This window comes from Myodes glareolus, chromosome 26 (genome assembly GCF_982192425.1).
Source record: "Myodes glareolus chromosome 26, mMyoGla1.1, whole genome shotgun sequence".
NCBI classification, from domain to species: domain Eukaryota; kingdom Metazoa; phylum Chordata; class Mammalia; order Rodentia; family Cricetidae; genus Myodes; species Myodes glareolus.
Window position 1 is genome coordinate 23,174,968 of NC_142051.1, and position 121,896 is coordinate 23,296,863.

The 121,896-nt window shown below is 45.0% G+C and overlaps 2 protein-coding genes and 1 pseudogene across 2 annotated transcripts; 1 reads left to right on the plus strand and 2 right to left on the minus strand.

Annotated features, from left to right (window-relative positions):
- Positions 1-10,679: 10,679 nt before the first annotated feature.
- Positions 10,680-96,843, minus strand: Pawr (pro-apoptotic WT1 regulator). The gene is made up of 7 exons (XM_048418337.3): positions 96,689-96,843; positions 95,631-96,247; positions 40,770-40,901; positions 32,991-33,025; positions 16,687-16,834; positions 13,360-13,464; positions 10,680-11,835 (listed from the first exon to the last, which is right to left on the minus strand). Exons 2-7 carry the CDS (start codon positions 96,126-96,128, stop codon positions 11,749-11,751), a joined length of 1,005 nt encoding a protein of 334 aa, XP_048274294.2. The 5' UTR covers positions 96,129-96,247; positions 96,689-96,843; the 3' UTR covers positions 10,680-11,748.
- LOC148117771 (small ribosomal subunit protein uS8 pseudogene) lies at positions 39,951-40,758 on the minus strand (annotated as a pseudogene).
- A 12,334-nt stretch (positions 96,844-109,177) lies between the features above and the next one.
- Positions 109,178-114,708, plus strand: LOC148117772 (uncharacterized). Its single transcript, XM_087901907.1, is given in 2 exon segments — positions 109,178-110,034; positions 110,037-114,708. Coding segments are annotated over 2 exon segments (5,313 nt in total). The 5' UTR covers positions 109,178-109,393.
- Positions 114,709-121,896: the final 7,188 nt, after the last annotated feature.

Genomic DNA, 121,896 nt, shown 5'->3' on the forward strand with positions numbered 1-121,896 from the left:
CCCCCCCCACATACACACAATGAGACCTTGATGTGAAGTGTGGAATCTCTAGTAAAACCCATGAGTTTGGGTCAAACGAATGGGCAAAGCACAATCTGGGCATCACTGTGTGTGTGCGTGCGTGCGTGTGTGTGTGTGTGTGTGTATGTATGTATGTATGCACTAGTGAGTTTGCACAAGTGTAGATAGGCCTGAGATTCACATCAAGTATCTTCTTCAATCCTTCTCGACCTATTTTTGAGACAGGTTCTCTCAAGGACCCTGAAGCACAGTGGGTGAGCTAGGCAGGCCTGCCTGGGGTCCCGGGGACCCTCCTGCTGCTCCCTCCCAGCGCTGTGACGTGACGGCAGGTGCATGTATGCTGGGGCTTCTAAGGAGATTCTGGGGACTCAAATTCAGGTCCCTATGCTTTCACAGGCCCATTTTTTTTTCTTTAAAAGATAGTTTTAATTTTTATATACCTTGATGTCTTTTTCACATGTAGCTCAGTTATCCAGTTTTATATGTGGCTACATTCTAATTTGCACACAACTGTATAAACTGTTTTTAACAAATCAAAACAAAAACCCTCGACATTTCTGACTGATCTCTTGACCTTTGCAATACACTTGAGTAGATATGTTTTCCAAGAAGAATGAGAATTCTAAGCCTAAGAATGAGAAAAAATTAAAAAAATGTCTAAACAAACACCTTGAATATCTAGCTGAATCTATATTTAATCATTTATAGTGAAAGTAGAAGTTAGAAAACATTTCAATCTCCTGTAGATTTCCCAGCTAAGATCAACATCAAGACCTCAGGTATTAGCAACAGACTCCTCAGGGGGCTAGCAAACCTTTCATCCTCTACGGAAGGAGTAGCTCTCCCTGCCACATCCTGAAAGTGAACCGGACAGGATGAAACTGGACCAGCCTATGCCAGAAAACCAGCACGCTACCAAGAACTGGAAGGATGACGGGGTCCGCGTGAAAGTTCCCGGTGGCTCAGGATCAGACAAACCGGACTTAAAAAAATGACAACAGCCGGATAAGACACAAAAACACATGAAACAAACTCATGTTTGTTTACCTTTGATGGTTGCCAAGACTCTGATCCATGATTATAAAATTGGTAAAGAATGGGGCTGGAGAGGTGGCTTGGCAATTAAGAGCACCGGCTGCTTTTTCCAGAGGACCTGGGTTTGATTTCCAGCACCTTTATAACCCGGGAGGCTCACAACCATCTGTTACTCGTTAGAGGGTCAGATGCTGTCTTCTGGTCTCAGTAAGCACCTAGCCCACAGCTGGTGGGTGGACGGAAATGCAGGCCAAACACCTCTGCACATAAAATTATTCTTTTAAATAAAACAACAAGATCTTATCTTGTTGCATTTTGGGAAACCAAGTAGTTGATCTCACACACACACACACACACACACACACACACACACACACACTGTTGTTTCTTTTTGTTTTTTTTTTTTTGCAACAGTTTCGCTATGTAGTGCAGGCTAGCCTCAAGTCCAACCTTCCACACTCTCACCACAGATCTCTGATTACAGGCATGTGCTATTACGTGGAGCTGAAAAATTCCTCTTTGAAAGAGCTGTGATAACCCAATCTGCCTCCATCTTAGGCTACTAATGTAAATGGAATGATAGAATTACAAAACAATCCCTTCACAAAACTTAATAATCATCCATTTCCTGAACACACTGGAGATGTAGGCTGGGTCTAGTAGTGAGCCTCATAATCCCAGCTGCAAGGGTAGGCGGAGGAAGGAGAATTGCTAATTAAAAGCTTGCCTGGGATTTCCAGTGCAACTTGCTTGCCTAGCCTAGCACATGTGAGGCCTTGAGTTCAATTTCAAGACAGGATGATAGAAAGGGAGATAGGGAGGTGGAGGTAGGGAAGATGGATTAAGAAGGAATTCAAAATAGAGAACCCAAGCTAGTAACATTTGAATAAGCGGTCCTTATATCCTGAAAAGATAGACAAACATTATGGCTTCTCGTGGGATGCAATAGGAACATGCTATCTATAGAACTGCATTTCTAGTCAATAGTCTAATAAACAAACAGTACGTCTATCAACTTACAGAATGCAGTGGGTGACAGAGGGATATGTTAAATAGAACCACAAAGATTCAAACAGACACATCCTGACTGGGGGGAATTCTACAAAGCCAATTATCCAATCTTTTCCGTTTAAAAAGTGGTGTAAAATAGAATGTGGGACTAAGGAATAGGTTAAAAGAGACTGAGCTATAACAAACGCAAAGGATGACTCTTGCAGCAGAAAGTCAAGAGGCAAAGGACCCTTTCTTTTTCCCATAGTATCTTGAGGAGATCTGAACACACAACATTTGACTGTGAACAGCCCACGACGGTAGAATTGTCAGACGCTGGCTTCGAGGGCTTCACTGAAGGCCTGCTGTGCTCTGAATTCAGTATAGACTTCAGCTGAGGCCGCCTTCTTACTGGCTTCCTGGAGGCACTCGGTGAACACGAACACAGCACAGGTTCACTGCATGAGACATGATTTTTCTTCCACTTGAAGACCGTCTTTACAGAACAACCCTTCCTCCCTCCCTCTCCCCTCACCAATCAGCCCTGCACCTCGGCCAGCTTCCGCAGCCTTCTCTAGCTCCCTCATTTCCATAAAGAAAGGTTCCTCCTAGTAAATCCATCAAGACTGGTTCTCCGAGAACCCTGCCTGAATACAGATTAGAAAAGCCGCACTCATACACCCATTTTATCGCCATGACAATACCGTGGCTATTATTATTATTATTTGGTTCTCACTACAGGAAAGTCATAAAGAAATATTTATAGGAAAAGAGACTTTAGAGACCCCAGGGAAAGTGGGTAGATCATAAAAATAAGATCAATAAATAAGACTGAGATTTCCTGTACTTGTGTGTATGTAGTGTCTAAAGGAAGACGTGATCAATCCTGAAAGCAGCTAAGGATGTCAAAATGAAGGGACATCTGAGAAATGAATGGTCACAGCCAGGAGGAGCCTGAGACAAAGACAGAACTGTGTAATTTGCAGCCTAGAGTAGGCTTTGGAACACTCAGGCTCTCTCTCTCTCTCTCTCTCTCTCTCTCTCTCTCTCTCTCACACACACACACACACACACACACCCAAGGGAAACAATGAAAAACTGGGAACTGAGTAATTTATCAATATTGATTCATTACTGAACAACGTGAAATACGAAATATAAGAAGCAATATGGGAAGGACACAGGATTTAAGAACTCTCTGTGCAACTTTAATTCGGTAAAGCTAAGCATATACTAAAGCTTTTTTTTCTTTAAACCAAATCTTTTGTGTTGGTGATGGTAGCACAAATCTTTAATCCCAGCATTTGTGGGATGGAGGCACGTGGATCTCCATGAATTCGATGCCCCACTGATCTACACAATGAGCTCCAGGCCAGCCAGTGATTATACATAGCAGGACTCTCTAAAAACAGAAGTCCATACATTTTTTTTAAAAAAAATTAAAGATTATCTTTAAACACCATGTTTAAGAAACTAATGACCCCAAATTAAGTGTTCACCTTTCCTTATAGGAATGCCAACTCTGTATCTGTCACCAATAAGTCATGAGCTAGAAAAATGCCATCTGAGCTGGGCAGTGGTTTTGCATGCCTTTAATCCCAGCACTTGGGGGGGGGCAGAGGGAGGTGAATCTCATTGAGTTCAAGGTCAGACTGGTCTGCAAAGGGAGTTCCAGAACAGCCAGGACTACACAGAGAAATCCTGTCTTGGAGAAAAATAAACAAACAAACAAACAAAAAAGGTGCCACTCGATTTTTCTGAACAAGAAAATTTGAAACTTTAGACTCCCTGAGAGCCCCCACAGTGTCTGCATTGTATATGCAAAACAAAACCCGGCACCCATGAAACACTATTTGTTCCAATCAAGTTTTAAAATTTGATAAAAAATGCATGGCTGTTACTAAAACAACCTTCAGGAAATAGCGTTTAAGAAAGAGAACCATGGCCAGGCAGTGGTGGCACACATCTTTAATCCCTGCTTTTGGGAGGCAGATGCAGGTGGATGTCTGTAAATTTGAGGCCACCCTGGTCTACAGAGCAAGTTCCAGGGCAGGCTCCAAAAGTTATACAGAGAAAACCTGTCTTGAAAAACCTAAGAGAGACAGAGAGAAAGAGAAAACCAAGATTCTGTCGCCCGCCCAATTTCTTGGAATTGTGAAGAATGCACCCAATTCAATGACAACACCATACTAAAGGGACACGGCCAGCTGCCAGAGCCTATGAGAGGAGGATTTACTGATAATGTCTTTATCAATAAAAGCAACAAAGACCAAAATTCACATCATTTTCTTTAGACAATAAGTCTTAAACAAAGCAAACGACAACGACAGAAATCTTTGCTTTGATCAACACATAGTAATGTAGTCCAGTGATTTAAAGATTTCACCCGCCAGGATTACCTGAAGCCTTTGGTAGACAAATGATTGGACTTTACCCTCTGAGTTCCTAATTCAGATGTTGGGTGGGGCTAAAGATTTGTATTCCTATTAAGTTCCTAGGTCAGAGTAACGCCTGTCTGGTGAGAAATACTGAGAACACGGGCCAAACACTTTGTAGGGCAGTGGTTACAGAATTGAGTCTACAGATCAAAGTCCTGTAGTCAAATGCAGGAGCTTTGTGAAGTCTGTGAAGGGCCCCTCCTGCGAGTCTGCTCACAGGTTGGGAAGAACCAGACACGACTGTCTGCGAAGCAGGGAGCACACACAGTGCCCAAGCCACCAGAAGCTAAAACCTTGTGGCAAAGCAGAGGCATTCCAAGGCCGCCAGTAAGCATTGGCGTTTTTAAGGTCTCGTTCCATGACGACGCGGGCTGACCCCACTGATTTCAGTAGGTGAGCCTGCGCGCGCGAGGGGCGTCCTCATACTTTTACTTCACCGTCCTTGAACATGGAGCCCTCCACTCCCACCGGAGGGGAAGCTTTCCAACTCTCCTTAATGCTAGCTAACGAGTGTTTTCTTATCAAAAGCGATTTTCTGATTCTTCCGCGTGGATTCCTTACCTCTGAGCGACAGCTTTGCTTACCCTTTCCCTCTACAAAAAAAAAAAACAGTGAAAGAAATCTAATACCTTCCTATCCATTTTTCTTAACAATTGCCTTCTATAAAGTTAAAATGCCCTACGGTGACAGCTTCTACCGTAGGTTAACCACAAGAGATAGTTCAGATTTTAAAGGAAGACAAACATTTCTCCGGCGAGAAGCCTGTAACATAAACATGTGCTTAGGCCCCCCAGAACGTCTAAGTAAGAATACCAATTGACTATTAGTTGAGGTGATATAGCAAATAAATAACAGTATATTTTAACATAGAAAAAAGCGGACGTTATAATAATCCCCCCCGCTATAAAGTAAAAGCTCAATTATTTTTTTACTTCATTGATTTTGTTTTTCACATTGCATTTCTAATACGGAGTGCCTTTCCCTTTGTTTAAAGACATTAACGATGGCAGGGTAGCTCCTTAGCATTGTTCTAGAACCAGTACCTAGCATGTATGAGCAACATACACACATTTATAGCTCCCTCACGGAAATCTTCCGTGACAGCAAAAGTGTATCTTAGCCCAAGATTAAGAAAAAATTTTGCTTCCTAGCTTTCTTGCTATCCCATTAGACATAAATAAATAAATAAATAAATAAATAAATAAATAAATAAATAAATGGGTGCAAAGGTCATTATTACCAGTCCCATGTGTTTAACATGAAGGCTTAACGTCATGTCATTGTTCTGAAGGGTAATGATAAAATGTGAAGAGGCAGAGAAAGTGGAGGCTTGGGGTCAGGGACCAGTGGAGCCATCAGCTCGGCAGCTAACAAAGGTTGCATGCACGCTTGCACACACAGAGTAAATCTGGAACTAAAAAACCTTTATATCTTTAGATGACGAGATCTCTGCATCTGAAGAAGGGCGGAGAGGGGTGTATGGGAGAGCTTGAAGGGAGGAAAGGGAATGGAGAGATGTTGTGATTATTATAATCTCAAAAAAAATAAAAGAGTGAGATTGTGCACAAACTTTTTCACTAGGTGTGCTAATTAGAGGAATACCTTGACAAGGATGCCGATGCACTTGTTAAAGACATGCGGTATTACTGAGATTAGGGGAGAGTTCTCCGGGGAGAGGGGGGCTGGTTAGCTTGTGCAGGCAGACAGAGAATGACACCTTAGCTAAAAGGTTATGTAAACCATTTGCTGGAAAAACAAAGACTAGGTTTTTACATTCCCGAACCCTACTATCTGTTTCAAGTTACTTGAGAGCTGAAATTCTTTGCACACCATCAGATTGGGTGACAGTTCTGAATTAATAAATCATTTCTGTAGTTTTGGAATGCAAAAAACTCTTTTTTTATCAGCCACAACTGAACCTACTTAGCCAAATAAATAAATAAATGAATAATCAAAAAACCGACCATTAATGAATCCTGACCTTAACCCTATGTTATTTCTTAATATTTTATTTCTTCTTAAATAATATAAAGACTTTTGAAGTACCACTATCATTTCAGTATAAGCTGATCAGGATGATATCCTGTAACTTTAAAATAAACTCCTAATGAGAATTCCACTAATCTATAGAAGGAAAAAGAAAAACAATTAGCCAATGTTGAAAGGAGATGAAATGTACTTTTTATTGAGGATTCATTTTTTTTTTACATGCAAAGCTTATTCTAAAAGTGAATCTGTATTGAGTTGACCCTGTCACGAAGGAAGTCCACACAATGGGAAAAACCAAAGCTGTTTACACAAAACCTCATTCAATTACTCAATCCAGATCATTTTCACTAGTAGTTGGTTGGGCTCAGAACTTCTGAACTTAACCAAATAGTAAGTCTAGCTAGCTTGTGACTTTTGCTGGTAGTGCTTCTCAAATTTAGAGGAAAAAAAAAAAGTTACATGAGAATAAAATCCCCAGAGTGAAGCCAAATTTTTTAAGGAGAAAATTGACAAAACCAAAACCAAACAACCCCCCCCCACAATAACAATAAAATAACAAAACAAACAAACAAGGCCATGCATTCAATTTGGCATGCAGAAGGAAAACCAAAATAAAACAAGGGAATTAATGTCCATCGTGAGATTGCCATTTACACTTTAATAACCAGAATGACTGACATCACGAAAACTGGAAGTCAGATAGAAGACGGCATAGTCAAAAGGAAACCAGTAATCAATATTGTGTAAGAAATACTAATTTGAGGATAACCGGTCAAATCCATTTGAATACGACCAACACATCTGTGGATGGGACACGCACTGCATTCTTTTTACTTTGTGACTTTAAAAAAATATTAAAATTCATTTATTTTTATGTGCATTGCTGTTTCGCCTGCATGTATGTCTGTGTGCAGGTGTCAGATCTTGGAGTTACAGTTGTGAGTAGCCATATGGGTGCTGGAAATTGAACCCGGGTCCTCTGGGAGAGCAGTCGGTGCTCTTAACTGCTGAGCCATCTTCCCAGCCCCTTCTTTGTGACATTTCTTACTGATCTTTTCCTAATGTATAGTTACATTAAAATACAGTAAGATACTTCCCAGTATGCACCAGTTACTTCCCTTTTCTGCTCTGAAATGTTGTAGCAGAGGAAACAGTACCTATCAACTAGACCAGAGAGACAAGGGATGGATAAGGACAAAGCCTATCCAGAACCAGTCATTCAGACTGGACAGACTAATGCCAGGTTGGTGTGTGATTGTATTCTGTCAATCATGTTTTAAATAAACGCTGATTGGCCAGGCAGGAAGTATAGGCAGGAAAACGCGACAGGAAGTAGAGGTAATGCAATGAGAACAGGAGAATTCTGGGAAGGAGGAAGCTGATTCCTCTCAGTTCTGCCCAGACCACCAGAGAAGCAACATGCGACCTGCCCAGCTGAGAAAGGTACCGAGCCATGTGGCTAACATAGATAAGAATAATGGGTTAATATAAGTCATAAGAGCTAATAAGAAGCCTGAGCTAATGGGCCAATCAGCTTATAACTTATGGAGACCTCTGTGTGATTTTCTTTGGGGCTTGCTGGCTGTGGCGTATTGGGCAGGACAGAAAACCCCAACAAGCAGGCCCCCTCATGTTACACCAGCTAAAGTCATGGTTCCCATTGCTGGTACACACTACACGGACTATACTCTGCTAGAATTAGCAGATGCCCACTTCAATGTCTGCTTGAAATGCACATGAAAATCTAATACCAAACAGACTTATATGTCACTACTTGATTTGGGATCAGGGTGAAGATGCAACCTGAACATGTTTGGAATTACAGCTAAGCAAAAAAATAAATTTAAAACAGGCCTAGGCAGAGAACCATGACATTGAGGTTGGTCTGGAAAATAGTGTGAGTCTCAAGCCAGTTTGGGCTATAAAGGGAGGACCTTAAAAATTCAAAACAAAGGACAAATATTGGCTCAGGTTTTCTTGAATAAAGTTTTGCCTTATTATTTTCACATTTACTGTAAATGTGTCTCTCGGTGTGTGTACGCATGTGCCACACATTAAACATCTAGAAATCAGAGGTGCACTGGTGGGAGTTGGGTCTCCTTCCACCACCGTATGGGTTCTGCAGTTTGAAGCCTGGGGCTTACCAGTGTTGGGAGGAGGAGGCAGGACATCGCTGGCCCTAGTTCAGGTCTCCAAGCACAGAATGATAGCATCGTCGTCTCCACAGCAAAGATCAAGTGGCCAGTATGGAGGGAGGGAGTGCCTTTGGCAGGGGCTGACAGAAAACTCCTGGATATTCCTAGGGTTCTGTTTTCAGTTTAAAGGGACGACACAGCACCACACCGTTTTCAGGTACGTATTGTTAGTTAAATTCTTATGCACAGGATGTCCTGTGGAATGCACACAGAGCTCACTGTGGTTCAGCATTTAGCCTGGAAACTATGAGAATCTGGGCTCAATTATCGGTACCACAGAGAATAACAGTAACTATAACTTAACAATTGAAGGATGCCCTTGAGTTCCAGTATAAAAGAAGTCGCCCTTGCCTAGTGCACACCAGGAGAGGTTTGGATGCAGATGTGGATGCTGGACACTAATTTTAACTTCAAATGTTTGTTCTTTTGCATTTTGCATGTTCCCTCTAATGCAAAGTTGGTGCGCCTGGGTTCATACAGTCCAATGAGGACACACGACTAAATCCTGAAGGAAATCTGAAACTACCTGAGCAAAAGTAACAGCGCTAATTATTACTGAAATTGTTGCTGGAAACCACACAGCCCACCCCCTTCCCTTTCTAACACAAGTAACTGCCTTACAGCAAAGCCACCAGGAAGCCTGGAACGAAGGAGATGCGTATAGCAATTTTCAGTTCTTGCCACCATCGGAAAGGCCCACCACGCTCATTCGGGGCATAACGAAGTTATTGTTTTAGAAGAACTCCGTGTTCTGTGTTATGGTATTACAGGTGTGCACCACTGTGCCCGGCTCTAAGTCCCAATTGATTGGTGAGCAAAAATTGGCTATAAGTCTTGCTTAACATTTTACAGAAATTCAATTTAAAAATAAATTGAATTGTAGATCATACGTCTTTTTCAAAATTATGTAAAAATCTGTATGTGGAATAAATATGGATTTTAAGGAGCTGGGGGAAAGGCTCCAGCGGAATGCTCTGCCTAACTGCCAGGCTCCTGTAGTTCTGCCTAAAGATGTGCACCTGCGAGTATCGTTAAAAAAGAAAAAAAAAATGTGTGCTGAAAATGCTCGAAATTAGCCAACTGGGAAAAACTCGAAACAGCTCAGTTTTTAAAACTTTCATAGCTGATGCCATCTTTAAAAAGTGAAATTGTTTCTTTACGTACAGATTGAAAAGGGAATTCAAACTATCTTATTGAGAAATCAATATACTACTGTATTTTAGGGTTGGATATTGACAGCATTTTTACAACATTGTTTACCTAGAGGTAAACAAGGAATAAGGTAACGAAGATACTTCTGTCACAGACCTAAAGATGGTCAAAGAGATGAGTCATGACCAAGGGGCTGACAGAGTCTGGCATAGTTCCTTATCCGTGGGCAGCAGATCCCTGCTGGGGAGGCCAGGGGACCTAAGTTAAAGGGAGAAGACGCAGGATAGAGAGTTCCAGCTCCAGCGACTTCAGTGGGAAATACAGGCAGAGAGAGAAAGCAAAGCCAAGGAACTCAGAACCAGCAGGTGAGCAGCAGCAGAAATTCTGGAAAACAAGTCTAAAGTGGGCCTCTCCTGGAGCCGGTGTTTCTGTTCCTCCAGTGGGTACGGTCGATCCGTAACTTCTGGGGTGAGGAGTGCGGAGACCCTTGTGGCCAACAGAGAGACTTGTAGAAGATCGCATCTAGATGGATCGCTCCTCCATCCTTCCCCAGATTGTCTTATCTTCCTTGTTTTTCCAGCAGCGGATAAATGAATGGATTTGGTAAGGGAGCGGAAGGAGCCGGCAGGGCACCCAGAGGGGCTTTACCATGTTCAGGCTCTGAACTGAACTCTGCTGAGCAAGCAGGCTGTCTGCCTGAAAATCACCTAGCCAGCCGCTCAGTGGCAGAGTGCCTGCCGGGTTCAGCCCCCAGAACCGTTACAAAGAGGGAAGAAAAAGTATAGAGATTCAACTACAGGTATCCATGCGTTGAGGGAGGGGGTCTCAATACAAAAACACAACACAACACAACCCTAGATACAAGGATACTGAACAGGAGCCAACTTTATTTTATAAATCTTCAAATATGGTCTCTTTAGGATTTTCAGTATTAGGAAGCAGGAGTCCTTGGGACATGGGACGGTTCTCTCAAAAGGAAAATTGCATCCCAGTGTTTCTCCAAGTCAGCAATCAGCTGAGCTGTTCTGCTTATCAAATGTATAAATATTTCTAAGTGTGGAAAAATATTTCCGTTCTGATTTGGAAGCCCAAGCTGATATAGGCTTCGATTTTCTTCAGCACTGAAATTGTACACAACTCGAGGCCTGAAGAATAAGCAACTTTTTAAATATCCCATATTTACTGATAAAACCTAGAGCCATAAAAAAAAAATGATACGATAGTACCTACATAGGAAACTATACATTAACTGTTTTTTTTCTTCAGAAGCAATTGAAATTTTTCAAAATTCAAACACAAAATAGTCAATTTTCACTTACTATCACACAGTTCAAGTATTCTCTTAGGTTTACAGTTAGCCAGCTAGAACATATTAAGTAACTCTACAAAATCGCATTCCTCTCAAGATTACCGCCATACAAAATAGTGTGTCCATCACTACTCGGAATCATTAGAGCACATGGAAAGAAAGACGGCCGCAGAGAGGTCTTTATGAGCAAGTATTAACACACAGCAGACTGCACACATTAGGAATAAAAGCATTTGCAGGCAATTCCCCCAAGTACTTGAATTCATGTAAACAAAGACTAGGCATATTCCTGCAGGAAGAACATGTACTAACCTAGATAAAATATATGCAAACGGCTGCTACTTTGAACCATATATTACTGGGATATCACACAAAACCAAGAGACATTACCTATCATTTTTAATACCTAAAAATGTTACAAATTTGTGAAATACAGGATTGATACTTCTTAAGGCTAATAATGAAAAGGAGTAATTTTGCAAACCGGTATCCATCTGTTGTCAGAAATAAATACAGTTATCTCAATGTATTGCTTCACGGGAGCGCATCTTCTCTGTCTTAGCCAGGACATTCAATCAGTAGTTTAAAAACAGATTCTCCACACCGAGCCTTGAGTCTTCTACCTTGTCAGCTGCCCGACAACTTTCAAAAGAGTTTTATTCTCCTGCTTGAGCTGTTCATTTTCATCTTCTATGTCATCTAGGTCCTGGAGAGAGGGGGAGAGAGAGAACACTTTAAAAATACTGAAAAACATTCTGAAGGAGACTCGAGATAAAAATAAAACACAAAGCTAACTCATTTACTCAATTAATTTTAATGTAATCAGCTCTAAAAACGACACGGACTATGCTCTAACGTTACTTGACTGGGCCAATTCTCCTGGAACACCCAGATTATCAAAACCAGCCAGAAGTCAAGGTTTTAAAATTGTGACACCAGACACCACACACACACACACACACACACAAGCACGCACAAAGTGTGTTCCCTGTGCTAGAATTCTAGCTACAAATACATAGCCATAAGGTTCGTACTAAAACCATAATAAGTTTTAGCTATGAGAAATATCACTTGAAGGAAGAGTAGACACATAAAGACTTATCTTTGCAGTTTAGAATATTAAAACTTGACAGAGTCCACCTGCATGACAAGAGCCACACAGCCGCATTGTCATGAGCATACACTTTGTCGCTGGACTATCAGGCAGATGATTAAAGCGTTAGCAAAGTCAGATTTTGCACCTATTCACAGACTGAACAAATGCTAAGAAACAAGTCGGTTCAAATTATTATAAAAATGAGGTTTCTAAAATTACTACAACTGAGATCCACCTAAATTTAAATGAAATGATAAAATACATTCGTGTATCATTAAGCAATACACTTGAAAAGGGCTTCTAAAATTAAAACTGTTAAAACACATTCATGAGTCATGACTAAATTACAAACTTAGTAGGGAAGCGGTTTTCTGCTTATTTTTAATGCTCTTGGTGTCTGAGACAGCACAAACACATCACGGGCATCACAAATATTTGCCGAGCCTCTTAAACTGAATTCCAGCACAAATAAAGGCATGCTTATAGTGGATCAAGATGAAAGACTACATAAGACCCAAGTCAAATACTGGCCCCGCCAATAGCGACAGGCAACCTTGAGCAAGCTAACTGGGGTGCCTACAACTTGCGGCCATTTCCTCCAAGCTGCATTAGAAGACGCTGGCACTGAAGCCCCCTCCTTCGGTGTGGCATATGGGATCAAACCCCACAGCACTGCCTGATCTAGGCAAGCACTTTACCATTTAATTATTTTGTGGTTAGGACTGGATTAGGGGACCAAGCCTTGTCTCCCCGAAGCAAACCTTTCTTTCTTCCATCCTCTAAAATCCTCTAAATAAAGCAGAACAATGGCATCTCTTCTCCTCACAGCCCCGAGTAGATGCTTCCGACTTCGAGCAGGAGGGAAATTCTAGGGCTGGACATGTGGTGAGAAACTCAGGTGATGGGATGAAACTAGAGGTTGCACCGTTAATGGCTGCTTTATTAACTGAAGAGCAAACCCTACAAGGCAATGAACAGGTTCTCCACCCTCCCAGGCTTTCATCCAGCTACTCAAAACACAAAACGAAACAAACAGAAACACACACACACACACACACACACACACACACACACACACACACACACACACACACAGCAAAATCAACCCTGGCATCGAAATGCAAAAAGACTTACTCTGTTTAACAAATCGATCTCTTCCTTGAGTTTTCCAATCATTTCCTCTTTGTCTTGCATGAGTCTCACGAGCCTGCGGTTTTCTTGCCTTTCTCTGGCTATTTCCTGGTGAACACAGATCACAAAGCATTAACCGGGAGCAGGTTGCTAATAGTATGTTAAAATGACCAACACCCATCAATCACAGCCCAGGACTGCAGACATTGGCCAAGTCCCTTTCAGCCACATCAGACACAGAAGACATGCCTGTGACTACGAGGCCAACTCGCCCCTTTGTCAAGGAAAGGGTATCTGCATACTTTTCAAAAGAACAATACTGAAAACATTTGTTCATATGGGATGTCCTTCTGTATATGTGTTGCTTTTATTGGTTAATGAATGAAGATGCCTTGGCCTATGGCAGGGCAGAATATAGCCAGGCTGGAAGAAATAAAGAGAGTAGGTGGAGTCAAAGAGACGCCACGTAGCTGCCAAAAGAGACAGATGTAGAACCTTACCAGTAGGTCACAGCCTTCTGGTGATACACAGATGAATAGAAATGGGTTAATTTAAGATATAAGAGCCAGGTAGGAATATGCCTAAGCTGGAGGCCAAGTAGTGTTGCAATTAATATAGTTTCTGTGTGATGATTCAGGTCTGGGTAGCCGGGAAACCAATGAGCAGGCTCCATTTACAGTTTGTGAATTAAAAAGGGAAAGGTATTTGTGGCTGTCGTTGTTTTCCTTTGAACAACTATCTACTGGGCATGACGGACCATACTTATAGTTAGGAGTTGGGAGTCTGAGGCAGGAAGGCAACCTGAGCTCCAAAACAAGGGTGGAGGCAGAGAAAGAGGCCTTTTCTTTAGTGGTGTAGTCACTAATGAGATGCCCGTGAGCCTGTCCACAACCCCAAAGAAACTCATGGGGACACACACAGAAGTGGGGCTAGCTGGGTAGAGCATTAATGGGAGTGGCGGGGGGAGATGAGGATGTATGCGTAGTGAGAATCTGAATTGGTCTTCATAATAAAAACTCAGAGTCAGCTATCAGGGGTGCAAGCTGAAGGACCAGAAGCAGAGTGGCCAGTCACTAGAGTGCTCTGACCTCACCAACGCTCAGACCGAAGGGGCGATCCTGTCCTCAGACTGCATTCTCAGACTGACTGAGACGGCGCTGCTTCTCAGATTGCACTGAGCTCCTGTCTCCTCCTGCTTTATAGTCCTCTCTCCACCCAGCCATATCACCCCTGTCTCAACCTCTCTAGTGCTGGGATTAAAGGCATGGGATCCCAAGTGCTGGGATCACCTTTGTGTGAGCTGTGTTAGTGGCTCCTAACAGAGATTAGTCTGCCTCTGTCTCCCAAGTGCTGGGATTAAAGGTGTGTGCCACCATCCCCTGGCCTCTAGTGGCTTAGTTCTGCACTCTGATCTTCAGGCAAGCTTTATTTGTTAAAACACAAACAAAATATCGCTACATACAAGTGACCAACATACATTATGTGCATATATGAAATGCCATAATGAATCTTGTTAGTAAAAGTAAAACCTAATAAAAAAGAACCACCTAGGGGATTAAGAACGCACATCCTTGGGTACAAAAGGGGAAGAAGGGAGCGCAGACAAGCGCTTGTTCCTCTGCTTCCTAACACCCAGGAGCTGAGCATCTCTGATGGTGACTGTTGCGTCACCGAAGACCAGAAACAACAGGGCCAGTGACCATGGGTTGTAATTCTAAAACCATGAGGCACGGTAAGTCTCCAAAAGAAACGAGGGGCAACGATAAATCTCTACAAAGTGTCTCACACAAAGAACAAACAGGCCTAAAAAACACTGTACGGCGTGACATAATCTAGTCGTAAAGACAAAGGCCACACGTCCTTTCTCATTCCTAGATCCCAACTCTTAATGTATGGAAACAAGGGTGTGAGAGTTGGTATAGGTTATGAAATAGATATCAGAGAGAGAAAGAGAGAGAGAGAGAGAGAGAGAGAGAGAGAGAGGCGTTTAAAAAAAGTGGGGGAAGATGGCATGTGGAAAGAAAGAAAAGAAGGGAGGGTACAAGGGAGGAAGGGAGAATAACAGGAGAGGGCAAAAAGACCAAAACCACAAATTTTCAACCAATTGTGGTGGCGCACGCCAGTAAAATTTGCTGAAGGAGGCAGAGGCAGGAGGATCAGGAGTTCGAGGCCAGCCTGGGCTACACAAATTTTCATTAAAAAAAATGCCATAATGGATACTATGTAAAAATGTTATGATACTATGAAGCTAATAAAAATGCTTTTTAATTAAAAATCTTTAAAAAAAAAAAAGAGAGAGAGAGAGAGAGAGAGAAATCTTTATCTAGAGGTTTTTGAATTCAGGGCCTCCGGCCAGGTGTTTAACACACCTATGATCCCAGCACCTGGGAGGCGGAGGCTGCGAGGCCAGGTCCAGGATCATCATCAGTTAACTGCACCATACGTAAACCACGGACAAATGAAAGACCCCAGGGCCTCCATGCAGAGCTGGAAGGGTCTCAGAAAGCAGCCAGCTGCCCACAGCTATTCAAGGCTGCCAGATGCTAGCAACTAAGCCCAGCTCTTCTCAAACCTTCTGGAGTCTCTCAGAGGAACTTATTAAAAAGCAACAATGTGTGGTCTCTAAACCTTTAAATTTAAATAATGATTCCAATTAGAAACGGGTGCAAGCTTCAACGTAACCTACAAATAACCACTGGACCAGTAGTAAATTATATAAATTTCAAGATAATCTTTGTATCACAGAAAGTGACCTCCATTCATGAAAACAAAACACATTTCAACCGATTAGTTCAGCACCATTATTGATTTTAGATCAATGTCCGTGGGACACAGCCGAGACTCTGCAGTTTATAACTTCATGGTGGCATTTGACTTACTGTCGAAACATCCGCAAGCAGGTCTATCTTATTCCTACATGAAAATGGTTCAAGCACCAAATGTGGGCCTAACTCAGAATCCCCAAAAGGTCTACATTAGCACTCCGTTCAGATGGGGCAGCGCATGTCAGTGCAGACAGCTGAGGTCTCACGGACATCGCTCCTCAGGCTACAAGACTCGATAAAAGAGGAATGGCTACCGGACTGAGGAGTCCGGGAAGCTGCCTCATTTCTAAAGTGGACAGAAAAGCAGTAAGGAAACCAGGAAACCCCTAACCACTAGGTCTACGAGCTAACGCACAAGACAGTGAGTCAAAGTTGCCCCTGGAATAGAACCAGGTATCTCACCCCCTGATAGTGCCCGCCACCTGTTTTCGGGCACAATACTGTGCAACCGAGAGAAGAATGCTAAGACGTGTTCATTTTATTTTGACTAACTTATAAGTCATACCTTTTCGAGATCTTCAATTCTCTTTTCCAATGTGCTACTGGAGGCGAAGTTGCCCGCCGTGTTGGCATCTCTGCTGTGTCTGTTGAAACCACCTCTGTCTGTTTGGGGATATCGGCTGGAGGCGTCATCTTCTGGGGCAGTGCTTGCGCTGTGGAAAGAAAAGTGGGTGTTTTATATACATCCCTAGCACTCTAGACGAAAAAGGGCAAGGCGGGTTTTCTCTTCAGTCTGAACAATTAGCACTCCCTGAGGACACACACGATGTACCTACAGTTGTAGAATCTAATCCTCATCCCAACACAATGGTGGGGTAAATGTATAAAAGCACATGAATTCTTTGGGCTGATAACCGAGTGGATGTTATTAGTGTCAGGTACTGTTCCAGGTACTGAAGATGTCTATAGCAACCACAAACATGGCTGTCCTTTCAACCGGGAATGCCATCAGGTACAGCAGGGTGGAAATGACCGTCCACCACTCTTCAGCCAAGGCTAAACACACCAGGGACCTGAACGGAAGGGAATGGGTCTCTTAGACCACCTACAGTGAAAATTCACTTCTCCTTATCTTTTGTTTGTTTGTTTTGTTTTTGGAGACAGGGCTCTGTGTAGCCCCGGCTGTCCTCGAACTTACAGAGATCCACCTACTTCTATCTCTTTAGTACAACAATAATAACGCCTGGCTTATTTTTTCTTTTTTAAAAAATGCTTTTTATTTTCCAGAGTTCAATGTCTGGTTAAATTCCAAAACTTAAAGTCAAAATATAATTAGAACAATTGAAAAAAGAAAGAAAGAAAAGAACTGCCTAAAGTTGCGTATTTCTTACAGCTGATTAACAGCATTGTCGTTATTTAAAGGATTCCATGGAACAAGCTTTACTTTGCCCTCTGTATTGTCTCCTACTACATAAAAATCACCCCCAGAGTGAGCTCCAGGACATTGGGGCTACACAGAGAAACCTTATCTTGAAACAAACAAACAAACAAACAAAAAAACATTGATTGAAAATCTACAGGCTATGCTTATTAAAATTTTTGTTTCCAATCTTTCTTTTTTTTAAAAAAGATATTTATTTACTTATTATATATACAATATTCTGTCTGTGTATATGCCTGCAGACCAGAAGAGGGCACCAGGCCTCATCACAGATGGTTGTGAGCCACCATGTGGTTGCCGGGAATTGAACTCAGGACCTTTGGAAGAGCAGGCAATGCTCTTAACCACTGAGCCATCTCTCCAGCCCCCCAATCTTTCATTAGTGGCCACTTGAGTAGTCTCCAGAGGAAAAAATGGATCCCTGATGTATGAACTTGCCACTCAGAGATCTTTTCAACCTATCTGATCCTAGGGGATCTGACGGTAACTTTCGAACACGCAATGCCACGGCAACCACTGCCTTTGTCCATTATGCTAACTTAGGAGCCCGCCAAGGCAAGCTATGAAAGCTGTGCCCTATAATTTCTACCTTTTCTTTCTTTCTTTGATCTTATCTGCCACTGACAAACATCTGACATTCCTTCCTTGCACAAAAGGTTAAGATAATTAAAAAAAGAGAGAAGTGGAGAGTGGGGTTGTGCTAGGAGCCAAGTAAGTCTCCGGCGCATATTTATAAAGCTGCCGGCCAAACTGCGCTCTTATCTTGCAAAAACAGCCAAAGTTCATCCCGAAGTTCAAATACTCCGGACTGAAATTTTCCCCTTTGAAAGCCAATGTATAACCACTTAGCATACAAGAGTCGATTAGCCTGGATGATAAGATCAACCCCGAGCTAACAGTTTTCAGGAGTCTCAGGCTGAAAACATTACTGGTTATTCCCCTGTGCCTTTAAGTGAACTACTATGAATTCGGTCGACGGAGTTCGGCACACACAGCAAGGCTTTCTCAAAGCGGAAAGTACGGCTTACGTTCTCACGCACGCGCCTGCGTCTTCTGGGCGTGGCCACTTGGTCATTACACAGTGGGGGATTACAAAAGCAAACCAGAACTGCAAACTACGCGTAGCCCCCTTTTAAAATTCATGTATTTTACGCGAGTTGTGTCCATCAGCAATGAGGCTGAAAAATAACTTGTGCCAATAATCAACGTGCTCATCGCCTATGAAAGCTGTCGAGAGCTGCCGGTCTCGAACACTGTCTTGATCCTAGTAACACACAACTTCCCATGGTTCCCTTACCAACCTACGCAGTTTGCAGACCTGACTAGTCTATACCCTACTCACATATTGGTGTAGGCGTATAGAGGTACGCGTATAGAGGTCAGAGGACAGGATCGAGTGTCATTCCTCAAGCATGGTCACATTTATTTACTTTTATTTTTTTTTTTAAATGGAGATAGAATCTCTTCGTTTGCCCAGAGCTCACTGAATAGGTTTAGCAATCTTCAGGGCCTACTTGCCTCTGTTTCCACAGTACAGGGTTTATAAAGGCAGGCTCAGGCTGCCATGGCTGAATTTTTTTATGTTGGCTCTGGGGATCAAACTCAGGTCCTTGAACTTTAGGGCAGAACCATTTCTCCAGCCCTGTTATGTTTTAACACTAGTGACCTGAAGAAAGACTTGGTAAGAATCTCACGAAGTACAAACTTATGGTTATGATAATCCTGAACATGTGTTTATGATGAAGCCTAATGCATCCATCAATCAATTTATTTCGAGCCTATTTACGTCATGCATTCAAACACCACATAAAGTTAAGGCTTGCACTGTTTCAATGGCCAATACGTCTTTGTGAACAATTCACTTAGCATTTCTTGATCATCATGGCTGATGTCTGAACTCAGCTTTACTGAGAAATGACATTTCCCAACCAAACCCGTGAAGACGCATCCTGTACCTCTCTGGAATGACTTCCACGATCACCACTCAATGTTCCCTTACTGTCACAATCAGAAAAGGTGTGTCTGTCCTCATCAAAAAAGTCCAGCAAAGTTTGCTTTGATGCTAGTAAATTAGAATCCAAGAGAAATACAAAGTTCCTAAGATTTAGGAAACAATTTAAAAAGGAGAAACTTAAAATAATGAAAATATATTTTCATTTATTTTAGTAGTCAATTCTACATTCACATTGTTTCGTTTATGGAACTCAAGTCTGACTAACATTAACACAGTTTCTAAGCATGGTAACTGCTTGCACCTTCCTCAATTCCTACACAGTTTGAGTCACAAATGACTGATACAAAGTGCCAGATGCTTCAACAGCCTCCAGACTAACAGACAACTTCCCACGGTCCTTGCAAACATGACCACTCTATACCCTACGCGTAGATCTGAACAGTGTACCCTAGGCCCAGATCTGAACAGTGTACCCTAGGCCCAGATCTGAAGTGTACCCTAGGCCCAGATCTGAACAGTGTACCCTAGGCCCAGATCTGAACAGTGTACCCTAGGCCCAGATCTGAAGTGTACCCTAGGCCCAGATCTGAACAGTGTACCCTAGGCCCAGATCTGAAGTGTACCCTAGGCCCAGATCTGAACAGTGTACCCTAGGCCCAGATCTGAACAGTGTACCCTAGGCCCAGATCTGAAGTGTACCCTAGGCCCAGATCTGAACAGTGTACCCTAGGCCCAGATCTGAAGTGTACCCTAGGCCCAGATCTGAACAGTGTACCCTAGGCCCAGATCTGAAGTGTACCCTAGGCCCAGATCTGAAGTGTACCCTAGGCCCAGATCTGAACAGTGTACCCTAGGCCCAGATCTGAAGTGTACCCTAGGCCCAGATCTGAACAGTGTACCCTAGGCCCAGATCTGAAGTGTACCCTAGGCCCAGATCTGAACAGTGTACCCTAGGCCCAGATCTGAACAGTGTACCCTAGGCCCAGATCTGAAGTGTACCCTAGGCCCAGATCTGAACAGTATACCCTAGGCCCAGATCTGAACAGTGTACCCTAGGCCCAGATCTGAACAGTATACCCTAGTCCCAGATCTGAACAGTGTACCCTAGGTCCAGATCTGAACAGTGTACCCTAGGCCCAGATCTGAACAGTGTACCCTAGGCCCAGATCTGAACAGTGTACCCTAGGCCCAGATCTGAACAGTGTACCCTAGGCCCAGATCTGAACAGTGTACCCTAGGCCCGGATCTGAACAGTATACCCTAGGCACACATCTGTTCATGCATGAACTTGGAGGCAACGATGACCACACAAAATGCAGCTCAGGATGCTAAATGCTCCTCTAGAATTCCTCACTTAGGCTGTCATGGATCACAGCAAACCGTCCAGGGCCCACCCCTGGAGCAACACTAGGCTACGATGTTTAAACTGACATTCAGGAGATCCCGAGTGAATCTCACTTGAGAGGCGGGAGAGCCCAATAAGGCTAAAACATAAAATGTAAACAGAAGATAAGAGGATGGGAAGGCAAACTGAAAACTATTTTATAGAAGAATTCAAACTAATTCAAATTCAAACAAAAAAAAAAGTCTCCAATTTTTTTAATGGCGCACCCATACTGGAACGTGTGTTCACTTACCCACTATTTTGTGGGACTTATGATGATCATATACAAGTAGTAAATTTAATGTTCTGCCAAAATATAGAATACAAAGGATTGAAAAAGACTAAAATTTGTTTTATTTATTTATGCTACAAATATTCATTCTTAAAGGAAATGACTATTTAAGTCTTAAGAAACTACTGAATTTGCTTCATTCTGCCTGAGGATCTAGTTAATAAGGATTTAATACCCCATGGTCCAGAAATTCAAAGAATGATCCATTTGCCTATTTGCCTTTAAAGGCTATCACAGAGATGGCAGAATCTGGAAGGTGCCTAAGAAGTTTACTTAAAACCTCAAAATCATTTTTAGTTCCTGAGCACAGGTGTGATCTTGTGCACCTTACCAGATGAACAGCCATGTGTCACGCATGTGCTTACGCATTTGGTCATGCTTCCCGTGAAGTTCCTAAGCCTGAACTTACCTAGTTTGTGATCATTCGCTAAACTAGATAATTTACAAACCCATTGAACAAACAGTCTAACTTCAATACTGTGCAACAGGGGCAACGTGGACCAGGAAACTCGCTTTCTGAACACCTTCAGGGTCGACCATTGGGCGAGGGGTTCCAGACAACATGCCTACACAGCCATGAACAGGACGGGTGGTTAAAGAGAAATGGCTGCTTTTGTTCCCCCTCGAGAGAAAAAGGTAAATAAAACCAATAGGGGCGAACACCTGCAATGCAAGTTCCTTGAGGCTGAGGGGGGAGGAGCTACTTGGGCCCTGAAGTTAAAGTCCAGCCTACATAGCGAAACACCAACTCAAGGCAAAAATCCATCAATCAATAAATTGATTGAGAGTAAGCGGAGATTGTAGTAATGAACCCCTGCACCCCGACAGGTGCTCTTGCACACAAACCCCTTGGCAAAGCCACTCACTTATCTAAAGCTAACAGCAGCTGGGAATACAGTACGGCACGGCCCTGGCCTCACGTGTACGAGGGCCTAACTTCAATGTCCAGCGCCAAAACAAATAAGGGCAACGGGAAGCCATTAAAGCGGGAACTGGAACAGAATCGCTTTTTACAAAACACACTGCGAATCAGCAAGGACAGCGCAGCGGTTAGGTTAGGCACGATAATTCACGTAGGCTATGGTGGTAGAGCAACAAACAGCCCGCAGTTAATCTCAATAAGGGCTGCATAACCAGGTAAAGACAAGATAATGAAATGAAAAAAAAAAAAAGAATAACAAAGTAGTCCTTGCAGGCTTGAGACCCTGGGTTCACACACGTCTGAGCCTTCAGTCTTAGCACTACTGACATCTACTGATGAACGCACTGAGCTCAGCCTGCTTTCCGGGTATCCAACCGTGGCTGATTCCTTTTTGTAGCAATGAGGCAAAAGAGAAAGAAACCAAATCCTAAGAGAGTTGATTGCGACTCAATGCAATAAATACAAAGAAGAAAGGACAAAGAAGACTGAGACAGGAAGAAAGCCAAGATAGGATGTATCAATGGAGTCCTGCCGCAATACAGAAAGGCACTGAAACCATGCTAGGCGATGGTTCATACCCTTTTTTTGTTTTTGTTTTTTAGACAGGGTTTCTCTTGTACAGCCGTGGCTGTCCTGGAACTCTCTACAGACCAGTCTGGTCTCGAACTCACAGAGATCCACCTGTCTCTGCCTCCCGAGTGCCAGCATTAAAGGCATGCACCACCACCACCCGGCTATATACTTTTCAAAAGTCCAAATTTTCTACATCAACCGCAGATATCCAGGTAGCAATGACAATGGTTTAACAAACGAAACGCTAACATGTGCATGTCTCTTAGTGGCTCCAGGTTTGCTCAAAGAAAAAGCTTAAAAGAATGTGCTGGAAAGATGGAAGAAGAAAACAGCCAACATTGTTTCCCTCACAGGAAAAGTGTAACACTGTAGGAAGAACTGCGGAGGCCTAAAAATGTGAGCCTATTTCCACCTTGTCTGAAGGTCAGAGAGTTTGAAGTTGCTCAGTTATTAGCAACAATCAAGGCTACACATCCTAAATCAGGATGTGGTTACTTGGTTCTTTTGACATGAAGATGACCCACACAGCTAGAACCAATCCACCCTGACCAATGGTCAGGAAATTCAAGCATACTTCTGTTCCTTCTTTTGAAATAGAAGGTTTGACCTTAGGAGAGACTGCCTTCAGGATACTTGGTCTAGGGAGGGTTGACTGCCTAAATAACAGAATGTTAATGACTTGATATCTCAAAGTACTAAAGCGAGTAACTGTTCAAGTTGTCCTGTGTACCGTGTTAAAGCAGGCCTTTGTCTTCTTCCCCTTGTGGTATTGGGGTATTAAAGTGTATGGGAAATTAAGCACAGGGATTTCAGGATTCACTGGAATTCCCTCCTGGTACTATTCTATGTTTTCTGTTTTATTGTTTTCACATATGTCTTCATAGTCTTTACTAATACTTCTAAATTCCCACACCCCTATTCTGGCAAGAGGTCTTTTGGACAGGCTGGTCCCTGACAGAGAATGACCAAGGAAGAGTGTGGGAATTCGGCGAGAAATGAGAAATCCATGGAGACCTGGGCTGACATCATGAAGTGTAAAAAAGTGCACTATAAAGCTGACTCCTGCCCCAAGCCAGGGGTAAATCCGTGAGTCACTGTAATGGTTTGTCCTGCCCCTTTAAGAGATAAGCCACGCCCACTCCCTCTTCCATCCGCTGATGCAGGCAGATCTTCCTTCCTGCTTGCAGCCTGAGTCTCTTCTGTCTGTCTGTCTCCCTCTCTGTCTCTGTCTCTGTCTCTAAGAGGCAGCTTCTGTCTCTCCCTTCTCCCCACTTCTCCCCTTCCCTGTTTCTCTCTCTCTCTGCTCTTCCCCCCTTCTCCCCTTCCCTTCCATAACCCACTAAATAAATATCCAACTTCTATCCATGTCTCTGTCTCTCACGGCTGCATAGCTTCTTGCCCAGGACCAGCGGCCTTTGGAGAGCTGCGGTATGGTATGGTCTTGCGGCGTGTCTATCCATTTCAGTCTCTCACCTACTATGCAGCTCTGCGCCTAGGACCCGCTGGCCCTCATGGCCTGCGGGCCACTCGGGGGCTCCCTGCCTGGGACCCGGCTGCCTTTGTGGCCTGCCGTGGTCTCGGGACCCGCTGCCACTTGGGAACCTGCAGCATTTTACTTAAACCCTAACAGGGACTATCACCATGCACTCCAGTTCTGAAACAAGAGTTCCCCAGTCCTCCCTAGCTCTGAATCTGTTCTGAAGAACTGACTGCTATCTAGGTAGGCCCGCTTTAATTCACAGAACGAACACACACTTGGGATCTCTCTCCAACTGCTTAGAGTCCAAATTCCCGTAGAGCAGGTAGCCGTCTGAAGAACGGAGCCGCTGCTCTATGGACAGAAGCTGCTGCTCCTCGTCGTCCCTCCACGCTCGCAAATGTTTGAACACACTTGCAGAGAAAGCTGCAGTCTCAGGAACCTGGCTAGATCAGCCGCAGAGCTGTGAACCTACAACACAAGTCTATGCCACACGCTGGGCCTCAAGATTAGATAGCGCAGCTCCGGCAGGCTCACGCCTAAAGCTCTATCTCCTTCAAACTCCTCCTACTTGGTGCTTAACTGCGGCTGCGGCCGTCAAGAGGCCTAATATGTCTCTTATCAGCCTGTGAGCCCGTGCTAGAGACCCGACACCAGACGTCTCGGAGTTACTGCTGATCTTATCGTGGAGCCCGAAAACATGGGGCACTGCAGGTTACACTGGCAGAGGGCTTGGTGCCATCAGCACCTACTTCTGCCACATCCTAGATGGACCCACCTGTAGTCAGTCATCTCCTAACTACCAACCCTCACCTTTGCACGTTTGCCCTTTTGCAAACGGCACCCCAGCCTCACACCTGGACCACGGCCACCCGGACTTGTCTTTTAGCAGGATCCCTGGCCGCACACTCCCGGTGTCCACGTCCGCCACGTAGCTGAACAATTGCTTCCACAAACACCTGCAGTTTAGATGGGCCAGGCAATGATGAACATAACGGAAAAAAAAAATATCATGGAGGCTACGCTTCTACACTGATAACAAAGCCATGATATCTATCTAAACGACCCCTTCAATTCATGTAAAGGGAAAAGATTTCCCCTAGAAAATCACTACATAAAATTGAAAGAAGACAGCAGAGCAGCTATAGAGACAGCGTAAGAACACAGGGAACATGGAAACACAAAGTAGCGTATGTCCCATAGGACAAAATAACTCTAGAACAGTGGTTCTCAATAATAGTCACAACCCCTTTGGGTCAAAGGATCCTTTCAGGGGATCATTTTTCAGATATCCTGCATATTGGATATTTGCATTATGATTCGTAAGAGTAGCAAATTAGAGTTAGGAAGTAGCCACAAAAATAATTTTATATCTGGGGGTCACCCCAACACAAGGAACTGCATTAAAGGGTCCCAGCGCTAGCAAGGTTGAGAACCACTGCCCATAAAAGACATCTATGAAGTTCTTGGAAAGAAATTCAAAATAATGGTCCCAAGGAAACCGAATGAGATAAAAGAGAATATAAGTAAATAATTCAACAGGTGAAGGGCACGGCTGTGCTATCAATGAGAAGTTTAGCAGAGATAAGAATCATATAAAGAAGAAGCCAGCAGAAATTGAGAAACTGAATCACTCAATCAATGAAGGATTAGAAGACAAAAGGAAGGCAGGCACAAGAAATAAAAGGATGGGGACGGGATGAAAAGGGTGGAAGAGGGGCTGGAGAGATGGCTCAGTGGTTAAGAGCATTGCCTGCTCTTCCAAAGGTCCTGAGTTCAATTCCCAGCAACCACATGGTGGCTCACAACCATCTGTAATGAGGCATACACAGACAGAATATTGTATACATAATAAATAAATAAGTAAATATATATAAATATATATATATGGGTGGAAGAGATAGAAGAGGGCGAGGGAGGATGTAAGCAAAATGCACTCATATGTGCATGAAACTGTCTAAGAACTTCAACCAATACAAAAAAGAAAATGCAGCTAGAGACACTGAGAGTGTCCTGGTGTCAGCAAAATAAAGGGCGCAAACTGGTGTCATTTGTGGAGACATGAAAGCCACAGCAGTGAAAGGCACAGGAGGCCAGGCACAAAGGTTGGTCTCTGAGACGGCAGGAAGGCAGTGGTCACTAGAGACCAGGAGAGGGAGGGGGGAAATGGAGGTTACATGATGTATACAAACACATAGCTACATAGGAGGAATTTGCTCTGGTGTTCTAGATCACAGTAGGGGAATTTAGTCCACAGTAGTTTATGATATACTTCAGAATACATATGAGTACAGACATTTCTAAAATAGGCCGATAATAAACATAAGGTATGGATATCCTAATTGCCCTAATTTGATCACTACACCACACACATTCAGTAAATTATTACTGTGCTCTGTAATTATGAACAAATAAACATCAGTTAAAAAACAACAAAACCAAGTGTTAGGAGTTTCACTTATTAGCTGTCAGACCCTTGAATGATAGGCATGTTGATCCATAAATGAAACCCTATGTGTGTGTAAAAGCACAGAATAATTGCAAAAACATTAAGTCAGCTCTTCAGCCATCACACACGCTAGATTTGAAAGAAATGAGGCGCTAATCATGACGGATAGTGTTATTTGATTTTGTTGCCAAATTTAGCTGCTTATCCTAAAACAGAAATGTTTTCAACCTATTTTATGGGCCGGATATGCACAATGGAAAATATTCAGAATAAAAAAAAAATTGCTTTATGAACCCCGAAAGGTTTGTGATGTTCCAGTTAGGAATGTTAATACAAACCTACGATCCAACAAGAACTGTTTACTCTTGGCCACAGAGATATTGACGAGGATGTTCAGTAAAGGGAAAAGAAAGCAGGATCGTTGGAGATAAGCAGCCCCCTTTACTGGAAGCTTTGCCCCTTCTGGGAATTTTCACATCTTCTGTGGAAAGATGAGAGGGCGCTGCTGTGTTCGGGAAAAATAACACTGTTATTCTAAAGCCATCCTGAGAACGAGATTGGTAGCATTAAGAGATTACAGTCCGAGGAATTTTCCACTAATACAGCCATTTGAAAGCTCAGCAATGGGATGAAATACAAGACTCATGGGTAAAACCTTAATAAACAATGGGTATCGAGCATTCAGAAGTGTTAGGCAGATCACGACCTTCTAAGTCCCCCGGTGAGCACACCACACACAGCTGGGCTCTGCTCGCCCAGACTCTCACCATCCTGTTGAGCCCCACAACCTGCCGTCATCCTTCCCTTCCTTCAAGTGCAAGCACACCCAACTAAAGCTCAAAGCCAACACCCAGACTCCATTAAAGCTGCGACACATACTCACTGTAAGAAAAAGGAAATAGTTTAAAAAGGAATCGCTGTCCACTAAAGGGCCACAGACCTATCTCAAAGTACTGATTGTCTTTCCAGACCTTTTTTTTATTCAAAGTTGTTTTTGTTTTTTTTTTCCTGGTTTGTCTCTGTCCAGTTTAACTTACCCCAGGCTCACATGGCTCCCGGGCTTAGAAGCAGAAGGAGGCCACCTTTACAGTGCCAACTAAGGATGCTACTAAGGCCACCTTGTCCCTACATCTTTTCTGTACTCGACGTGTATAAATTTAAGAATATTTGTTCAGGGGCTGGAGGGATGGCTCAGTGCTTAAGGGCATTTGTTCCTGCTGAGGACCCAGGTTTGGCTCCCAGCACCCACATGGTACTCATAATCATTTAAGTCCAGTTCTGTGGGTCTCATGTCCTCTCCTGGCCTTCGCTGGTACCAGGGCAGACACAAAACAAAAAGTTTAACTCTTTCAGTGTTTCTTCAGAGTATCTCAAATCAAATACATTTATGTTATAGAAGAGACGTCTTTCCCCATAAACAAAGGCAAAGATTTAGTTTATTAAGCCATCTACCCAGAGGTAAACCTCCCAGACTGCAACATGTGCTTGTGAAATACAGTGCGCACGCACACACACACACACACACACACACACACACACACACAAGCCGTAGGAGTATAGAAAAAATGAAGCTAAGGACATAGTCTCCAAAAACTACTTTCAGTGACACATTAAATGGGGTAGGGGAGGGGGGAAATGTTACCATGGTCCTAAATATGTCAAATACCCAAGAAATACATACAGGTGGTATTTTATGACGAAGAGGTAAAATATGCTTATGGCTGGCGTCACAAGACTTTCATGTAGCTCGTGATTTCCTGTGCAGTGTGAGGAAGAGGAGGGAGGGAAAGGATGGGCTGAAGCCAGGCTGGAAGTTACAGAACCCACAGGAGAAGCGGGCTGCCTTTCGCACTGAGCTGGCTGACAGACGTGGGCACTACACACCTGGCTGTGTTCTGAACGTTCCTACGGAGCTGAAGGTGTGCGCCACTTTACCTGCCCACCTCACACTCGTTCCAATCAAAACTACGTGCATAACATGTGAAATCTGAGGAAGGGTAAAGTCTGTCCCCAGGACAAACTGCCTTTCCAAAGCAACTGCCTTTACAACGCAACTGATTCTGAAGAGAACGTCGACCTTTAAGACGCACGCTCACGCTTTGCTCCAATAAAACAGGCAGCAGTGGCTTCCTACAGCTGTAGGTTTTCTGTGCATCCCTGTGCTGTGTATGTTGAAAAGGCTAGGAGGTGGTGGCACACGCCTTTGATCCCAGCACTCGGGAGGCAGAGGTAGGCGGATCTCTGTGAGTTCGAGGCCAGCCTGGTCTACAGAGCGAGTTCCAGGACAGGCTCCAGAGCTAAAGAGAAACCCTGCCTCGAAAAAAACCAAAGGCAGAGACATTGTAGCTGAGAGCAGCCACAGTTCACATGACTGGAAACTAAGTTGCAGGCACCCATGTGCCACTGCGGGGCTGAGGGGACTCGGGATGACAGGATTAGGTTTTATCAATGCCAATTTTCTGCACTCGTCACATTTCCATTAAGAAGTCCACACTGCTTTTAAAAGGCAGAAAAGAGGTCTCCATGGGCAAAAGCCTCTCACTGTACACGCCTGGGAGCCAAGTTCCACCCTAACATCCCAGCGAAAGATGGTAAGAGGAGTCCATCCGTGAAGTTGCTCGCATTGTGATGCTGCGTCCTCCTGGCCGCCTGGCTCTAAGCCCTGGAGCCCACAGAAAGGTAGAAGGAGAGACAACTACAGAGATGCCCTCTGACCTTCCTAGGCTCGTGCTGGCACATGCACCCAGCCACGCTCCCCTCACATATACACACAAACAATAGCACATTAATTAATTAAAGGCATGAAACAATAGCGTGTGAGGATCAGCCCCTATATTCTGAGAAACTGAAGAAAACCGTAAGAGAAGGAAAGTAATGATAAAGTTCCGTTAACTACAGACGCGGTAGGCGAGGCCTGCGGGTTTTCTCTTACAGCACGATTTCTGGCCAAAGAGAAAATGACTTAAGGAAAGGTCACGGAACTGAGCCCTTCTCTCTACAGGTAGGAAGCCTCCCGGGTTGTTATCAGGCTGACTGGACAACAGGCATGCAGGGACCTTACACACTGTTACACCTACTTATGTAACTTGCCTAGGAAGAGCATTAAGAATTGTCTATTAGGGCTGGAGAGATGGCTCAGTGGTTAAGAGCACGGCCTGCTCTTCCGGAGGTCCTGAGATCAATTCCCAGCAACCACATGGTGGCTCACAACCATCTGTAATGAGATCTGGCCTGCAGACATACACACAGACAGAATATTGTATACATAATAAATAAATACAAAAAATTAAAAAAAAAAGAATTGTCTATTAAAGGGGCCGTAGTGACACGCCCCTTTAATCCCCGTACATGGGAGGCAAAAGCAGGGAAATCTCTGTGAGTTTGAGGTCAACCTGTGTTTAAAAAGGGAGTTTCAGGACAGTCATGGCTATACAGAGATAGCCTGTCTCGAACCTCCCCACCCCCCGCCATCCTAAAAGACTAGTAAACAGCTAATACTAAACCAAACGTGCTCTGAACACCCAGGGAGTCACTACAGCAGTGAAAGAGGAAAGTTTTACTACCTGTTGACTGCATTCCACGTTCAACTGCAAGCAGCCCGATACAACCTAGAAAGAAAGCCCCTTGCCAAGGCCTTAAGGACCTGCATTCTCTCCTCCAATTTAACCAAGGTACTAGGAACCTAACCAAGTAAAGACTCTACTGACAGCATCGTACACTGGGGAAACAAAAGCCCACAAATACCAACCGTTGTCCCATCTTTCCCCAAACTGAGTATGAGACATGTCACAGTCTCATCTCCACACGTGAAATTTAAAATGGAAAGCTAGCCAGCGTGCACAGGACTTTCTAGATGAACTAACCGGAGTCTAGGCGCCGCATGGCCAGCCTGAAGCTTCATGGAGCTAAAAAAAAAAAAAAACAAAACCCGCACTCTCAACATTCGTAGGTGACAACAGGCGTGGAGTCAGTGAGAGAGGAGAGCATGCCGGGCCAGAGACTGGAAACCCCTAGAGACTTTCCCGAGTCGGTGCCAACTGTGTGTCCGTACAAGTCATTTGGTTTACAGAAAAGGCTGTCTAACGTGATGGCAGCGTTTTATCTCTTAGGCCATTCCTCATTTCTGTCATCCCCATTTGTCAGGAGACACCCTCGTGAAGAGACTCCCATTCTCTGATCGCTGCTACAACTTGCTGACAGATTAGTGAGGTAATGACCCTCTGACAGGCGGTGACAGATAGTCCTGGGAGCTAAAGAACGGTTGATCTCAGACATATACCCTCAGCTCTACACTGCGCTTCTTAGACCACATTAAAGTAGTCACTATGCCTCAATGAAAAATGACTACAGATTTAAATTTCATTATTTACTCATTTAAGCAGGTTCTCGCTAAAGAGCTCAGGCTGGCCTCAAACTCACCATTCCCCTGTCCTTTGGTGGTTTAAAAGTATTTTTAGTAATGTTAAAGAGCTAAAAAGTAACAAATCACATAGTTTGGGCCACAAAAATAAGAGTGTAGGCAGATGAACATGTCACACAGAAAATAATGGTTTCAAACCTTAAAAATACTCACCACGGGAAACAATTTCTTACTAATTTAACACAGCGGTTTGATAGCAGCATTGAAAAGGACGGTTTATGGTTGTCACTGTTGGGTGTGTGTCTGTGTTCATCTGTGTGTGCATCTCTGTTGTGTTTGTGTGTGAGTGTGACTTTATTGTCTGTGTGTGTGTGTGTGTGTGTGTGCATGCATAAGTGCAGTACCCTGAGAGGCCAGAAGAGGGTGACAGAGCTAGCGCTACCCACAGTTGTGAGCCCCCTGATGTGGTGCTAGGAACTGAACTGTTCCCTTGCAAAAGCAGTCCTCACTCTTAACTGTGGACCATCTCTCCAGCCCCGTGGAGAGAATTTATAGGGGGGGGAGTTAAATATTCCCTCACTGAATCTAATTCAAGAACACAAATATAAAAGTGCCATTTATAATTTTGATTAGAATTACATATTTATAACACAGCTGATAAGTTATCCAGTTTTATCTTTGCTTTCCAAACAAACAAAACAACGACGGTAATTTTTCTTTTTCTGAAAATATGTCTGTGAATGGTTCAGAGGCCAAAGCCACTTGGCCATGGTTTCTGGCAAAAGAAAATTTATTCTGTTTGGATTAATCTAGTCATGGTAAATAAAAACTACTCAGCTCCAGATTAAGGAAGCATGTGTCATTATAGGCACATGCAGACATGAAAATAAAAGCAACAGCCAACACCGAGAGGTTCCTGTGGGTCACGGATGTTGGGGCGTGCTCGTTCAACTCCTGCCACACTGGGCCTCTCATCCTTCCCCTTCTCAGAGATGGCACCAAAGGTAAAAACACAATCACATTTTACTTTGCTTGCTTGGTAATAAAACTGCGAGTTCTTATTAGCAAATGTCTTACACTTTAACGTATGAAAAGACAAAAGCAAAGGTTTTACACATGTAAATCTTGACAGATGATCTTTTGTATTTAGTAAGTGTATGAGCTGGAATGAGACCGTCTGACCTCAAATCTGATATATGCTATCAGCTTGGCTTGTGTTCTGAGGAAAGTACTCTACTTTATAACTCCCCCCCCTTCCTTTATCTATAAAATGCCAGCAGATGTTGTATCTACCACATAAGCCAACTCTGAGAGTCACTTGAACATCTTAATATCTCACCAAAACCCTTATCTAATCAGAGCACACTCTGCAGCCTTTGTGGTCCCCACAGGGAAGAAGGTGACGTGATACGGTGCATCCAACAGGTACAGAAGCCCTGACTGCCAATGTGACAGCTGTGGAGAGGACGCCTCTGGGGTATAATTAGGGTCATGGGGTCATGGGAGTGGACACCTTCACAGTGTAGTTAGTGCCCATATAAGGACAGAGAATTTGACTCCAATACAGAAAGATGACCAAGAGCAAACCATTCCCCAGCATATACCACTGCCACCAACGCCATTGTTACCGCTGCCACCACCACCGCCCAGGCAGGCTGGCTCCCCAGTTTTCTTGTTTAAGTCAATGACCTTTATGGCATTATGACATCACACGTGGTCTCCTTGTATTGTCAGTGTGCAACTGCACAAAGGAAAACCAATTCTAAGTTTCTATGTTAAACGCACGAAGATCCACAGTGTAGATGACTTTCAAAGGCTCTGGGATAGGTCAGAAACAAGCCGGGGCTGACCGAGGCTAGAGTTCTGTCTACAAGGGAATTTCTTCTAAAAAACACAATATCTAGGTTTTGGTTTTTTGCTTTTGAAGACAGTGACTCAAAGCAGTTCTAGTTAGTAGGGTCAGCATGAAGACAGGCAGTGGCCTCAAGTCTGTAAGATACAAAGTCAAGACTCTTACCTCTTGTATCTGCCTGGAACTGTTCTTGACGGGTCCTGGAAAGGAAAAGATGAGAAGTCAGCTGTGTGTGCGTCAGGACACACCGACAGATTGCAGAACAACAGGACAGCAGCTGCGGGAGAATCGTGTCGAGCAGTCGCACTTCTGCTTAGGAACGCGTCACACAGCTGATCAAACCCAAATCTAGCTTTTCAGCCCAAACCAACCATGTTTTAAATACGGAAAGATGTGGGGTGTGAGCCTAGCCTTTAAGGGCTAGGCCATCTCTCCAGGCCAAAATATCTTAAACAAATATGGGGTATAGCATGAGTATTCAAAAAAAAATTGTTAAAATTTTCGTTTTTTTCCTCCCTCCCTCCCTCCCTCCCTCCCTCCCTCCCTCCCTCCCTCCCTCCCTCCCTCCCTCCCTCCTTTCTTTCTTTCTTTCTTTCTTTCTTTCTTTCTTTCTTTCTTTCTTTCTTAGTGAGGGTTTCACATAGATAAGGCTGGCCTGGAACTAACTAGGGGCTGAGGAGAACCTTAAACATTTCATCTCTCTGCCTCCACCTCTGACTGTTGGGATCATACATGTTCGCCATTATACCCAGATTATGGCAGAGGAATCAATCCCAGGGATTCAAGTATGCTAAGCAAGCATGCTGCCCCTTAGGTGCTTCTCCAACCTGACAATTATTATTGTCTTAATACCATTTCCCTGTCTTTTATTATGCCCTCATTTTAAAAAAAACAATAGCAAAAAAAATGGAGTCAGTCTGGTGACTCAAGCCTTTAATCCCAGCACTCAGAAGGCAGAGTCAGGAGGATCTCTGTGAGTTCGAGGTCAGCCTGGCCGACAGAGCGAGTTCTAGGACATCCAGAACCACATGGAAAGACCCTGTTTCAAAAAACAAACAAACAACAAAACCAAATAAGCAAATGGTGCAGGAGAGGTGGCTCAGTCCTCAGAGCACTGCCTGTCCCTATAGGAGGACTAGAGTCCAAATCCCAGCTCCCAACTAGCAATTCACAGCCATCTATGTAATCCCAGCTCCTGGACACCCTCTTCTGACCTTTGTTGGCAGTTGTACTTACACAGATATACACGTACACATAAATAAATAATAAAACTTAAAAGGACCTAAAACTCACCAGAGAGAGAGAGAGAGAGAGAGAGAGAAACGAGAGAGAAATTGACTTTTTAAAAGTATAGCTAAAAATAAAAACTGAGAAAAGTACATTTTACTGCGATGATGCTAAGCTACAAAAATAAAAAAAGAGGAGACAGACAGACTGCTGAAGGTTAATATTAACTTGGGTGGGGCATTACAGCGCAAATCTGTAGGCAGAAATTGTGATGGGTCTGGGCTCCTCTCATCCTTTTTCAGCTACATCTTAAGAAAACATGTCAAATTTACGCGTGAGCCCCTTTCAAACTGACAACAGTGTTACATCTAAGGGAGGTTATATAATTAAAGAATTTCTGGCCTGGTTCAAGAGAAAGAATAAGCTCGCTTTATGAGCTGACCAGTTCCACGGCGAAACCCTAACGACCGACTGCCATTAACTCCACGGCATAACAACCCTGGCCGCAGTCCGGCTCACCGTTCAGGAGAAAGAGCTAAGCCACCTTCCAACCAGACATACCATTCAGCAGGCAGCTGGGACTCGGGGCTCAGGTTTCCCCCAGTGCCCCAAGAGGAAGCAGCAGCAATGCCCATTGTATTGTAGGATTATTGCGGTGCAGTTGGCACAACAGGCTTGCAGTGCCAAGTTGGTAAAGATTTAGAAAGCCCAGTAGGGTATAAAATCTTTATCAACTTTCCCCATATTACCCTTTATCTTGATGTTTCATTTGCATTCCTTGTCTCGTAAGTAAAATATGAGCTTCTGGTCGCTTGTTCCTGACCCAATCTAGAAGTCATTTTCTCAGCTATCACTTTCTCTGATATCATAGGAGAGCAAAATAAAGACAACAAGACCAACAAAACCCTACGCACTTGGGAAGCTTATCAGTCAGCAGTTAAAAAAAAAACCACAAAAAACAAACAAACAAACAAAACCTGACAGGATCCTGGAGTGTCTGGGTGGGACTGATCCCCATGAACAGAACTCAGACTACTTCCGGAGACACCTCCGATGATGTCTACTGCGAAGCCATTTTCACTAGCCTGGCTATCAGCTGGCCTTAATGCAGAGAGAGCAACAAAACCTTGGCCAGATGTTTGCGACATTTCTCCCCCATCTGTCATTAGAGCGGCATCCCCTAAAATGAGGAAGGGTCGTCTTTTGCTTTAATGTTGTAATTAAGTAAAACAGATTCTCTGTTTCTAAAAACTAGGGTCTCCAGAGAATAACAGGAAAGAACAGATACATAAACTCTAGCTACCCGTGTAAGCGCACCACACTTCTTGGGACGGTCCACTGTTCCTTCATGCAAGAATGGACTTCTACACAAATATAAACTCGACCTTAGACCGGGTAGTTCAAAATTTCATTCCCATGACCGCACGCAATTCCCGAGCAGAGGAACTAACTAACTTTATAATTACTAGGGCGCTTCGTCAATAACTATAGTAATTACTGCTAAACTCAACAAGTCCACTCTGTGTGTGAACTAATCTCCCCAGGCTTGCGTTCCCCTGATCTCATTTCACGTATGCTTTCCACACCAGGGGCCCTCAACCGCCTCTGCACCTGTGAGGACCGTGCGCCTGAGATGCCCTTATTGACTGCTCTACGTTCCGACGAAGCCAGGGTTTGATTTAAACTTAGGCAAAACAGTTGGTGCTTTGCCAGCATTCTCAGAGCCCTACACAGGTATTCCTTATCCCTTTGGCAGGATAAACGACACCCTTGCAAGGAAGATTATGTCAGGAAAAGGACACTTGAAATCGGTTGTGTGACAGACCTGGGGGGTTTGTCAAAGGATCTCATTACAGGTCCCTGGAGCTTCCAAAATGAGGATCAAGTTCAACTGTTCTTTCTATAAGCAGTTTGAGTGCAGGAAACTTTCTCGGCTTCTTCTTATTTTTCTTTTTCTTTTTTAACTTGAGTTTCCGATAAGTAAACATGACACAACCCAAATTGCTGGCTATGTCATCAATTCATCTGCAGTCTTTAAAATCTTCAAACGGGCTAGGGATGGGAAAGGTCGGGAAGCCGACGGAGCGCTTTCGGACTGAGGGACAGTCACAGACAGTGACAGCCGCATGTGATGCTGAGCTGCATTCCTCTGCTCGGCCTTGGGACACGACTGGGGCCACTGGGAAGCTTTACTGAGGCCTGAGTATGAGTGAAGCGATGTGGTGGCTCGGTAGGCCTTGTTCTCAGGAAAATAAGGTATTCAGAGAGCAGTTTTAGAAGGAAAATGTTTTCTGGATCTCCTTGTGATTTTGCAGCAAGCTGAGACTGTTCTGGAGTAAAAATTACTAATGCCCACTCAGGAAACACCACTGAGAACAAACAGGCAAATCTCTCTCTCTCTCTCTCTCTCTCTCTCTCTCTCTCTCTCTCTCTTTCGAGACAGGGTTTTTCTGTGTAACAGCCCTAGCTAGCTGGAACTAGCTCTGGAACTAGCTCTTTGTAGACCTGGCTAGCCTTTGCCTCCCGAGTGCTGGGATGAAAGGCATGAGCCACCATCGCCTACTTCATAAAGGTTGAAGAGAGGACACGCCCCCCCCCTTTTGGACAAGGAACCATATTGCATAACGCCATCTGATTATGTATGCACCAATAGATTCAGCCTTTGATGAAGTCAAAGTCACAACTGAACACTGCTATGGGACAAAGCCTTTAACATACATGGCATTTTTTTTAAGAACATTTTGTATCCAAAAAGAGACTGATGGATAGATTTGTAGGTTAGTTCTGAAGTTATATGTAGAAAAAAAATACTAGTAGCTTCCAGAAAGGCAGTCAGGTGGTTGACAACTTCTAATCACACAGTTATGCCTTTTGAATTTTGTGTCACATGATCATACACCTTCAAAAAATTAAAAGAGTAAGATTCAACAGCTCATAGAAAAGAGCGGAACACAAAGGATCTCAACCACGCCATTTCTTTCTATGTTCTACTATTTTCTAAATTTAACTGACTCAGAAAGCATTTACTTAAAAAACTGGTATGATCACGTTCAAAGGCTGTAGGAAGTCACAGCTAAAAATAAGAAAGCGTTTGATTCTTCATTTTCTATGACCATTGTCGGTATTACATTAGAAATTTAAACCAGAAATAAACTATCCTAACCACTCACAAAGGACGCTGTCAAGCTGCTGTGGGATTCCCCTCTGTACGCTGTGAATACCACTGGTTAATAAAGAAACTGTCTTGAGCCCTTGCTAGAGTAGAGTAGAGCTAGGTGGTGGTGGGGGGGAGTACTAAATTGAATGCTGGGAGAAAGGAGGAGGAGTCAGAGAGAAGCCATGGAGCCATTGCCAGAGACAGACATGTTGAAACCTTGCCAGTAGGCCACAAGCCTCGTGGTAAAATATAAAATAATGGAGATGGGTTAACTCTAGATGTAAGAGCTAGTTAGCAATACGCTTAAGTAATTGGCCAAGTCATGACTTAATTAATACAGTTTCTGTGTGGTTATTTCGGGAGTCTGGGCAGCCAGGAAATCAATAAGCGGCCTTCCCTACAACATCAAGCCAAACTCCTATTGGCATTTGTAGTCTTCATTTCTAAAGACCCATCTCCTTGAGTGGTTCAGCGCTGTAGGCAATGCTGAGATGCAGCCTTTCTCTCGGTCCTATTAAAATAGAACAACCACCGAAGCTAAGACTGTTCCCATCTCCCTCCTTCCTCCCCACACCACTCCTCTAGATGTTGGTGCTGTGAATGCTAATCCTTTAGGAGCTACGGGACTGCAAACAGGGACTGAAGCTCAGAGAGATGTCAACTATGTGGACGGGGCATTTCCTGTTCCCGCTGCCACTTCCGATAGGGAGGGCCACAGAGAAGACTTAGCTTCACTCTCATGCTAAGCAAACAGCCTGGCAAAATACATTTGAAGCCAAGGTCACCAGTGAGTGACCAACCTTTAATCCCAATTACTAATAAAACAAACAGACAGACAGAGATTGAAGAAACGAAGAGCAGGCCTGGGAAGAGCTCAGAGTTAAACGAAGACAGATGCATCAGGGCAGGGAACTCTTGAGGGCCAGGCCAGCTCAAAGCTGGAAGTCCATGCTAGCATGTATGCACACACTGGAAATAACCAGTCTGCAGCCGACAGAGCCTTTTTCTATTGGAAGAAATCAGCCCTATGTCTACAGACACTGCCTGATATTATGTTAGCATGCCTTTGCTCTTAAAGTGTCCAGAGCAAGGAGATGGGCAAGAACTGAACCCAGGCCTAGACTTCCAATTACAATGGTGTATTTTCTCCACCACCAGTAAGTTAACCCTTCATGATGTGGAGGTCGCCACCAAAAGAGGACCAGGTTGAATTTCAGTTTGGCTAAACAAAGAAGTCCAAAGGTATCCTAGATTTTGCCCAATCACACACAGTTGAGACAAGCAGTGTGTTTCTTTTTTTTTTTTTTTTTTAAAGATTTATTTATTTATGATGTATACAACATAATGTATACTCCATGTATGCCTGCATGCCAGAAGAGGGCACCAGATCTCATTCCAGGTGGTTGTGAGCCACCATGTGGTTGCTGGGAATTGAACTCAGGACCTTTGGAAGAGCAGCCAGTGCTTTTAACCTCTGAGCCATCTCTCAGCCCCCAAGCAGTGTGTTTCGTATCAGGACAGGACACTGCTTTCCATAGAGCCGCGATGATTTATTACGGACAGTGACAGCAATTTGGGGGGGGGGGGGAGTGGAACCCCATCACTCTGTGAGTCTCTGTGTCAGTAACTTCAGCCTTAGGGAAGAGGGAGAAGCTCGTATCTGTAGTTCCTAACGACTTCCAAATAATCGTCCCACTCTGTCAAACGTCTCCATAACACTGAAGAACGGCCAACAGGTATGCCTCTAATCTTTCCATCAGTTAAGCACAGAAAGGCGTGCGGTCCTCCAAAATGCCTTTTAAAGTCGTATGTTAATGAAATAAATTTAGAAAATCAAGACTAGGGGCTGGAGATGTAGCTCACTTGGGAGATGACTTTGCCTACCAAGCATAAAAGGTTCATAGACCAGCACCTATAGTCCTTCAGTGGTCTGAGAAGGGAGGCCGAGGTTCCAGGTCATCCTGGCAATTAAGGGTGAGATTAGCAGCCTCAAGAGGTCGAAGTTTCTAGAGACAAGAGGAAGGGGGAAAGGGAGGGGAGGGGATGAGAGAGGAGGGCAGACAGGAACTCTGAAAACACATAATGCCCTCGGATGCAAACTGCTTGCCAGCAGCCCTGGGAAGGCAAAGGCAGGAGGATCACTGGGGATACACAGCAAGTTCAAGACCAGCCTAGGTCGTAAGACCCTGTTCTTAAAGAAAGACAAACTGGGGTGCGGTGGCTCATGCTTATAATCCCAGCTGTAGGGAGGCAGAGACAGGCGGATCCCTAAGGCTGACTCACCAGCCAGTCTCGTCTACTTGGCAAGCACCAGGACATTGAAAGACTCTGTCTCAAAAAGAAGGAAAATGACATCTGGGGTGAGCTATACTTTCTGCCCTCTGCAAGTACACACAGGTATGGAGAGAGAAATAGGAGGAGGGAGAGAGAGAGAGAGAGAGAGAGAGAGAGAGAGAGAGAGCAAAGAAAGGGAGGAGGAGGAAAAGGTGGGCAAAGAGGGAGAGTGGAAGGGTAGGCAGGCAGACTTACAACGTCACAAAAATGAACAAGACCAAGAAGAATTACACCAATAATATTTCAAAACACACTTGACATAACTGATTCAAGAGATGAGAGACAGACACAACAGGGCAGTGGATTCTGGGTCCCGAGGCGCATCCAAAAGCTATTTTACGGGGTGACTGTTTCATCATCAAAGTAAACAACTAAAGAGAAACTGAATTAGGTTTTATTTCCTAATGTATTTTTTTTTTTGTCCACAAAGGCTTTTTATTTTTGTTTTACATCTCTAGAAAAAGAATCCCAGGATTTCCCCTCCTGTGTGCTTTCGTCTTGCCTCTTCATGGTCCATGATGCTAGCTGAGGTGGTCAGTACAATAAAGCTAAATTGACGGGACGGGAGCAGATTGTTCTGTCATTTTTCTAGGTCTTTGAGTTGCACATCAAATCTAGGGCTTATCACTCCACACTTGTTCAACCTGCCTGTGAGGTTCACAGCGATCTTCCCAGCTCTGTGGTCATCAGTGATTTCAAATTCACCAATGTAACCGTGCTTCATCATCATGGTTAGGAACCGAACGATGACTTTGGAGCAGGGCCTGATGAGGACCTGGCGTTTGCCTCTCTTCTCTGCATTGTTGACGCTCTTGAGAGCATCAGCCAGGACATTCATGCGCACCATGGTGGTGGCACGGGAAGATGGCAGAAAGAAAGCTCCTAACGTATTTTAAACTGTACAGAAACGCAAGTGTTTCTGAGAACTCTTAACATGACACTACCACAGTACTGTGTTCTGCATAACACTGTATCATGTCTGAACAGCTGACTGGGGAAGCCAGGTCACATTTTTTCTTCAGTGCAGTTAGAATCCAAAAGTCAGCCTAGCGGCAAACAACGATCAAGTCAGTAAGTCTGGATAGAAGAGAGATGGGTGGTTAAACCCGCAGGAAATGCTGGAGTCAGACGGATGTTACCAAGATGGGACTGGAAAGATTATTAAGAGCGGTTTAAATACAGTTGTTCAAATAGTCAGCGGCTTCCTGGTTATCTTAAACGCTCACCTGGGACAGGAAGGAAGTGCCTGGGTCTAAGAGGCTCGCAGCTTCGTTCTGAATGGTGTTCTGCTGTGTGATGGCGTCTTCTCGTTTCCGCTCTTTCTGGCCGGCTTCGTCGTCTTCGTACTCATCTAAGCACTGAGAGAGAGAGAACAGTCTCAATTTCGTGCCCCACATAAGTAGCAGAATGCCTTACAGTATTTAAAAGCACACTGTCTGGCATTAAAAAAAAAATCTGTATGAAGCTGAATGGTGATGGCGCAGACCTTGAGTCCTAGCACTCGGAAGGCAGAGGCAGGCAGATTCTGAGTTTGAGGCCAGCCTGGTCTACAGAGTGAGTTCCAGGATAGCCAGGACTACACACAGAAATCCTTTCTCGAAAAACAAAAACCAAATAAGCAATCAAAACAAAAACAAAAGAAAATCTGTACGTAGTCATAAATTACACTCATACAAAAAAGAGATTCCTTTTTAGCAATATATATATATATATATATACTCCATTCCTATAAATTATACTGTCTCCTAAATTCTAACACATTTATAGTCTCACCCAGGACAACATAAAGCTCTAAATACCAGTGACAAGTTTCTCAAAGAGATGGCTCGTCCATTGTCTACCATTCATTCAACATGGCACTCTGGAGAGGGCAACACTATAAGCATGGAATTTATAGTTCAGTAAGGAAGGCGTGTGTGTGTGTGTGTGTGTGTGTGTGTGTGTGTGTGTGTATGTGTTAGCGATAAGGTCATTTTCTACCTTCACACTGCCTATAGGGACATAAAGAAAGGGTATTTTCACGTGGGAGCCAAGGCTCTGGAACAACTAGCAACTTCAAGGGTGGTATAATTTGGAAGTACACATCTGGACAAAGGGGAATTCAGATGGTGAGAACAGCGCACTGAAGATGCTTACTAGAGGATTACTAAGAGTTGAGTCAACAGCAGCGATTATCTGTCTCCAAACCTGCCACAAGGAAACCAAACCGAGACAAATCCCTATCCATTATGCTATTACAACACTGGCTACGAGCGCTCAGAGCACACATCAAACCCGAACGCTAACCCCCTTCACTTCTCTCTGAGATCCAAAAACTCATGTCTATAGGCATTGCCCACAAAGGCATTAGGACACTGACCGAAACCCAGGATGGCAGGGAAACACCAGGATCTACCTACAGGATTAGAACAGGTCACTGTGTTAACTAAGAAAAGCCACGAGGAGACGGGGAGAGAGAACGTGGTGAAGGGGAAGGAGCTGCTAGCTTCTCAAGGGCAATTCAAAGACAAAGTGGACCAGGGAGACTTGGAAAGACATCTGTCTGGATGGAGAGGAGTCTGGCAACAGACCAGAGAGCCAATGAGATGGCAGAGAGCATCTAGATCCTTCTGGAGAGTTGCGGAGTGTTAATACAGGTAGGACTGAGCTGCGGCTCAGCAGACCAGCCGCTGAGGACTGGGGTGAGGAAAAGTATGATCCTGTGCTGTGAGTCTGCTGCCCTCAACTCCAAGCCAGGAGACCAGTGGCTTCTGCTAGGACCCACAGGTTAGCCTGCAAGCTCTTGCGGCAAGAACTGGAAAGGTGTATTCTCTCATCTCCAAGAAACACAATAAATGACCTGAGAAGCTCAGAAAGCTGTTACAGGGCTTGGAACATCAATGCATGGCCAAAACTGGTGTGTGTGTGTGTGTGTGTGTGTGTGTGTGTGTGTGTGTGCGAGCGCGAAGACTTTCTTAAACCAACAGAGACTATCGGAGCTAATGACAAAATACCAACAACATTCAAGAGTAAAATCAGACTCAAGACAGGGACATCCTCTACCATGTTCTGGAAGAGCGCTGGGCGACAAAACAGCTCAGATGACTACAGGACTCACTCAAGGGTCAGGAAGGAAGCAACTATCACCATTTTATATGATTTATTTACGTATTATTAAAGTTTCTGAAGACTTCTTTTTGATAAACACGAGGAATAAATACCTGTCCAACACAACAGCAATGCACACTGAAGCAATACCAACACTTCAGTGCACAGAGGAGGCTAACAAGCAAGAGTAAAAGATTCAGGCTGGTGAGATAGCTCAGCTGTTCTTTCAGAGGACCCAGGCTCGATTCCCAGCACCCACATGGCAGCTCACAACTGTCTGTAGGTGCAGTTCCCGGGGACCTGGCATCCTCACACAGACATGTATGTAGGCAAAACACCAATGCACATAAAATAAGAATAAATAAAGTATTTAAAAGAGACAGTAAAAGATTCGGGGAGAGGGCCAGGCATGGTGGGGCATGCCTTTATCCCGGCACTCAGGACCCACATTTGGGAGGCAGAGGCAGGTGGATCTCTGCGAGTTCGAGGCCAGCCCAGTCTGCAGAGCGAGTTCCAGGAATGAGTAATCCCATTTGTGGTCTTCCGCTCTGCTAACAGCGACAGCAAAAGTTCCCAAGATTATTATCGGGAGCTCAAAGTCAGAATTCTAAATCACAGGTGAGTAGAGGAAAGAAGCCAAAGCTGAGAGGCAGGTGGCCATGGCCTCTCTGAACACTGGATGTCCATTTGTTCATGCTTATTTTCTGAGACTCGGCACCTTTCAATTCCCCCTTCCTCCACTGCCCCCCCTAATAACTGCAGACCGCCCCCACCGCTAGCAAATGAAAAACTAAAGTGAAGCATCCAGTATGTGCTTGACAATGGATCACCCAGATGAGTCACACCGCAAAGACAAAGCTAACCCCATCAGAACTCCGTGCATCTTCCCACAGAGCATCCTTTTCCCTGCTGCCTGGCACCTAATCCTTCACACTTGGCATCTCCGTAGGAGACTGCACCCCACCTTTCAGGCAGCTTTCAGAAGGGATTGATTATGTGATTCTTTACAAACTCTTGAGAACCGGTTGGTAACCAGTCCAGATCTATTGTCTACAGATATTCTAAAAATCTTTAAGCTGTTCTATTTGAGACAAAGGATCTGAAAAACAGAAATCTTATTTGGGGCTGGGAGGATGTTCGGTGGGCAAGGGTGCATGTTATATAAGTTCGGGGGCTTGAGTTCAAGTCTCCAGCACCCATGTACAAAGTCAGTTACAGTCATATGAGCACCGGTAACTCCAGCATTGTGAGGTGTTGGAGACATAAGGGGTGCTGGGGCTTGCTGGCTGCCAGTCTAGCCTTGGGGTCAGCGAGGAATACTGTCTCAAGGGAATACGGTGGAGAAGGGCAAAGGCGACCCATGTGAGGTCCTCTTCTGGGCCACTGTGCACACACACACACCTCTGTGTACCAAGTGCCAGGCACTTGGTACATGAAAACAAACAAAACTTCACTCGTCTCCATTTTTAAACCAGCCTTCTCTACCACTGACATCTCACGCTTCTGTGACAAATACTTCAGCCCCGCTCACTGTCCTGTCACCAGATCTCAGGGCTAAAGTCCTGAAAGCAATATTCTATCGTAAGAACACTCTATTCGCGTGTTTGAACAAAAATAACAGCCTTGAGTTGGGTAGCTTTTAAACAACAAGGTGACACCTCCCCTAATAACTCAGTCAATCAACCCACATTATAAAAACCCTTGAACAACAGAGATGAGAAAGAAAACACTTCCTGAGCTTCCACTGCAGTTCACGTGGTGCAAACCTTCCCACAGCGTCCTCTCTAAGCAGGTGAGGGGAGCCCCGCTTGGGAATGTGCTTACATGCTCTCCTCATGTGCAGCACAGAGCCTGGCCAGTGCACAGCACAGACCGTGACTACAGACAATCTGCCCACTCCTGTCTGTCTGTGTAGCTAAATAGCCCCTCCTCTCAATATTTGGAGGTATCTGCAAGTCCCACAGCTCTTTAAATATCCCTGCTAAGTGAGGTCCATTGAGAGCATTATTTCCCTAAAGTGTTCAGAGAAAGGTAAAATAGTAGTTGTGGTTGCGTGGTCATCATCATGGTTGTCACTTCGCAGGGTGAAGTTCTGTCACAGTTTTATTGGCTTTAGGAATCGCTTTATACATCTTGATTTTCTTACCCAGTATCCTCTCGACTATTTATTCACATTCTGGGCATCTAAGAGGCTCTTCGTATGATGTGAAGACGTCCCTCCCTGTGTGTATCACGTCTGGTAAGGGTCTCTGCCCAGCTTACCTTTGCCTTGTTAACTGTCAGACATTTTCTCCTGTGGTTTTATGCCACGGTTTCCAACTTAAAGATCTAATCAACCACATGGTTCCTAATGTCTGCTATCACATTCGTTAAATTAAATCATTATATAACGATCTTGGAATATATGGGTTTCCCCACCCCCCAATAATAACTGTTTTGTCATGAACAATCCACAGCTGTGGTACTGGTGGGAGGTTGTGGGAGCAATGGTGCCCATAAAAGCCCAGCACGCCTCAAGGCCACCCAAAGGATCTCCGTTCATCTCTTTACCTTCAACTCAAAATGGTACCGCCAAGTGGGGTGCAGTGGCACACACTTTTAATCCCAGCACCTGGGAGCCAGAGGCAGGTGGATCTCTGTAAGTGCGAGGCCCTCCTGGTCTACACAGTGAGTTCTAGGACAGTCAGAGCTACATAGTAAGACCCTGTCTCGAAGGGAAAAAAAAATCCATCTTTATACACGAGTATATTTTTCACTTTCCGTTCGGTCTCACTGGTCTCTCTACAGTAATGTACAGGGGACACTGTTTTCACCATTGTAGGTTAACAGCATCTACGAGCATCTGCCAGTTCCATTCTTTATGATTCACTGCTAAATCTTCCTTCCTCATCGCTAGCCAACTTATTTTTCCCATTTGAATTCCTTGGTACCTTTCAGTTAGCGTATAAACTACTCAGAGAAAATCCAGGGCAATACCCATTAGGGTGTAACCTTGTAAAATGGGGACCGTCAATAGCTACACAAGAGGGTTGTGGTTATACAGGGTAGCAGTGAATTGAAAGTAAGGAGATCAAAGATCAATCGCATGGGTTATGGATAGACTTAGAGCAAACACAGATGCTCACTGGATGGAGGAGAGAAACACGGAGAAACACAGTAACGAGAGAGACAACCCCTACTCTCACTAGCATTAAGAGTAAAGTTCAACAACGGGAAACTTAGGGCCTTGCAATACTGGTGGAACACAAGGTAAGGAAGCAGAGGGACCCGGAGGACATATTGCAGATGAAACGCCTTGGACTAAAGCTCTCAAGAGGAATCCAGATTGACCTGGACAATACAGGCACATAAAGCAGAGAGCCCTGGCTATAGTCTCCACCATTTGCGATGACTACACCCTTTTGTGATGAACAGAAAACGGATAAGGAGAATTAACATACACAGGAAGCTTAGGATAAATCCTAGAAGAAACATGAAGAAGAAGAAAAAAAAGAAAACTAAATAAAAACGCGGAGAAATTTCCAAACATGTCCCGAACGCCTGGGCCAGGAAGATGATACTTAGGCTTCAATGGTATTAATCTATAGTGTTTCTAATTAGCTGGTACTAACTATAATTACATTAGTGCTAATCTCCTTTGAAAATGATTCAGATTCATATTTTCAGCAAGCTTGCTTATTTACTTGCCCATTTATTTATTTAATCCTTAGCTGTCCATTTTTGAGGCAGGGCCTTGCTAGCTCAGGCTAGCCTTGAGTTTTTGCAAGTCTCCTGCTTCGGCCTCCCAAGGGCTGGTATCTCAGACACAAACCATCAGGTCGGATTGCCTTATTTTAGGAACGAATGTGGAGGAAGGTCACTGCCGACCTTTTCACTGCTCAGACAGGTTACTCGGCAGCAAGTCCCGACAGGCACGGTATTAACTATGCAATTACATTTGAACATACTTTTGCTAATGGCGTTTTCCAGCAACATCTGACTGACTCTTTCCCCGACTGGCATGTCTTCCTCCGCCTAAGTTACTAAACGCGGTCAAGACTGTAGAACAAGACGCGTTTTAGGTGAAAACCCTCTCCTCGGTGTTGCATACTTCATACGCCGTGTGTTGTTGCCCACAGCAACATTCCAACCTGAAGAGCCTTGTCTCAGGGTTTTCCAGTTGGGAGGTAAGTAAGCCTGGATACTTACAACCTATAAATTCCTCACCATGAGTCACACCGTGCAGAGGAAACACAGTGAGCACTTGCTCACGGTAAGAGACACCTGAAGAAGAAACTAACAAACAATGCAATGTGTAGCGGCCACTCCAACTCAGACCCAGCTATGGCGGCTTTTAAACAGGTACCGTGGAAAGCCAACATAAGGCTCTCACAAGGATAGCTCCGCCCCCAAAGCAGCAAGGCTCAAAGCCATTGAAGAGAGCAAAGGCCTCCAAAGAGGCGTCCAAACAGTCCAGTACACACAGCCTTTCTTTGGTTAATCTTTGGTGATGAAATCTAGACCCTGACAGTTAATCTTGAACTTTCTAGCAGCTCAGACACTCAACCACCCAAGGCCTCGGTTTTCCTCTTATCTTAAATGGAAACAGCACCAGCCGTCCCCAGTGCTTGCGATGAGTAAACCAAGCGTACCTAGGGGACATCCAACGTGACAGACACACAGCACTCCATCAGTGTGATTACTGTCATGATTACTGCAACTGCCAAGAACACTGTTGTGCGCATAAACAATATGCAATACTGTATGCATTGCAACATACAATACTGCAACATTGTATGCATGGCAACAGCAATACTGGTATGGGCGTCAATGTCTAGACTTGTGGCCAATGCGTTTCAACTGGAAATCACACTTTACCTCTCTGTTAAATCAACCCACACATGTGCAGTTCTTCACAGGGTAGGAACTTCATATTGATTCACTGAGAGGCAACCGGTCCTACAGTGCCAGATTCTGTGAGAGATGGCTCAGTGGATTCAGCACTTGCTGAACAAGCACGGGAGCCTGCGTTCGGGGCCCCCAGCACCAACATAAAATCTGGGTGTGGAGGCACACACCTGCAACAGCAATGCTGGTGTGCGGGGTGGGGGCAGGGAGGAAGCTGGAGGATCCCGCCAGCTTTCTGGACAGTCCAACCAGATTAAAGGAACTCTAGGTTCAGTCAGAAAGCCTAAAGCTTTAAAACTAAGGTAGAAAGCGACAGGAAGACGCCCCAACATAGACTTCTGGTCTCCACACACTCACACAACACTGTCCACACACAAACACAAAACTAGATGACAATTTTTTCAATTCCTTCATTTTCAACAGTTTTACCCCCTGACACAGGGTCTCACAATATCCCCAGGGTTGGCTTTGAGAGCCCCCCTAACAAGCCGAGAGCAGACAGTATACTGCATGTCCCATTCAGATGCTCACACACCCTTTATAACCCTCCTTCCTTCCATATTATCACACAATTTAATGTTCCCACCCAAGGTTGAGTTAGGGTCCTTTGGTCCATACTCAGCAATACCTAAAGAAACAGGAACCATTATAAATAAATAACAACGAATATTCTGTCAATTTAATATTTCCCAAGACCTTAGTGTAAAAAAATTAAATGACTTCACTATAAAATGTTTGCTTATTAATTTCCCCCTCTGTCTCAAAATATAAAACAAAACCCTTCTGTACAAAGAAAGGCCTTCTGAACCTCTGTCAGCGTTCCCCTGGGCAATTTCACCGAGGCCTCTCAGGACACACGGGACCTGCGGCCTGTCGCACACAGCAGGGGCGTGCAGAGAGGGCACGCCCAGCATCACGCGTCTCAGAGTGGAAGCCGTCACTGTGACTCACCGCCGTGTCACACGCCACCACACCGGCTGGATGCGATCAGATCTAAGTCAAGCGGGAGCCTTAAAATCAGCTGCAGGGGCCCTGACACTTTACAGAAGAAGCCCAGTCTCAGTCAGCTTGGGTGGGAACATTGGGGAAAGCACTGAGAACCGCCCTTGTGGGGGACCGAGAAGGTTAAGCCGCTAGCCCTGAAGGCTGAGAGCCACATGCCGAGATTCCTCCAAGCCCATATGTTTTGCTGAGGATTCAAAAATATGTGGAAAACCCACTGGCAGGATAATTTGTATACATACTTGGGCAGGAGGAATGACGGTGCAGAATCCACGGGAGCTTAGCCGTCAGTCTGCCGTCACACGGATGCTGCTGGAAACAAAACCAAATGGCTTCTGGCTCCTCTGGGCAGAGTTACTGGGAGAACACCATCATTTGGTAAGTATTACTCAGGGAAGATGGTCACAGAGAAGGGACCCTGCTGGCACAGCCCAAATCTCTGCCCTTTGGTTTGGGGTTTATGCGGCTTCTCCTCAGCCTTTCTCCGCTTACTCCCCCGAGGAACGTTCCTGTCTAAACCCCTTCTCTGGGACCTTCCACACGTTCATCTGAAGATGGGTGGACCTCATCCAAGCGGTCATTCGTCCCAATATGTACTCCTACTTAGTTTAAACCACAACTGGCGGAGAGGGTAAACCTGCACCTAGCATAGAGGCTACAGCCTAAAAGGTACATGGGCAGTATTAAGCGAATGAACGCGCAACGTAATAATCTACGACTACTTCCCAGTCTCGCTGAGAGTTCCAAACTGTCAGTTTCACACAATCCAGAATCAAGGCATTGGAGATTAGATTGGGCCGGGGATACTCCTGTGGGGGTTCATTTTTATGAGAGTGGGGAGACCCTCACACCGCAGGAAGCGCCATTCCCTGGGCTGCAGGTCCTGGACTGTTTCAGAGCGCCGAGAGCAAGCATTTATTAACTCAGAGTCCTCTGCTCTTGACTGATGACTGAACGTTCTCGCAAGCGCTGCTGTGACTTCGCCACCATAGTGGAATGTAACCTGAAACCGTGACCCAAACAAAAGGTTTCTCCCTAAAGTTGCGTTTCTCAGTCTTTTGTAACAGGAGAAGAAACTATGTTCTCAATCCTCGCTTTTCGGCAGATGCAAAGATGTGGCTACATTTGCTGAATCCCTTCTTTCCCTGTCCCAGACTTTAGACCCATGCTGAGACCAAGAACATAACCACAGAGAGTGCGCCTCTCCAGCGGCCTTCTTTGGATATGCAGCCCTCTGACGGATGGAGGAGAGAGAACCCTAGACGAACAGGGATGCACATAAAGCCCAGGAAGTTTGCATAGGGGACCTATGCCGGTCCGCAGGCCCATCCCAGAGGGTGATGTCAGAACAAACTACACCGTGTCCTATTACACAGGAAGTGACTAGACATTAAAGGAAAAGAAATGGGAAGCTTCGGCCCGATTTTCTCTAAGTCGTATACAACATACCCACCATTTAATGCTGGGTCTTCAGCTCACCTTTATCCTGTAACCTTAAACTCTCTGTGTGCCCTTCTTTCTGAAGGGAGGAAATTAACTGACAAAGCTTTACTGTTTGGGAATTTCATCCATGAATATAATAGGTTTTGGTCCAAGTCACCTCCACTCCCTCCCCTCCAACCCCGCCTACGTGCCCCCTACCACTTGTCCCTCCCAATATCATGTATTCACAGGAACGCGGGCTCAGGGACCACATGTGAAGAAAATGTTGAGGGATTTTGTGAGAGCCCCAGCCCCCTCTATGAATTTTGACTGGCTGGAACTTGTGGCGGTCTTGTGTCCGTCTTAATCTGGCAGCGACAGCTACCGTCGGTCAGCTCATGTGTGTAACTGTCCTGTCCAGAAAACTGCCGTACAGATGTCCTCTGCTGTCTGTCCGGCGCATCATCTGTCCACCCTCTTCTCCTCCATGACCCCTAGCCCTTGTGTGGAAGGGGAAGACGCCGATGTCCCTTTCAGAGCTACGCACCCCAGCGTCTCTTAACCTCTGTACATTAGCTGGTTCTGAATCTCTGTATTAACAGCCATCTGATTATGGTTGAGAATTATACCATCGATGATCATAAAGATGAGACTAACTGATAGTTAAAAGAAAACAGTTGTTTAGAGAAACATTATTCAAAATAGCTAACATAGAGGAAGAACAACCAAGTCTGAGTTATGTCACATAGATGCAGCAAGGTGTTTGCAGGGGTTTTCGGGGCGTAACTCTCAATCACTCAGCCCCATGCGCGGGCCCTGATTACCCTTCTGCACAGACTTGGAGGGAGCCACAGGACAGGCCTGAGTCACGTCACTAATAAGCAACAGGACTGTGACTTAAATGCAGAGTAACCTGGCTGGAACCGGCACTTACTAGACTAGACGGTATTTACTGCTTTCTGATACCAGGCTTGTTCCCAACTGGGGCAGTCGCAAACACAGCAGGTGTTGTATATAATATACCATTATGGAGAATGTGAAGAAAGGCACATCTAAGGTGTAAGACAGCCGTCACTTAGACCTTCAACACGCGGCTGCTTAATAAAGGAAGCGGGGTAAGAAAAGGCATGACTCTTGAAATCAGTTCAAGAACTGAAACAGCACAATTAATAAACAAGGCATGGCATCCTATGCCTATAATCCCAGCACTGTACGGAGACGCAAAAGCAGGAGGCACACGGAGTTCAAGGCCAGCCCGGGGTACAAAGCAGCAAGTCAGATGCCAGCTTAGGATGCACACCGAGACCCCCCTCATGAACAAACAATTTAAAACTGAGGTCTGGTGGCTGCAGAGATGCTTAATATGAGAGACTGCCTTCCCAGTCACGAGCACAATAAAGCACATGCAATAGTGTTTCCAGTACCGCCAAAACAAAATACCATAGGTGTGAGGTAAACCACAGCGATTATTTTCTTGCAGTTCTGGAAGCTGCAAGTCCAAGATGAAAGCACAAGGAGGTGTGAGCTCTCCTCAGGCCTCTCCCCCTGGCATGCAGAGGGCTCCCTGCAGCTGGCACGGTCTTGTCATCGAGCGCGTGCATCTTTGGGATTCATATTCTCTTCTTCCCCTCTGCCCCTTCTCTCAGTACTTAGGGTGTATAAATCCAGGGGTGCAAAACTCAGTCTGTAGCAACATGCAATAGCTGCCCTTACTGGAGCTCGGTCCTGGAACGAGAAACATTGTATTTGTCACAGGCCTCTGCAGAGCCCACACTGATCTGAAGTTATTTCTACCTTAGGTTCAAGTAATGCAAAAGGAAGAAGTTGCTCCTCATTTGAGACTAATGTTGGTAACTACACGGAATGCTTAAAAGTCTTTGTACGGCCTAAGAAAATGTTAGTTCTTGTTAAATAAGTTACATCAGAATGCATTCACAATCTGCATTATGAAGTGATTTTCTCTACACAGCCCGAGAACAAGACAGCTATGCATGTTTGCCTCGCCAGGTCCGTGCAAACTCATATGCATACTCATCTGTATACAGTACTTGCTCAGGAAATACCAGGCCGAGAAGAGAGACAGAGGCAAGCAAGAGGAAATGCAGGAAGAAGATCTCTACCCTATCACAGTATACTACTCCATCCTTCCATGTTTTGGGTTGGTACTGACTGTATAGACTGACCCAAAACAATATTCAAAAAAGAGGTGAACACACACAGAAGTTCAAGGTGTAACATAAACCTTGACTGTTTCTTGGCTCCATGCTACGGCTCATTAAGAGAGCAAGAACACCTTCCGAAGCAAACACACTAACACACACACACACACACACACACACACACGACACACCAGTGAAGTGCAGAAGAAGAACTCTTCACAGAACATACAATTGCTGGGAGTCCACGAGAAAATTTGGATACCAGGGAAGGAACCCAGTCCTAGAAGATGGTTTGAAGCCAGCTCGTTCTGCTGTTTGAGCGCACCAATTTTATAAAATGTGTCTTCCCAACAAAAAGTGGCCATAAAACATAAACTTTACATATAATATCTATTTCTAAACCCTAGCTATCCAGAAACCAACCTGTGTATGTCCGCTCAGCTCAGGGTTTATTTACATTTTTGAGTCAAGTCTGCGGAGGTAAGAGAGGAAGCAGACGATGTATGGGTAGCGATAGCTGCTTCCCTGCAGTCCGCCATGATTTGACCTAGTGAAAAGAAAGCAGGGCCCACGAGGAGGAGGCGGGGAAAAGGGTACTCAACTACCGGGAAACACTGACCGGCCCTGAATTGAGCAGCAGTCTTAGCCGACCACGGCTGGTCTTTTCTTCTCACACACTCAATCCGGTCTGAAGCAACTGCGAGGGCAACAGGTCTCCTTGACTCGCATGTCCAGCCAGGCATTGAAACAGCCGTTCAGTAGGAAAACAGTCCTTAGATGCAAACACGCTCACTATGTGGTTTCTCCTCTTTGTAACTGAAATTTCAGATTTGTCTAAACAGCCAAACTCCCATTATCATCGGGTTTTAGTCTGTCTCACAAGGACCCACAGTTCCTGATGTCAGTTTGGAAGGACAAAAATAAGACTTTTACAATAGAGAGAGAGAGAGAAGTGGGGGAGGGAAGGAGGGAGGGAAAAAACCCAAAATGTCTTCAGAAAGTTGAGCTAATTTGTCTTCATTTTAACAGTTCATGGACTATACTGTTGCATAGCATTCTTTGCCAAGCCTTTTAAAGAATGATAATAATATGCCTTTCACATTACACTGTTCAGATCAAATTATATGCCTAAGAATTGCAAGCATGAAGCATTCATTTACATACCTTCCCTCGGTGTTCACAACTGTGCCTTCCATTTCAAATCACTCAAGGGGAGGTGGTTTAAATGGGACATGGGTAACACGCCGCATGGCTTCATACCTCACTTGCTTTCCTGCCGCCTTTATCAAATAACCAGTAGTTAAATAACGCCTTTCTTTAGAATGTTTTAAAAAAAAAAAAAACTATTACTTAAGGTTAAAGAGAGTAGAGGAGGGGAGGGAGCGGGAGAGGATGGCAGACGGCTGTGTGCAAAGATAGGGTTACTGCTGCTTTTCTTTCGCTAGTAAAAATATGCTCACTTTAAAATAGAAAAATATTAAAAACAAAACGCTGTGTGGTCTCAAAATGAAACTTGAAGTTCCTTTAGATTGTAAACCAACAAATCCACTTGTCCCTGGGCCAACAGTCCTGAAATAAGAGACAGAGGTTCTCAATCCCGCACAAAGGTGCAGTAATTCAGAGGTTTCTCAAATGGCTTTTGTAGAAAACAAATTTAGAAATCAACTCACTAACTCGTGACAGTTCTTTAAAAAAAGAAAAAAAGAGAAAAATCAGCCAAGTGGTGGTGGCGCACGTCTTTAATTCCAGCACTTGGGAGGCAGAGGCAGGCGGATCTCGGAGAGTTGAACAGTTAGTTCCAGAAGTCAGATACTTTTATATTCTAAGCACCTTGTCCTAAAAAACCAATTTCTCTTTTTCTTTTCATCTTTTTTTTTTCTTTTGAATTTTCTGAGGCATGGTTTCTCTGTGTAGCCCAAGCTGTCCTGGAACTCGCTCTGTAGACTATGCTGGCCTTGAACTCAGAGATCCTCCTGCCTCTGCATCATGAGTGCTGGGATTAATGGTGTATTCCACCACCTCCCAGCTAAAAGCAAATTTACTTACGAATGAAAAAAAACTCTCTTCCAAATCACTGTGAAACAGAAAATGAAGATAGAGGTTCCAATCTGATTTCCAGGATTAAGAAGTTGTATGGTGCCACGATGAAATTTTGGTTGATTGAGAATATAATAAAAATACTTTTGAAGAAGAATTAAAAGAATTCAGGTCTATTATTCATTCAGCTGATGCTGTGGGGCAATGGTCTTTCATCTTGTCACTTGTATTATTTTTAATAAAATGCTGATTGGCCAGTAGCCAGGCAGGAAGTATAGGCGGGGTGACCAGGCAGGAAGTAGAGGCGGGGCAAGGAGAACAGGAGAACTCTGAGAAGAGGATTCTGCAGTCTGCCGTCGAGATCCATCCAGAGATGAAGCAAGATGTGACTGCATTGTGGAATAAGGTACCAAGTCACGTGGCTAACATAGACAAGAATGGGCTAATATAAGTTATAAGAGTTAATAAAAAGTCTTAGCTACTAGGCCAATCAGTTTATAACTAATGTAGACCTCTGTGTGATTCTTTGGGACTTAACGACTGTGGGAACCGGGCAGGACAGAAACGCCAACAACAAACTGACAACTGGATTATTAGGACATACCTACCTAGGCTCCAAGCCAAAGTGCTAAATAAATGGAACCACAAGGACAAGTCACAAACGCCCTGCCAGCTGGGTGTGCGGGCTCACCCTTCACAGTCCTAGCTGAGAGGTTGAAACAGGAGCATCCCCAAGTTCAAACCCTCCTGGGACCTAGAGTTCATTCCCATCAGTCTGGGCAACTCACAAACTTTGCCTCAGAATAAAAAATGGAGTTTGTAAATTTGTATTTGTTTAATTTTACATTACTGTACAAGATATTTTTTTAAAAAAAAATACGTTTAGTAGATTTTCCTCCGTGCTCACCTCACCCAGCCCTGGCCCTCTGATCCCTGCCTGTAGCTTATATCACAGACCACTTTCCATTTTCCTGTCTCCTGTGTCCTTTTGTCCACCCAGCAATCCCTCATCATCTACTTTTTTATCTCTCTTTGACTCCTTGCTGGTTTAGGCTTTATTCATGTTCACACTCATTTATATACACACATGTACTTCACTTCCGCATGAGGCAGAACATATAGTTTTTGTTATTCTCAGCTCGAATCAGATCATTTATTATACTTTTAGGAATCATTTACTTCCCTATAACTTCCATAATTTACTTTTTCTTTAAAGTTAAATGAAATTCCAATGTGTGTGTGTGTGTGTGTGTGTGTGTGTGTGTGTACATTTCTTTTATCTACTCATCTGCCAAAGGACATCTACGCTGGTTCCCATTCCTTTGGTATTGTAAATAGGGCAGAAAGAAACATGGGTGTGCAAGGGTCTTCCTGGGAGGATATGGACTCCTTTATGTATGTATACAGTCAACAGTGGCCTACCTGGCTTATATGGTTTTTCTCCCTTTAATTTCTTGAAGTACCACCAAACTGGTCCCCACAATGGCCATGCCAGTTTACTCCCGTCGGCAATGAATTAGGGTTCCTGTTTCCCTACCCCTTTGCCAGTATTTGTTGCCAGATTTCTTGCCGATAGCCAAGATGTCTTGAGGGTAGCCACTCTTGCCAAAGTAAGGGACTATTTCAAAGGTGTTTTCATTTGCAATTTCTTGGTGGCTATGGAAAAAAGAGAACTCAGTGGTAGAGCGGAGAGCAATTGCATGGCCTTCATGAAGTCCAGGTTCAATTTCCGTCCTACAAGGACCTACATCAAAGACGGTGCAGCCCCTGTAATAAAGGGGTAAGTTACTAAGACTGCATCACTATCAGGGTATAATGCATCCAAGGACATTGTGAGAACACATCCGGGCCACCGGCGGGGGTGAACTGGGAACACGTGACCACGGCACAAACAGGAATAGCGCAGTTTGTCTTAGGAGCAAACGTCCCATTGGGGGTAGGGAAAGGTACTCACTCAGCCATTAGTGCGCTTGCCGTGCAAAGACAAAGACGACGTTCCCTAGTACCCACGGAGAAGAGTCAGGGGTGACAGGACTCATCTGGAATCCCCAAACTGGAATGGTGGAAAGAGGAGGATTCCTGTGGTCGGCTGACCAGGCTAGCCTTGTGTGCAAACTTCAAGTGCTAGGTCAGACCTTGCCTCCAGAGACAAGGTGCCTGAGGAGCAAGGAGAGTTGCCGTTCCTCCCTGGCCTCCATACACAAACACTCCCCGCAGCCCCCACATAAATGCTGGGTCAAGGCTATTCTAACGTCTACATGAATGCCTGAAGTCTCACGTTTTTCACGAACAGTCTCCGTTCTGTTCCCCTCCAGTTCAACTCAAGTTCCACTCTGGCTTTAAGAGTCGACCTCAAGCTCTTCGGCAGCCACTTCCGACAGAAAGCCCTTCCTGGCCCTGCGCCACCATCTTAGGCCTTTTTTTGTTTTGTTTGTTTGTTTTGATTGTTAGGAAAAACAATACGGTGCTTCTAGTCCGAAACTCTTCTGAGTTTCACAGATCTCGGTAAGAACGTGTGTTAGACCAATGGTAGCATTACTTCATATAGAACTTTTTTTTTTTTTCAGAAGCATGAACAATCTTTTATTGGCTATACTAACCGTTTCAAAGACAACAGAGGACATGAAGTAAACCTTTATTTTCAGTTGAAGCAAGTTCTTTATTATAATATCAGTATGCTACACAAATATTAACGACTTCTTGTTAAATTCACCACAAACCTTGGCTCACAGATTTGATATGAGTTTTTTAATTTATTGACAGCAATATACATGTTTATTCTGATGAAAGAAAATTCCTTTCTTTGTAGGTTGACAAAACCAAATCTGCACTATTAAGGATGAAATTTTATTTTTGAACATAATATAAGTTCAATTCACTCTATTTGACAAATCTACCAATTTCAAAGATATTTGTCTACTACAGTGTCCAACCACTCTTTGCTGGGATTCACAGCTATAGAAGTCTGAGAATTAATGTGGAATACGCACCTCAAAATGGTGAGGACAGGGAAGCTGAAATTACATGACTGGTACATCTTATGTGCAACAAACACAGTTTTGAGAATAAATGAATGTTCTATACATAAATTACGAGGCAAGATACTCAATACTGGATATTCTGATTTCAGAGATAATGGAAATTGCAGTGAATGTCATTCCCTTACAGTGAGATCCTATGATATAACAAGAACCCCAACTCCAAACCCTGTGTGAAGAGACTGATCCCCTGTGGGCCTTACATTTCCACAGGTTTTGCAAGCAAACACATATGCCATATTTCTTGGTAAATATCTTTGCAAGAATGCTTGTTTGTGTAGGAATCAGCCTTAGATGACACAATGGACAGTTTGTCATGTCCTTAGAAAGCCATGATAGTGTGGTGTCCCTTATGTAACAAATGCATATGGAAGACTACTTCCAGAGCTTACGCTCCAGTGACACAAGTCAGTGTATAGAACTTTTTCAGAACATGGCGAAGCTTAGTTTCCAAATACAGCATTGCTATCTCCAGTGTGAGGGCCCCCGATGGAAGCACACTGCAACATGACAAGAGCAATTCCAAGAGCAGCTTTCTGCAAGCAGAGCCCCAAATCTCAACAAGAACAGGTTGAGTTGGAGCCACACTCGTCTACCGTACACCTTAGGCAGTTCCTTCAGTCTCTGCCTCCTCACCCAGAGATTCATTTTTCAGGACTACAGGTTTAATGATATTTCAATGGAACTGTCGTTATGAAAGCCATTCGTAAAACGCCACTTGTTATACTAACAGCCTAAAGCACACACTCTTCTGTCAAATCAGCGCACAAGGGGCTGGAGAGATGACTCAGCGGTTAAGAGCACTGGCTGCTCTTCCAGAGGTCCTGAGTTCAATTCCCAGCAACCACATGGTGGATCACAACCATTTACAATGAGACCTGGTGCCCTCTTCTAGCATGCAGGCATACATGGAGGCAGAACACTGTACATATAATAAATAAAATCTTTTAAAAAATCAGCATACAAGAGGCACTGTCAGCCAATGACGACAAAACAGCAAAGGAACTCTCTGCATGGAACCTGAGTTATGGTTCAGAAAATAAATAGGTTTAATGATAACCTTAGAACCTTAGAACTTAGCAGAACATCATGACATAAACTTGTAGGCAATAGAATAAGATGGCAGCTAATGTAAAGACATGCGAGGAGCAGATGAACGGCTAACCTAGCAGAGCAGGGAAAGGGAAGCGGATTCACGTGCCAACTAAAAATAGAGAGAACTGTGCATCCATGGTTTAGAGAAAAGCATGGAGAACCAAACCATCTCAAGTCCCCAAAGGCAAAAGGGAAGAAGGACTCAGAAGCTGGAGAGACTGTGAAGATCCAAGCAACTCCCCCTCCCTGTGGGACTACTTCCTTATTCCCAAGCATCAAACCAAAGAGGCTTGGGCTTGACGCACCTGCTCTGGTCCAGAAGATGGGGAAGGAGTGAATTCTGCAAGAAAACAAGGAACCCATGTCCATGCATAGGGCGTAAACATCTCAGCCCTTTCCCCGCATGGTATCAACCCCTGAAAAGCATCCAGACAATCCGCTCTCCCTTCACACTGTATCCGCCACACTGTATTCGGGGAGAACATATAACGGCTCTCATCCACCACAAAGTCGTACTGCATCCTCAAGGGAACAGACAAGAAGGAACCATGAAAGACTGAGGCTAGATGGTCAACCTGTCAGACAGGCAATACTAATGAACAAGAGGTAATTCAATACAGCTTCAGGTAACAGTCAAGCACAACTAATTTTTCAATATATATTAGAAAAAAGTAACATTCTCCTGAGCCTTTTAACTTCAGGCTCTTTTGCTTAGTCAGGGCGACATTTAGGGAAGGTAAGTAACTATCAACCTGGGTGCTCTGCAAACGTCACACGTGTCCAGGACGACACTTCTACAGTGGCAGTCACTACACTTCGTGGTCAGGTCTAAAGCCAGACAGGCCCAAACTCCTACCAGCTTTGATGATCCCTTCAAATGTCATTCTAGAGACTTTTTATGAGACTTTTAAATCTTATTATTTTATCTTATGTATACGGATGTTTGGTCTGCATGTGTGTCACGTGTTTACCACATGTGTTCTTGGTGCCTGTGGAGCCTCAGCGAGGTTACCAGATTCCCTGGAACTGGAAAAAAAGATGGCATATCAGTCACGATATGGGTGCTGAAAATCAAAACCCAGTTCCTCTGGAAGAGCAGCCAATGCTCTCAATGCTGAGCCATCACTCCAGTCCCTAGTTCTACAAACCTTCTAAAATACTTAAGGATGCAGACCTTTTTTGGATTTATAGGTCCACATAGGTGGGTCACAGACATTTCTTCCTCAGGGACATTTTCCTAATAAGAGCAAACGTTTAGGAAAATTACGTCTTTGAGCTATTGTTGTGTGATACTTTGATTGTGTTCTGACAAATAAAGCTTGCTTGAAGTCGGAGGGTGGAGCTAGCCATTAGCAAACCAAAATTAACCACAGAGGTTTTGGAGGACTGTAGACAGAGAGGACAGGAAGTCATAAGGCAGGGCAGAGAGGGAATCTTGTTCCTTTTGGAGGAAGAAATGGAGCAGGTAGGGAGGACTGGTGGCTTCTCTGCATCTCTGATCCTTCAGGTTTTTACCCTGACATCTGACTCCTGAATTTTTATTGATAAAGAATAAATAGAATAATATTTCAAGCTATGCTATTTTAAAATAATTCACTCATCACTGAAGTTATGGGGAAGAGAGCTGAAAAACATCCTAGGGAATATCACTACAACCAAATTCCCAATATATCTTTCTAACATTTCTAACCTTATAAAATTCATAAGGTATATAAGACGACTTTAGATTTTTTTTAAAATATTTTTTATGGTTTATTTAACTTTATTTTATGTGCATTGGTGTGAAGGTGTCAGATCCCCTGAAACTGGATCTTCAGACAGTTGTGAGCTGCCATGTGGGTGCTGGGACTTGAACCCAGGTCCTCTGCAAGAGCAGTCAGTACTCTTAACCACTGAGCCATCTCTCCAGCCCCGACGACTTTAGATTTACAGGCAAAAAAAAATGGCCAATAAATTAGGTTTGCTGTTTGGGTATCCCAAAGAGGAACTATGCTCAGGGTCTGGGGGTGCCCCAAACTTTTCATTTCACAGGATAGGTTCATGGAGCTCCCCTTCCCCTGACGGAGGACCCAATTACATGGCCTCCATCAATAAAAAGCGGCAGATGGAAACCTCCAAACTCTAAGTGCCCAACAGTTCTGCTTTTTAGCTAAACAATGTCAGAAGTCACTGCAACAATAAAAAGCCACAGACAGACACATTTCCATGCATATGCACACACATGCCCGCCCCCTGGTTTTATATATGCCTTATATTTCTTGGCTTGCGTTCTTACAGGCCAAGGGATGCTTAACAACTTTAAACTTAAAATTCACTACAATTCCAGAAATCCCCCTGCATCTGCATTATCCTAACAAGCAGGAATTGGGTAAAACTGAAGAGAGACCAGCTATTCACGTTTCAAGTGTGCTTTTAATTACTCTGTGAATTGGGACTCCAATAATGTCACCTGGGAAACAGAAGGCTGGGTGAGCATCTTGGGGGTAAAAGGGAATTTTGTCACAGGCACAGCTGGTAAATACTACCGGCTCTAGCTGAACCTTCTTCCTTAACTGGAAACTGATCAATTAATTACACAAAAATGTCCTTGCTCCACAGAGCAACAGCAGGCCTTACTGTCACAACTATTTCTTTGAGTAAGAGCGATGGGTCAAACTATTATGTTAAGAATGATTAATGATTAATATCTAATCTTTTTTACTGTATTTTCACCTAAATCCGTACCAAGAGATCATGTTTAACTCAATGAGTTAAACGCTCAGAAAGCGAGCCCTTCAGATTAGGCACTCCAGAGACAGACTAACACACTGCCTACATTCATTCTGATTATGCAAACATTCAATTTGCAAGTTTCACGTGTTCTAAGGAAGGAACACAATTTGAGGGGCCCAAACACAAAGCATTAAATGCCCCTGTACAAATAATGTCCATAGTCAGAAAGAAAAGCAAACTGGCATCAAAAGAGAGAAAACTGGCTCAAAGAATAACGGTGCAAAAGCTGCATTTGAAACTTTACCTTTTAAGCCTGGACCGGGTACCAGGCTGTAGACTTCCACTTTTTTAGTTCAGGCCCTGTAAATGAAGCTACCTCATCAGGTGTGCCAGTCTAGATCAGGTCAGAAGGTCAGACTATTCTCAGAGATAAGCCAGGCATCAAAAACAGTAACTCAAATGGCGCTGAAAACATCACCAAAGAGAGACATCATTCACACTATTCCATTCCTTGACATGAAAGACACATGATCAATATTTAAAATTTGTGCTATAAACGGAAAGAAATGGAGATAACCCTCACCAACCCACCGATGTGTGCATGAACCATCACACACACAAAGTGGAAGATGATGCAACGTTATAGAAGGAAATTCTGCCACGCCAGCACCTGACTAACCATAGAAGACACTGCGTTAAGCGAAACAAGCCAGTCATAAGAGGACAAACAAAGACAATTCCACTCCTGTGAAGTATCTTGAGAAACCACGGCCACAGAGACACAAAGTAGAAAGGCAACTGCCGGAGGTAGGGCTAGGAGTAAAAACACAGTTTGAGCCCATGGGTTCTGAGTTTCGGTCTGAAAAGATGAAAATGCTCTGCAGGCAACCTGACAGTGGCATCATGTGCATAGGTGCTTAACGCCACCATACAGTACAGTCAGAAGGATAAATCCTGAGCTATAACATGCACACTTTTTATAAATAAAGATGAAAGCAATTCAGTGTGCAAACCACTGGAAAGCCCCTCAAAGTCTCAACAGTATACATGGGATTTAAATATTTAATTTACTAAGCAATTCAAAGACACTTACTTGTTGGCTAAAGGTACCTTGCATCACGGACTGCAAAGTGAGTGTTGAGCTCGTTAATGAAATGTTTTCCACAGAAGTTACTGTGAGGCTTTTGGATGAAAAGGCTTCACTCAGATCAGTGTTTCCGGGGGTACGTGTCTTTTCAAGAGGCCCTTGGAAAGGGTTCAGTCATCAAACAGATAAATACACACAGTGTACCGCGAAGTGACTTCATTTCCCAACCTCTATATTAACCTATGCCTGAAATGGATTGTAAAAGAATGCGTGTTTGGCAACAGACTGTCCCATCAGTCACCATCCGGAGACCTCTGGCAGGGACGCGACGCATTCCTGGGAGGATTTCAATTAGTCTGTGAGGGACTGAAAGCTGGCTTATAAACACAGGGCTGGGTCTAGGACTCGGCAGAGCTTCCTTCCAAACAACTTACACTATTCCATCATGGGTTCTGTACTTCCCACCCATCGGTAAAGAAACAAAATCATACACAATCTGAATTCAGAACGTGCGCTGGTGGCTGGCGACACATTTCTTGTGTTGGATGGATCAATTTACCATGACACAGTACACATTTCCACTTGCAGCCAAAAGATACAGGGAAGATGGGGATGGGGGTGAGCGGGGAGGGGCTAGATCATGTATCTCGCTTTAGAAAAACCCGCTCCAATGCATTGAGAACCTAACTGCTCTACTTTTGAGGGTCAGTTCTGTACTAGAAAGCAAGACAGGTTTTTGTTATTGTTTTAATTGCTGCAATGTCAAACTCCTAAGATGTTTTCCATTTGAGGAGTTTTGTTTGTTTGCTTGCTTGTTGCTTTGAGACAGTTTCATACAGTTTCATACTGTCTCAAAGCCACGCTAGGCTGGGACTCGCTGATCTTCCTGGCTCAGTCTTCTAAGTACTGGAAGTACACGGGCACACACCCTCACGTGGGCTTGTTTGCTGTCGGTATGGAGGGGCACACCTCGTCCTGGCGCGGCCAGCTAGCCCTATGCTGGCTGGGCTCCCTCGCCAGCTCCTTGGCTTTCTTTGTTGAAGTCTGAGGACTCAACGGCAGACAATGGGACTAGGTGAATTTGGCAACTTTTACTTTACACATACAAATCCGATGGTGACCATGTCAAGTCACAGAAAAGTCAGACATCACTTGAAATATTGTTTCAATGAAATGAGGCCTTCCTAAGTGGATGGTGAGTCGTCAAATCAGTGTGGCTCATACAGGGAATTACCTGAAACAGTTGCTGAAGCGAAGGGGACAGGAAGGGGGGGGGGACAACCCGGATGGGGAGGGACATGTTTAGTAGGTGAAGCACTCACATGAGAAACTAGAGCCTGAGTTAGTATCCTCAGAACGCACATAAAAAGTTGGTCACAGTGTTGCAATTGAGCTGAGAGAAGGTGGGAGGACCCCTGGAATCCAGCAGGCCGCCTTCAGGGCCTAATGGTAACTTTGTAGACCAATTAGAGAGCTCATCTCTAACAAAAAAGGGGAGGGGTCTGAAAACTGATGGCTGACGTTGCCCTGACTTCCACACACCAGGCACACATGTATCCATACGCACGTACACAAGTTTGAACGGGGACACACACACGCGCACGCGCACACACACACACACACACACACACACACACACAGCTACTAAGAATCAGAGCAAAGAAAAGTAAAATAAATACATAACAAACCAAAATGAACTGGTAACCCTTGAGAGGACAGAGTGAAACCAAGATTCTTGTAAAAATTTCTAAAGTCCTTTGACTCAGAAACACAGTATCCCAAATGAATGGCAATCTATCACTGATACCAGCATCCATTCGCTCAACACAAACGTCCGGCTACATGTGATGTTGCTTCGAATTTATCTTCAGACCAAATACTATTTCACCAAAGGAAAGGGCAAGGCATGGACCAAGCAACCCAGTTATGTGACTAATAATAATAATAATAATAATAATAGAGCAGCAATGAGACTAACTTGTATTTAAAAGGAGAGGGGGTGTGCTTCCACAGAGGCGGGTTTCACATCAATTCTGAGACAATGACCCCAGAGACAGCTCTTTTGTCCCCTACCCAAGAGCTATGTGCTACTCTACCCACGAGCCAAACAAAGGCCTGCAGAGCTGGCTTTCCTTGCTGGAAGGCAGCTCAAAAAACCGAGAGCTTCAGCACCCACCCCTCCGACCCCCCAACCCCTCCCCCATGGGAAGAGGCGCTGCGGGCTGCACCTAAAACCCCTGCTTTCTGCTCATTAACTCTTTCAGCCTGTTGCAGCGCCCGGTGTCACTGGTGGACTCCGAGGGAAAAGTTAAGGAAGCAGAAATAATTTGATAATACAGTCATGCTGCCCCTCTAAGTTTTTGACTGGCTAGCCCAGAAGCTTAATACAATGAATCGGACCCTTAAACAAACCCCAGTTTGGGATTCTGCATGTGCTTTGCTTTGTGTTGCTGTTGCTCTCCGAAACAGGGTTTCTCGGTGCAGCCCTAGCTGTCCTAGAACTAGCTCTTAGAGACCAGGCTGGCCTCCAACCCAGAGAGCCACCTGCCTCGGCCTCCCTAGTGAATCTGCAATGTTAAGCAGATCTTGCGCTAAGGTCATCACAACCGGCAACTTTCACCCCCACCAGCCCCAGGTCTACTCTAATGTCTCAGGACTCTCCACACATTCAGACTGTAGAGCGGCCATGAGAAAACAGCCCAGGATCTAGAGATGAGGATGGGAGCCCAGGAAGACCCAGGCAGAACGGTGAAGAGGCCAGAACAGCCTAGAGCCTCTTCGTAGAGTCCAGCGTGTACGGACCAGCGTGTGCACAAGGACACACTCCGAGGCTGAGAGGAAAGCCACCTACAAACAAGCCTTTGCCATCCTAATGTCGACAAGAGTCCATGTTCTAGACTGCACGATCAAGTTGCAAAAATAATCAATCAATCATGCATGCAAGTACAAAGAAAGGGGGGAAAACCTTCTATTGTTTCGATTGATAAGTGAAGCCAAGCTTGCGGGTGGAGGTTGAAAACATAATGTGAAGAATGTATGATCGCAGTCATGCAGAATTCCAGAAAACGTGAAGTAAACTACTGTAGCAGGCCAGAAGGCTGGGGTGAGGGTGAGGACAGTGGAGGTGGGAAGGGGGTGCTGCAGGAGAACCTGGGGAAACCTTACCGGGATTGTCCCTTGAACATCTCAGCTGTAGCGATGGCTTTTATGTATGTGCAGCAACTGGCCATAGTGTGCACATAAGTGCAGACTGCTGTGTGCTAACTGGACCTCAGTAAAAACCTAAGACACTCATCAACATACACAAAGCTAACTACAGGTGTGGAGGCGGTTGACATTTCTAACGAATACTAGAGGCTTGAAAAGAGGGGCCAGAAGAGAAGCGATACAAAACACCCCCAATATTTAAGAAAGCGGCAAAGCAAAGAGATTTGGTAAATCTCCATGGAGCAAGAATTGAAAACTCGGAGAGCCCAGTATCTTTGAAATAAGGAAAAAGGTAGTTTGGGGTTTGGGGGGTAAAAATGAAAGAGCTATTGGCTGCCGAACATGAGGTGAGGCTTAAGTTCGAAGCACAGAGAGGAAGGTGAGAGGTGAGGAGGCCGGGATGATGCAGGGAAATGGGTACCAACAAACAATTCTCACCCTGTACCCAATTATTCTGTCACGTTCCCTAAATGGGTAAGAAACTGGCAGGCAGGCCTGGGGGAAGGGGGCTAAATCCCTTTCTGAGTATGCTCTCTCACCGAGCCACATTTCCAGCCCCGATGGAAGAAATTTTAGTTTAGATTCAACAGTGACGAAAAACTATGACTCCAAGATGCGGAAGGCTTCCTGCACAGATGCCCTCCTAACCTTTACGCTATGTTCAACATACACAAGAATTCATTGTCCTGGGGCTGGAGAGATGGCTCAGCGGTTAAGAGCACTGCCTGTTCTTCCAAAGGTCCTGAGTTCAATTCCCAGCACCCACATGGTGGCTCACAACCATCTGTAATGAGGTCTGGTGCCCTCTTCTAGCCTGTAGGCATACACACAGACAGAATATTGTATACCTAATAAATAAATAAATATTTTAAAAAAAAGAATTAATTGTCCTTAATTGGGTCTTTAAAAGAAATTAAATCAGAATTAAGCAGACTCACCAATGCATATACTCATTAAGTATGGAGAAAAGTTCAATCTGAAGAGTTATCTTTCATCTACCTGTAACAGGAAACTAAAATACTTGAGATCCTTCCAGTTTTTCTTTTCTTTTTTAATGAGGAACAGGAATATTTATCTTCCCGTCAGACAACCAAAGAGAGAAACAAATTTATTTAACATTATATGCTATAATAAAAGCCTGTTTACACGTAGATGTCCATCACCAGTGTCTGTGAAAGTATCAGATTCAATGCAATGGGCAATCTTCAAAACTCTCGCAGATTCCTGCTACAGAATGCTTTCAAGTTAAGAGCACACAGACTAGTCATTCCTTAAAAGAAATATGGGAAAAGCGCTATATGAAATACCTATTTTTTGTTGATAGTCAATTTCCCAAGTAGCTCAAAGTGAATAGTTTTTAAAAAGGTTATCTAGTCTCTTGGATCTCAGCAACCACTGAAACACCCCATTCAAACTCAAGTTTAAAAAAAAAATGTCATAGATTAGGAAGCTTTAAAAACTGTCATATACTACGAAAGAGGGGCATTTTAGACAGACTGAAACAAACGCGGAAGACCAAAGATAACCATATTTAGTCACAATGACTGGCTGTATTTGCTCACGTCTTTAAAAACACCGCCTTTGATCTCTACCCCGTGTCAGTAGCTAAACCTCCAATCCTACAGAGGTGACACCAGACAAAGGCTATCCCAAACGGCCAATCCCTGAAGAAGATTTAAATGTTAACCAAAAAAGTTCACAGCAGGCCCCACTTCACAACTATGCACACTTTTATCTGCAACAGCTCAGAATATTTATTGCATCCATAAGCAACCAAAGAGGGAAAACACATTGCGGTGGCCTGAGAGAGCGCATTCATTAACAAGTCTATCGCTGATAAAAAAGGGCAGCAACTTTTTAAAAATTATTTTGTCCTATTTAGAAAAGATTTTGTCTGTGCTCCATCCTGGTCACATTTCCCCCTGATACTCGACCAAAGGAAATATTTGGGTTTAAAGGGCTCCATACTCCCTCCCCAAAGCAGTTTTACAAATTGCTCAAGAGGAGATGAAAGACAGCAGAGGAGGAAACAAGGGGTGGCCAGAAGCGTCACTCAGGGTAATTATTTTATTGCACAAGACTGAAGGAAGCTATAATAAAAAGAAAATAATAAAAGCTATACACTGCTTGCTATAGTGAGTGCCAGGCTCCATGTTAACAGTTCGGGAGACAGCCCGGCCACTAAGCACACCGCAGACACTGGGCTACAATGGTATCATTTTGAGCTCAGACTGACTGAAGTCTGACCATTGTACTCCATGGGAAATGAAAGGAGGGAAAAAGCAAAGACAACACTCTTGATGCTTTCTCCAAGGATACACCTCACAGAGGCATGGACAGGAGCCTGTATGATCCTCCTCCTCCTCACAGAGGCACAGACAGGAGTCCGTATGCTCCTCCTCCTCACAGAGGCAGGGACAGGCGCCTGTATGGTCCTCCTCCTCACAGAGGCAGGGACAGGCGCCTGTATGGTCCTCCTCCTCACAGAGGCTTGGACAGGAGTCTGTATAGTCCTCCTCACAGAGGCAGGGACAGGAGTCCGTATGGTCCTCCTCCTCCTCCTCACAGAGGCATAGACAGGAGTCTGTATGCTCCTCCTCCTCCTCACAGAGGCGTGGTCCTCCTCCTCACAGAGGCATGGACAGGAGTCTGTATCTTCTCTGATCAACTCAAAGTATGAAGCAGACAATGAAAGGAATCATTGTTTTATACAACATGAGTGGTAACAAAACAGAAGCAGACATGCTTAGAGGCTGCCTTCAGAGAAGGAAACAAGGAAGAGGGAAGAAGGGAAGAAGAGCACAAAGATGACTTCCTAAAGAGGTGACATTCGTGAAACCATGCCCATCAACACCGCCTCTCCCGCGCAAGATCACAATCCTTCCCTGTGTTATAGACCTGCAGAAAAGCCTGTGCCAGGTCCGAACTACGACATGCATCGGCAGGGCCTGGAAAGTTTGCTAAAAGAAGTAGTTCTGAGGCGAGGCCAGAGAATTTGCATGTCTACTGAGCTCCCAGGTGATGATATGTTGGAAGCAACACACTGGGAGGCTCACCTCTATACTTACCCTTCCATAAGCCGCATTCAACTCATGACCACTGACTAATGTCTGTCTTCTCCGCGCGCAGGGACTCGATTACACACATCACTGTATCCAAAAATTTACAGAATAAGAACCATGGCGAAAGACATGGAAGAGGGAGGGAAAGACAGGGATGCTGAAGAGATGATCCAAATTTAGCAGTGCTTAAACCAAGAATCATTCAAGTCTTTTTTTTTATGATTTGTTTTTATTTGTATTTATGTGCTTTGGCTGCATGTATGTCTATGTGAGGGTGCTGGATTCCCTGGAACTGGAGTCACAGACAGTTGTGAGCTACTGTGTGGGTGCGGGGAATTGAACTCGGTTCCTTTGAAAGATCTCAACAGGGTTCTTAATTGCTGAGCCATCTCTCCAGTTCCTAAGCCATCTCTCCAGGACCCCACTGAAGTCTTAAAGCCGCATGGCGTTAGCTGGATACTGGCTTTAAAGCGAGGTCCTACGTCAGGGAAGTCTGTGTGACCGTGAAAGGGAGAACAAAAGCAAGAAGAATGTTCTATCAGTAAAAGGCTGCTCTCAGGTGGCAGGAGATGGTGGCAGAAGGGGAACCTGAGTTTGATCCCCAGAACACAGAGAGATAGGTGTGTGGTGGTACCTATTTGTTGTCCCATGTTGTAAGAAGGAGCGGGCTGCGTCCCACCGTGTCTCTGTCATTTCTAGAGTTTTGGAAGTTGCTTACTTCTTGTTTACTCAGGTAATATTATATCCTTCTGTAGTCTTTGATAGAGTTGAAAAATAGTTATGGTTATGTTTTCCTTTGTTATGATAAAAGATAAAATAGATATAAATATTGGAACTGTAATTCTTGCTTGATAACTGTTTTGCTATATGTAAGTTTGCTATGTTAAAGTGAAAGCCTTCCTTTTTGTTTAAACAGAAAAAGGGGAAATGGTGTAGGAGGGTCTTCTTTCTATGTGTTGCTTTCACTGGTTAAATAAAGAAACTGCCTTGGCCTTTTGATAAGGCAGCATTTAGGTAGGTGGAGTAAACAGAACAGAATGTTGGGAAGAAGGGAAGAGTGGCAGACACCATGAATCTCCAGCCTGAGACAGACGTAGGTTAAAATCTTGCCGGTAAGCCATAGTCACGTGAAGATACACAGATTTAATAGAAATGGGTTAATCAAGATGTGAGAGTTAGCCAATAAGAGGCTAGAGCTAATGGGCCAGGCAGTAATTTAATCAATATAATTTCTGTGTGATTATTTCAGGTGTAAGCTAGCAGGTGGTTCAGAGCCGGGCGGCCGGGATGAAAAGCAGGCCTGCGTCCTTCTACAACAGTCCCAGAGCTGGGAAGGCAAAGACAGGCCACACAATGATCCCTGGGGCTCACTGGCTAGCCAACCTAGGGTATTCTGTGAGTCCCAGGCCAGAATGAGGCCGTCTCTCAATCTAAAAAAAGAACTACTTGAGGAATAACATGGGATGTTAGCCACTGACCCACCCCCACACAAATACAAACACGCCTGGTACACACAGGCATACATACCCAAAACCATATATTTGCACAGTGGGAACTCCCATTGATTTTTAAAGTGCAGGAAAACCCATGATGGATGTGGCTGTGCTGGGCATCTTGAACCTTGAATCATCATCGTTAAATTCACTGTCTATGGGTTGAGCGGACACAACAGTAACCGGCCCCTCCAAACCAGCTGTTCTCTACAGTTTATAGATATATAGTATCAGTTATTGGTGGTCAAATCATTCCCTTGCCAGTAAGATGAAAACCTCTAATCTGGGGCTGGAGTGATGGCTCAACCCTTGACAGCTGTGCTCTCAACCAAAAGGTGCAACCTCTTTTTCTTTCCTACCTCGTCTCAGTGGAAGGACCTCGGGCCAACTTCTCCCCGTTTATTTAAGTGTCTCTTTTTCAATTGTTTGTTATTCCTTCTGGTAAATCAATTCTTGTTGTAAGGGTTTTGTCTGCATCTAGTTTTAATCTATTCTTTAACGATCACTCACGAGGTACCTCACGTAATCAATGATAGTCCAAGTTGTAGAGTATAAACTCCCCAAACACAGCAGTTCATAGGTCTGAATGTCAGACAGTTGCTTCGTTTTCCAAACAGGAACAGGGTATGATAGCAACCGCACAAGGTGTAGAGACGCGGTTCTCGACCGTCCCAATGCGGCGACCCTTTAGTGTACCGTTCCTCATGCTGTGCCGACTCCCCAGCCACAGGAGCATTTCATCGCCACTTCATAACCTTAACTTTCCTACTTACGAATCACAATGTAAATATCTGAAACATGACCCGAGGGGTCGCAATCACTGGCTGAGAACCACTGACTTAGAGGCCCACTCGGTAACAGTACTGGCTTCCGTTGTCACTGCCACCATCATTCCCAATACTAATGTACAAATCGTCAAGACAAATGGAGGGGTTGGCCTCATTTTACAAATGAGTAAATCAAAGTCGGGAAGCTGTAGGATCTGAGATATAAAAATCAGTTACATTTAAGTTACTTACTGTGCTTAGTTTTTTTTTTTAATCTATGCCCCAGCTCCTGTCAATTCAAATCAATTCTCAACAACAGTGGAAGGGCGTAAAAAAGAAAGCTGTTCTCCACAATTATGTTCAGAGCTCACAAGGCAGGCCCTCAAGGCAGACGTGACGTGACCGAGGTCCACTGACCCCTGATTTTAGGGAAGGCGCACACTCTCTAGGAATACACCACAGCACCCTGGTTTGCAGAATGCAGAAGCCCAGTATTAATAGAGTCTTACTGTAAGAGCGGAAGTCAACCTGTCAGCCCCACCTGCCCCTGGGCTGATAACTTCCTGGAAAGCTAGTGGCTGCGGTTCTTGCGAAATTAACAAGTCACGCTTTTGCTCCTGTCGACTACCCCGGATATGTTTGAAATGGATAAGTGAGGGGCTGGAGAGAGGGCTCAGCGGTTAAGAGTATTGCCTGCTCTTCCAAAGGTCCTGAGTTCAATTCCCAGCAACCACACGGTGGCTCACAACCATCTGTAATGAGGTCTGTTGCCCTCTTCTGGCCTGCAGGCATACATGGAGACAGAATATTGTATACATAATAAATAAGTAAATACATACATACATAAATAAATAGAAGAAATGGATACGTGAGGGAGGTGCATAGGCAGGAAATACATCAGGGCGTTCCCTTGTTCATGATCGGACCTGATGGGAAATTGGGTTGGCCAATGGTTTCGCATTTTAAAATTTAAAAAAAAAAAGTCATCATTTCCTGGGAACTCAGGAATGGACCAGGTCAGAGTTCATCATCCTGGCCAGTGTTTAATTAAAGCTGGCTTCAAATATAGCTCAAAATGGGAACTTGATTTTCTCTCACAAATCTTGGGTTTAACTCTACAGCACTAAAGGTACTCAGGAAGGGAAGGAACAGGCCACGAGGGGACAAAGACCTACGCCATGACGGCACAACTTGAGTGGGTGCCTTAGGATACAGAATGATACCCTTTCCTGCCTATAAGTAATTCTACAGTTTGAAAGACACTGTTATATAATAACCCCGTGATGACATAACATTTAATCTCTTTCTACAATTAGCAAAATTGAGGTTCCTATGATCAAATTTATACAATGTGCTTGTGTTGTGCCATGAAACAAATGGTTGCTTTTCTCTCCAAAAACACGTCCTTTGACAGCACCACACTGTGTAGGTCTGGCTGGGCTGGGATCCACTACGCAGACCAGGGTGGCCTCCAACTCGCAGAACTCTGCCTGCCTCTGCCTTCTGAGCGTATGCCCACCATACTCGGCCTAAGAAAAATAACTTTGAGAGCTGGCGTTTATGAGATTCTCTACCACTCCACCTTTAAAATATACGTGCAGATGGCAGTGGGGGCGCACACCTTTAACCCCAGGACCCGGAAGGCAGAGGCAGGTGGATTTCTGTGAGTTCAATGCCAGCGTGGTCTACAGAGTGAATTCCAGGGCAGTCAGGACTATACAGAGAAACCATGTCTTGAAAAGCCAAAGACAGACAGACAGACAGATAGAATAAATATGCCAATAACTTCGTCAAGCAAATCACTTCTGTGGAGTTAATGTCTTTTTGTCATTTTATGACGTTGTATATTTCACTATCCAGGGTGCCTTTTTCCCGTCCACATTATGCTTCTGATCTACTGCCAAAGCACCAAAAGTTGTATGTGTCCACTATGATTTTCACACTGCTCAATCATTGTGGTTTAATAAAAGAAAATTATTAAAGAAATGGGCATGAAGCACATGGCCCTGGGCTGATTCTCAGATCAAGGGGGCAGCGCGTGGGGGAGAGGGAGGCCCTTATATATAATTTTAAATGTTTTAGTAGTGGCGTTTAAAAAGTGAGGGGGGGGGGTTAAAAGAGAAAATAGCAAAGGTTCATGCCTTTAATCCCAGCACTGAGGAGGCAGAAGTGGGCAGATCTCTGTGAGTCGGAGGTTAGCCTGGGCTATAAAGCAAGGTCTGAGCCAGTCGAGGCTACATAACAAGACTGTCTCAAAAACGAAAACAAAACAAAAGTGAAAGAAAAAGTAAAATTACTTTTAACAACATATTTATTTAACTCAATATATAAAATACTTCGATGTATAATTTATAAGATATTAATAGAATTTTTAAACTTGCTATCATTATTAATTTATTATTACTTTTATTCCACAGAAGACCAGTGTGTACCTCACAGCTAGGGTTCAGCTCTACTCCAGGCTCTCCGGATTTCAGGTGCTCACAGCTACAAGTGGCCCAGGAACCAAGAGAGGAAATTCAAAGAACAAAGGTTTCAATGAACTGAAGGCTCCAAATTCCTGACATTCATGCCTAGCTAATCTGGGAAGCAATTAAGACAGAAAGAAGGCCTTTCTCCTTTCACCTCCTCTTTGATTGTGTATCAGAGCAAAACTGTGAAACTGAATGCATTAGCAGAATCAAAACACTTCATCAAAGACAAAAAAAAAAAAAAAGGAAACCTACAAGTTAAGGTTATCGGGTAAAAGCAGAAATATATTAATGAAGTACCTGCTATGTCTATGTCTGACGTTCATTCATAAAAAACACTAACAACCTATTTCAGTCAGTGATTCCTGAAGAGTCAAATTCAAAAGTAAACTGGCTTCCAAACTGGGAAGCTGCTGGAAGCTTTCTGGCTGATGACAGGTTCCCTTGGTCACGGATCCAGACAATATTCCTTTAGCCAGCACCACCTGCCACCTCCCGCCCCTTCTGGCCACCTCGGAGGGAACAAAGTGCTGACTACAAACCCTTCCTGCTGCCTTCTAGACAGCTACAACGTCATTTTACTTGAAAGCTCCACTCTTCCTTCGCCAAGTTCTAAACTTCCATATATTTGAATAATCGGGGCTCCTTTATTTGAACAAACTTTGCTCCGCCCCACCCGCACCTCACCGCTGCCTCCCTGAGTTTAAGATACTCCATTCAGCTTCTCTGGCTGTGCCTTCCTCCGTAGGGGATCTCTCTGTTCTCACATGGTTTAAATCATGCAATTAGTTCTCGAAGGATTTCCCTGGAGTAACACAATTACTTGGGAACAAGTCAGATACGCACATTCTCCAACGCACGTCAATACGCACATTCTCAAACGCACATCAATGCTTCCTGAAGGAGAAGGGGTTTGGGTAGAACCCAGCCGCCCCATGTGTGCATGGTGAGAACCACTACCACGGGGCTGATGAACTTGAAACCCTATCTCCCTGTCAGAGCCCTCCCCTCAGCTAGACTGGAAGTGTCTACTAGGATGGTCAAGCCATTTTCACGTATTTTTTTTTAAGAAGATGGGATTAATTATTCTTCATATTAACACAATATGAAGACTAAAAGCATAGACAAAAAAACTGTAAGATCTTAGGTTTCTACTCTTAAGTATAATTTTATATTTTTTATAATTTTAATATATGCATGTATATAGGTGTGTCTGTGTATTGGTATGTGTACATTCATGCAGGGCCCCTCAGATGCCAGAAGAGGGTGTCAGATCCTCTGGAGCCATAATTAAAGGTAGTTAGAGAGATGGGTGCTGGGAACCAAACTCAGGTCCCTAAGGGCGTGGAGTGACTTAACCACTGAGCTATCTCTCCAATCCCTTAAGTGTATATAATATTTCTAAATTGCAAAAGATTTCAAATCCATTATGCTGTTTGATAATAACCACGACAGGAAAATCTCTGGGAATAACTATACATATTTATTGTAGAAAATGGATCTAAAAAAAAACATTTAGCAATGTAATATTTAAAGCTCCATCAACGGGATGAAGAAATGGCTCAGGAGTTTAGAACACTTGCTATTCTCGATGACAACAAAATTTCAGTTCCCAGCACCCACAGCGGGTAGCTCACAGCCATCTATAACAGCAGATGGAGGGGCTTTGATGACCTTTTTTGACCTCCACAGGAACACACACACACACACACACACACACACACACACAGAGAGAGAGAGAGAGAGAGACAGAGAAAGAGGCAGAGAGAGAGAGAGAGAGAGAGAGAGAGAGAGAGAAAGCATGTTTCATTAAAACTAGCAAGTTGCCAGGTAGTGGTGGTGAATCCTTTTAACCCCAGCACTAGGGAGGCAGTGGCAAGGGGATCTCTGTGAGTTCGAGGCCAGCCTAGTCTACAATAGGAGCTCCAGGACAGCCAAGGCTGTTACACAGAGAAACCCTGTCTCAGGAAACAAAACAAACAAACAAGAAGCTCTAGAAAGTCTGCTGACTGCTAAGTTTGCACCGCTCTACACACATCAGAACAAGGCCCCACGCTTTGCTCTCTTCCTGTTCCTAGTACTTTTCAAGAGGCGTCGCTGGAAAGTCTGTGGGTCATCCAGTGTAATATGACCGTTTGGCCCATATGTAGGGTACAGACTGAGGAGTATAGACAATAAAACAGTGTGATATATTTCTTTCAAAAATAGTAAACGATGTCAGGCAGTTAAAATATCACCTTAAAAGTAACCCATTCATTCATTCAGCTACATGCTCATGATAGACTTTCAAATGGCAGAACCACTGTTTACTCTCTCTCTTCCTATCTCTTAGCCTTGTATACAGTAAACGCTCACACACTGAGCTACATCCCAAGCCAAGTATTGAATCGACTTAAATATCTATCAGCTGATAAATGACTAAAGAAAGGTAGCACAGATCCACAATAAAATACCATTTAGCCATTTTTTTAAAAATCGTATAAAGTCCTGACGTTGGCAACAGGAATAAAAATGTAGAGTTAAGGACAGTTAACTTACTATCATGACATGGTGCTGGGAACCAAACTAAGGTTCTTCTTAATACTATAAATGCTGCCCTACAGTGGTGGCGCATAACTTTAATGCCAGCACTCGGGAGGCGGAGGCAGCTGGCTGGATCTCTGTGAGTTCGAGGCCAGCCTGGTTCACAAGAACTAGTTCCAGGACAGGCTCCAAAGCTACAGAGAAACCCTGTCTCGAAAAACCAAAAGTGTAAATGCTAGTAGCCACTGAGCCGTCTCTCCAACCCTTAAGTATAGTATTTTTAAATTGCAAAATATTTTAAACTCATTAGATTAAAAAAAAAACCAAAAATATAAAGTAGAAAATGTCTCTGGAAGGATATTTAAAATGGTATAGAAATGGTGTTTGAGTGGCTATGTTTGAGATCTCAGATCATTTTAAATTATTTTCTTTTAGAACATGAACATTTTAAATGTAATATTAAAAATAAAGTCCTAAACGTGGTCCAAGGTCAGAGTACCTTTTTTCGAGCAGGGTCTCATATGCCTCTGGCTGGCCTCAAACTACTGAAGGATGAACTTACGCTTCTAATTCTCTTGCCTTCACCGCCCAAGGACAGGCATGCTCTAACCAAGCCTGGCTTATGCAATGTTGAGGACTGAACCAGTGTTTCATGTATGTTAGGCAAGTACTCTATCAACTGGACTGCATCTCTGGTCCCAGAGTATCTTTTTTTAAACTCCAAAGTATATGAAGGGGGAAGGCGAAGAGGGAGGGAGGGAGGGAAGGAGGGAGGGAGGGAGGGAGGGAGGAAGAGGGATCTAAAAGTTGGCAGTCATGGTAACACATAAGCATCGGCCAATTCCCATGTGCTGTTGAATTTGGTCATTGCAATCATCACCTACACGAGACAGTAATCCTTCAACTAGCTGAAGGGGCAGTCACAAACACTTTTCCCAAAAGTCTAGAAAATGTATACTTTAGGGGCTTGAACTGTACCATTTGCTCTACACCTCAACAGATATGAAACGCTAAAAAACAATGAAAGAAAAGATCTCATTTCTTCTCCATTTTAAGACGTCCATGGAAGGATAGCATTCATAGGGTTCTAAAAAAGAGCTCTAACTTTCTGTGTTTGAGACAAGGTCTCCCAGTGCGAACTTGAGGCCATCCTCCTGCCTCAGCTTTCCAGTGCTGGGATTACAGACATAAACCACCACAAACCAGCCTCACTCTTTTCAAGGAAGTTTTATAAACACAAAAACTATCTCGATTCCTCTTATTTGCAAATTATCTAACTCGGAACATTCTTCAGTCCACAACCATGCTATTAACGTCTTATCTCTAAAACAATTTTCACCAGGTCCAAAAACAACAGAGAGGAGGCCCAACTGGAGAAGATTTATTTTGCTGACAGATTATTATACTTGGTCCAGCTTCCTTCCTTCCTTCAACTCATATACTTCCCACTGTTAGCCCACATTAGCTATTTAAACTGCCAAATATTTTAAGAGCTATATATAGTTAGCTCAATAAACTTGTCTCATCTGTTGGACCATAAAGATTCCAGAAGTCAATTAAAGTACCAATTTTTAAGTACAGGCAAACTGATTTCACATTTCCTCTCAAGTATACACAAGTAAGCAATTAAAATGGCTTCTTTTCACTCATAGCTAAGGGACAAGAATTGGATTTTTATTGTGCCTAATTAATCTACTCTTTGCGCTGCCCTGGCATGCACCTCCCTCTCTCCATTTAATTCCATTCCAAGTTTTAGTCTCTAAGTTTTATCATGTATGCCTTCTTACGACTTCCTGTCTTTACTCAGGAGTGCTCCAATTTGGGAAGTAATTCTGGAAGCAGATTAAACAGCTCAGATTTTTAAGACCAAACTTCAGCAAAACTCTACATCCTGTAACAGAGGCTGCATTTTTTTTTCTCCTATGGAGTTAACAAAAATCTACCCCATAATAAACAAGCTCTTTAAACTATGTACAGACATTATCTTGTTAATCCTTACAACATTTCTACAGGGAAGTTGACCGGTCACAGCGTCTAATGGCGAAGAGCCTGTCCTTTTTAAGACTCCCCAAGCAACTTTTGTAGATTCTAATGTTACTTGATATACTACAAAAGCAAACGGCCTGTAAAAAGATGCAACTCCGTCTTAATAATTCAAGAGAGCAAAGCAAGTGGATCAGCTGCCTTCCCTCACCTGCCGGGAACTCTTAAGTAGAGCAAGCTTCAACAGAGCCTTTCTCTGTGGCCAAACAAATCCAGGAAAGAAAGTTCTAACTCCCCTTCAAAAAGACCCTGTTTTTGTAAGTTGCATCTACATAGCTAGACGGCTAATCTGGGGGTGATCACTAAGGTACCAAAAAACCCCTGGAATCACAGTAGCTCTATTTAGCAATCGCTAATAAAAATGAACCAAACCAAACACTTCCAGAGGCACAGGCTAGGCATTACGGAGATCCCAGGGTTCACCTGGCCCTCTAACACTGACACACACACACACACACACACACACACACACACACACACACACACAGACACTCAGACACACCACGCACGCCCCTCAGTCTCTCAGGAATGCAGGGCAAGCTGCAAAGGCTCCCTGACAGACACAGGATCTCACAACAATCTGGGTAGTGACGCAGAGAGGCGATGCTGGGAATCCAGCTGTGCTCGGCAGCTGGAGAGTAAAGAGGCAGAAATGCAGAACCTCAGTCGTCTTAAGTTTCTGTCTTACAGAGCGGTCTTTGCGAAGATGTTGTTTATGTCAATACACGAGACCGTTTATCCCTGCTACTTCGAAATGACAGAAATGTCTAAAGTTTATCAGTCTTGTTTCTAGCAAGACAAACATTTGTAGATACAGTGATATTCAACACAGACCAAGAAATAGCTGAGAGTCCTCAGTAATTTTGAAGAACATGAAGGGGTCCTAAAGGTAAAAAGATTGGCGACAGGTGTCCAGCCAACTCGTTGGTCACTGTGGACATCACAGAAGATGAAGGGATCAGACCGTCACCCCTCTTTTAAAAACAGAGAGCCACCTATGAAGAAGCGATCTTTCCACAAAAGCAATGACTGAATCAGAGCTTAAACAAGCTTAAATCTAACCTACAATTTACAGGAAATAACAAATTCCAAGGGTTGCGTCAAACTTTAAGATAAACACTACAGAACAAATGACCAGTTCTGTGCAACAAACAAATTGCAAAGGCAGACAGACAGACAGACAGACAAACCTGCAGTATACAGACCTTATTTGGTCAATACATAAAACCACAAGACACACACGGAAATTTGAACTCTGGAATGGTCCATCGTAAGGGACCATATATAATTATATATATATTTATATATAATAGTGATATAATGCTTATCGTTAAAAAAAATCAGTATATTGTAATGATATTTTGTTTGTGCTCTAACAAAGAAAGCTTGCCTGAAGATCAAGGGGTGGAGCTAGCCACTAGTTAACCATAGAGGTCAGGCAGTGATGGCACACACCTTTGATCCCAGAATTTGGGATCTCAAGCCTTTGATCCCAGCACTTGGGAGGCACAGGCCTTTAATCCCAGCGCGAGGGAGGTGGAGACAGGAAGTGATATAACTGGGCAGAGAGGAATATAAGGCAGGAGGAGACAGGCGCTCAGGCCCCTTCGGTCTGAGGATTTGGTAGAGGTAAGAAGTCTCTCTTGTTTCTGGCTGCTCCTCTGATCCTTCAGCATTTACCCCAATATCTGACTCCAGGATTTTATTAATAAGATCAATTAATTTGTGCTACAGTATATGTCTTTCATAAATTCATACTTTTACAGGTGAAATCTCAAAATGGGGTTGGAGAAAATGGCTGAAGTGAGATTGGTCATCAGTGGATAATTATTAAAGATAAACTGGCATATCTACACACAGGTTTCTTCACACTGTCTTGTTTTCTCCGCCCGTTTGATTGTTCTCAGTAAAAGTGTGGGACGTTTTGAATGGTTGCAGCAACCAGAAAACTTATTTCCTTAGAGTAAGTAGACAGAATTAGAATTCCGCTTCAAGCCTGTGGCATTGCAGCCAGTGGAGGTTCAGATACGAGCCGCTTCTGCTTCCAGGGCACCTGGAATGCTCTGTGTTGCCCCCACTCTCAACACCTGATGGGAAAGGGAGATGAGAGAACGGGGCGGGGGGGCGGGATGTGAACAACCAGGACAAGGGCTACAGACTGCACTGCTCACTAAAGAGACACAAATCCATACAAGGTTCATGTGTGACATTACCCAGACCACAAGAGGCACAATTCAGAGGGGACAAACCCAGGGATAGAGACCTTGGTACACATTAAGATAATTTCTCCTGCCTTGACCCATGTATTTCAAACACTTCAAAGACCCTGACTGGCTTCATTAGAATGACCACAGTCATTTAATCTCCATTAAATCTTTGTCCTCAAGATACTGGAGGACAAGCCCTAAAAGCTGGCGGCCTGAGAAAGGCACAGAAATCCCCACACTAGAGACTCTATGTAAAAACAGGGGGGAGGCCAATAACCTTAAATTCAGGGTTTTATTTACCCACACTGATTTCTTTTGTTGCTGTTACTTTGTTGTCATTGTTTTTGTTTTTGGAGACAGGGTTTCTCTGGTTAGCTTTGGAGCCTGTCCTGGAACTCGCTCTGTAGACCAGGCTGGCCTTGAACTCATAGAGATCCATCTGCCTCTGTCTCCTGAGTGCTGTGATTAAAGGCTTGCGCCACCATCGCCCGGCATACACACTGATCTTAATGCAATCTGAAACAAAAGGTGATTTGCACACACACACACACACACACATGCACACATGCACACACATACACACACATATGTACACACATACACACATGCACACATATACATATGTACACACATACACACACATACGCACACACACACATATGCACACACAACCAACCACAACAACAACAAAAACCACAGAAGTCTCAGAATTTCCCCTGCAATGGACTTCAAGAAAGGTACCAATACTGGAGAACAGGGCCATGCCTAGTCATTCAAATTACCCATATCTTCATCACACATTATATATTGATGATTGGTTCAGGTCCGATGATCCATGCAATTATAAGTAACATAGAAACATGATAATCATCTTAACCGGTATTTTTCTTATCTATTCTTAATTAAGGAACTCTCAAGTATTTCTTTTTTAAAATGCCTAAAGACACATGGAAGAAATACACTGAAACTGTAAGCAAACAGCTATTCCTTTCTCTGTTTTTACTGGGCTGCCACTAAAGGAAAAACGTCAACCGCTTTAACCTAAGAGTGCACAAGATGGCAAAAATGTGTGTTTGAAATAAGACAGTATTAATCACATTTGCTTGTTACTTAAACCACAGCAATTTTTTTTTGGGGGGGGGGTTCTTGTTCATTTGTAAAATCATAAAGTTTTTGTTTTTATGTGTATGAATGTTTGCCTGCACGCATATCTGTGCATCCCATGTGTGTCTGGTGTCAGAGGCCAGAAGAGAACCTGGATCCCCAGACCTGATTGACAGACAGCCGTGAGCTGCCACGTGGGTGCTGGGAACTGAACCCAGGTCCTCTGCAAGCACAGCTCAGTTCTTTGCCACTGAGCCACCTCTCCGGCCCCTGCTGGTGCCTTCTTTTAAACCATGTTCCCAAGGATTATCATGCAGTCAGGTAATAAAAGCTTCAAAAACCAAACCATCCAATCTTTTTTCCTGGACCAAAAAAGACCACATAAGCAATGCATAACCATACGCGTTATTATGACTAATTTCTCAAAGGGCAAAACAAATGGCCACTGAAATTCTTTTCATAGGAAAAAGTATCATTTTTTTATCATTATCTTTCATCATTATCTTTAAATTTTATCATTAACTCTTGGTCAATTACTTCCTTTAAGATAAACACATTAACTAATCACCGTCATCACCAGGCTCACTGCAACAGCAACTATTATGTGGGGAGGAATGTGCATAATATTACATGGGGGCCAATCTGCATGATACCAAAGTAACAGCAATGGTTGTAACTGACTTGTGCTGATGGCCACACAAACCGTTGACAGACATAGCCTAATATTCAATATTAAAGCTGTAGCTCACAACTTTCAAAAAGAGATAACTTCTTTCCCTACAAGTTTTAAGTCTATTCTCAATATTTTGATTTGAGAGAACTGTGGGAGAAAAAAGAATTAAATATAAATAAAATCATTGCTCCACCTGGATATATATCCTACTCCTGGAAAAGTCTTCTTAATCTCACGTGGGCAAACAAATGCGGAAGATACTCTCAAGAAAAGAACTAACTCCATGCCAGGCGGTGTTGGTGCACGCATTTAATCCCAGCACTCGGGAGGAAGAGACAGGCGGATCTCTGTGAGTTCGAGACAAGCCTGGTCTACAAGAGCTAGGTCCAGGACAGGCTCCAAAGCTACAGAGAAATCCTGTCTCGAAAAACCAAACCAAACAAACGAACTAACTAACCCGCAATACTTCAAGCCTCAAAGTTAGCCAGACTACAAAGTAAACGCGCTTGTGTTCACAGACTTCAGCTGTAATCCAGAAAAGGTAAAGTGACTGGAACGTAATAAATAAGCATCTCTGGGTTCAACTGCAGCACTAGCAAAAACAAACAGATGCAAACCAAAGGATGGAGATCAACTTCCCCTAACCGCTGACAGGCAGTTCGCTCTGCACTTTATCTGTCTTGACCCTTGGCTGGTGTCTCCCTCTGCACACAGGCCTCACTCCGGGGACGTGGACCTTTCTGAGACACCGCATACCGAGGGTCATTCCCCTGAAGCCTGTTCTGTACTTTCTACCGGGACTTTCCCCTCAGCGCCTTCCTTTAATTACACAACTGGTGCAGTCCCCAAATTCAGGCCTCGGTGCAAAAGCATTGTTCCAGAAGAGGTTTCCCTCACAGCCCCGACACGGGACGGCCACTCTGCAGCCCTCTCTCTTAGCCACGCCCTTGTGGAGGCCTCTTCACAAAAGTATCACCTATCTGCTTTGATCAACACACACCCTTCTATCAGAATCAGTTTAAACTTACACACACACACACACACAAACGCGTGCACGAGCACACACACCTAATTTTTTTCTATAAAACTGCAAGCACATAGGCTAGTAAAGAAGGTAACAAAATGTGTCCTCATTTGTATATAACTAGTTTCAGTTTTAAGATTCATTTATTTTTTTTTAATTTACTTATTTTCATTTTATGTGCATCAGTATTTTTGCCATGGGTGTCAGATTCCCCTGGAACTGAAGTTACAGACAGTTGTGAGCTGCCATGTGGGTGCTGGGAATTGAACCCAGGTCCTCTGGAAAAACAGTCAGGGCAGAGAGAGCCATCTCTCCAGCCCTTAAGTTTCATTTATTTACTAACTCTACATTGAGGACATAGTTCATCTAAACACAGCAATGCATAATCCCTTAATAGAATTTTAATTCAAAATACATACTAAACCCCCATCGTAACTAAAACTGTGACCGATACTTCCTTGATACTGTGAAATATACCCAATTAGGAGCTGAAGAGATGGCTCAATGGTTAAGAGCACTGGCTGCTCTTCCAGAGGACCTGGGTTCGACTCCCAGCACCCATACGGAGGTTCACAACCATCTGTAACTCCAGTTCCAGGGGATTCTGGCCTCTGAGACAATGCACACATGTGGTGCAGACATATATGTGTGCAAAACACCCAAACAACTAAATTAAACAATTCTTAAAAAAAAAAACAAAACCCAACCAGAGGATAATTTTCTCAACTACTCTGGCCATGGCAACATGAGTCAATTTAATCCTATTTCTGTCCCTGTCCACACAGAACTGGGGGGCGGGGGAGCTAATCCTCTGCCTCCACTTGCTGGCCTGTACTGCCTGCCCCCTGTTCCCATCAGTGTCACTGGGACTGTTCTTGACCATGGCAGCACCCCCTCAGCTGGCATCAGAGGTCAGTCTTCCTGTGCCCCTGTCCCTCAAGGACCCTAGCAGCTGGAGGGCCACCTAAGGAGCTGGGTGTGGGCCCCTCACTGACAGGCCCAACGGTGCCCTCTTCTCGGAAGTCTGCATTTCGGCCCGCAAGCCTCTAAATGTTTCCGTAGTTTAACTTCGTCCCCAGTAAACGTGCAGAAACTTTAATGGTGGTTTGCACTACTAAAAGCTGAAACTGTAGGGGCTGGAGAGATGGCTCAGAGGTTAAGAGCACTGACTGCTGCTCTTCCAGAGGACCTGAGTTCAATTCCCGGCACCCACATGGTGGCTCACAACCACCTGTGATGAGATCTGGTGCCCTCTTCTCGCGGGCAGGGATACATGCAGACAGGACACAATACAACACTAATAAATAAATCTTAAAAAAAAAAAAAAGGAAAAGCTGAAACTGTGTTCTCTGGCTACTCGTTCATGTGCCGGTAAGGTACGGTTCATCTTTTCTGGTACAGAGTTAATCCTATGAATTAAACTCCCTGTTAATAAGAGGAATTATTAAAAACTGAGGCTATTCTCTGGCTCATTAGTAAGGATATATTCACATAGTGCTAAACCATTAAATCCTTCTGATGTAGGTTTGATCTCTGCAGGCTGAAAAGAAGGGCTACGAGCAAGCAGAATAGCGTGTATCGGCATTCTGGATTTTCAGACAAGCCCCTCACAAACAGACAGCATTAGAACTTCTAAAACCTGGGGTCCTGGATTGGACCTCGGCTGAAGAGCACAGGCTCCACCTCCGTCAGGTCAGTATCATCAAAAATCTGACAGTGTAAGAAGCATGAGGGTGTAGGGTGTGCTCGGGTTTCCTACAAAAGGTGACAGTCATTCTGTTCTGCGGCTCAACTCCAGAAGGACCCAAGGAGACAGACCAGAGCCGGCAATGGACTTCTGGGACCAGGAATTCAGGACGACGTCTCTCCTCGGGGTCTTGCCGTTAGAGCTGTACACAAGACAGCAGCATCCTCCCTCAAGATTAGCGGCGGATTGTGTGCAAAGCACACAGGACAAGAGGCAGGTCCGCGAGGCACACAGCATCAGCTAAGGTGAATGACGACCACCTGAGCTCATTCACGATCAAAATGATATTCCGTGACCCGCCTGTAGTGTGAGCGATTTCTTTATTTAAATTGTTGTCTTTGAAGTTATCAAAGCTAGTAACTCAAGGCCATTATAATCTTTCCTACGTACTCCACCCAGTTGAGGGTATTAGCGGGCAGTTAAAGACCCAAGACGGAGAGCATGTCAATAAACAGCGGCGTTCAGCTACAGGGTGTTAATGGTGTCACACACAGTTGTCCCCAAGTGGGGTATGACCACCACCTCTGGAACAATCCCCTCCCTTCTCTCTTTCCTCCCTGTCTTCTGGTCACCAAAGCCCGAGAGCTGGGCTCACAGCACCTCAGGGACTCATCTTGGTGAAGAGCTCTGCTGCAGGTACCTTCAACTAAAGTTCTAAGTCATTTTTACGTTTGTTTCTCTATGCCGCGTCTCTAATTTCACCTGTCATTATCTCCTAATGTAACTTTTATCTCAGGCATGCTTGTGCCAAGCCTCTGGCCATCCTGCTCTTCGGGCCTCAAACTCTCTTCCTTACCTGACCTTTTCTCATAGGTCCTTCAGGAACTCGCTCCTCTCTCCTCTGCCACAGTGCACCACACGCCCGACTCGGCTTCTCGCCGTGTCTTCTCACAATCAAGCAATTGCTGGCCAAGCAATGAATGCAAAAATCACTCGACTCGCCGGTGGGTTTGGATGAAAACAAGTAGCAGAATTAGGTACATCTCCAAGAAGACACTGGAGGAGAACGGAGCTGGGTGCGAAGGAATCACACACAGTGGCTTGACTGAGGGATGAACCACCGTCATCGGCCGCACCGGATGAAGCTGAATGTTCTTAACCTCCAGGGACTTGGTCATGTTAAAAGTGGGGGTCTGGTATGTGATCACCTGTTGCACATGAACCAATTTCTTTTTTCGGTAATAAAATACAAAACCTTAAAAAATAGATAAAAGAAAGAAATGTCACAAATTATATGCGCCCCACCACAAAAATTCCTGGGCTTGGGCCGGAGAGATGGCTCAGTGGTTAAGAGCACTGGCTGCTCTTCCAGAGGTCCTGAGTTCAATTCCCAGCAACCACATGGTGGCTCACAACCACCACTAACTCCAGTTTCAGGGGATCCAACAGCCTCATACAGACATACATGCAGGCAAAGCCCCAGTGCACATAAACAAGAATAAACAAAACATTTAAAAATCTTTTTTAAAAACTGGGTTTGGTGATGCATAACTGTGATCCTAGCACTGGGGTTGGTGAGGGAAACAGATACCCGGAGTTTGCCAGCCAGCATAGGCTAGCCCCCAAAGTGGCAAGTTCTGGGTTCAGTGAGCAGCTGTCTCAAAAAATAAGGTAAAGGGAGGAGCTGGCTCAGGAAGTAGAGTGCTTGACAAGAACTTGAATTTGAATCATCAGCACCCACATAACAAACAGCACAGTCACATGAACCCCAGTGTTGGGACAGAAGGAACAGGCATATCTTGGGGCCTCGCTGGCCAGCCAGCATAGTAAAAAATGTGGGGGCTCCAGGTTCAGTGAGAGACTGTCTTAGGGAGTGGGGGAGAGCACAGTAGAGCAGGCTCTCTGACATCCTTCTTTGGTCTCAGCACATGCACCCTCACGCGTGCATGCACCCTCACACATACATCACGTGAGACAAAGTAAGTGGCATTCCTAAAACCACGGGTTGGGAAAACACCCGAGTTCCTCCAGAGCCCGAAAGGAAAACAAAGGACAGGAAGGAAGACGTGGAGAAGCTGCCCAGGAAGTGAGAAAAGATTCCAAGGTGATGCTTGTCCTGTAAGAGTGGGATTCTGGGGTTCAATTTCCAGCACCTACACGGTGGTTCACAACCATCCGTAATGAGACCTGGTCTCCTCTTCTGGTGTGTGTATATATAATAAATAAATTTTAAAAAAAAAGTTGGATTCCAAGAAGAATGGGAAGCAGCTAAGAATGCAACAGAGACCTGGCTTCCACAGTCCACCAAAGTCCAAACTCAAGAAACGGCAGGAAGCTGTAAACTTGCGAGAGACAAGTCCAGATCACATTCTGACAACTTAAAAAAAAATGTATTGGATGTATTCATTCATTTGTGTGGCAGAGGAGTGGAGAGTTAGACCATGGTGTATACATGGAAGTCAAAAGACAAGCTGCCAGAGTCGGTTCTCTCCTAGGGAGCAAACTCGGGCTTTCAGACTCGGCAATGGGGGCTGTACCCTCTGAACCATCTCACAGGCCCAGATCCAGGACATTTGATATCAGCATTGCCTCTTCACCTCACCTCCACTTCATTCACAAACCTTCATTATAAAGGTGCATTTGTGTTGGATTCTTTCTTTCTTTCTTTTTTTTTGTTTTTTGTTTTTTGTTTTTTGAGACAGGGTTTCTCTGTAGCTTTTGGAGCCTGTCCCGAAACTAGCTCTTGTAGACTAGGCTGGCCTCGAACTCACAGAGATCCACCTGTCCCTGCCTCCCAAATGCTGGGATTAAAGGTGTGTGCCACCCGGCCCTATCTTTCTATCTTAGTTAATCTCTCTCTCTCTCTCTCTCTCTCTCTCTCTCTCTCTCTCTCTCTCTCTCTCTCTCTCTCTCTCTCGTCTTTCAAGGCCAATTTCTTTGTGGAGCCTTGGCTCTCTTGGAACCAGGTCTCACACTTAAACTCACAGAGACCCGCCTGCCTCTGCCTCATTAGTGATGGGATTAAAGGCGTGCGCCACCACCTCCCAACCAAGCTGCTTTCTAACTCAGAAATTTGAAATTCTTTCTTTTACTGTCTATCTATCTATTATTCTACACCACTTTATACAGTTCGTTGCTCTTCAGGAGAGTTACCTGATCCCAAACAAAGAATCGCCCGAGTAAGGATTTCACTTCGGACAGGAAACCTCTTTCCTTTCCAGAAATTAACAAGAGTTGTTATACAAACAGGTATGGACAGAGGAAGGAAGTGCCCTGCCAACAGCGCTCACAATGAACAACAGGATCAGCTGGATTCCTTGGCCTGCCACTGGGATCCATCCCAAGCTGAGCTGGTCATTCCTCACGAACTGCTCTCCACTGCTTCCTTTCCAGATTCCCCACACATCAAAGTTACTCTGTCAGAACAGATCCAAGGTGTTTCCCACAATGACAACCCATGTGCAAGCGCTGCCTCCAGACTGATCTGAAGTCAAGACCAAGCTCCGCCAGGACAGCCCTTGGCCAAGACCCAACTTCTTTGAGGCTCGAAATCCTTGTCTTGTACAACGATGGAAAAACCCACCTTAGGAATCAATGTGAAGAAGTACGTAGGGAAGGCCCTGACAATAATTTATGGATGCAGAAGCTACTGTCTCGCTGCTCTGGAAGAGAGGTGAGCATTCGGAACCATAGAGTCATCGACCTGTCCAGCCCCCACAAGGCATTTTAAAATGACAAATCTTAGGATGTGTCTTCTATTCATATCCTCAAGCATCATCTTCTGAATGTTAATTCTGTTCTTCGCAACAAGAGATTTACATTCTCTTTTAACACTAAAATATTCGTGTATCCCCAAAATAAAAAGAAAATTAATTCACATATTATAAGGCAATTTCTCAAAGAAATACAAGCTTGTTTACAGGCCTATAAGTTTAGTCTTGAATTATAGATTAGCAGACATTAGACATCGGTTTCCACTCGATTTCACAAACTCAATTCTTTTGTCAGGAATCCTATACACTTAACCCCTTCGTATTTATTACAGATCTGAAAACAAACTGATCTACAACATAAACCTTCAGATCCATGCATCTCAGCAAAACCCTAACAAAACAATGACTTTCAAAACCTAAGGGTCCTACTTCTTGAAATTCAATGCAAAACAACGCTGCTTGAAATGCTAAGCTTGTAATGCTTGCCCATGATCCTAGTACTGTGGAAGGAGAGGCAAGAGGATCTCTGTGGGTTCAAGGCCAGTGCCACGCCAGCTAGGGCTTCATAGAGACCCTGTTGTCTCTGGAAAAGAGGGAGGGAGGGAGGGATGGAAGACAGGAAGAAGGGAGGTCAAGAAATTATTCGAATATTTCTAAAAACATCAAAGCGCAATCAATTAGCATCAAGCCACATGTTAAAATATGAACTTGGAGCTATGTCTACATTTGAAATGTATAGTTTTGTCACTATTAGAAATTGGGTGTTCTTACAGATCTCACATGTTTAGTGAGTGAGCTAAAGAACTGAGGCCAACCCAATAGCAGTCCGTGTCATGGCTCTAATACACCTGTCTGAGACAAGCTGCAAGTTCCCTCTTCTCCACGTATGTAGGAATCAATTGCTAGCCCCCCAAGTCAAGAGTCTAACGGGTTAGGGTATGAAGCAAAGGAAAACAATCCTGCACCGAATGCAAGTTCTAACAAGAAGGCTGGAAAAGCATTAGAGCGTGTGCACAGTTATTGAAGGTATCCATAACTGTACTGTGTGCTTTCCCTTGAGCCTATGTAAAACATGGGTGGCAGTTAGGTTCTAGTTACCTCTAAATATCAGGTATTTTTCCTATGGTCTAGGCTGTGGACAAAGGCAGGACAAGAAGCGAAGTGGATGCATTTTGCATTAAACACATGGCATTCTATAAATATTTAAAGTGATATAAATTTCCACAGAGATCAAGTAGCTATAAAAAAAAATGTACAAGCCGGGCGGTGGTGGCACACGCCTTTAATCCCAGCACTCAGGAGGCAGAGGTAGGTGGCCCAGGCCAGCCTGGTGGTCTACAGAGCTAGTTCCAGGACAGGATCCAGAGCTACTGAGAAACCCTGTCTCGAAAAACCAAAAATAAAATAAAATAAGAAGAAGAAAAGAAAAAACAATGATTACCATCCTTGTATCAAGTCCCCTAAACAACAAGCAGTTATCAATGTAATTTCTTTTTTTTCGAAGATTGATTGATTGATTGATTGATTGATTGATTTATGCAGTATCCTGCCTGTAGCCCAGAAGAGGGTACCAGATCTCATCATAGGTGGTTGTGAGCCACCACGTGGTTGCTGGGAATTGAACTCAGGACCTCTGGAAGAGCAGTCAGTGCTCTTAACCGCTGAGCCATCTCTCCAGCCCCCTCAATGTAATTTCTATAAGCTTCGTGTGAACATTTTCACAAGCTTTTGGTTTTATTGAGACAGTGTCTTCCTGTAGGGGTCAGGCAGGTCTGAAACCCCCATCCTCTGGCCTTCGCCTCCTAAGTATGTCTGGCTTACCCACATCAATCTGTTGGAAGCCCGTCACGATTCTGCTAGCTAACTAGTATTAGTTTCATTTGATGAACCAGTACACTAGATGGGGTTCCAGTCACTTCTTCTCCAACTTCCGGCGCACACACACAGAACCCCTCCGGAAGAAGTCAAAACACAGTCTCAGGTCACTCCCTCTACCCAGGTGGATCTGAGAAGTAGGCACTGAAAATAACAGGTAAGCGTCACCCAGGTGGTCTGTCCCCCCACGCAAGCCACACTTTTAAAGGTATCGCTTTTAGTCAATGACCTTCAAGCAACCTAAAACTCCGCTGTCTTTTCATACAGATCAATACTCTCAAGTGGTTCTGTAATCAGGCTCCAGAAAAGGCACGAAAAAAAACCAAAATAATGTAAAGTATTGTATTCCATTAAATACCTCTAAACACCAAGTTCTAGTGTAAACTATTGGTGGCAGGTGCCCAGGTTTCAAAAAAAAAAAAAAAAGGTAGAACTAAGGAGTCCATCGTTATTTCTTTTCTGTGAAACACAGGAAAGATGGATATTAAATTACTTAAAAGTTCTTACCTTGTCACAGTTTGAATACCACCGCACTTCACTGAGGGGAGGGAGGACTGAAACCTAGCCAATCACAGGTCCCAGAACGTAAAGAAAACTCCAGATAAAAATAGGAAAGCACTTCCCGGCCACAGCCTCGGCATACGGCGAAAGAACGGAATTGCCCACGCTCCTTTCTTTTCTGTTGAGAGTCAAGCTGAGGGCCTCCTGTATGCTAACAAGCCTTCTAAAGGTGAACAGTAGACTAGGTCCCTAGCCCCATAGGGTACGCATTTAAAAAGATGTGTATTATGGGATGTGGAGCTCTCCATTCTTAAAGGAGGAAAAAGGACCCTGAGAAAAAGGCAAGTCCTGATATTTACCAACAATTTAAAACGTAGAAAACATTTTAGACCAGCCCTCCAGGTAGATGAAGAAATGCCTTTTGGTATTCCCAATGTGTTCCAGACTGTCTACCTTTCTGGGTGATGAATCAGGAGAGACAGTACCCAGTGACTCAGAGATGGGGAACATCTGACATGTGGATGGGGAGTAGTATAAACAATCAGGTCTCTTAGAACACTGGGCTTGCTGTAGACTCAGCACCACATCCTAATCTCCCTGGATTTCTAGGGTTTACTAGGAAGAACATGTCCCATGCACTGTTCAGCAAATATGCTGAGCTAACTGCTGCCTCACCAGTGCTCCCGAGGAAGTGAGTGCTCTCTATATCAAATGATCCTCCAGCCTCACCTTGGAAGGCCTGGGTTCAAATTATGCACTGGGAACAACACCATCTTGAGAAGAAGGAAATTATCATTTAGGTCGTATTAAATTATACACTTTTGAATTGCTAACAAAAAACTAATTTCCTATTTTTCATTTTGCTAGTATTGCTAGCAGTCTGGTGTTAAAAAAAATCTCCTGAAGGGCTGGAGAGATGGCTCAGAGGTTAAGAGCATTGCCTGCTCTTCCAAAGGTCCTGAGTTCAATTCCCAGCAACCACATGGCGGCTCACAACTATCTGTAATGGGGTCTGGTATCCTCTTCTGGCCTGCAGGCATATACACAGATAGAATATTGTATACAAAATAAATAATAAATAAATATTTTTTAAAAATCTCCTGAAGCAAACTAGAGAGGTTCTGAGAGCAATCTCTGAGCCCACAAATCTGTCTCAGGTTCGATTCAATTCCAAACCATTACCGGCTTTCTCTTTCAAATGCCTAATTATCAAAAACAACTTTAATAAAGCATAAAGGGAAAAAAATCTAAGGAAATATACTACACAATGCAAGGTTAATTCTTTTAAAATCTGTTTTTCTTTCACATACACACTCCACAAGAACACTAAAAGACTCCATCGCTTCTGTGCCATCTTTTTTAGTCAGCATATAGTAACTGTCATGTTTATGTCTATATAGTTGTGAACCATTTAAGCTCGGCCTTTAACATAAACCAAGTTTTCATGGCTGCCCAATGAAACACTCCTACTTGCTGTGGCGACCGTCTTCAGGCAGTAGCTCTCGGAAAGAGAGCAGACACACAACCGTCTCAGAAGTCCTCCGTGCCACCGCCTCCTCTGAAGAGGTGCACTGCTTAGAGATGAAGCTAACTCTCCGTTCTTACCAAGCTTCCTTAGCGCACTGGCGAGCACCTGCGGACAACGCCTATGTTCTAGTCCCTTCTGGATCCTCAGACTGCGACCCAGTGGTCCTTAACCCTGACTCACATGAGAACTACATGGGGAGTTTATAAAAATATTAATGCCTGGGCTCCATCCCAAACCCATTAAATCACATGGGAGGAGTGGGAGTGGAGGGCAGGAAAGGCCAAGAATCGGCGGGGCGGCGGGGGGGGGGGGGGGGCATTTATTTTAAGTTCTGCACATGGTATCAACAGGCTGCCAGAGTTAAGAACCGCTACCCTTTGGCCCTTCAAACACACTGCATTTGTGTGCAAACGCGCATGAGAACAGGCGGATGGATAGATGGGTATGAAAGAAAGTAAGACTCAACCCAAGAGTCTCAGCCTCACTTGCTTCCAGCTCACTTGTCTCTTCCCTTTAAACATCGAGCATGCCAACACGGAACCAGCAGCAGGCTGTGTGTCCACGCGCTCACACTGCTAAGTCGGTGCTATGTTCTTCCACTTCTTCCTAGCACCCCGCCTTGCTCTCTCCAAATCTACACAGCTTTCTTCTTGTTTTGCCCACTCCGCCGCTTCGACAATGCAGTGGACACGGGCATGCAATGATCATTTGTTGCATTTGAAGAACACAAAGACTAGAAGCAGGTAGCACGCCATGTCCTAATTATTTGATGAGAGCGAGATACTACCCGCGGGGAAAGGTAGAGAACGCCAAAAATCAGGGAAATTAAAACAAAAACAAGAAACTAATGAATGAAAACCAGAGTTTGCCTCATTAAAGGATATCTGGAAATTTGGACTTTTATACTCGACTCCCCACAGTCCCTGCCCGGTATCTGATCCCCTACTGGGAAGTTTCAGCTTTTAACCCATTTCCTCTCTAAACTGTCTCCTAGTTGCTACTGGGATGTTTGGCTGGAATCAGGTGCCGTTGCAGCAATATAAGTAACACACGAGAATAATACAGTGAGTTGCTGAAAGCCAGAATGAATACATGGCAGGGATGTTTGATGTGTGCCTTTGGGGGGATGGGAGGATACTGTTTCACTATGTATTCCTAGCTGGGCTCAACCACACAGATCTGTCTGCCTTCCTCTGCCTCCGCCTCTGCAGTGGGGTGGAAGGCATGCTCCATCACAGCCTTTAATATGTACTGCTTGAAGGAACAAAGATTATCAGCCACTGAAATAGGTCCTCTCAGCACATTCCAGGATAATCTGGAATAAACTCGTTTGGGAAATACTGTGTGAATGAATGCAAGTCTCATTCAGCAGTCCATCTTTGTTCCCCTACTGGCAGAATGGGTGATACCTAAAAGTTTATAGAATACAGGAGTGCCAAGTGATGCAACACACCAACCCTTTCGGCGAGTGGCTCTCACTATTCAAAACTGGAAGAAATAGCTTGCAATTCTAAAACAGCAACAGCCTAAGAGATATGAAAATGGTTCAGCTTCAAAGTTCTGCAATATATATTCTGCAACTGTTTAAACAATATTTCTTTAAAAAAAAATTCTAAAATTCCAACAGTAAGGGAAGGAGACACTGGAGAAGTATGTCTCCTAATTAGATACTGTGGTAAAATATGACTTTGTTTTGTTGGGTCCTACAGCTTGAAACAGAGCCATGGTTACCACTAAAAGAAAGCAATCCTCAATTCCCTATTCAATAAAAAAAAAAAAAGGTTCAAATTCCACAGACGAAGGGAAAAAAAATGGTACCCTGGGTTGTTTGTTTTTAAGGAAGATTAAATTTAGGAGTTGCCAACACCCAAACGAAAAACATTCCAGAGTATTCGACTCAATTGCAGTGGGGAGTCATCTACATTCTCGGCACTGCGTTCCCTCACTCAAGAGAAGGACCCACTAACAAAGGATGTTTCTCAGGCTCCCACAAGATACACCCTACTTATTTTCCCGGGGTTTTTCTTTTTTTTTTAAGTAATTAAAAAAATAATTTTAGCCCAAGCCGCCAGACCAAAAAAATGAAGGGTAACATCTGCCAACATAGTTCCCAAAATAAGACCCCTGTCAGATGAACCCTGAAAAAGGAGTAAAAAACGACAAGTTCTATTATTTGAACCATAAGTTGCTTTTTAAAAATAAAGCTGAGGAATGTAGACTTTCCAAAGCTTTGTCTTCAATTCCCCTTAATCTTCATATTTTTACATTAAAAAAAGGAACCTGGAAATTTGATTACCATTCTTATGAATTCCTTTGAAAGCAACTTTAATGAATAACAGACATCTTGTACAAGTAGTAAACCACAAAGGACAGTTGTTCTGGTTGATAAAAATCTCTGAAACATTCCCATAAAAATTCAAAAATAGACCCTTCAGAGACATACTCCGATTTTCTTGTTATGGAAATCATATTAGTACTTAAAATTATAATCCTAATATACTCCTTGCTACAAACCACTTAAACCACAATTATTAATAAATTAGTGGGCAATGGGGTGGTGCCCGTCTCACATTCGCATAACCCTGACTGATCTCAAATGCTCCATCTTCCTGCCTCAGCCTCACAAGGATGCGAGGACGCTTTTGAGCCATGATGCCTTCGAGCCATGGTGCCTTGCTTTTAACGTGATTTTGCGTTTTGTTCTGTTTAAAACGCAGTGCTGGCGATCAAACACCGGGCCTTAACACATTCTAAGCAAACGCACTACCACTGAGCTACACTCCCAGCCCACAGTTAGTAAATATTTTAACAGTCACTTAATGGCCAGGAATAAAGAAGTTGTGGGTGGTGAGCAAAAACTAAAAAGCCACTGAGCAAGATGTGGCTCCTCGGGTGAAGCACAGTGGTCAAACCACTTCCCCCTCAACGGTTTGGGGCAGCTTCCTTCCAGGTGGATAGAAGTGCGAGAAGACACTTTGGCAAAAATCTTTACACAGTCCCCTAAGAGACCGTGCCTGCTGCCTGAAGAAATCCTTTTTGTGAAATAGCAAAAACAATCCCAAACAAAAGAGCACACCTCCCACAAATGTTTGCCCAATTATTAAATACCGCAAGAAATCTCTGAGCCTCCAGAAACCGAGATTGCTACAGCATCCCTGCTTGGATGGGGGTGAGGGGGTGGGGTGATGCAGGCTACACAGCAGACTTTTATTTGGACACACTCATCTCGGGTTTACTGCGAGATAAACGCTGGCTTAGATATTGCTAGGGCTACGCTTTCTTTACAGGTGTTCTCCTGCAAACACTGCTAGGGAAGTGGAGATAAAACAACCTGATAGCCGGAGACGGACACGTGGGAAAGCAGAATACGTCACCAACTCCACGAATCGATTTTCCTAACTGATCACCCCCGCACGGAAAAGCCTAGGCTGGCAAACCTCGGGGACACAAACTGTCTATCACTCTAAAGTAGGAACCCGGTGCCGAGGGCGCAAAAAAAAGCACGTGTCCTCATCTGGGTCGGAGAAACTTCCCAGGAATCATTTCCTCAAAGTAAAACTCCATCCCGGCTGAAAGCGAGTGCAAGGGACCTCCGGGCCCCGGGTCGAGGGAGCTCCCTGGTGGAAGACACCGGAGGCGGCCCCGATCCCCGAACCCTCCCCGCCCCGCCCCGTCCGGCTCACCTCCGCGGCGGGGATGTTGACCACGCCGGTGGAGCGCCGCTTCTCCCGCAGCTTCCTCTTCTCGATCTGCCCCTTGCCTTTCCTGGCGCTGGGCCCGGAGCTGCGGCCCTTCTCCGGGGCACCGTCCGGTTCTTCCTCGTCGCCCCGGGACGCGGGCGCCCCCGCGACTGCAGCGGCGGTCGAGCATTCCTCCTCCGGCCGCCGGGAGCCGGGAGCCGAGCGGGGCAGCGCCGAGGGACCCAGAGCGCAGTTCAGGGCGGTGGGCCCGGGGACAGCAGGTGCGGCCGCGCCCGCGGGGCCGTGGTTGAGCTCGGAGGTCCCGGCGACCGCGGTTGGGGACAGCGGTCCCGCAGGGGACTTAGCGGCCGGATCGACGCCGCCGCCGCCCGAACCCGGGCCCGCGGGGTTCTGCTTCGCGCGCATCTTCTCGCGCTTCGCCTTCCACTCCTCCAGGAAGTCCGTGGTGCTGCCGCCGCTCCGGTAGCCGCCGGTCGCCATGTTCCCAGAGGGGCCGGCGGGGGCGCCCCTCTCGCCGCGCGTCCCGACTCCCGCCGCCGCCTGCCGCCTGCCCCGGGAGCAAGAATGCGAGGGGGACGGCGCGCAGCGCGACCCAGGCTCTGCAGGGGAAGCACACGGGCCGGGGGAGGGGGGCGAGACGTCAGGTCCCCGGGCAGCCGCAGGACAGCGATCGGCTCCCCCTCGGCGTCCCCGCGAGTCCCCAGCAAGTTCGCAAGGCTCACCTCTGCCGTGCACCCCGAGATCCCTGACCCCCGGGAAGCAGAGAGAGGCGAGCCCCACCCTCGCCACCCTCACCCTCCCCCGTCCCACCCCGGTGGGCGACCGCGCACCGGGACACCGGCGCCGCTGCCACCTGTGTGCCGAGCTCCCCGCGACTCCTCTCCGCTGGCGCGGGCTCAGGCTCCCGCGCCACGGACGCCTCCATTCCGGGACGGGGCATGGAACCCCCTAGCCCGCTGGAACAGGCGGAGACGCGTCCAGCGGAGAAGGGGACCGGTGCACGAGTCCCGCGCGGGAGACCCGGGGAGCCCCTTCCTTACCTCGGAGAAGTTTAGGTGGGACAAGGAGCGGGGCGGGGAGGAGGGTTGTCCAGGTGAGCCAGAGCGCTCAGGACGCGCACGACCAGCCACGGCAAACTCGCCCGCTGGAGCTCGGGGGCAGTCCCTGGCCGGAGGGAGGGAGAGATGGTGGGAGGGAGAGAGCGAGGGGCGGAGGGGGGGGCGGGAGCCGAGCAGGGCCGAAGCGGGGCGGAAAGGACCGAGTCCGTGCCAGAAAGTGGGAGGGGGGGGAGGGAGTGCCGCCGAAGTCCCGCCCTCCGCGCCCAGGTACGCGGCGCCCCGCCTCTCCCGCCGCGGCGTCCCCTCCCTCCCGGGGCGCCAGTGGCTGGGACGTCTCGTTCTTCCAGCTCTGGAGATTCTGGGGCGGGATCGGTCGCTCCACGCCCCTCTCCTCACTCCTCTTCCCCGCCTCTCAGGTCTCCCACCACTCTTCCTTTTAAGTCCAAGACCGTATTATTCTAGGGAAAGTTGTGACTTGCTGAAGGCAAGTGCTACCAGCTAATGATGATTCAGGACCTGACTCGCCAGGGTGGGGAAATACCCATGCATCCCTTTCCCTCGCTGCTGCCCACCCCTTTGGGGATGCAAGGGATGGCGAGGAGGACCCTGAGAAACTCAGCAAGCCTCTTCAAAACAGCGAGTGTCGTGGGAAGGGAGTTAGCTAAAAGAAGCTAAAATTAATGATTTATCAAGACTTTGTTATTCTCTCAAGCTTTTGACTCGACATGATGCCTTTGCACACTTTTACTGTATTTTGCAGTTCATCCCGTTTTCACGCAGTCTCTACACCGCTTATGGACGGTTTTAGCAGCAAATCTCCCACTAACATCATAAAGCTGGATAGTCTCCTTTTTTTCCATCCCTACTTTGCTCAGGAGTCCATCCTCACACGCGGGTCTTCTATGGTCTCTAGATCCGGGCTGAATGGGCCCCCGCTGATCTCTCACTTCCCTGTAAAGGCAGAGTGCATCATTGTCAGGGGCTGTGAAACCATGCCTTCATGTCCTAAAAAGTAAGAGCCGTGAGTCACACACAGGCTAATCTAACAAATCTTCCTCATTTTGCTCAGGTGGCACAGTGTAGGGAAGGAGGCTACAGGCAGAGCAATAGGAACAGGCGACAATGACTCACAGGCTCTGCATTTCTCAGAAGCAGTTCTGGTCTTTGGCCTGCCGGTTGGGCTGAACATAAACGTTTAACTTAGAGAACGCTTAGAAAGTTACTTGGTAAAAGGTCTCACCTGAGAGACTTTAAAACATACTGATCGTGAACGTAGCTGGAACAAACTGAATTGTGGTTTTGTTTTGGGGGGTTTTAAGAGGCAAGATGAACCTGAAGGTGGCGGCGCATGCCTTTATTCCCAGCACTCAGGAGGTAGATAGAAGCAGGCAGATCTCTGTGAGTTCGAGGTCAGCCTGGTTTTATAGAGCGAGTTCTAGGACAGCCAGGACTACACAGAGAAACTCTGTCTCGAAAAATAAGACAAAACAAAAGAGGCAAAATGGAGCCTAACTATAAACTTTCGCATTCAGGCATTGATCTCTTGGAGGGGCTGTAGACCATGCTGGAAAGAGGACATGCTCAGTTGAGGTGCCCAGACGTAATTTATCGCACAGATTTTTTTATGTTTAAATTCTCTGAAATTCAGTGGCTTTCTCTTACTACAAGATCAGCAATAGTACCACATGTTTAGAAGCTGTTTTAAGAGTTGACTCTGACTGTAGTATGCTTGGTTCAAGGGCCACTCCTGTTACTATAATATCAAACTGTCCTGGGGTTCTGAATGGGGAGACAGAAAGGAGGAGGAGGAGGAAGAAAAGGAAGTGGAGAAGAAAAAAAGAAGAGGAGAAGATGTAAGGGGAAGAAGAAGAAAGAAGGAGCAGGAGGAGATGGAAGAAGAGGAGAAGGAAGAGGAGGAGGAAGAAGAAGAGGAGGAGGAAGAGGAGAAGAAGAAGAAGAAGAAGAAGAAGAAGAAGAAGAAGAAGAAGAAGAAGAAGAAGAAGAGGAAATGAATACATATTAACTTGAAAACAATAGACCTTGAATGAACAAGGGTAACATTTATGAAAATAAATTTATCACCCCATCTCTTAGCATTAATCGACTCTGAGTCAGGAGTGTTGACTGGCTTGGCTTTGGGTAAGTTGCTTAACTTTTGTGCCTCTGTTTACCTGCATATAAAATGGGGATAATGATACTTCCTACATGCTCAGAGCATTGTGAAAGTGCCTCGGGTCCTTAGATAAAAGGTAAGACGTGAGAACCAGAGTGGTTACTAGTCTATAAAGTGCCCAGGGAGTCATGGATGAAAGAGATTGTTAAGGTACAAAGCACTCTGTTTTGTTATTGTTATCGCTTATTATACCTTTTGTCTTGACTTTACCATTCTCAGTATTCCCAAAGGTAGATTGCACAACCAGGCTTCTTCCAACATTATAGTGAGGTATTTAAGCTGAGTCAAGCCTGCCCTGGAAGATGTTGGCATATCATCTTCATGTATAGACTTCTGATGAAATAATCCTCAAAGATGTGGGGCTCGGTTTCTCAGCCTCCACACTATTGACATTTGGGGCTGGGTGGATCTTTGTTCTGGGGTTTGCTTCATTCATTGGAGTAGGCTTAGCATCGTCTTGAACGTCAACCTTCCAGATGCCAGAAGCATCCGCGAAACCTTTTGTGGCATTGCCAAGTGTTCCTGGTCAACAATACAACTCTCGGAGTTGGCCTGACATAGCTCCTTTCAGTGATCCACTTGGACTTAATAATAAGGGAAAATATGCTAATGCTAACAAAAGAATCAAGATTTTATTTGAATGTGTCAGAGAATAATTATAAACACTAACCCTCACTTATATCTTCTAGACAGTATTATGAACTAGCGTGTTTGTTTTTTTAATTTTTAATTTAAATTTAAATTTAATTTTTAATTTTAATCCCCACTCCCACCCCCCCCATCCACTCATCAGTGAGAATAAGGCCAGCCACCCATACAAGTCAACAAAGTCTGACACTTCACTTTGAGGCAGGAACAAGGCCTTCTCCTCTATATTTCGGCTGAGCAAGGTATCCCTCCAAAAAGAATGGGCTCCAAAAAGCCAGTTCAAGCACTAGGGATAATTCCTGGTCCCATAGCCAGTGGCCACAAAGACTGTCCCAACCACACATCTGTCACCCGCATTCAGAGGGTCTGAACTAGCATATCTGTATGTGTTGAAATAATGAATAATATATTGGAAAAATATCCATTTTTATTTCAATGCAAATATCTCTAGAGCATATAGCTTATCCTCAAATTAAAATAATAGACAAAACTGGTGTAAAAGTTAAATATTTCAGTTCTATAAGGATTATAACAAAGGACAGCAAGCTCTCGTTACCCTCCCCACCACCCACACAGTCCTAACAATGACCTCTCAATTGTTTCTGATAATATAGATTCCATGTTTATTGTTTAAATATTCTTACCTTGTTTTCTCCTTTTCTGTTTGCCCATTTTTGGCGAGAAATAGCTCTCTTATGCTAGCTATGCATACATTTTTCTTACCCATAAACTGTATCTATATCTTGATTCTAACTAAATATACACTCTGTGTTTTTTTAGAACTATGACAACACATTGTAACCCGGGATCGTGTGATGCACTCTGATTCCATTTCTTTCGTTTTTACAACTGTATTTCCTTGCTATAAAAGTATTCCTTTGCAATTCAACCTTGCTTTTATTTTCTTTTTGCAATTACTGGTGTATTTTTTTTCTCTATACTGTTTATAAATTGGCACCTGTTGCAGGGGGCTGCTTGTTTGTCCCGGCCGCCCAGAACCAAAATAACCACACAGAAACTGTATTCATTAAATCGCTGTTTGGCCCATTAGCTCTAAGTTCTTATTGGCTAACTCTTACATCTTAGTTTAACCCATCTCCATTAATCTGTGCATCACCACGAGGTCGTGGCCTACTAGCAAAGTTTCATCACATCTTCCGTGGCAGATCCATGGTGTTTCTCTAACTTTGCCCTTCTTTCTCCTAGCATTCAGTTCCGTCTGTCTCTCCACCTACTTAAGTTCTACCCTATCAACAGGCCAAGGCAGTTTTTTTATTCATTAACCAAGAAAAGCAACACACAGAAAGACCTCATACATCAGATACCCAAATTTTTCTCTTTCTGGTACAGTTTGGCAGATGGCTAAATTAATTGACTTCGTTTTGCTTTCTCTTGGGAGGCGTGCCTCTTGGGTCTTAGTTTGGGCCTGCAGTCCTGGAGACTCAGAGAGTCAGAGCGCTCATGATTCTGCAGAAGAAAAGTTTCAAGCGGTCTCCTTACGGAGTCGCACAAGCCCACTTCCTTGCTAGAAGCCCTGCAGACGTCACTTGATTTTCTTTGTTTGTTTTGTTTTCTATTTTTGAATGTTTGTTTTGTTTCTGGGTTTTTTTTTGTTTTTTTTTTTTTTTGTTTTTTGAGACAGGGTTTCTCTGTGTAGCCCTGGCTGTTCTGAAACTCACTTTATAGACCAGGCTGGACTCGAACTCACAGAGATCCGCTTGCCTCTGCCTCCCAAGTGCTGGGACTGCCGGCGTGCGCCACCACTTGGTTTTCAACTAACCCGGTTTCCACACCCATCGGGTTGCTTTTTTGTCAGAGATGTATACTGCTGCTTCTAGTTTCCCCTCTGCGTGTATGATGTAGGTATGCGTGTGCACACGTAGTCATGCGTGTGAATATGTGCACCCATGTGCCGTAGCTCACACATGCAGAAGTCAAAGGACAACCTCAGGTGTCAGTCCTTGCCTTACACCTTGTCTGAGACAGGCTCACTTCCTCATTCATCGCTTGGACTCCTTCCTCGCTCGCCCTTGCTCTTTCTTTTCTCTGCCTCCACGAGGAGCCCTCATTTGCCAGCCGCCACATCTGGCGCCGTGTGTTCAGGGGATTCCAGCTTAGGTCCTCATGCGTCTTCAGTGCGTTACCCACTGAGCCATCATCCCAACCCTGGGTTCCAGTTTCTGAACTTCCCTTCGGGCGCCTGCAAGACAAAACCCATCAATCCTGTTGCCAGTATCTCCTGCTCGGCATTAGAATTCCCCTTGCTCTACTAAAGTCCGCTCTCCATTCTCTCATCATCCAGAACGGTTCTTCTGCTCATCAGTTGCTTTGACTGTTCTCGCATTTTTCTTTTGTTTTATGAACAACACTAGAGGAGGCAAAGGTGAATGTGTATGTTTAATCTGTTCTGATTATAGGACTATAAGAAATCCAGTTCGCCTACTTCACAGATTTCCAGATACTTTGAAATCTCCACTGTCAGTCAGCAAACACCTTAACATCCTTTTCCTTACTCATTGAATTACGTCGCACATCCAGACTGATTAGTGATAATTCATACTATGACAAAGAACAAAATCTTTTTATTTAATACACACACACACACACACACACACACACACACCTATTCACCTCAGAAAGTTAATGCACAGACCAAAGTAGGGATTTCACCCACATTCCAACTTGATGAGCCACTGAGTGTTTAATGGCGTTGTTAACAGGAGTATGCATCAGGAGTTAGTTACAGGAGCAGGGATAACTCAGCAAAGGAGCTGCATCACCAAAGAAGACAAAACAATAACAAACAAACAAACAAAACCCTTCCAAACACTGGTGAAGAGTCAGAAAAGCTGCACCCATGGAACTTACTCCTTAGCATGTAAATAGCTCAACAGTCTCAGAATCTCTCCCCTCTGCAGCGTCCTCTATTTTAGGGTCAGTAGACTATCAGTGTTAATTTCCCCTTCCCATGCCATTTAATATAACCGCAAGCTCAATGAAGAAGAGCCAGAAGGTCTTTGGTGCTATACCCTCCCAGGCCCTCTTAAAGAATAGCGCTTCCTAGACTCCGAGATCCAATCTTGTCAGTGCTGGACTTCTGAGTTCTCGTGTGCACTGTCAACATCCCTGAAAGAACTGTCTTAGTCACTGTGACCACCTTCACTCTTGTCTCTCTTCTGATGATTTCCCAATGCTCTCTCCTTCTTCCCGCCCCACTGATGGACTCACGACTTGTCAAAATTATCAACAAGCGTCATGTTGACAAAACCAGCACTTACATCATTTAAAAAAAAAATCCTACTTAAGGGGGCTGGAGAGAGAGCTCAGCAGCTAAGAGCACTGGCTGCTCTTCCAGAGGACCCAGGTTCAATTCCCAGCATATCAGCTCACAACTGTCTGGAACTCCAACTCCAGGTGACCCAACATCCTCACACAGACATACATGCAGGCAAAACACCAAGGCACATAAAATAAATTAAATTTTTTAAAAAATCCTACTTAAGCCTCTTTTATTAATTAGGATAATGACTTTTTCATTATTTCAATTTTCCTTTTCAGGATTTAGTCGCCAGAAGAATTTTTATTTTCCCACCAAGTTCACCAATGCATCTTCTCGGTCTCTTTTAACCCAGTTCTTTGCTGCTTAGCCTCAAGAAACTCGGGTCATCCCAGAACATAATTATTGTTCTTGTTCCCATTTTCCTCAGGCACTATTGTCCCTAGATGATTCCATGGAATCTCGCGGTTTTAGAAATCACTGCCAAATTAATGTCTTAATGTAACCTTTTCCTCCCTAAATTCCAGGCTTTCGTGTTCCATTTCCCTGGGTGACAATTCCATGCAGCTGTCCAATCACCCTCTCAAAAAGATTATGGCCAAGCAGAACTCTCCATCCACTTCTCTAGCTGATCCACTCCTCTCCCGTTTCTTCCCGATATTGATAGAGTTGCCATCAATCCAGTTGTTCAGACCACAAAGACTTCCTTAGGTCTTGCCTTTCTTTCCCTGACCACACAAACTCATTGCGCCATCCTATCAGCCACCATTTCAAACTTCAGTCCTTAGAGCGCCCAGAATGATCTGCTCCAAATATAACCAGATACAGGACTCCCTTGAGATTTCTTTCTTTGTATTTAGCCCCTGAACACTCATTGTCTTGAGCTGGGGGTGGGGGTGGGGATGCCAGTAGCAGGGAGGGTTAGCATCCCTGTGTTGCTTGTTCTGCAGGGGCCATGGCAGCTTCCACTGAGATTTCAGAATCTGGGAGGCCAGGTAGAAACTTGCTACTGAGCTGGAATCCCAGCAGACAGCACCTAATAGATAATGAATGCTTTGTGAAATTGTGGGTATGGTGCTCTAATGGGGACCCCAAAAGGGAAACTGTTTCGGACAGTTGTCAACATCAGTGTACAGTGTGAGGGAGTAACCATGTGGGCAGCAACCTGCAAAGCCAAAGGGTCAAAATCTACAATATTAGGGGCTACCACTTACTGCACCATGTAAAGGATAGTGCTCTTGTACACTGTAAAGGTTTGTCACTCATATTGGTTTAATAAAATGTTGATTGGACAGTAGCCAGGCAGGAAGTATAGGTGGGGCATCCAGACTAGGAGACTTCTGGGAAGAGGAAAGACAGAGACGCAGTCACCAGCCAGATGCAGAGGAAGCAAGATGAGAATGCCTCACTGATAAAAGGTACCAAGTGACATGACTAAACAGAGACAAGAACTGTGGGTTAACTTCAGTTGTAAGAGCTAGTTCATAATAAGTCTGAGCTAATAGGCCAAACAATTTATAATTAATATAAGCCTCAGTGATTTTTTTAGGACTCAACAACTGTGACAAAAACTTTTGGCTACAGGATAGAACTACAAGCATTTGCTGTCTTCCTTGCTGGGCTTTGACCTTAATGTCGTAGTTACTGTCCCATTGTTGTGAAGAGACACCATAACCAAGGCCACTCCTATAAAAGAAAGCATTTAATTGGGGGCTTACTTGCAGCTTAAGAGGGTTACTCCATGATCCTCACGGCATGAAGCACAGAGGCATGGAGCTAGAGCAGTAACTGAGAGCTTTACATTCTGATTTACAGGCCGCAAGAAAAAGTCTGGGTCTGGCAGGGGGCTTTTGAAACCTCAAAGTCCACTCCGAGTGACACACCTCCTACAAGGCCACACCTCCTAATCCTTCCCAAATAGTGCCACTAACTGATAACTAAACATTCAAATATATGATCTTATTGAGGTTATTCTCGATCAAACCACCACATTTAGCCACACTTAGTTCCTTTCTTTCTTCCTTTGTTCCTTCCTCTCCCCCCCCCTTTCTTTCTTCTTTCCCATTGCCCATTTTCCCTATTAGAAAAAGAATGTTACCCCTGTCTCTATCTCACCAGGTAACTGACTTGACTTTTTCTGCACAGGGGTTTCCATCTGAGCTTGCCTTAGGGCTCAAAGGAGACTTTGCACTTAAACTTTTGAGTGATGTTGGAATAGTTAAGTCTCTGGGACTATTGAGGATAGAATGAGTATTTTGTGTGTGAAGCTTAGGGGTTCGGGATAAATGTGGTGACTGGATTTGGGCTGTCCCCTAGAGACTCATGTGTTAGAGGCTAGATTTGTAGCCAGTGGAAAGGTGACGAAGACTCGAGGGAAGGATCATTACAATACTGCAGGCATACCCTTGCACGTGGCTGTGAAACTCCAATCTCTTTAGCCCCCTGTTTGGTTCCACAGTCATCTCTCCATTTTATGCACACTCCTACTGTGTGCCATGAGATCCTCCCTAACTAAACTAATGCCAGTGCCATGTGCTTGGCTCTCCAACATTTTAAGTAAAATAAGCCACTTTTCCTTATGAAGTCACCTTACCTCAGGTATTTCATCTGGTAATGCAAACCTCCCAATATAGACCTCAGTTCATTTAGTGCCTGCCTTCCCCTCTGGCTGGAAGCCAGGTGATGCCCTTTTGCATTTAGTTCACTTTTATACCCTATTCTTAAGATAGGGCAACCTCATTCCTGTCTTAGTGCCTAGATACAACCGTACTTTCTTCTCAGCTGTCACCTCTGCTGCAAAGGCTTTCCCCATTCACTCAATCTGAAAAAGGCAAAAATCTACATCGTAAATAGCAACCAATATTATTTTATAGTTCATTGTATTATCACTATTGGGAGTAATCTATGTGTTTATTGTGTTTCTCCTCTTGCTTGTCGGTGTCACCTTTGTGTCCCCAAACACCAGGAATTTCCAGTAAACACTAGGTATCCACTAGAAAGCAAATATCAAATATATAATCTAAGCTCTGCTGGAGAGTTGGAAAGCTCGACAAATCCAATATGAAAGCATGTCCCACTGTTTGGCAGAGAATCTGTATGAACCCATAGGAAATTGTATAGACTGTCAAATTGTGACATTGTGGAGTTCGGTAACATCCAGTTTTCATACTGGGTTATCCATCTATTGTTAGACATTGAGTATCTACTGCAGCTACGATAATAGACGTCTGCCTCTGATTACAGAAAACTTAGCTGAAGCTCCTCACCTCCACCGTGGAATTAAAGATGAGAAGGAAGGGTTGTGGTCAAGGACAGGAACCTAAATATACTCCTTCACATCATGCACAGGCATTTTCCAGTCATGTGACTGTACAGAGAGCATTTAAGCTCTTGATCAAGTTATTTATCCCATAGATTGGGAATATGAAATGAAATTCAGCCTCTGGAATTTGCTATTGAGGTAACTGCTGAATACACATACAAGTCACAACAGACACATACACACACACACACATGTCAAGATGCTTGCCAGTGAAAACCAAATTTCAATAAAGCTGAAAGAGTGCCCCCTCCCAAGCTTGTAAGTCCTCAGTCAAAAGAAAAAAATACAGAGGAAAAAGAGATAACTGGAAAAGACGCAGTGTCTTAAGAGTAGTCAGTCATGACTAAATGGAAAGACAGCAGGATGGGAGGTAAGAATTCGGTGGCCTATCATAAAGGGAAAATTATTCAGAACAGTGGAAGAAGTATGAGAACTTAAGAAAAAAGACAAGCGTGAATATAAATATTCCATTCAGAGCATTCAAATCAGCAGGAAAAGATGATTGGAAGAAAACGCCAAATTCACCAGAAGGTATCATTTTCCACTTACTGTATTGGCACCGTTCGGGACCTAAAAGGCCAACTGTGGTATCGGAGGAACTGGTGAGTGCTGAGCTGTAACTGATCCAATGATGTTGGGGGAAACCTTGGCAGTATCTGGTGAAGATGTGATTTCCTGCAACACGGTATGCATTTCTAAGCATCTACCCTCGAGACATCCTAGTCCCCACAAGGACTCCTGGGTGCACTTCGGAGCACTGGCAGCAACGGAAACAGTGGGAAAACTACCTATAATCCACGGTCAGGTGGATTTAGAGGGGACAGTGTCTTTCTCCTAGCACTCAGCAGTCTACAACAGGAGGATGGCGAGTTTGAGGGTGAGCCCAGGCTACATAGCAACACCCTGTTTCAAAGTAGCCAAAGAGAAGTGTAATAAATCATAGTTTTGGGGCTGGAGCGATGGCTCAGTGGTTAAGAGAATTGCCTACTCTTCCAAAGGTCCTGAGTTCAATTCCTGGCAACCACATGGTGGCTCACAACCATCTGTAATGAGGTCTGGTGCCGTCTTCTGGCTTGCAGACATACACACAGACAGAATATTGTATACATAATAAATAAATAAATAAATAAATAAATAAATATTTAAAAAAAATCATAGTTTTGCTGGGCAGGGCTGGTGCACACCTTTAATCCCAGCACTCGAGGGGCAGGGGCAGGCGGATGTCTCTGAGTTCCAGATCAGCCTGGTCTGGAGAGCGAGTTCCAGGACAGCCAGGACACAGAGAAACCCTGTCTCAGGAAACCAAATACTAACAGTAGAAGTAGCAACAAGAGTGAGTAAATTAAAGTTTCTTTTTAACATAATAGGATGGTTTTATGATCTGAGGTGCTGATGGTTTAGCACCTCAGAATTTTAAAAAGCAGAAAATAATTTTCTGGCCCGGAGTAGTTGTGTGCACCCTTAAGAGCCCATCATTCTGTAGCAGGAGCAGGTGGGTATCTCTAGTTCAAGGGCAAGTTAGTCTACCTATAGAGTTCCTGGCCAGCCAGGGATATACAGTGAGACTCTGTCCAGAAAAACAAAAACAAGGCAGTTTTCACAAGCTGGAGGGGTGGCTCAACAGTTAAAAGGACACAGTGTCCTTTCGGGGGCTACAGTTTGGTTCCCAGCACCTGGATCAGGTGGCTCACAATTGTCTGTCATTTGCGCTCCAGGGCATCTAATACCCTCTTCCGCGCCCCGAGGGCAACTGCATTCGCATCCATTTATCCACACGCAGTCACACGCACATACTTAATTAAAACTAACGGACAGCGAAGGCATTCTCTTACGTAAATTTCTAAAACGTATCCATAACAGATGCCGTTGGCAGATCGGTACTTTTGTAACAAAAATACAAATACATCAAGGTGAGTTTATTAATTAGTGCTGAGAACAGATGGAGAGAAAAATGCAGAAGTGGCAGAGCGGTGCTTGGGATTCAGTTTTTCCTGAGTGCTCTGCTGGAGCGAATGTGAAGCCTTGCACACACTAGACAGGGGCACTGCCACTGCCTACCCCAGTCTTGCAATGATGCTCTTGCACGGTTTTTGGGTTTTACAATGAAAGATATCTAACATGAATGTTATGACTTGTTGAATCTGAGTAGGCGCATATAAACTGAAGGACCCCAACTTCATTGGGGTCACAGTTAAAACTGGTTTTTAACCTTAACCACAGTTATAACGCTCTGCAAAGGTTTTCAGATAGCAAGCTCCATTAAGGCCTCCGGAGTCAGGACCTCCAGAGCGCTGAACAAATAACAGGCCTAATTCAGGACCTCCACAATGCTGAGCAAAGACACCTGAGCAAAGATAGCCTCATCTGGCTGCGAGACATAAGATTTATGGATAGGTCATAGGAACAAAGAAAGAGAAGATTGCGAGGCCTGAGTCACGTAGAAAGCGGGGCTCATCACGGATCAGGGGCTATGCTATCAGACATCTAGTCGCCAGCCAGAAAAGGGGAAGGCAGGATGAGAGGAACAATAAACCGCCAAGCAGTCCCCTCAATGTTATCTAGGTTAACAATTTACCACCCTGCATCTCGCTTCTGTAAACCTTGCTTTTTGCTCCCCTATAAAAACCCCTCACCCCCAACCTGCGGGGCGCAAAGTCCCCGAGAGGCTTTGTCGCCCGCAGGTACCTGTGTACCCCAAATAAACCTCTTGCTGCTTGCATCCGGCTGCGTGCTTTGACTGGTCTTTGGGCTTGGGGTCTCTCCCGAGGGAAGACGCCCAGCGGGGAGTCTTTCATTTGGTGCGTTGGCCGGGAGATTGGAGGCCCCTATCCCGGAGACCGCCGAATCACTGTCGGGAGGTGAGGCAAGCTGGCCAGCATTTCTATGTTCTATGTTGTCCTGTGTTCTACTATGTTCTATGTCCTATGTCTTTGGCGTCTGATTGTTGCGCTGCGAATTTGAATTTGTGCGATTCAGCTGGGTCGGTTTGTATTTGGGCGGGCCTTGGAGAGGAGCTGACGGGCTCGAACTTTCCCCCCCCGCACCCGGGGAGACGTCCCGCGGGAGTTTGGAAGCTCGATTTTCTTTTTTTTCGGGCTCATTTGTCTGAACCCACGACCAATCGTCTGAAGGTACGGGGTTCGTTTGGGAGGTGGGGGTGTCCGGAGCCCCTATGGTAACCTCCGTTTGAGTGGCGTGTCTGATTGTCGGTCTGTTTGTCCTACCGTGCATCTTTGAAGTTTGCCTGTTTGTTGTTGGAACACCAGCATGGGGCAGTCTCTAACCACCCCTTTAAGTCTGACTCTAGATCACTGGTCAGATGTCTCTAAACGAGCGAGCAATCAAATGCTAGAAGTCAAGAAGAAAAAATGGCAGAGTCTCTGTTCCTCGGAATGGCCCACATTCAATGTGGGCTGGCCGCGGGACGGCACTTTCAGCAAGAATGTTATTTTGCAGGTCAAGGAACGAGTCCTCGATAAAGGGCCCCATGGGCGCCCTGACCAAGTCGCTTACATCGTTACTTGGGAGAGTTTGACTAACGACCCACCCCCCTGGGTGGCTCCCTTTGTTTTTCCAGGGAAATCCCAACCCTCCCTAGGTCTCACTCCTTCGGCCCCTTCTCCGCCTCCGTCTCCGCCTTCTCCGCCTCCTCCGCCTTCTCTGCCGCCGCCTTCCCCTCCTCCGCCTTCCCTATCAAAGACCCCCGTCCCTACAGTCTCCTCCCTTTATCCGGCACTGACGAAGGAGGAGACCCCCAAACTACATGGGGGACCGAAGGAGACCCATAAGCAGCCATCTGTCCTCCCCCCTGACCCAGATTCCCCTCTTGTCGACCTCCTATCCGAAGATCCTCCCCCCTACAACCCCCAGCAGGAACCCGGAAGTAATGAAGCGGATCCTGCGACCCCCCCTCACCCTCGTCACGGAGCTCCCCACCTATTGCCTCCCCTGTCGCTAGCAGGCTCCGGGGAAAGCGTGAACCGTCTCCCCCGGACTCCACCTCTCAAGCATTTCCCCTGCGACAGGGAAATAACGGCCAGTTTCAATACTGGCCCTTTTCCGCCTCTGATCTATATAACTGGAAACAACACAATCCTCCCTTCTCCAAGGATCCTGTGGCATTAACCAGCTTAATAGAGTCTATTTTACTCACACACCAACCAACATGGGACGATTGCCAACAATTATTACAGACCCTCCTCACTTCTGAGGAAAAACAAAGGGTCTTCGTAGAAGCACGAAAGCAGGTTCCCGGAGAAGATGGGAGGCCAACCCAATTGCCCAACGAGATTGATGCTGCCTTCCCCCTCACTAGACCTGACTGGGATTTTACCACGATCGCAGGTAGGGCACACCTACGCCTTTATCGCCAGTTGCTTATTGCGGGTCTCCGAGGGGCTGGTCGTCGCCCCACAAATTTGGCACAGGTAAAGCAAACGATTCAAGGGGCAGATGAGTCTCCAGCAGCCTTTTTAGAAAGGCTTAAGGAAGCATATCGTATGTATACGCCTTATGATCCCGAGGACCCAGGACAGGCTAATGGCTTGTCGATGTCCTTTATCTGTCAGTCAGCACCTGACATCAGGAACAAGTTACAGAGGCTGGAGAACTTGCAGGGGTATACGTTACAGGATCTACTTAAGGAGGCAGAGAAGATCTTCAACAAAAGGGAGACTCAAGAAGAGAGAGAGGACCGTATCCGTAGAGAGAAAGAAGAAAGGGAAGATAGATTGAGAAGGGAAGCAGAGGAGAAGGAGGAGGCTAGAGATAGAAAAAGGAACAGGGAATTGAGCCGCCTCTTGGCCGCCGCAGTTCAGAGCCAGGAAAGTCGACAGGGAGATAGGGTGGGAGAGCGAAGAGGCCCTCGCGTGGAACGCGACCAATGCGCCTACTGCAAGGAAAGAGGACACTGGGCGAAGGACTGCCCTAAAAATACTCGTAAATCTAGAGGCCCCAAACCACGAGCCTCACTCCTGGCCCTAGATGAGGACTAGGGAGGTCAGGGCCAGGAGCCCCCCCCTGAGCCCAGGTTAACACTTGATGTTGGGGGGCAGCCGGTCACTTTCCTAGTAGATACTGGAGCTCAGCATTCGGTTCTTACCCGGTCACCTGGACCGCTCAGTGGACGGACCGCTTGGGTACAAGGAGCCACTGGCGGAAGACAATATCGCTGGACCACCGAACGGAAGGTGCAATTAGCAACTGGTAAAGTAACTCATTCTTTCCTACACGTTCCAGACTGCCCCTATCCATTACTAGGGCGAGACTTACTCACCAAACTGAAAGCCCAAATTCATTTTGAGGGGGCAGGAGTTCGAGTGTCGGGCCCAAACGGGGACCCCCTCCAGGTCTTGACTTTACAATTGGAGGACGAATACCGGCTATATGAACAGGACCCCAAGGTACAAGGGGCCAGGGACTTGGACATATGGCTTACAGAGTACCCACAGGCATGGGCTGAGACAGGAGGCATGGGGCTAGCGCTACAGCAGCCCCCATTGATTGTAGCCCTAAAGGCCTCAGCCACTCCGATCTCAGTCAAGCAATACCCCATGTCAAATGAGGCCTACCAGGGGATAAGGCCACATATCAAGAGGCTATTAGAAGAAGGCATCCTGACCCCCTGCCGGTCACCTTGGAATACCCCCCTCCTCCCAGTAAAGAAACCAGGGACGAAGGATTACAGGCCGGTGCAGGACCTCAGGGAGGTAAATAAGAGAGTTGAAGACATACATCCGACCGTCCCCAATCCGTATAATTTACTAAGTACCCTGCCACCTTCTCACACCTGGTACACGGTGCTAGACTTGAAGGACGCCTTCTTCTGTCTCAGATTAAGCCCCAAAAGTCAACCCCTTTTCGCCTTCGAATGGAGGGACCCCGAATTGGGGATTTCAGGCCAACTGACGTGGACCCGGCTCCCACAGGGCTATAAGAATAGCCCCACCCTATTTGATGAGGCTTTGCACCGGGACCTTGCAGACTTCAGAGTTCAACACCCGTCATTGATCCTGCTCCAGTATGTGGATGATCTTTTGCTGGCAGCCCCCACAGAACATGACTGCCGACAAGGTACGGGGGCCCTGTTGCAGACCCTGGGACGGCTGGGCTATCGGGCATCCGCCAAAAAGGCCCAGATATGCCAGACTGAGGTGATTTATCTGGGATATAAGTTAGAAAAGGGACAGCGTTGGCTCACAGCCGCACGCAAAGCGACTGTATCCCGCATACCTGTACCCCGAAACCCCCGCCAGTTGAGGGAATTCCTGGGGACAGCTGGGTTCTGCCGCTTATGGATACCAGGCTTCGCTGAAATGGCAGCTCCCCTCTATCCCCTTACCAAGCAGGGGGTCCCATTTGAATGGACAGATAAACAACAAAGGGCTTTCGAGAACATCAAACGGGCCCTCCTCTCCTCCCCGGCGCTGAGTCTGCCGGACGTTACTAAGCCATTCGAACTGTTTGTTGATGAAAAACAAGGATATGCCAAGGGGGTTTTGACCCAAAGACTTGGACCATGGAAGCGCCCTGTCGCATACTTATCAAAGAAATTAGACCCAGTGGCCTCAGGCTGGCCCCCTTGCCTACGGATGGTAGCAGCCATTGCCGTCCTTATTAAGGATGCTGGCAAACTGACTTTGGGACAGCCCTTGACCATTCTGGCACCCCATGCCGTCGAGGCCTTGATTAAGCAGCCCCCTGACCGATGGCTCTCCAACGCCCGCATGACCCACTACCAATCCTTGCTGTTGGATACGGACCGAATCCAGTTCGGACCTGTAGTCGCCCTTAATCCGGCGACCTTGCTACCCGCACCGGAAGGACCAGACCAGCATGACTGCCTTCAGATCCTCGCAGAAATGCATGGAACCCGGACGGACTTGACTGATCAGCCCCTCCCAGATGCGGACCACACCTGGTACACTGATGGGAGCAGCTACCTGCTGAATGGAGAACGTAGGGCGGGAGCCGCAGTTACCACGGAGACCCAGGTAATCTGGGCCAGTGCCTTACCCAGCGGCACCTCGGCCCAACGAGCTGAACTCATCGCTTTAACTCAAGCTCTTAGATTGGCAGAAGGTAAGAAGCTGAATGTTTATACTGATAGTCGATATGCCTTCGCCACTGCACACATACATGGAGAAATATACCGGAGACGAGGGCTCCTGACCTCAGAAGGCAAGGAAATTAAAAATAAAGCAGAGATCCTTGCTCTATTAGAGGCCTTATTCCTCCCCAAAAGACTGAGCATTATGCATTGTCCCGGGCACCAAAAAGGAGATCACGCCGAGGCCAGGGGAAATCGGCGGGCGGATGAAGCAGCCCGAGAGGCTGCATTGGGACCACAAATTCTTCCCCTAATATCCGAGGCCGTCCAATCCACAATAGACTGGGCCTATGATAAAGAGGACATACACATGCTCCAAAAATTGGGGGCAGAATACAACTCAGCTAATAGACGGTGGATTTATCGGGGAAAAATAGCAGTGCCCATAAAAATAACCCATGAACTTATAAACTACTTACATAAATTGACCCATTTGGGTACAAAGAAAATGAAAATCCTCCTAGACAGAATGGAGACTGGACAATTCCTCCTGAACAGGGATAAGGCACTCCAACAGACAATAGACAATTGCAGGGCCTGTGCCCAAATTAATACAGGCCACTCGAAAACCCTCCAAGGGGTGCGTCTCCGAGGACACCGGCCTGGCATCCACTGGGAAATAGACTTCACCGAAATTAAACCTGGTTTGTATGGATACAGATACTTGCTGGTTTTTATAGACACCTTTTCAGGATGGGTAGAGGCCTATCCCACCAAACATGAAACAGCCAGGATGGTTGCCAAGAAGTTATTGGAAGAAATTTTTCCCCGATACGGGATGCCAAAGGTATTGGGATCTGATAACGGGCCAGCCTTCGTCTCCCAGGTAAGTCAGTTGGTGGCCAAGTTACTGGGGATTGATTGGAAATTACATTGTGCTTATAGACCCCAGAGTTCAGGACAGGTAGAACGTATGAACAGAACTATTAAGGAGACTTTGTCTAAATTAGCACTCGCAACTGGTACAAAGGATTGGGTGTTGCTCCTACCCCTGGCTCTATATCGAGCCAGGAATACTCCTGGGCCACATGGCCTTACCCCATTTGAAATATTGTATGGGGCACCACCTCCAGCCGTACATTTCTTCGATACGGACATTACAGACTATGCTAACTCCCCTTCTCTACAAGCCCATTTACAGGCCCTGCAGCTGGTACAACAAGAGGTCTGGAAACCCCTGGCAGCAGCCTACCAAGACAGCCTCAACCAGCCGGTGGTGCCCCATCAGTACCAGATTGGAGACACCGTTTGGGTCCGCAGACATCAGACCAAGAACCTGGAACCGCGCTGGAGAGGACCGTTCACTGTTCTCCTGACCACCCCAACGGCGCTTAAGGTGGACGGAATTGCTGCTTGGATCCACGCCTCACACGTGAAAGCCGCCAGCCCAGGAGAACAGACGACTAGCCAGAAGAAAGGATGGAAGGCCCAACGTTCCCAGAACCCCCTAAAGATAAGACTGGTGCGGGAATAATGTTATGGGTATTACTCTTTCCAATGTTGATCTCGGGATCCATGGGGGCTCGTAATGGAAGCCCCCACATAATTTACTCCTTAACTTGGCAGATTATTTCCCAGACCGGGGAAATAGTCTGGAAAAAAACTGGCCAGCATGCCCTCAACACCTGGTGGCCGCCCCTGACCCCAGACTTTTGCCAATTAGCAGCTGGTTTAGACACCTGGGATGTTCCCATCGAGGATCCTACCAACCCTGAGGACAACCTGCCACGCGCCAGGCGTGCGACTATGGAGGTTAGCTCATCCGGACACATACAAACTTCCCCCGGATGCAGGGACAATTGGGCTAAAGATAGGCTGGCTTCATTAGATTTCTATGTATGCCCTAGGGATGATAGAAGCAGAGACAAAGCATATGCTTGTGGCGGATATGAACAATACTTCTGTGCTCAATGGACATGTGAAACCACTGGGGATGCCTACTGGAATCCCTCCTCCTCCTGGGACAAAATTATTGTCAAGAAAGGCTGGGTTAAAAATGGGGCAGGAACCACTTCGCTGCCCCTTAACATTACATTCACTGACAAGGGTAGACAAGCCCGGGAATGGCAGAAAGGTTATACCTGGGGACTACGCTGGCATATGTCAGGGACAGATAAAGGGGTGATATTCAAAATACAACTTGAGGTAAAGACAGCGGCCATACCAGTCGGCCCTAATCAAGTTTTGGCAGACCAGCGGCTTCCATCCGTACAGGAATATAAGGGACCATCAATTAAGCACAATGTACTACCTGTTATGCCCAGTCCACCTAGGACCCATGGCCCAACTCCCACCCCTAACCCCCCAGCAGCCACAATTGAGCCGGAAAGAGGAACGGGAGATCGTCTTTTAGGTCTCATTAGGGGGGCTTACCAGGCCTTAAATCATTCAGATCCAGATCGGGCCAACAACTGCTGGCTCTGCCTTAACCCAAGTCCCCCATACTATGAAGGGATAGCCCTCTGGGGTAACCATAGTAATGTCACTTCGCCACCCCCCACCTGCCAGGGCATGGATCACCATCTAACCCTTACCCAGGTGACAGGCACCGGATCTTGCATAGGAGCTGCGTTTGGCCGGCCCTTTTGCACTTCCACCACGACCGTCATCAAGGGGGACTATTATTTAATTCCACCGGAGGGGACCATTTGGGCGTGTAACACTGGCCTGACTCCCTGTGTATCGGCAGCAGTATTCAACCAAACTCATGAGTATTGTGTTCTGGTACAAATTTGGCCACGCATCACATACCACTCGGATGAGACCGTCCTCCAATATTACGGATACTTACCCCAAAAGGAAAAGCGGGAGGCTGTTACCTTGACCCTGGCCGTGCTCCTAGGGGTGGGGGGGGTGGCGGCAGGAATAGGCACTGGGGCCGCCGCCCTGGTGCGCACGGACCAATATATGCTTTTACATCAAGCTATGAATGAGGACCTGAGGGCCCTTGAAAAGTCGGTTAGAGCCCTGACGGAGTCATTAGCTTCCTTATCCGAAGTGGTGCTGCAAAACCGGAGAGGATTAGATTTGCTCTTTCTAAAGGAAGGAGGGCTTTGCGCAGCCTTAAGAGAGGAATGTTGTTTTTATACTGATAACACCGGAGTGGTAACTGAAACCTTAGATAAGTTAAAAGAAAGGCTAGAAAAACGTAAGAAAGAATTTGAGGCCCAGCAGACATGGTACGAAGGGCTTTGGAACCGATCCCCCTGGTTCACTACCTTAATCTCTTCCCTAATGGGACCCATAATCCTGTTGATGTTAATTCTTACAGTTGGCCCTTGCATTGTAAATCGGTTGATTCAATTTACTAAGGACAAACTTTCAGTCATTCAAACCCTGGTCTTAACCAGCCAGTACCAAAAATTGAGCCAAAGCGAGAAAGAGATCCTGTAAATACTGGAGTAAAAGGTTTTACTCCATGATAAAAACATAAAATGAGGGAATGAAGGACCCCAACTTCATTGGGGTCACAGTTAAAACTGGTTTTTAACCTTAACCACAGTTATAACGCTCTGCAAAGGTTTTCAGATAGCAAGCTCCATTAAGGCCTCCGGAGTCAGGACCTCCAGAGCGCTGAACAAATAACAGGCCTAATTCAGGACCTCCACAATGCTGAGCAAAGACACCTGAGCAAAGATAGCCTCATCTGGCTGCGAGACATAAGATTTATGGATAGGTCATAGGAACAAAGAAAGAGAAGATTGCGAGGCCTGAGTCACGTAGAAAGCGGGGCTCATCACGGATCAGGGGCTATGCTATCAGACATCTAGTCGCCAGCCAGAAAAGGGGAAGGCAGGATGAGAGGAACAATAAACCGCCAAGCAGTCCCCTCAATGTTATCTAGGTTAACAATTTACCACCCTGCATCTCGCTTCTGTAAACCTTGCTTTTTGCTCCCCTATAAAAACCCCTCACCCCCAACCTGCGGGGCGCAAAGTCCCCGAGAGGCTTTGTCGCCCGCAGGTACCTGTGTACCCCAAATAAACCTCTTGCTGCTTGCATCCGGCTGCGTGCTTTGACTGGTCTTTGGGCTTGGGGTCTCTCCCGAGGGAAGACGCCCAGCGGGGAGTCTTTCAAAACTATTATATGATTTTACGTGTGTGTGTGTAGTAGTAGTAGTAGACTCTAAAATATAAAAATAGAAATAGAAATGTACTAGGCTCTAAAATAAAATTTAAAGGAAAATGTCTGGACTCACAACAATCTTTCCATAAGGACAGTTTGATTTTTAAAAGACTACAACCTTAACAAACATGAATATGCCCCAAGTTGTCACGAGGCCACCTTAGTGTCCCCCCTATGTCCCGCACCCCATCCCTACACCCCTTGACAAGTAAAATCTCCACATAATCGGATTTCTGTGAGTTTGAGGTCACCCTGGTCTATAAGAGCTAGTTCCAGGACAGGTTCCAAAGCTACAGAGAAACTCTGTCTCGAAAAACAAAACAAAACAAAACAAAAAACAACAACAACAACAAAAAAGAAAGATAAAAGAAAAAGGAAAGAACATAGTGAAGCTATGTGTCCTGGAAAAGCTGAAAATGGCTTGTGGCTTGGACCAAAACAAGAGAACAGAAGCCAGACCGGTTCAAAGTCCCTGTCCCCTTTAGCATCACTGAACTTCCCCCTGATGTCACCGATCTTGCTACGAATATCTAGAGACAGATCTCAGAGCTGGTTCTTGGCCCTTTGCCTGGACAGGCACAGTGCTGGATGGATCTTCCGGTGTGTTTTTTAGAAGACTCGATTCTCATCCTTCATTTGTGCGCCGATGCCGTTGCCGCTGAGGACCTCTTCCAACTTTTCTACAGCGTTTCCAAAATCTTTTTATTTTTTGAAACATGACAAAGCATGTTCTTTTTTACAGCCGTGCAAAAGCATCTTTATCAAGGAAAACTGAGCCAGATGTCCACACGGAAGGAGCCCCTAAAAACTTCTATTTGAGCTGAGGGCGCTCCTCACACTGCCCAGGCTTCCTATCCTCTCCACAGAGGTTGGGCCCTGGCGACAATTCCACGAAAAGTCCCATCTACCGCTGCAGAAGCCACAAGCTTCATGCGGGCCCAGTCCCGGTTTCAGCCTTTCAGAGAACCGTTGCCTAGAAAAGAGGTCAGAGTTGAAGCAAGACACACAGTGTCCCGCCTTTCCACGGGACAGATCTTCACATCTCTGATGGACCCTCAGTAGCAGGCGGGCGGGGGAACCTGTTTATAACACTTCAGGACCCATTCTGCTTTTGTGAAACTGGAAATAGTTTTTGGTCCTGAGAACTAGGGCAAATCTTCTCATCCTTGGTCCTACCGAGTATTATGGATGCTGCTGACGGAGTCCGTAGTGTTGTTATGGACCAAACCAGCATCTTAAAAGTGTGAGTGGCTCATACAATTCCCTTTCAGGGAGTACTTTCTCTGGCCGGAATCCCAGTGGAATTCTCACCAGCTGCAAGCAGAGATCTTAACTACCTAAAAACCTCACCAAACCCGTTCCACTATTCCGTCTACTCAGCTACACTTCAAATTAAATAATCAATTCATCATCCTTTTGGACCAGCACACACACACAAAATCTTCAAAGCCATCGACTTCACCAAGGTATATGCCTTTGAAGTATACAAGAGGAAGCTTGACTCATGAAGTCATTTCTTGGTGCGTCAAGTTGTGCTGACCAGCATGAACCAACGCTTATCACTCTTTTCTGAAATCAGTCAAATAGATGGCACCAAAGCCATAACCCATCCGCAGCACTCAAATCATTGTCTACTCCTGCTGTGCTGCTGAGCAAAATTCAAAGGTGGCTTTTACTGTTTGACATGCTTGAATTAAAACGGCTAAAGATGATATTTCATATAATAATCATAACAGGGATTGTTTAGGATGAGCTGAGCAAGCACATTGATGCCCATTTTATAGGCGGTGCCTAATTTAACTCTTTCGAGAGTTCCAGGAGTGAATCACTACTATTACCTGCAACAAATCAGGAAAAGTAGGTAGAGAAAGATTAAGAGTTAGGGCATGTTATCCAACATAGTTTGGCATGCCTGTCTGATTCCAGAATCCAGCCTTAGTTTATACACCAGAGGGTTAATTTTTCAGCAAAAATAAGAGTAATTTTTTTCAGCAAAAAATTATAAAAAAAAATAGTTCACTTTGTGTGCATTTTTTCTGAGGTTTTATTTGGTTTTCATCAAAATTATAGGACTTCATATTCAACCAATGACTAAGAATCGCTACACCAACCACGCTTTTTTGGCTCATCTGGCTTTGCATGGCCATGCATGACAAGCAGTAGGTGCCATTTGTCAGACAGCACATAGTCAGGTTGGCCTCAGAAGCACAGTTTCAGCTGGGTTTTTTCCTTGGGAAGTGGGGACATATTATCAGCTTTGGGAACGAGTCTGTGAGTGAATTCATTAGGCTAACAAGACTGCCCCCCCCCCTGCTACTGAGGGACATCCTTCACAGGTCGTCTGTTTCTGATCATGTTTGGTCTGATATCTTTCAGGTGAGTTTGCTCATTTCTAAAAAGGTCAATTGTTTTGAATTTTTTCCTTTTTTTTTTTTTTTTTTTGAGACAGGGTTTCTCAGTTAAAACAGCTCTGGTTATCCTGGAACTTGCTCGGTAGCTCCGTAGACCAGGTTGGCCTTGAACTCACAGAGATCCGCCTGCCTCTGCCTCGCTGAGTGCTGGGATTAAAGGCGAGTGCCACCACGCAGCTTGAAATTGAATTTTTTTTGTGCAATATATTTTGATCATATTCTTTCCTTTCCCCAACTCCTCCCATATCCTTCCCACGCTCCTATCCACCCAACTTAATGTTCTCTCTCTTTCTCTCTCTCTCTCTCTCTCTCTCTCTCTCACCTCTCTCTCTCTCTCTCTCTCTCTCTCTCACCTCTCTCTCTCTCTCTCTCACACCTCTCTCTCTCTCTCTCTCTCTCTCTCACACACACACACACACACACAAACTTGGGGGGATTTAAGGAAAGGAAATCAATAAGACAAAAACCAGCAAAAAGCAAGAAAGTACACATAGACATATAAATATGGGATCCATTTTGTGTTGGCCATCTACTCCTGGGCCTGCCCCTGAGTGGGATGGATACACCCAGTGATGCTCCATCGGACAAAGTTGATTTTCCCATTCTCAGCAGGTAGCAGTTGGAAACATCTTGGTTAGGGATGGAACTTTGTGTCCACTTCCCTCTCTCTGTGCTGGGATTTTGTCAGGTTTGGGCCTGTGCAGGCCTTGTACATGCTGCCACAGTCCCTGAGTTCATACATGCAGAGTTTTTGCTGTATCCGGAAGACATGGCTTCCTTGGCTCTGGCGCCCTCCTTACATTCTGTTTCCTCTCCCTCTCCCCTGAGCCTTGAGGGAAGAGGCTGAACTTTTTGCCTCTCTCAGAGCATTTTCTGTGTGAGAGGATGTCTGTGTGTTTGTGTGCATGTGTGTGTGTGTGCGCGCGCGTGCGCGTGCACTTAAGCCTACCAATGTGAATGCCAGAAATTGATGTTTGGTGTTTTTCTACTTTTTTGGGGGGTGGGGGTGGGTGACCACAGGTTCTCTTATCGAACCTGGAATTCACTGTTTCAGTTTCTCTGGTCAGCAAGCCCCAGGTCCTGAGTACTGCATTTACAGGCGTGTATCACCGTGCCTGGGCTTTATGTGAATATTGGGGATCAGGACTCAGCTCCTCTTGTTTGTGCAGGAAGCACCACACCTACTAAGCTGTCTCCCCATTCCCTTCCAGGGCACTTTTCTCGGTGACCATTCTGATAAAACTTCAGAATTTTAGTGACTACATTTTCAAAGCCCCTGAAAGGAGGTCCGTCTCCTTCATCTTCCAACCAAAACTGCTTCTAGTTTTAAGACAATATGTGAGCCGCATGTAGCGTAGGAGTGCGGCCTTTTGCGGAGGTTTGTCTATGACTTGTCAGTGTATTACTGCAACTTCGTGATAAATCTGATTGGTTGGTTGGTCAGGATTCACCAGTCCCTGCCCCTTCTGTCTCACACACAATAGAATGGAGTTCCCACTGAGCAAGGCCGAGCTGTGGGTTTCCTAAGGTGGGGACAGGGGAGCAGAACAATAAGGGAATAACTGACAGTTAGCATAGGCTTCTGTTTTGCAAGGATTAAGGCAGGGACTTCCTTATTGCTCTGACTCAGGTAGGCTGGATCCTTTTGAATCTTCAGGAAAAACTGGTCAGTTTTGGGATCTGCTTCCTGCAAGTCTCTCGGCTTAATTTTGGGGGCCACTCAGCGCTTTGATTCGGTTTGACCTGTTCAAAAGGACCCTGCTCTACACGCTGCCCTGAGAATCTGGGTTCAAGCCCAGTCTTCATAGGCGAGTAGACACAGAAGTGACAGCTCCACCCTCCCAGAGATGGCAGTCGTGGAAACAAATGTGTGAACAAGAGCGGGTGTGTAAAGAACATCCAAGTTAAAGACCTGTCATGGCAGGGGAGCTGCGGGTTCTCTACAGAAATAAGAACAAGGAAAGAGGTCTTCACTGGGAATGAAACTCTTGTTTTGTCAAAACTCTCTCTCTTTTTGGCTCTTTTGTCTTTTGTTACTCAAAAATTCTTAACAGAACTGTTAGACATACTTTATGAATATTTTCTCAGCCCGAGGCCCGCAGTTATATGGCCATCGGCTATTACTA

Excerpts from the sequence above, each read along its gene's own strand:
- Pawr (XM_048418337.3), bottom strand. The coding sequence starts at position 96,128 with ATGGCGACCGGCGGCTACCGGAGCGGCGGCAGCACCACGGACTTCCTG. Across the intron at positions 33,026-40,769 it reads GCACTTCCTTCCTGTCCCAG|GACCCGTCAAGAACAGTTCC; the intron begins GTGAGCGTTTAA and ends TTTCCTTTCCAG. Across the intron at positions 16,835-32,990 it reads GTTCCAGGCAGATACAAGAG|CGCAAGCACTGCCCCAGAAG; the intron begins GTAAGAGTCTTG and ends TTCTTTCCACAG.